Source organism: Tachyglossus aculeatus, chromosome X1 (genome assembly GCF_015852505.1).
Source record: "Tachyglossus aculeatus isolate mTacAcu1 chromosome X1, mTacAcu1.pri, whole genome shotgun sequence".
Lineage (NCBI taxonomy): Eukaryota > Metazoa > Chordata > Mammalia > Monotremata > Tachyglossidae > Tachyglossus > Tachyglossus aculeatus.
In genome coordinates, this window is record NC_052101.1 from 116,281,650 (window position 1) to 116,397,932 (window position 116,283).

A 116,283-nucleotide genomic window follows, 5' to 3' on the forward strand; every position below is an offset into this window, starting at 1 on the left:
AGTAGCGGAGCGGGATTAGAACCCATGACCTTCTAACTCCCAGGCCCGTGTTCTATCCACTACGCCATGCCGCTTCTATAGTTGTTAGATAGGTTCCCTGCCCACAAGGAGCTTACAGTCTAGAGGACTGTCACTTGTCATCCTGTCACTTCATAGGGTCCAGAGTTTAGAACTTGGACTGGAGCCTGGTGGGAGAAATTAGAAGCCATCTGGGACACCTGGAGGAGGTGGCTGAGGTGTCGGGAAATGGTGGCGAGACTGGCAAAGACTGCAGAGGACAAAGACCCTCCCACCCCCAACCCCAGACTTCCAGCAAGCTGGACCTCTCCAGCAACTCTCCAGCCTGGACCCCCACCTCTTCCCCAATAGCAAACACTTACCCAAGAATAAATGGATTATTTGTGTTTAAATGGGAATCTGGGAGTGGTTATCAAAACTCTAGCAAGTCAGGGGCAGAGAGAGAACACAGCTCTCTTCTGATTCTCCTCCCCCTGCCACTCCCTGTACCTCAGGAGAGTGACACTCTCCCATCTGGTCCCCAAATGTCAGGCTAAGGCTCCTGGGCTCCCCCCGAGCTCCAGCACAAAGAACTTGTTTCATTTATTCCCACTTGTCGATGGGCCTGGGCTTACCCTGCCCTCGGGAATATACTGTGGAGGAAAGAGGTAGAAATACTCCTAGCAGGACCTGGAGAGAAGACCTCTCCAGTTTTACAGAGAGTGGAGTTGAGAAGGGATGAACAAGTGGCAAGGGCTCAGAAACAGGAGAGTGGAGAGAGGAGCAGGACAGAGGGTGGGCCTGGACAGAGACCCTGACAGGTGAAGTCTGTTCACATGGGAGACAGGCAAGCGCAGGAGGGACCTCCATCTCCCCAGAATAAGGTTCCAGCCAACCAACTACACTTTGCTCAACCCCGTCTTTGAAAACTAAGTGAACTTGTGCATGGGGGTCACTGCTGGCTGAGCCCATCCCACGTTGTGAAATCACAACACCCAATTTGTTACAAGCAGTATGGGTCAAAGTTGTTCACCATTTCAGGAACTTCTCAGGGCTTGGAGAACCTGAGATTCCTGCCAGCTCAGTTCTTTCTCTTTCGCTCAGTTCTGTTAGGAGTCACCGGTTCTTCTGGGTTCAATACCCTCCTTATCTCACAAGCTCATAATCTTGACATTGTCCAGGACTCCCCTCTCTCATTCAACCTACATATTCAAGCTGTTACCATATCCCCTCGGTTCAACCTTTACAACATTGCTAAAATCCACCCTTTCCTCTCCAACCAAACTGCTACCACATTAGTCCAAGCACTTATCCTATCCTCCTTGATTTTCACATCTGTCTCCTCACTGACCTCCCTGCCTCCTGTCTCTCCCCAGTCCAGTCCATACTTCACTCTGCTTCCCAGATCATTTTTCCCACAAAATAAATCAATTAATCAATCGTATTTATTGAGCGCTTCCTGTGTGCAGAGCACTGTACTAAGCGCTTGGGAAGTACAAGTTGGCAACATATAGAGACAGTCCCTACCCAACAGTGGGCTCACAGTCTAGAAGGGGGAGACAGAGTACAAAACCAAACATATTAACAAAATAAAATAAATAGAATAGATATGTACAAGTAAAATAAATAAAGTAATAAATATGTACAAACGTATATACATATATACAGGTGCTGTGAGGAAGGGAATGAGGTAAGATGGGGGGATGGAGAGGGGGACGAGGGGGAGAGGAAGGAGGGGGCTCAGTCTGGGAAGGCCTCCTGGAGGAGGTGAGCTCTCAGTAGGGCTTTGAAGGGAGGAAGAGAGCTAGCTTGGCGGATGTGCAGAGGGAGGGCATTCCAGGCCAGGGGGATGACATGGGCCGTGGGTCGATGGCGGGACAGGCGAGAACGAGGCACGGTGAGGAGATTAGTGGCAGAGGAGTGGAGGGTGCGGGCTGGGCTGGAGAAGGAGAGAAGGGAGGTGAGGTAGGAGGGGGCGAGGTGATGGAGAGCCTTGAAGCCGAGGGTGAGGAGTTTTTGCCTGATGGGTAGGTTGATTGGTAGCCACTGGAGATTTTTGAGGAGGGGAGTAACATGCCCAGAGCGTTTCTGGACAAAGACGATCCGGGCAGCGGTATGAAGTATGGATTGAAGTGGGGAGAGATACAGGAGGATGGGAGATCGGAGAGGAGGCTGATGCAGTAATCTAACTCCTCTAACACCAACCTACTCACTGTACCTTGATCTCATCTCCCTCAGGACTTACCCCTAGCCCATGACCTCCCTTTGGCCTAGAACTTCCCCCCCCGCCCCTTCATATCCAACAGACCACCACTCTCCCCATCTTCAAAGCCTTTTTAAAATCATATTCTCTCCAAAAGTCCTGTTCCAACTAAGCCCTCAATTCCCCTATTCCCTCTCCCTTCCTCCTCAGCTATGCACTTGTATTTGTCCCCTTTAAGCACTTCATATTCACCCCACCCTCCTCCCCACAGCACTTCTGTACATGTCCTTAATTTGTAGACTGAAAACTCCTTGTAGGCAATGAACTTGTCTACTGACTCTGTTGTACATTCCCAAGTGCTTAGTATGGTGTTCTGCATACAGTAGCTAGTCAATAAATACCATTGATTGATTGATGGATGGATGGATTGGGTTCTCCAGGGCCAGTGGGGACCGAGCTGCCTTCTCCTTGAAAGACCTGTTTGGGCCAGTAAATAGGGGAACTAGCAGATAGCTAGAAAACTCAGCAACATCTCCCCTGACTTCTTCTCACAGAGCTAGGAAAAGAAAGCCACAAAAATTATGCCAAACCACAAGGAGTGCCCAGGGCTCCCCTCTTGCTGATCCAGTGGAGACGGGAGAGTGAGTGGCAAGGGACAGACAGTTCAGAAGCTTGCTTGGAACAAAAAGCGCGAGCTAGGGGAAATCAGGAGAAGAGAGTGAGGTCCTAAGCCTTGGAGTCGATGAACCCCATTAAAGTGAAAGCTCCTTGTGGTCAGGGAATGTGTGCTTGCTTCTGTTGGACTTCATAAGCCTAGTGCAAGGCAGCGCATCCCGTCAGCCCTCAATAAACACCATCACTACAGTGCTACATAATAATTATGGTATTTGTTCAGCACTTACTATGTGCCAAGCACCGTACTAAGCACTGGGGTAAATACAAGATAATCTGTTGAAACACAGTCCCTGTTCCAGGTGGGGCTCAGAGTCTAAGGAGGAGGGAAAACAGGTATTGAATCCCTGTTTTCCAGATGAGGAAACTGAGGCATGGCAAAGTTGAGAGACTTGCCCAAACAGCAGGCAAGTGGCAGAGTAGGAATCAGAACCCAAGTCCCTTGAGTCCATGGCCCGTGCTTTTTCCACTAGGTCATGCTGCTTCTCATGGTCAGGGATTTGTTATTTTATGTGAGAAACAATTAATGGGGGGAGGGATGCTGGTGATTTTTGAGGAGGGTCATGATGGGTTAAAAATCTTAAGGGGGAAGGGGTGCTGGTGATTTTTAAGGCGGAGCATGATGTGTGGAAGTGTTAAAAACATGTCACATGCAACTGGTAATATAGACTGAAGAGGGGACAGGCTATGGTCAGGGGAAAGAATAAGGAGGTGGGACACCATAGCCTCTGGCCCCAACCGTCATCCCTCTCCTGACTCGATTGCTTAACCAGCCTCCTTTCTGGCCTCCCGGTCTTCAGCATCTCCCCTCTTCTGCCCGGATCAGCTTCCTAAAACCTCATTCGGATTGAATTACTCCCCGCCCGCACTTAATCATCATCATCATCATGATGGCATGAATTAAGCGCTTACTATGTGCAAAGCACTGTTCTAAGCACTGGGGAGGTTACAAGGTGATCAGGTTGTCCCATGGGGGGGCTCACAGTCTTAATCCCCATTTTACAGATGAGGGAACTGAGGCACAGAGAAGTTAAGTGAGCTGCCCAAAGTCACACAGCTGACAATTGGTGGAGCCGGGATTTGAACTCATGACCTCAGACTCCAAAGCCCGGGCTCTTTCCACTGAGCCACGCTGCTTCTCAACATGTATGCTTGCATACACACACACACACACACACACACACACACACACACACACACACACACACACAGAGTGTATTGACCTCTCCCTTCATTCATTCAATCGTATCAAGTGCCCACTGTATGCACAGCACTGTACTAAGTGCACATGGAAAGTACAGTTAGGCAACAAATAGAGATAATCCCTACCCAACAACAGGCCCACAGTCTAGAAGGGGGAGACAGACAACAAAACAAAAGTAGACAGGCATCACCTTCACCTCCATCCTGAAGGGAATTGTAGCAGAAACACAACTCGGCCACAGAAGGGGGACAAAAGTGTCTTTGCGATGTTACTTCCTCAATGGTCCAATGCCCACCACGAGCCTCTGTCCCCCAGACTCTTGGCTCCCTGGGGAACGCCCCACCAGTAATCCCTCATGGCATAAACAACATCACAGCCTCTTGCACGATCTCACAAAAAACACATGCTCACAAATCCCCCAGAAGCAAGAGCTTTCAGGGTCATAGTAAAACTCCTATTCTCAATGTGCTCTGATCTCGCCTGTCTCGCCACCTACCCCTCATCCATCTCCTGCCTCTGGCCTGGAATGCCCTCCCTCCTCAAATCTGACACACAATGACTCTCCCCATCTCCAAAGCCTTACTGAAGGCCCATCTCCTCCAAGGGGCCCTCCCCGACTAAGCCCCACCTTTCCTCATCTCACACTCCCTTCGCTCTTCCCCCAGCCCTGTCCCGGCAGCACTTATGTATATATCTGTAATTTTATGTATTTGTATTGCTATCTGTCTCTCCCCCTTTAGACTGTGAGCCCATTGGGGGCAGGGAATGTCACTGTTTATTGTTGTATTGTACTTTTCCAAGCTGTTGATACAGTGTTCTGCATACAGTAAGCACCCAACACGATTGAATGAATGAAGAGAGAGGTCAATACACTGTGTGTGTCTCTGTCTCTACCTCTGTTTGTCTCTGTTTCTGTGTCTCTGCCAGTCTGTCTCTGCTTCTCTCTGTCTCTGCCTCTCTCTCTCTCTCTCTGCCTGCCTGTCTCTCTCTCTGCCTGTCTCTCTCTCTCTCTCTGCCTGTCTTTGCCTCTCTGTCTATCTCTCTCTCTGCCTGCCTGTCTCTCTCTCTCTGCCTCTGTCTGTCTCTCTCTCTGCCTGCCTGTCTCTCTCTCTCTGCCTCTGTCTGTCTCTGCCTCTCTGTCTGTCTCTCTGCCTGCCTGTCTCTCTCTCTCTGCCTCGGTCTGTCTCTGTCTCTCTGTCTGTCTCTCTGCCTGCCTGTCTCTCTCTCTCTGCCTCTCTGTTCTGTCTCTCTCTGCCTGCCTCTCTCTCTGCCTGCCTGTCTCTCTCTCTGCCTGTCTCTCTCTCTGCCTCTCTCTCTCTACCTCTCTCTCTCTCTCTCTGTATGCATGCATGCATGCAAGTCAGTCAATCGTATTTATTGAATGCTTACTGTTGTGCAGAGCACTGGATCCATTCCCTACCCACAACGAGTTCACAGTCCAAAGGGGGAGACAGGCATTAACGAAAATAAATGACAGATATGGACATAAGTGGTGAGGGGATGAATGAAGGGAACAAGTCAGGGTGATGCAGGAGTGGGAGAAGAGGAAAGGAGAGCTCAGTCAGGGAAGGCCTCTTGGAGGAGGGAAGGTCTCTGAGGAATAGGCTCCTGAGTTTGGGATTATGTCATTGTCTCCCAACGCCTCCGTGCCTTTCCTGGAAATATGATGGAAGAATATTGGAAAGCAAGGATGAGCTAGAATAAACAGGAAAGATGCCTTGAAGCCACAGCTTGGGCCTGAGAGGCAGAAAGACCTGGGTTCCAATCCCGGCTCCATCCCCCGTGCCCGCTGCATTAACTTTGGCAGGTCACTCTATGCCTCAGTTTCCTCACCTGTAAAATAGGGTTTAAATCTCATTTCTCTTTCATACTTAGACTGTGAGTCTCATGAGGGACAGGGACTGTGTCTAACTTCATCTTCATCAATGGTATTTATCTTGCGCCTACTGTGTGCAGAGCACTAAGTGCTCGGGAGAGTACAATACAACAGTGTTGGCAGACACGTTCCCTGCCCACAAAGAGTTCACAGTCTAGAGGGGGAGACAGAAAATAGATAAATAAGTGACCTAATGATCTTTTATCAACCCCAACTGTACATAGCTGCGTGATCTCGGCCAAGTGACTTAACCTCTCTGAGCCCCAGTTCCGCTATCTATAAAATGAGGATTCCCTCTTAGTTGAACTCTGTATGACCTGCTTATCTTTTATCAACCTTAGCGCTTAGTACAGTGATGGACACATACACTCTTAATAAATGCACATTATTATATTATCACTGTTAATAACCTCATGCCAACTTCCTCATGGATGCTATAGCCTGAACAATTAGCCACTGAATCTGACACAATACTTATTGAGCATTTATTCTGGGCCATCTCCATGTCCTTGGTGCTCAACGTGTACAGAGTTCTGTGCCGGGAACCCACTTTGTGCAGATCACTGCACCATATATTTGATGAACTTTACCAAGGTGTCAAAGTCACTGCTTTTCACTGTATTGACTTTGCCAACTCAGACCACACTCAGAAGCCTCACAAAAGCCTATTCAAGCAGCCAGCCAACTCTCGGAGCTTTTCAAAAGATAAATACAGGGCAGGCATGTTATATCTGTAAACCGAGCACAGCATTAATTTCATGTCAGCAAATTACTGTTTTTAGCAAGTTATACAAGGCAGAAGACCATGTAATTGCCCTGTACTTGACTACTTAATACATTAATACTTAATGTATCTAAAATGCTGCTCTGCACGCGGCTCTCCACTCCTCAAAATCCCCCAATGGTTCCCCATTCAACTTAGCATCAAAAAGAAACTTCTGACCGTTGACTTTAAGACACTCCCATCAGTTCTTTCCCTCTTACGTCTCCACTCTCTTGCACTATGCCGCAGCTCACACTCTCGGTTCTTCCCAAGCTCACCTTCTTTCTGTGCCTCATTCTCGACTCTCCCGCAGCTGACCTCCTCATGGCTCAGGCCTACCCTCCTGTCTTGAATGATCTCCCCCTCCATATCCACAAGGCCACAGACCTCCCAATCTTCAAAAGCAAAGTGAAGTGGATAGAGCATGGGACTTGAAGTCAGAAGATCATGAGTTCTAATCCTGCCTCCAGCACTTGTCTGCTGTGTGACCTTGGGCAAGTCACTTAATTTCTCTATGCCTCAGTTACCTCATCTGCAAAATGGGGATTGAGACTGAACCCCATGTGGGACAGGGACTGCGTCCAACTTGATTTGCTTGTATCCACCCCAGTCGTTAGTGCAGTGCCTGGCACATAGTATGCACTTAATGAATACCATAATTAATATTCTGAAATCCCCCCTCTTTCAGGTGACTTTCCCTAATTGGTTTTTTCTTCTCTCCAGGTCAGTTCCTCCCTTCTACAATCTCAGCACTTATGCATTCACCACTTCTCATTTCATTTTTGTAAATAGTGTCTTAAAAGCTCTACAATCTGTGCATTTCTTCCTCCTGTTTGTAAATTATTTTATGGATTTATCCCCTGCTAGACTAGGTTCCCTGTGGGCAGGGACGGTGTTTTCTTCTTCTACTGGACTCTCCCAAGCACTTAGTACAGTGCTCAGCACACGATAGACTCTCAATTATTACTATTGATTGGTGGATTGACTAGAGCAGAGACTTTTCCTAAGTCTCCCCTGTCCCTTTCCCCGTCCCCCCCAAATCTGTGGCCACACCCAGGGGTGAAGTCTGGACCTTATGCCCAGGTGGGACCCTCTGCCATTTTCTTCAATCCTCTCTCTCTGCCCTGTGGCTTGGCAAAGGCTTTTTTTTATTTACATGCAGGGCCCATTAACAGTCAAAGCGACAGCAACATAGTGCCGATACTGTACGGTAGCTTCACCACTGGGCCGGCTGTTGCCTTGGAAGCCTCTGTAGTCTCTCACCACCCATGTTAGCTAGCAATTTTTCTGGATTCCTACTAGGTCTGTCCATCTCACAGAACACCCTAGGTGGTTCTTTAGTCAGAAACTTTCACCACTGATGCCAAAGCCCCAGCAGGCAGAGCCAGGACTAGAACCCACTTCTCCTGATTCCTCAAGTCCAGCCTTGAAGAGTCCTGAAGTACTGTCCTACTTGGGCTTTAATCTGTGCTATTAGCACCTGACTATGGCCAGTTTGGATTACTGCACTTTGAAAAGGCTGAAGAACAGCCAGGCAGGGTCCAGCGATGAAGGGATAAAAATAATGAAGGGGTTAGTCATTCCTGCGTTAGTGGAAAGAGCCCCAGCCTGGGAGACCGAAGACCTGGTTTCTAATTCCACTCCACCACTTGACTTCTCATTCATTCAATCGTATTTATCGAGCGCTTACTGAGAGCAGAGCTTGGTAGAGTACAATACAACAATACGAGCTTACAGTCTGGTGGCGGTGTGTGGGGGAGAGACAGGCATGAATAAAAATAAATACAATTACAGATATGTACAAAAGTGCTGTGGGGCTGGGGTGGGGAAGAACAAAGGGAACAAGTCAGGGTGATGCAGAAGAGAGTGGGAGATGAGGAAAGGTGGAGCTTAGTCTGGTAAGGCCTCTTGGAGATGTGCCTTCAAGAAGGCTTTGAAGTGGGGAGGGGGAGTAATTGTTGGATTTGAGGAAGGAGGGGCGTTCCAGGCCAGAAGCAGGACGTGGGCTGGGGGTCGGCGGCGAGAGAGGAGAGACCGAGGCACAGTGAGAGGTTTAGCACTAGAGAAGTGAAGCGTGTGGGCTGGGTTGTAGAAGGAGAGAAGTGAGGTGAGGTAGGAGGGGGCAAGGTGGTAGAGTGCTTTAAAGCCAATGGTGAGGAGTTTTTGTTTGATGCAGAAGTGGATGGGCAACCACTAGAGTTTTGGGAGGAGCAGGGTGAAATGTCCTGAACGTTTTTGTAGAAAAATGATCCGGGCAGCAGAGTGAAGTATGGACTGCAGTGGGGAGAGGCAGGAGGCTGGGAGGTCAGCAAGGAGGCTGATGCAGTAATCCAGGCAGAATACTATGAGTGATTTTCTTAAAGTGGTGGCAGTTTGGATAGAGAGGAAAGGGCAGATTTTAGTGAAGGTGGGACCGACAAGATGGACTGAATATTTGGGTAGAATGAGAGAGAGGAGTCAAGGATAACGCCAAGGTTACGGGCTTGTGAGACAGAAAGGATGGTGGTGCCATTTACGGTGATGATAAAGTCATAGGGAGAACAGGGTTTGGGTGAGAAGATAAAGAGTTCTGTTTTGGGCATGTTAAGTTTGAGGTGATGGGGGGGACATCCAAGTAGAGATGTTTTGAAGGCAGGAGGAGATGGGAGACTGGAGAGAGGGAGAGAGATCAGGGCTGGAGATGTAGATTTGGGCATCATCTTCATAGAGGTGGTAGTTGAAGCCATGGGAGCGAATGAGTTCTCCAAGGAAGTGGGTGTAGATGGAGAATAGAAGAGGGCCCAGAACTGAACCTTGAGGGACCCCCACAGTTAGGGGGTGGGAGGCAGAGGAGGAACCCATGAAGGAGACTTAGAATGAACCAGGAGAGGACAGAGTCAGCAAAGCCAAGGTTGGATAACGTTTCCAGGAGAAGGGGGTGGTCCCCAGTGTCGAAGGCAGCTGAGGGGTTGAGGAGGATTAGGATGGAGTAGAGGCCATTGGATTTGGCAAGAAGGAGAGAAGTGGTGACTTTTGAGAGGGCAGTTTCTGTGGAGTGAAAGGGACAGAAGCCAGATTGGAGGGGGTCAAGGAGAGAGTGTGCTTCAGTTCCCTCATCTGCAAAATGAGGACTTTTAGTAGTATTATTATGATATTTGTTAAGCACTTATTTTGTATCAAGTATCGTTCTAAGCACTGGGGTAAATACACGTCAGTCAGGTTGGACACATTCCCTGTTCCACAGTCTAAGTAGGAGGGAGAACAAGTATTGAATCCCCATTTTACAGTTGAGGAAACTGGGGCACAGAGACATTAAGCGACTTGTCCAAGATCACACAGCAAGCAATTGGCAAAGGCAGGATTAGAACCCAGGTCCTCTAACTCCCAGGCCCGTGCTCTTTCCACTAGGCCATGCTGCTTCTTAATACCTGTTTGTCTTAGACTTTGAGCCCCATGTATTTATTCATTCACTCAGTTGTATTTATTAAGTGCTTACTGTGTGCAGAGCACTGTACTAAATGGTTGAGAGAGTACAACAATAAACAGACACATTCCCTGCCCACAGTGAGCTTACAGTCTAAAACCTGATTATCTTGTATCTACCCCTCTGCTTATCACAATGCTTGCCACATAGTAGAGGAGCAGTGTGGCCTAGTGGAAAGAGCACAGGCTCCGGGAGTCAGAGGACGTGGGTTCATTCATTCATTCATTCAATCGTATTTATTGAGCGCTTACTGTGTGCAGAGCACTGTACTAAGCGCTTGGGAAGTCCAAGTTGGCAACATATAGAGACGGTCCCTACCCAACAGTGGGCTCACAGTCTAGAAGGGGGAGACAGAGAACAAAACAAAACATACTAACAAAATAAAATAAATAGAATATATACAAGTAAAATAGAGTAATATGTACAAACATATATTCATTCATTCATTCAATCGTATTTATTGAGAGCTTACTGTGTGCAGAGCACTGGCTCTGCCGCTTGCCTGCTGTATGACCTTGGGCAAGTCACTTAACTTCTCTGTGCTTCAGTTCCCTCATCTGTAAAATGGGGATTAAGACTGTGAGCCCCACGTGGCACAACTCGATTACCTTGCAGCTACCCCAGCACTGAGAACAGTGCTTGGCGCATAGTAAGCACTGAACAAATACCCTAATCATTATTACTATTGCTATTATTAAGACTAATGACAACAACAGTAATAAGTACCGCAACCATGGGCGTTATTCTTTTTATTGCTAGTAGTATTATTGCTATTTATTATGATGATTGTGTGGGCCTGGAATGGATCGTGGGGATAGTTCGGAACAGTACCTGTTTATCCCGCTAGAGGGCGCCTTTTGCCCGTAGGCTGTGCTGGGGCTCAGCTGCCAGGGGCGTTGAGTGTGATGGACCGTCTCTATCTGTTGCCGATTTATACTCTCCCAAGCGCTTAGTACAGTGCTCTGCACACGGTAAGCGCTCAATAAATGCGACTGAATGAATGCATGAATGAAAGATACACCTAAAATTCAAGGTGCGGCACCACAGGGCGCTTTACCAGGGCCTGGCACTCCAGAACCCCGTCGCAGTTATTCAACAAAAGCAGAACAATACTGCAAGAATGTGCCCTACCCCAGAGTAATTACCTTTTATGAAAAAAGGACAGGATTGCCTTGTTTTAGGGGTGGAAACTGCACACGCTAACCCCCTAACCCGACTGGCTCCTCAGAGGGATAGCCCAGATGATCTCCGGCCATCCTCTTCCTGCTCTACTGTTCTTTCATACAATCATGTAAGCACACAAATCAATTAAGGAATAATGGCATTTGCTAAACATTTACTATATGCCATACGTACATACCTGTAATTTATTTATTTATATTAATGTCTGTCTCCCCCTCTAGACTGTAAGCTCATTGTTGGAAGGAAATGGGTCTGTTTATTGTTGGACTGTAAATAATAAATAATAATGGCATTTATTAAGTGCTTACTATGTGCAAAGCACTGTTCTAAGCGCTGAGAAGGTTACAAGGTGATCAGGTTGTCCCACGGGGGGCTCACAGTCTTCATCCCCATTTGACAGATGAGGGAACTGAGGCCCAGAGAAGTGAAGTGACTTGCCCAAAGTCACACAGCTGACAAGTGGCGGAGCCGGGATTTGAACCCTCGACTTCTGACTCCAAAGCCCAGGCTCTTTCCACTGAGCCACGCTGCTTCCCTAAGCTTCCCTACTCTCCCAAGCGCTCAGTACAGAGCTCTGCACGCAGTCAGCGCTCAATAAATATGATTGAATGAACTGAATGAATGCCAAGCACTCTACTAAGCACTGGGGTAGAGCCAAGGTAATCAGGTCGGACACAGTCCCTGCCCCACGAAGAGGGAAGGAGAACAGGAATTGAATCCCCATTTTACAGATGAGGAAACCGAGGCCCAGAGAAGTTAGGTGACTTGCCCAAGGACACCCAGCAGGCAAGTGGCCGAACTGGGATTAGAACCCAGGTACTCTCGGTCCCGTGCTCTTTCCACTAGGCCACACTGCTTCCTGTTCTCCAGAAAATCTCACAATCATCAGCAGCGAGATTGGTACTACGGGCTTTAGTCAGCATTATTCTCTGGGCTAATACATTTGATCCTCTTCTCCTCTTCTGGGGTTGAACCCTGCTGTCCTCTCCCTTGGTATCTCCCTCTCCTCCACCTCCCTTCACATACAAACCACTCCTGCCGTCTCCCCTGACCCTCTCTCTCCGGCTCCTCCAAGAAAGACCTAATTTCTTGGCCCAGAGACAGTGGCAGAGCCGCAGGCGGAATTTATTTTAGTATCTGGCCCCTGCTAGATTGTAAATTCCCTGTGGGCAGGCATCTTATCTACTTACACTATGGTACTTTCCCCAGCACTCAGTCCGATGCACCGCACACAGCAGGTCCTAGGTACAACTCATTGGATTGGCTGACGTATTGAACCAAGAGAGAGCCTAACACCCAGGCCGGCCTGCTGCAGAGCCCTCCTCAGGCATGAGGAAGTTGCATGTCCACTCAGGGATTTTTTTTTTTTGAGTAATCATTTATTTAAAATTAAGATTCCTTACACCCATGCCACCGTGAAAGAGAAAAGAGAAAACTGAAGCTTTATAAATTAATAGTCCAGGAGTATTCCTGAGAACGTGCTGGCAGGAAGACACCATGCCACCTTGGCTGTAGGTTGGAACCTCTCAGGATGTGCTTTTTCAGTGCTCCCGCAGGCTGTGACTCCCCAGGCTTCCGTCACCCCAGAAACTAGACTCAATCTTCAACAGTATTCGGAGTAGTCTTCTTCCACGTAGTTCGAGGGGAACCAGCCGATCTAGAGGAAGCCGGGAGAGATGGGATTAAGGAGAGCCAGGCCCCTGGGGGTCCTCTGGGTCTCAGATGCAGTTTCCCAGCCAGGTGTACATATACACACACTCTCTTTCTCTCTCTCTCTCTCCCCATGCTGTCTCTCCAATAGTGGCAGCAGAGTAAGGCTAAAGGGCTGCAGGGGAGCTGTCCCACCTGCTGGGAAACTAGACGTGCCCCACACCTAGGCCCCATCTGATTTCCCTCCCCGGGCCAGACTGTTCTATATGATATTCTGCACACTTGGATGGCTTCACATTCACTGGCAGGCCATTGACTCTGCCAACGGCTTTCACAGCTCCCTCTCTTTAACCATCGATGGATGTGTACTGTGCCCCGGCCGGGGATATTAGATTTTTCCTAACCCTCAGGATCCATTTGCTTTACTTTTCTCCCTGTGGGCAGCGACCATGCCTACCAACTCTATTGTATTGTGCCCTCTCATGTGCTTAGTACAGTGCTCTGCGCACAGTAAGGGCTCAATAAATACCATTGATTCTCCATGTTTCAATGCCTCAGAACCTTCTGCCACAATCCTCTGGGTTTCTATTCCCTCCCTTAGTCTGGAATGTGCTTAGATTGTATTTCCTGGGGAAGTCCCCCCCGCACCCCAACCCTCCCCCCGCACCCTCGGCCCACTAAATGCCAATGGCACATCACGGCTCTGGTTCTCAACTTCCTCATCTGTCGAATGGGGTCTCGATTCCTGTTCTCCCTTCTACTTAGACTGTGAGCCCCATATGGGACCTGATGATCTTGTATCTACCCCAGCGCTTAGTACATTGCTTGGCACAGAATAAGTGCTTAGCAAATACCACAATTATTATTGTTACTACGCACCAGGTTCTCACGTTCCTCTATTATCCATGCATTCTACCGGGTAAACGTCAGGCTTTTCACACCGGAAAATGTCACAGGCTCATAGATCCTGCTCCTCTTCTCCCCGCCAACTCCCTTCGCCAAATCCAACCCCCCAAACCCTACCCCAGGCTGTTCCACCGCACCTGAGGTAAACCCCCTTACCCGGCCATAGATTTCCCCTTTCCACCAGCCCTGCTGTCCCTTCTTGTTGAGGATTTTAATGATGTCACCCTCCTTGAGGGACAGCTCTGTCCGGTCCCGAGCACAAAAGTCGTAACGGGCTTTGGCTGACCCAAAGTACTTAGTATTTCCTGCTGGAAAGAAAAGAGCAACTGAGGTCTGGTCACCAAGCAAGGTTCACACTGCGGCCCAGTGACAAGAGCCCAGGACTGGGAGTCAGGAGACCTGCATTCAAATCCCAGCTCTACCCCTTACCAGTTGTGTGACCTTGGACAAGTCACTTTCGTACATATTCATATACTTGGTTGCTTCCTTTACTTGTAATTTATTTTAGTTTCTGCCTCCCTCGCTAGACTTTAAGCTCCTTGACAGCAGGGACTGTGTCTACTTTATTTCTCTCTCCCAAGTGCTCAGAGCTCTGCACAGAATAAGTGCTCAATCAATACCACTGATTGATTGCCTTAACTTCTCTGTCCCTCAGTTTCCTCATCTGTAAAATGGGGATTTAATACCTGTTCTCCCTCAACTTTAGACTGTGAGCCTTGTGCAAGACCAGGACTGTGTCCGACCTGATTGCATTGTGTCTACCCCAGCGCTTGACTCGTAAGTGCTTCACAAATATCACAATAATAATTATTATTGTTCTTTCCCTGATTCATCTCTCTTCTCCCCAGATCCCACCTGCCCAACTACCACTTCAGCACTTTTACATCCCCTCTAAACTGTAAGCTCATTGTGGGTGGGGAACTTGTCTACCAACTCTGTGGTATTGTCCTCTCCCCAAGCATTCAGTACAGTGCTCCGCACAGAGTAAGCACGCAATAAATGCCATTAATTGATTGACTCATGACCTCTGAGAGCACTGTTGTACATATGGATTTCTATCTTCTCACTATTTAAGCACCTCTTTCTCCTATCTCTAAGTGATGGTGTGCGTGTGCCTCCCCCGGGGGATTGATTTTTGGTGAGGGAGGGTGGTTGGTGGGGATGGGATGGGGCAGGGATGGATGGGGAGTCTTGGTTAGGGATGGGGAAGCCCTGGCCTACGTCAGAGCTAGAAATCCTGTTCCAATTGAGAGCACATGGGGCCTGAGATCCTACCTGGGGTTTTGGAAATGGCTCTCCTTTCTGGTTCTTTGAATGGAAACTGCAGGGAGGTGTCCAGGGACTTGAAGCAGTCTTTGAGGGAGTTTTGCTGGTAAAATTCCACGAGCTCCTGGAAGGCAAACACCCAAAGGCATTGACTCAGGAGTTGGGCTGAGACCAGAGCGTAGAAATCTCAGGCATAACACACTCTTTTCTGGGTGTTCCCTCCCCCAGCACCCCCTCTCTCCCCACTCCTCCAACCCCAAACGGGACATTTTTACCCCTTCCGTCATCTTCCTGGAAAACGTAAAACCCCAGCGCTCAACCTAGACTGGAAGCTCCTTGAGGGCAGGGATCGGGTCTACCAACTGTAGTGTCCTCTGCTGAGCAATTAGTCCAGTGCTCTGCACACAGCAAGTGCTCAATAAATACCGCCGATGAATCGATTGATCACCTAGGTGAAGGGAAAAGTGCAGCTGTTCGCACGGAGTTTTGGAGACCGTCTAGCGTCCTTTTTAGGTTGAGGACAGGGACCGTGTTTAATTCCCACCTGCATAGTCTCTCCTAGCGCTTAGTACAGTTCTCTGCACTCAGTACGAGCTTAATAACTAAAATTACTACTACTTACCGTCAGCCCTCTGAAGGCCTTCTTCTCAGTAATGCGGTAGAGGCCCTCAGCCGTCATGATCTTGATGTGTTTGACTTCCACGTTAAACCTGGATAAGAAGGCATTCAAGAGCCTTTAATTTCCTGGCACATCCCAAGCTAACCTCCATATCAGTGGTCAGCACATAGTAAGCACTTAACAAATACCAGCATTACTATTATTATTATTATTACATCATAACCTCCTCTAAAATGTAAGCTCATTGTAGGCAGGGAACATGTCTACCAATTCTACTGTATTGCCCTTTTCTAAGTGCTTAGTACAGTGCTCTGCACACAGTAAGCACTCAATAGAAAACACTGATTGAAAACTCAGGACCACAGGCAATCAGAAACTTGGTTAAGGGGCAGTAGCTTTTCCACACCTTTTCTTCTTCCTATCTGGAAATTATCTGTTGTCTGTGTCACCCACTAGATTACAAGCAGCGTGGCCTAGTGGACAGAGCAAGGGCCTGGGAGCCAGAGGACCTGGGTTCGAATCCCGGCTTCACCCCGTGCCTGCTGTGTGACCTTGGGCAAGTCACTTAACTTCTCTGGGTCTCAGTTACCTCATCTGTAAAATGGAGATTCAATACCTGTTCTCCCTCCTGTTTAGGTTGTGAGCCCTGGGTGGGACAGGGACTGCAACTGACCTGATCATCCTGTATCTTTCCTAGTGCTTAGAACAGTGCTTGGCACATAATAAGCGTTTAACTAATATTATTATTATTAACTCCTGGAGGGCTGGGATGTTTGTTTAGAGTTTAGAGTAATAAATATGTTTGCACATATTTATTACTCTATTTATTTATTTATTTTACTTGTACATATCTATCCTATTTATTTTATTTTGTTAGTATGTTTGGTTTTGTTTTCTGTCTCCCCCTTTTAGACTGTGAGCCCACTGTTGGGTAGGGACTGTCTCTATATGTTGCCAATTTGTACTTCCCAAGCGCTTAGTACAGTGCTCTGCACATAGTAAGCGCTCAATAAATACGATTGATGATGATGATGATGATGATGTCTTCTACCTCTATTGTGCTCTTGCAAGTGTTTAGTACAAGGTTTCTGCATATAGTAGTTGCTTGCTCACTACAGGTGATTGGTCGATAGATCACTCTGGCTCTTTTGGTGAACTCTGTCAGGTTCAGCCCCCTCTTCTCTCAACCAACAGGGGTGAGAAAAGATCTGCTGTTGGAGCCACGAATTGTCCCCTCCCTCCTTGTCCGTTCTTTCTCAGAGGAGTAGCCCGAGGCACAGAGACCACTCCTCACCACCCCAAGGAGGCTGGTGGCAGGGCTGGAGCCACTACGGCCTAGTAGCCAGGGCCTCAGGTTCCTCATCTGTAGATGGGGAAACTGAGTCCTGGAGAGGTTGTGGGGCCAGCCTGGGGGCTGTGAGATCTGTTCTTTAGGGGGCCACCTCTCTAAGCACCGAAGATAGAGCAGTAGTTACTTGATGCTGATGGCAAATTCCGCTGTATCCTTCACCCTCTGCCGCACCAGGAAGGTCCCATCCGAGCGGGAAGTGAGGATCTGTTCGGCGTCTCCTCTCTCCATGGGTCCCGCGTACCTGCCCACAGGTGCAATCAGAGATGGGTTGGCAGAGGTCAAGGGCGCTCATAAGGACACTGAGAGCGGAGCAGAAGTCCTCAAGTTTAGCATGCGTTTCTACTAGAGGAGCCAAAGCTCGGATCTCTGCGGTGGTTCCCAAAGGCTAATCACGCCCCTTGGAAATTCTGTCAGTTTCTTGGGGCCCCCTAAGCACTTAGGTGCCCACTCCACACCAACCAACCCCACAGCACTTCTGTATGTCTCTTTCTACTCTTTTGCTTCCCTTACTGTAATTTAGATTAGTATCTGTCTCCCCATCTAGACTGCAAGCTCCTTTGATGGTAGGGATCGTGTCTTCCAACTCTGGTGTATTGGACTTTCCCAAGTGCTCAGTCCAGTGCTCTGCACACAGTAAGCACTCAATGAATACCACTGATTGACTGACTGAATGATTCCTGCCATCCCCAGACAGAACCCAGCTCCCACTTCTGACTCTCCTCACCTCCAGAAATGGCCGGACCAGAAGTGCACCAAAGCCTCCACACTGTATGTACACGTTGCGTTTCCCCCTCGACACCACCCCGATCATGTATACAGCTGTTCCCTTTGGCGACCCCAGTCTCTAGGGATGCTGCTGCCACTTTATCTGCTGGGAGGCTGGGGTCTTCTCTGAGCTGAGATCTTCTGACCTGTTAAGCCTAATCACTTCCTATCTCTCCAGCCTTGTCATCTCTCCCCTCCCATGAGGGCTGCTGCTCAGCTCGTTGTAGGTAGGGAATGTGTCTGTTTATTGTTGTATCATTCTCTCCCAAGTGCTTAGTACAGTACTCTGCACACAGTAAGCACTCAATACGTACATTTGACTGACTGACTGATTTCGAGCTGTGAGTTTGGATGGGTCTGTGCTCCACCCCGTAATGGCCCCATAGGGAAGCTGTGGGCTTCTTCGTGTCCCCAGCTGGCTCCTGGCTTCTGCCCCATTTCCAGGAAAGGCACCCTACTCTAGAATGTGGGCTCCTTATGGGCAGGGAACCTGTCTACCAACTCCATTGTAACGTATTCTTCCAAGCCCTTAGTGTGGTGCTCGGCACACGGTGAGCGCTCAATAAAAACCATTGATCAATCAACTGATCCAGGCCCACCCTGCCAGGAAAGGCAGGCACTCCTGGCTCAGCGAGTCTGGGACTGCCTTTGTCACTTGAAGAGCAACCTTAGACTAGTGGTGTTGACAGGAGGAAGAGTTAGAGCTGGAGTCAAAACACGCTTTGGCCACTAATCTTAGGGCTGGGCTGCAGCGACAGATGCTCTGGGGCCACTTTGAAGCCTCCCTTTCTCCCAGAGTGGGCCCAACAGTGTTTCTGCCCACTCCTGTACCAAGGAGCTTAACTCCAGCTGCCTCTGAGGCTGCTGGTCCAGGTGCCATCTTCCGGGGTGGGGGGACTTAGAGGTGGCAGAGGCAACCCTAAGTCAGAGCTGAGCATGCCTGGCATACCACCCAATGACACCCAGGCTAGGGGCTGCCAACGACAGTCAGTCAATCAATCAATCGATAAATCAGTAGTATTTATTTGAGCACTTGCTGGGTGCAGAGAACTGGAATAAGTGCTTGGGAAAGTACAACAACAATAACAAGGATAATAATGGGATTTATTAAGTGCTTAAATGTGCCAAGCACTATGCTAAGCGGTGGGGCAGATACAAGGTAGGACACAAGCTTGTAAATCCTTTCATTTAGGCTTGTGACTTTAGACCAGGTGGCCCACAGTAGTAGTGTCAGCCAGGTCTTCTTACAGAATGGCAGCTCAGCTAGGGCTCTGGACATGGAGCACAGTCCTTAATCTTGGAATCAATCAATCGATGCTATTTATTGAGCGCTTACTGTGCATAAAGCACTGTACTGAGCGCTTAGGAGAGTACAATACAACAGAGGTGGTAGACACATTCCCTGCCCACAAGGAGTTCAGTGTGGCTCTGCACCCTATAATTGATTGATTGATTGAGGAAATGCGAGTGCAGAGAAGGAGAGAGGTCAAGCCTGGAGAGGTAGATTTGGGAACCATCTGTGTAGAGATGGTAGTTGAAGCCTAGGGAACGAAGCAGTTCTCCAAAGGAGTGGGTGTAGACGGAGATTAGAAAGGGACTAAGAACTGAGCCTTGAGGAACTCCCACAGTTAGGAGGTGGGAGGCGGAGGAAGATCCGGCTTAAAGAGACCGAGAAGGAGCAGCCAGAGAGATAGGAGGAGGGCCAGGAGAGGACAGTGTCAGTGAAGTCGAGGTTAGATGCTGTTCCAGGAGAAAGGGAAGGCAGCTGAGAGGTAGAGGAGGGTTAGGATGAAGTAGAAGCCGTGCGATTTGGCAACAAGAAGGTCCTTGGTGACCATAGAGAGAGTGGAGGGGGTGGAAGCCAGATTGGAAGGGGTCAAGGAGAGAACTGGAAACATGAAGAGCTCTGCACCGTGCACGTGGGAAAACTGCAATCTTCACCCTTCTTCCCACAGGGCCCCAGGAGGGCCCCCAGCCAAAGCGGAATCTGCTAGGCCTTGGACTCCTTCTGCTGCCAGGCCTGCCGGAGCCTGGGGAAGCTGAGATGTGGCCATGCCCCAGAACCTCTGCAGGTCCCCACCCAGCTCTCTCTATGAGTTCGTTTCCCCCATTAAAGCCCCACCACGGGAGGGAAGCCCAGAACCGAAGCAAGAGAGGGCATCCTGCAAGCCAGCATTTGGAAGAACGGAAATATATTTCATCTCTAACTTGACTCACCAAAGATAAACAGATAAATCCTGTGGTGGACCCTGGAAAAAAGAACCAAACAGCGCACATTTTTTCAGGCATTCCGTCTTAAAAGCACAGAAACAGCATTCCACCTGCCCTGGAGGCTTGGCTGGTGGGGGAGCCCCGGGGTGGGGGCTTGGGGAGGCAGGGCGGAAAGGGAGCTTTAAAAGCAGCCTAGAAGTCAAAGGCTTTTTGCTAAGTTGCCTTAAAAGGCATTCAAAGCAGTACACTACATACCTCCCCATTCAAAATGAAAAATAGCCTTGTTCTGGATCAACAGCCCCAGGCACCATGTCTCTGGGCTTGAAATCTGACAGCCGAGGCCCACCCCGGGATAGTGGGGAGGCGGGGACCCCCGGACACCTGTGTAGTTAGCTAGGAGCTAGGTGAGGGGCTGCCACCCCGCAAACGTTGCTAAAAGAAATGACAACAGTCTCCCCCTGCTCAACCAGGGCTGAGCTGGCATCTACTCACATGGACATACGGTTTGACTTTCTTGCACGGAAACCAGCCGACCTCGTTGCTGGATGTGTTTCTACCCTGTAACCCAGAGAGGGAACAATCTGCACCAGATAGCAGAGAAACAAGAAGGGGTGTCTGTGTGTGTGTGTATGTTTGTGTATGCGCCCGCTTGCATGGGGGACTAGGGACAAGAAGGACAGAGAGAACAAAGCAAGCTCCTTCTCCAGCTCTTCTGAGGGAGGGGGGTCAAAAGAAAGCGATTAAATGCAGCTAGCTGGCCATTTTCAGCTGGGATGAGGGTCAGCAGCCAGGCTCAAAACCATCAGGGGTTCAGATCTTACTTAGCTTTCTTGTAGCTTCCTAAAATGCCTTTCTCCTGCTGCTCCCTAGCCTTAAAGGAAGCAGTGTGGCCCAGCGGAAAGAGCCCGGGCTTTGAAGTCAGAGGTCATCGGTTCAAATCCCAGCTCTGCCACTGGTCAGCTGTGTGACTTTGGGCAAGTCACTTCATTTCTCTGGGCCTCAGTTACCTCCTCTGTAAAATGGGGATTAAGACTGTGAGCCCCACATGGGACAACCTGATCACTTTGTAAATTACCCAGCGCTTAGAACAGTGCTTTGCACATAGTAAGCGCTTAATAAATGCCATCATTATTATTATTATTATTGTTATTATTATTAAAGCAGCAGCCTAGCCTTGAGAGACAGCATGGCATAGTGGTTAGAGCATGGGCATGGGAGTCAGGATGTCATGGGCTCTAGTCCCGGCTCTGCCACTTGTCTGCTGTGTGACCTTGGGCAAGTCACTTTACTTCTAGGTGCCTCAGTTACCTCATCTGTAAAATGAGGATTGAGACTGTGAGCCCTACATGGGACAGAGACTGTGACCAACCTGATTTCCTTGTGTCTACACCAGCGCTTAGTACAGTGCCTGGCACATTGTAAATGCTTAACAAATACCATTATTATTATTATTGTTATAAAAGGAGCAGCAAATGATTTGTTCTCGCCCCAAAAGAGCTTTCTCCGGGCACCACCGATGCCCTCTCCCTAAGGCCTCTGGGAAAGGCAGCTATGGGTCATTGGTAGGTGGGGGAGAGAGGCTCCAAATTGGCCCCAGGTGACCCTAAAGCATTTGACTGGTGGGGGACAGTTGACCCAATTCTGAAACACAGCCCCGGGCCGGGGCCAGGGCTGAGCAGGGAAGCGGGGGCGTGGAAATGTTGAGGGTCAAATGGAAAGTCGAGTAGGCAGGAGACACCATCATCCTGGATATTTTCCCAAGGACAGTGAAGCCAGGCACTACAGATTCTCGAATGAGCGGCTCAGTTACATAATCTGCTCCCTACAGGCCTGGGAAGTCTTAGATTATCATTCCTCCCACCTCCCCCGCCAGAGACTTTACCTCCCACCAGTTCTGTTCTGCCTCTGCCCTGGTCAGCTCCACGATGTCTCCAGGGTTCAGGCGCAGCGCGGGCCCAAACGCCACCGGAGGAGGAGGCAGTCCAATGTACTCTTGACACACCTCCATCTTGGGTAAACCTGGCGAGGCAATTATTATACACGATCACAGGGTGATAAAGGTTCATTTAAAGAATCGGAGGGACTGTTCCCTCAGGCTGGAGCTTGGGGAATTTCACTCATGCTGTACCACCGGAGAGACCCAGAACGGAGAACTCCAACTACATTCCTAGGGACAGAGCCCACGGAAATTGTAAGCAACCTATTGACCTGACAGAGACCCAACCAAATCAAGTGTGTTGCCAAATGGATCATCCAGCCCCCACTTAGTCAAGCAGATATTCCAGCGGTTTAGCACAGGAGCTTGGGTGAGCTTCAGTTGCTGGGCTAGGAAAAACTGCTTAGTGGACAGGGCCCTTGACTTTCTCGGGGTCTCTATAGAGCAGGGGGTAAACTTGGACCAGTGCATGGGGGGATTCTCCACAACTGTCCCTTCAGAGTGGACACACGTCGGGCTCAGGGTGGCCAGTCTTACCAAGCTCATTCTTCCTCTTCTCTTGGCCCTGCCGGCTGGACTTGCACTACAGAGAGAGAGAGAGAATGGGAGGCTGGGTTCACTCATCCAGCCCCTTCCCGACAGGCTCCTGCAGCCAAGGCCTCCCTGCTACGTGCGATTTCATCCTTGAATCCCGGTATCTGTTTCCTCTACTCCCCACTCTGAGGGTGACTCCCAGCGGCTCCTCCTCTCATCCTTGCTCCAGGGCACAGACTGGGTGGGCTGACCTCTCCACCCCCAGCCTCAAGACCTGCAGCTCACTCAATCCCGCTAACCACCGGGACCCCAGCCGGGGGGGTTGGGAGCCTCAGGGCTTGCCTCGAGCTCAGCCAAGAGCTGGTGCGGAGCCTTTCTGCCGGCCGCCGCCGACCCCGACTGCCCCATTGAAGTAGTGGGCTTTAGGATTAGTGTTCTAACTGCCCTGTAATGGGATGGTGACTCTGAGCAACTTCTGGTTCATAGAACATCCCCGGGAAGGCTAGCGTGGGCTGCCTGCCCTAGGAACCAGTACCATGGCCTCAGCCTCTCCACAAGCACCCTCGGCCCTCCGACCTCCACAACCTCCCCCAGTGTGGAGAGCCCAAGGCCGGATGCCTGGGGACGAGCCACCACGCTCCTGGCCTCTCTCCTGCCCTCTGTCACCCCAGGAGCTGCCTCTCTTCCGGGGTTTTCCCAGAGGCTCTGCCCCAGAACCAGAGAAAGACACTGTGGAGAAGCAGCGAGAGACTCTGCCAAGAATTGTACAGGGAAACTGCTGGTTTTTACCTTTTTCACAGTTGACCCAAACTCTGTGTGAAATGGAGAGAAGTGGGGGAAGAAACCAGAACATTAGATTAACATGGTGAGTGAGGAGGCCAGAGGGGTTCCTGCCAGAGCTGCCCACTCTGGTCCCTCCGCCTCCATCCCCCAGAGGCCCCCCCAGCTGCCCTCCCTATGGCCTGTCACCAGGCCACAGAGAACTGAGGCAGTAAGCCCAGCACCCAGAGGGTGGTTTCTCTCTCTGCCCTCTCACCCCAGAGGACCGAGGTCCTTAGAGGGGTATGACACCCTGGAGGGGTGGAGGGATGGGGAGCACGGGCCCCTCCTGGGGATACCTGAGCAATGCTTTCCACATTGGGGGACCCTCCCCAGGCACTCCTTGTGGGCTGGCGCCCGGCAGCGGTTGCAGCGGTAGCCCTGGTAGAAGGTGCCTCTGTTGGCAGAACAGAGAGAGGTTGGGGGCACACAAAGGCATCAGCAACTCTCAGCCCTTGGGAATTTAAAGCCGAGCACTCTCGGGCCAGAGGGACCTCAAACGGTCACCCGGACCTGTCTCCAGGCGGGCCATATGCCTCAACCAGGCCTCAGCTGCCCCTAGCCATTGCTGGACGGGGCCTCGGAGGGGCCCGGGGAGAGGGGCAGGGCACCTGCCATGCTACCAGAGCTGCCGTCACCTGGGGAGTCAGGCTGTCCCTTCCAAGAACCGTGCCACTACTCCAGGCCCCAGGGTGCCCGGCCCACCCAAATGGAGAGGGTATGCAGAGAGAGCAGCGGGGAGGTCCCCAGGCTGCCAGCCAGGCCTCAAGAAGGGAGAAGAGGCAGTGGACCAGAAGTGGGCACAGAAGCCATGCTGTGGGTGGCACGGGCTAAGGGGTCTGCCGGCCCCTCCAGGATGGCTTGGTGCCCCACCCTCTGGCACGAGCACCAGGAGTAGCCACTGCCTGGCCTGAGTCATCCAGGGCCAAGAGTTGTCCCTGTTTGGGACAGGGCGAGGAGGTGTGGTGGCTTCCTAGCGACCTCCCTCTTCTCTCCCCCTAGTCCCGGGTGCCCCCCCACACCCCCACAACAGATGACATCAGAAAAAAAACCCACAGCAACAAGACATGGCCCCAGAGTCACCAGTGGACTGGCTTTTGGGTAGCCATGCTCTTCTGCCCATCAGGGGAGCAGCTTCCCACGAGGCTGGGCCGGGGTGGAGGGATGACGAGAGCACAGAGCTCTTGAGGAGGGACCCACAGCCATTAGTCTGCCCACCCCCCTCGCCGCCCCACCCCCACTCTCCGGGACCCGAGGCAGCACCCCCCAACCTCAGCAGCATCTGGCAGGACTTGCACGAGGCGGTCTCCTCGAAGGAGTACATCTGGAACTCGTGGCCGTTCGCCAGGGCATTCTCAGGGTAGATATTGGATCTACATGAACCCAAAGGGAAGATGGAGAGGCAGGGTCAAGGCCAGCTGGTCAGGACATACTTTCAAAGCCCAAGAAGCGTCTGGGATCTCTGGAGGGATCTCCGGTGGATGGGAGCAAGAGAGGTGAAGGCAAGGGACAAGACGGGGAAAGAGCCTGAGGCAAACACCATGGCCCCTGGGGATTTTCCACAAGGTCTAGCAGGTGGGACACTTCTTACCCCCTCACACACCCCTGTCTCACACGTGCGTGCACGTACACAAACACACACACACACACACACACACACACACACACACACACACACACACACACACAGCCCCGAAGTACCTAACTGACTGGGCAAAAAGGAGAAAGGGGCTGCGGGAGGTGGCAGGAGGTCCCGGGCTGACTTGGGAGCATCCTTGGGGAGCAGAAGCACCAACCGGGCAGCCAGGGGAAGAGGTCGGGGAGGGGCTGGGGACTCACATGGCCATTTCAAACTGCTCCATCCACTTCTTCTTCAGCTCCCGGGTCTTGAAGAAGAGCTCATAGCCATGGGGGCCCTGATCCTCGATCAGGAGAAACATGTGAGTCCACTGCAAGGAGAAGAGTTTCAGTATTGCCTCGGCATTCAGTCCATTGATCAATGCAGAGCACTGGACTAAGCGCTTGGGAGAGTATAATACAACAGAGTTGGTAGACACAGTTCCTGCCCACCAAGAGTTTACAGTCTAGAGTGGGAGACAAATATTAAAATAAATTACAGATATGTACGTAAGTGCTGTGGGGTTGAGGGTGGGGTGAATATCAAGTGCTTAAAGGGGGCAGTTCCAAGTGCATAGGTGACACAGAAGGGAGAGGAAGTTGAGGAAAAGAGGACTTAACCGGGGAAGGCCTCTTGGAGGAGATGTGGCCTTAATAGGACTTTGAAGGTGGGGGGAGTAGTGGTCTGTCAGATATGAAGGGGGAGGGAGCTCTAGGCTAGAGGGAGGATGTGGGCGAGGGGTCAGCGGTGAGGTAGATGAGATTAAGTTACAGTGAGTAGGTTGGTGTTGGAGGGGTGAAGTGTGCAGGCTAGGCTATAGTAGATCAGTGAGGTAAGATAGAAGGGGGAAAGCTGATTGAGGGCTTTAAAGGTGATGGTAAGGAGTTCCTGTTTGATGTGGAAGTGGGTGGGCAGCGAATCCCCGGCATCTCTAGGTGAGACTCCCTACAGAATGGAAAGGGCAGAGGCCCTTGGTATTCCTGAACCATCCTGGAGCAGGCAACGAGGCCCGGCCTCTGTTCAGCCGGCCAACCTGCCAGTCAGGCCAGCAGCTGCAAGTTTGACCTCACCTTCTTGCTGTCCCGCTCCCCTGAGGAGTCATCCCGGATCTGATAGCTGTGCAGGTTTATAAAGTCCTTCAGGTCGTACGAATCACCTCGCCGTTTGCAGATGAGCAGAGCTTTGTCCAAAAGGAAGGCATACCTGGAAGAAACCAGGCACGGCTGAGAAGGGGGGCAAGCGAGAAGACAGCCAAAACGGTGCAACCCGGAAAGAGGCAAAGGCCGGTATTGAGATCCATCTGGTTACCTGGGCAGAGAAGCCCTCCTCACACAACAGAACGTCCCCATAACCATTTCTTAAAGGCACAGCCCTGCCCACACCTGGAGCAAGCCTCTAGTCACTCTGAGAACTAGCTACAGCCCAAGGCCCGGGGGCCAGCTGAGCAGCAGAGGAAGTGGGTCCCCCTTTTAGACTGTGAGCCCACTGTTGGGTAGGGACTGTCTCTATATGTTGCCAATTTGTACTTCCCAAGCGCTTAGTACAGTGCTCTGCACACAGTAAGTGCTCAATAAATACAATTGATGATGATGATGATGATGATGATGATGATGAAGTGGGTTTGGGAAGGATGTGTCTGCCCTCCTCTGGCCAAGGAGCAGGCAGAATTGGTGATGAGGTCAGAGACGGCTCGGGCCAGGGAAATCTCCCCCTCAGCCTCACCTGTCCGTCTTGGACCGCTTCTCCGTGCTGATGATCTTCAGTTCGCCATCTATTTTGGGCCTTCCGTAGTGAGCCAGAGATTTGTTCTGGATGGAAAAAAAAGAAAAGAAAATGGAAACCAGGAAGGAAAACCCTGTCAGGTTTCATGAGCAGCCTTGGGTTTCCTTCCCCCATGGGGCTCAAGAGCCCCGGGGTGGGGGTGGGCAGGGAGGTCTGCCTCCTTTATTCGTGTGACCTCGAGGACTTCCTTTGCCTCTAAGGGTCTCCACGGGAGAGTCTGAGAGAGAGGCATCAGCAGCTAGGCCTAAGGAGGGGGAGGCAGCTGGCGTGGCCCCTCTCCACTCCAGGTCAGCTGCGCAGAACAGTCCGGAGCGGGGGGAAACCAATCCGGAATTCCATCGGAAAAGTGACCATTTGCATATATGCCCCTCAGCTTCTCTGTTGTCTGCTGCCTTGTCGGGGGCCTGCTCATCGGCAAGGCGCTTTGAGCCGCCTTCTACTCTCTAAGCTGCACTGCGCCTTTTCAAACCAGACGGCAAAGAGCTACTGACAACTAAAGAAGTATGAGCTTCTGGGGACCGGTCTCATGAGGGTCGATCTCCCGTACTAGACTGCAAATTCGTTGGGGGCAAGGAATGTGTCTACAAACTCTGTTGTACTGTACTCTTCCAAACGCTTAGGACAGTGCCCTGCACACAGTAAGCACTCAATAAATGCCACTGATCATAATGATGATGATGGGACCGGAGGCTGGCCAAATAGAGAAAGCCATTTCCTCGGGGGAAATCCAAGAAAGGCAGCAAGTTGCTCTCAAACCCTAGCTTTTACCTCACCTGTAAAATGGGGATCGAGATTGTGAGCCCCATTAGGGACTTGGACTATGTCCAACCTGATTACCTTGTATCTACCCCAGCACTTAGAACAGTGCTTGGCACATAGTAAGAGCTTAGCAAACACCAGAATTGTTATTATTATTATTAGCTGCTCCCTGTTACTAGTGACAGTGGTGTTTGTGAAGTGCTTACTCTGTGCCAAGTGCCGGGTTGAGCCGCTTGAGTGGAGACAAGATGAGCAGACCGGAGCACTTGAGAGCAGAGGGTTTGTGTTCCCGGGCTTCAGAGGGGAACATGAGCCCGGTGGGGCTACTTACCAGGTTTTCTATCGACAACTGGAAATTAGTGATCTGTTTCAGAGTCTCGTTGTCTCTCTTAACTTCATTCACACACTGGGCCAGATCCTGATCAGGGCACAAAAGCAAATAAAAAAACTCTCTGAATGCAGGTGTCCCTTGTGGCCTCCCCACCTCCCTTTCAGGGGGCTGCCAGGGAGAACGGAGCATTGGATGTCCAGAAAAGTGAGAGCCATGGGCTGGCTCTGCCCTCGGCCTTCCTCCCAGCTTGGGGACCTGGGGCCGGGCAGTGATTTCCTAGGCTTGGGAAATTCCGCAGGGCCCACTGCTGGCGCTTACTTTCATGGCATCCAGCGCCAGCCGCAAGTTCTCCTTCTCTGTCGAATCCACAGTGTGTTTCACCAGCTCCTGGAAATCACAAAGAGCTGGAGGCTTCCCAACAGCTCTCGGGCCAACCCTGCTCCCAAGGGGATCAATGTTGCCAACTTGTACTTCCCAAGCGCTTAGTACAGTGCTCTGTACACAGTAAGCGCTCAATAAATACGATTGATGATGATCAAGGGGTTGCTGGGGGCAAAGCGGAGCCAGACAGGAAACTGGTCAAGTTGAGACCTGATCAGAGCTAGGCAAAAGGCTGGATGTTAATTGGGGCCAGGTGCACTGAGATGGGGAGCCCCAGCTCCATCTGCTTCTTTCAGGGGGGGCCTTTATTCATCATTATCATCATAAACTCCGAGTGGGCAAGGAACATGTCTACCTACTCTGTTATATTGTCCTGTCCCAAGGGCTTAGTCCAGTGCTCTGCACACAGTAAGTGCTCAATAAATACCATTGATTGATTGATTGATTGATCATCATCATCCTCATAATCATGGTATTGGTTCAGACTTACTATGTCCCAAGCCCTGAGGCAGATACAAGATAAGCAGAATGGACACAGTCCCTGTCCCACATGGTGCTCCCAGTCCAAGCGGGAGGGAGAAGAGAGATTGAATCCCCATTTTACAGATGAGGAAACTGAGGTCCAGAGACTTGCCCACGGCTACAGGATTAGAACCCAGGTCTCCTGTGCTCTTGCCACCAAGGCCGGCTACTTCTCAATATGGTAGACACCCATCTGTTTGGGATGGGCTAGTGGCATCCCTGCCCGGAGGCAGGGGGAGAGGCCGAAGGATGGTTCAAAGTTCTTTCGGATGGCGTGATACTACGACCTGCGGGCCCCACCAGCCTAAACTGAGTCTGAGCTGAGGACCAGAAAAGGGGGAGCCTGAGGACGGAACCTGAGAGCAGACAGATTGGTCAACCAGAACGGCACCTGTGTGTGGTTCTCTGTGCACATCTTGGCCTCAGATCTAACTCTTCCTAACGGCCTTGACTGAGCCCAGGTTTTCCTGCCTGGGGGCCCTGGCAACACTGCTGGCATTTCTCCACCCCCTCTGCCTCCTCCCTGGCCGAAACTGGCTCCCGCTGCTGGGGTTGGGCCTACCTGCAGAAGGAGATGATATTTGAGCACACGCTGCATGGGCACCATCAGGAGATCGCGCAGAGTGAATCTCCCATTATTCGCTCGCTGGGAACATTCCTTCAACCAAAAGAGCACATCAGGCAAAGGGCCAAATGGAGATTTCCTTTGATGATGCCCCAGGGGGAAGGAAATCAACAGCCCACAGTGTAGACCCTATCAGATACCTGTGTCCAGAAAGCAGCAAGTTTACCCTGTAAAAGCGCCAAGGTAACACCAGCTGCTAATGGCCAATGAGGAGACGTGAACCTGCTTTGGGAAGGAAACCAGCTGCAACGGCTCCATGGTTCCTGTTTGGCTTTTGCTTTCTTTTCCAAGGTAGGCCCAGGAGTCAAGTTTGGGGGTGTGCTTCCCCTCCCCCTGCCAGTCACATGACTCTGCTTCTGTTCCCCAAATGTGGAGTTGAGCAGTGTCAGTGCGGTGGAAAAATGGGGCTCAGATTACATCACAGGCCCCCCTCAATGGGTTGGGAGAAGGAGAAGGAGGACTTGAAGGACAAGGAGGGGAGGGGGCAGAAAGAAGCAAAAGAGGAAGAGGACAAGGAGCTGTCAGCATTTCAGCCCCCAAAGCCATCTGGGTTGAATCCGGTCCAGAGTCAGATTGTGGGGGGTGGGGAGGAATGGGGACAGAAACACCGCAGGAAGGTCTTGGAAGAGAATTTCAATCTCTTCTGCAAACAATTTGGTATTCAGGCCTCATGGGGGAAACATTCCAGACATCATGCTTCCTAGGCCGCCCTGCTTTGAATGGGCTCAATTCTGCCTCCCCAGGACCAGCTGGGTTTTCAAAGAGGCTCGCTGAGTGGGAACGGGAGGAAGCAGGAGGCAGAGCGGAGGGAATACCCAGCTGCTCCCGTTGTCCCTTCCGTCTGGGAGTTGGCACTGCTCCAATCAACCAATCGATCAATGATATTGATTGAGCACTGACACTGTGTGCTGAGCACTGGACTAAGGTCTTGGGAGAGTACAATTCAACAGATTCCCTGCCCTTGAGGATCTCCCTCCTCCACCCCTGAGGGGAGGAGATCCAACCCCAAAGACATGACCAGGGCACCCCACCAACCTCCAGCTTCATGTGAACATCCTCTCTGGCATTTGCCACTTGATCCAGGTGCTTGCTGGCAGACTCTACCTGGCTGCAGTACCGCCCGTAGATGAGAAACCTGAGGAATCCAAAGCACACATGTTTCCGGGAGAATTTGGTCTCAGCGGTTTGAGTCCTGGCCTCCAGGGACAGCTGAGAGGGAAAATCTGAGCCTTGCGCACTTCCTCTGGCCTGTCTCCTGGGAGAGTTTTCCCACGCTCTTCCTCCCCCTTGGTGAAACCAAGCCTCAGCCTCACCTTTCTTTGTACTTGACGAACACCTGGAAGAGGTTCTGAGCATTGTTGTGGGTGATGGCTTTCTTGAGATCCTCCAGGAAGTGGCTGTGAACTTTCACGAGGTCCTGGGGGGCCGAAGAGTGGCTTTAGCTGGTCAGTGGCCCACCAGGCGAGGCCATATCCGCTTAAGATTGCTCGGGGCTGGGAGTTGGCCAGTGTTGTTCAAGGTGGGGTGGAAGGAGGTTGACCTCTCTAGTGTACAGCCTACCCAGAGCCTGCCTAGAGATTGGGCTGAGCTCCATACTTCCAGCCCAGCCCAGTCTAGCCCGGGATAGGCTGCACTTAGGAGACCCAGGGTACAGCATGGACAGGACCCAATTTCCTCTCTTCCCCGGCCCCTTGCTGCACCTGGGCTCCCAAGGAAGAACAAGCAAGGGGAGCCACTGGGGAGAGAAGGACCATCTCACCTCTATGTTGATGAAGATGGTTTCGATGTCCTGAGCCTTCAGGAACCGCTGAAGCGGTCTCAAGAAGTTCTGCAAACAGACCCAGTTTAACGAGAGCAGTGAATGATGAGGATGATGGCGGAGGACGATGGTCCCGGAGACCATGAGAACCCCCTCCTGGATCCTGATTTCACGGGGATAGGCGGAGGTGGATGGGCTTAGTTTTGCACAGCTGAGATCTCGGAAAAATGCCGAGGAGCAAGGGGGTACACAACGGATGAAGAAGAGAGAGGGGGGTGAGACATTCTTCCCCACCCTACTAGAGTTGCAAGAGGAAAAAGCTGAAGTCGGAGTTCTTGGAGAACGAGCCCCCGCCCCACCCCCAAGTAGCCTACCATCATCCTCCCCATCCACAAGACCTGAGGAGGGCATTCTCCTCTCCCTCTCCCACCCCTACCACCCCAGAGCTGGAGAAGCACCTGCTGGATGGATCTTAGTGTATCGGTGTACTTCTCCTCTGTCTGCCTAATCTCTTGAAGGCAGCAGCTCCTCTTATCCAGCTCTGTCATCTTCTGCTGTGGAGGGAGAAGAGTCGTAGGGTTTTAAAGGGCCGTCGAGGGGCTACTCCTCAGGGACAGGACCCTCCCCCTTCACCACATCACCTACCGGCATCATGGTCAGCTCTGACCTCATCAGGTCCTCATAGATTTCATCTCCTTCTGCCTCCTCATTCTCCACACAGTCGTACAGGTCTTCATCTTCTTCCACTGTATCACTGACGAGGAAAGGGAGCAAAGAAAACCAGACACGGCCCATTAGTCCGACCACAGTGACAGGGAGAGCAGGCCTAAGCTGTTCTGGGGACGGCCATTTGAGCTCAGGGCACGTAGCCTGCAAGCCAAGCTCCAGTGTCCCTCCAGTGCCTTGTGACACACCCCTAGCACTTCCCACCATCACCGCCCTCAGCCTGGAACAGCACCCGGGACCTCCGGCTTAATAATAATAATAATAATGGCATTTATTAAGCGCTTACTATGTGCAAAGCACTGTTCTAAGCACTGGGGAGGTTACAGCGTGATCAGGTTGGCCCACGAGGGGCTAACAGTCTTAATTCCCATTTTACAGGTGAGGTCACTGAGGCACAGAGAAGTTAAGTGACTCACCCAAAGTCACACAGCTGACAACTGGCGGAGCCGGGATTTGAACTCATGAAACATGGTCCGGGGCCGTGCCCATTGAAGACATTTTGGGCCTTTGGAAAGCAGAGGGAGCCACTGGCGTGGTCCACATGCAAAGCCAGTGGATGGGGTGCTGGATGACCCCGGCTTCTTCCCGCACCTGCCTAGAGGGTACTTACTCTATCTTATCGGACAGCCCACTGTAAATGTCATCATCCGCAACGCTGTCTTCGGTGGGGAAGGGCCTGGATGGGGGAAGAGAAAGCAGGCGCTTGAGCTTCTGAGGCCAGAGTGTCTCTGACATGAACGCACTCACACACACACACACACACACACACACACACACAAACACACAAACACCTGCCACTGTCTCTGATCCATGGCTTACCCGGCGCCAGCAGCAGAAAGCTCATTTCCCCTTAGCCCAAAGACATGTCCCTCAGTAGCCGGTGGTTTGCCAGTGAGGCTGGGACATTCACACAACAAAGACCCTTCTATCCCTGGATCTCCAAACACTTAAGAACCACCAGACCCATGAGCGAGATGAAGAAATTGAGGCATGGCACACTGTGGGGAGTTGAACCCAGGAGCTCACATTCCCCAGACCCAGCTGAAATGGTCTGGCCCCGGTTGCTTCCCCGTAAAACATACATCAATCTTGTTAGACAAATCCGGAGCTGCCCTCAGGGTTCCCGTGTCCACGGGCAGGGCTTCGAGTTGGAACTGGTTCTATATCCACTCTTTGCAGGCCACTGGGCTGAGCCCAGGAACCAGCAGCCTTTCAGAGAGCCTGGGTGCAGAGCACTGAGGCAGGCTTGATTTTGCTTCTTTGTAGCCAAGGGGTGAGATGCCAAGGGGAGAGCGTGAGGGGTGGGAGAGGGGGAACACTGCCATACTCACATAATCCCCTTGTTCTGAGCCACCGTCGTCCATGACAGCACTGACAAGGTGTCAATCACCTACAATGGGAAGACACTGTTCAGAAACAGAGGTCTCTCTCGGGAACAAATAGGGTCAGGCTCTTCCTGACGGACAGTTGCTCGCAATGAATTCAATGAGGATAGTTGGATTTTTGCAATGTCTCAAGCACCTTCCCCACAAGTGGTTCCTGGAACCGGAGATGTGGAAACTTGCTTCCAAGTCGCCTTCTGGGGATGGGGCACATGGGAGGGAATTGAAGCAGAGAGTCAGCTTCTGATTGGGAGGGTAGGTAAGCGTTTTGGGAGAGAGACTGAAGCAGAGAGGGAAAGTACACAGAGGTCCATGGAAGGAAAGGGGACTGTTGTCACTCCGCACAGACTCTCCCACGTTCACAGGGAAAGTACTTTTGGTAATCAATGGTATTTATTGAGTGCTTCCTGTGACAGAGCACTATACTAATCTATCAATCAATCTATTGTATTTATTAAGTAAGCACTCAATAAATATGATTGATTGATTGATTGATTGATTATTGAGCATTTCCTGTGTGCAGAGCATTGTACTAAGCACGTGAAAGAGGACAAGACAACAGAGTTGGTAAACATGTTCCCTGCTCACAACAAACTTACAGCCTTGTTGGGGGGTGGCAGACTTTTTTTTTAATGGCATTTGTTAAGCACTTATTTCGTGCCAGGCAACGTACTAAGTGCTGGGGTAGATCATCATCAATCGTATTTATTGAGCGCTTACTATGTGCAGAGGGTAGATACAAGCTAATTGGGTTGGGCACAGTCCCTGTCCCACATGGGGCTCACAGTCTTAATCCCCATTTTGCAGATGAGAGAACTGAGGCCCAAAGAAGTTAAGTGAGCTGCCAAGGCCACACAACAGACAAGGGGAGGAGCCACGATTAGAAACCAAGTCCTTCTAACTCCCCGGCTCGTGCTCTATCAACTAGACAATGCTACTTTCCCAGAGAAAATAAATGAAAATAAATCACGGATATGGCCACAGGTGTTGTGAGGCTGAGAGTAGGGTGAGTAGCCAGAACCAGAGTGGGGTGGGACTGCCCTGGGAGCGGTGAGGGGGTGGGGGATCCAGCCCCTCCAAAGAGTTTGGGTCCTAATATTGTTATTTCACTGACTCTGGGAGAATGGCAAAGACTACACTCTCCCTTGCCAATAGGGCCCTTCATATTCTTTTTTTCAGTGGTATTTGTTAACTACTTACTATATGACAGGCACTGTACCTAAGTGCTGGGGTAGATACAAGCAGATCAGGTTGGACACTGTCCCTGTCCCACATGGGGCTCACAGTCTTAATCCCCACTTTACAGATGAGGTAACTGAGACACAGAGAAGCCCAGGGGCCCACAGCAGACAAGGGAATGTGTCTACCAACTCTGTTATATTGTACTTTCCTAAGCAACTAGTACAGAGCAGTGCACACTGTAAGTGCTCAATAAATATGACTGATTGAAGTGGCAGAGGTGGGATTAGAACCCAGGTCCTCTGATTCCCAGACCTGGGCTCTTTCCACTCGGCCATCCTGCTTCTCTGACTCATGCATCTGGAGAACGGGTTCAAGCCTCCCTGGCAAAATCCCCAGGCCACAGAGTTTGCAAGATCCCACCCCAGCTCCCCTTCCCCATCACCCCCACCTCCTCCTACTGCTGCAGCTGTTCTCAGACCAGCACTAATAATAATAATAATAATAATCATCATCATCATCATAATGGCATTTGTTAAGCGCTTACTATGTGCAAAGCACTGTTCTAAGCGCTGGGGGGATACAAGTTGATCAGGTTGTCCCACGTGGGGCTCACAGTCTTAACCCCCATTCTACAGATGAGGTAACTGAGACTCAGAGAAGTTAAGTGACTTGCCCAGGGTCACACAGCAGACATGTGGCGGAGCCGGGATTAGAACCCATGACCTCTGTCTCCCAAGCCCGTGCTCTTTCCACTGAGCCACGCTGCTTTTCACTAGGTGAAAGTGACAAGGATTTGACTCTCTTTCTGCTCTGTCCCTGCTGCTTCCCCTTTCTCTGGAGTCATCCCTCCCATCCCTGAACACAACCTTTTTTTAAGGTATTTGTTAAACGCTTACTATGTGCCAGGCACTGTACTAAGCGCTGGGATAGATACAAGCTAATCAGGTTGAACACAGTCCGTGTTCCACATGGGGCTCACAGTCTTAATCCAGCGCTTAGAACAGTGCTTTGCACATAGTAAGCGCTTAATAAATGCCATTATTATTATTATCCATTAGGCCAGGCTGCTTCTGCCCTGGTTCAGACTTCAGTGATCAATGGTTTGTGGACCTATTTTTGTAGATATTAGACCCGCTGCCTGATTTCTTTCAGGCACAGGGGCAGGCACTCACTCTGCATGTAAGCTCCTTGTGGGCCGGGATTGTGCCTACCAACTCCACTGGACTCTCCCAAGCGCTTAGGGCAGTGCTCTGCATACAGTACGCACTCAATAAATACCAATGATTGATTCGTTGATTGATTGGGAACCAGTGCTGTGGTTGCAAGTCCATTCTCTAAGCATCACGGTGCCAGGGCTCAGCACCCACCTTGAAGCGAGAAAAAGCAAAAAGGCTGAGCCATACACCCACAACTTCTCGCTTATGCCCGGGACTTCAGCTTAGGCTTCGGCTGGGGATGGCGAGAAGGCCACAACGCTCTGGAGATAGAGCTGGGGGGAGGGTGGCGGTGGGGAATAGAGCCAAGTGAGCCTTAGCGAGAGCAGTTAGTATTCATTCATTCGATCATATTTATTGAGTGTTTACTACGTGCAAAGCACTGTACTAAGCGCTTGGGAGAGCAGCTGGAAAGTGCAGGTCCCTGCTATTGCACAACCCATAGCCGATACCAGGGCAACAGATGAGCTGCAGATATTGCCAGAAGCAGTGTAGCTCTCGAGGCAGGAGAGAAAGCCACTCTCTCTCTCTCTTTCTCTCTCCCTCTCTCAATCAATCACATTTAATGAACACTTACTATGTGCAGAGCACTGTACTAAGCGCTTGGGAAAGAATGATTGAACAGAGGTCGTGGACACCATCCCTCCCCACGAGGGGCTTACAGTCTACTGTGAGAGACAGACATTGAAACAGACTACCGAAAGGGAAAATAGGAGACTATAAGGATACGGACATAAGTGCTGCAGGGCTGGGCTGACTATCAAAGTGATCGCTCTCTCTCCCTCTCTCTGCTCCTTTCCAGCGTGCCCCGGCAAAAGAGAAACTAACCCGGGTAAGAGAAACTGGAGAAGACGGCACCGCAAGTCCCCACCGGATACGAACAAAAACCACGCGGCTAGGTTCAGAGGGATTCCTAGGAGTCTGAGCAGCTGCAGTGCATGCAAATCTACCCAGACACTGCAGCAGCAGCAGCAGAGCTGGGTGCAGAGTAGGGGAAAGATTTCCCTGCACAGGCCCTTGGCCAAAGGGCGGGTCGAGTGCGCCCTGGTCCCATCCAGGAGGCCTTCCCAGACTGAGCCCCCTCCTTCCTTTCCCCCTCCTCCCCCCTCCATCCCCCCCGCCTTATCTCCTTCCCTTCCCCACAGCACCTGTATATATGTATATATGTTTGTACGTATTTATTACTCTATTTATTTATTTATTTTACTTGTACATATCTATTCTATTTATTTTATTTTGTTGATATGTTTTGTTTTGTTCTCTGTCTCCCCCTTCTAGACTGTGAGCCCACTGTTGGGTAGGGACCGTCTCTATATGTTGCCAACTTGTACTTCCCAAGCGCTTAGTACAGTGCTCTGCACACAGTAAGCGCTCAATAAATACGATTGATTGATTGATCTATCCATCCTCTTCAAGTTCCCCTGTCCTGGAGCAAGAGGCTGGCCCATACCCAGCAAGAGAGAGGCCCAGGCGTACCAGACCCTTGGCAGTGGGATCCAGCGTTTGTCCTTGGAGAGGGAAAGACTGCAGGGTCTGAGGTTTATGAAATGTGTGCTGGGGGGATGGGATCCTTAAATACAACTGAATGACTGACTGACTTAGAAAGAAATAGCTTCATTTGGCACCCAGAACACGCAGTCTCCTCCAAGTCAGCCATCAAGTTCCTCTTAAACTGCCTTGGCCTTTCACTCCAGACTTGGCAAAGACGTTGGTGGTGCCCTGGCCTGACAAGTCCCTAGGCTTCTTCATAGGGTGGGCGCGCCTCAAGCATAGGGCTTTCCTGGCCGGGGCTGTTTGGCACAGTGGAGGTTCAATACTGGAACACGAGGGCAAACAAGCTGTCAGCCAGGGGGATCTTTCATTCATTAATTCATTCAATCATATTTATTGGGTGCTTACTGTGTGCAGAGCACTGTACTAAGCACTTGGGAAGTACCAATCGGCAACATATAGAGACGGTCCCTACCCATCACCTCTTTCTATGAATGCCCAATCCCCAAGTCACATCAACCATCTCCGGTACTTACAGAAGGATTTATTCTTATCCTCCCTCAGAGGTTAGGTAGCTAAGTGTGCTCGATTATCATCATCATCATCATCAATCGTATTTATTGAGAGCTTACTGTGTGCAGAGCACTGTACTAAGCACTTGGGAAGTACAAATTGGCAACATGTAGAGACAGTCCCTACCCAACAGTGGGCTCACAGTCTAAAAGATTATACAGTGGATTTATTTATTTTGATTACTCCATTTGGAAATATTCTTACGTTTGCCTCCCCCGTTCAAGTGTGAGCTCCTTGCGGGCAGGGGACACGTCACTTCTTTTGTGTTGTACTTTCCCAAGAGCCGAGTACAATGCATTACCCCCACTGGGCTCTCAGTAAATACCATTACTACTACTACTATTACTACTACTACTACTTCTATTACTCCCCTCTCAGGGTCGCACCTGGAGAGTTTCCAGTACTTTAGCAGTCGTGACTACAGGAGGGAGAGTCAAGCAGAGGCCTACCCATTCCATTCCTAGCTTGGGCAGTGGCTAGTGAGTGGCAGGCAATCGGCTACAAGTCAGAACTCCCCTGTGCTGGGCAGCAGTGGCATGGGAGAGAGTCGAGGGCAGAGACTCGTTTACTGCGCGGAAGGAGGCAATGGTAAACCACTTCCGGAGTTTTACCAAGAAAACTCTATGGACACGCTACCAGAACGATTGCAGATGGAAGTGGGGCGTTCTGGGAGAGACGCGTCTATGGCGTCGGTATGAGTCAGACACGACTCAACAGCATAAGACAACAACTTCTACTATTTCTCTTTCTACTACTATTATTTCTACTGCAACTAATCCTACTACTATTACCACTATCAATCAATCAATGGTATTTATTGAGGGCTTACTGTGTTCAGAGAACTGTACTAAGTGCTTGAGAGAGTACTATACAACAGAGTTAATAACAATAATAATGATAGCATTTATTAAGCGCTTACTATGCACAAAGCACTGTTCTAAGTGCTGGGGCGGTTACAAGGTGATCAGGTTGTCCCACGGGGGGCTCACAGTCTTAATCCCCATTTTACAGATGAGGTAACTGAGGCCCAGAGAAGTTAAGACTTTTAGACTGTGAGCCCACTATTGGACTGTCTCTATATGTTGCTAACTTGTACTTCCCAAGTGCTTAGTACAGTGCTCTGCACACAGTAAGCGCTCAATAAATACGATTGATTGATTAAGTGACTTGCCCAAAGTCACACAGCTGACAATTGGCGGAGCTGGGATTTGAACCCGTGACCTCTGACTCCAAATCCCTTGCTCTTTCCACTGAGCCATGCTGCTTCTCTGCCCTGTCCACAAGTAGCTTACAGTCTAGAGGACTACTACTATACTTCTACCATTTCTAGTACTACTGCTACTATTATGACTACTACTGTTACTTGTACTACTAATAGCAGTAGTACTAGTACCACTAGTAGAAGTAGGGTTAGAAGCAGCACGGCTTAGTGGAACAAGCCCGGGCTTGGGAGTCAGAGGTCGTGGGTTCTAATCCCCACTCTGCCACTTATCAGCTGTGTGACCTTGGTCAAGCCACTTAACGTCTCCGCGCCTCAGTTACCTCATCTGTAAAATGGGTATTTAGACTGTGAGCCCCACGTGGGACAACCTAATAATAATAATAATGGCATTTATTAAGCACTTACTATGTGCACAGCACTGTTCTAAGCACTGGGGAGGTTACAAGGTGATCAGGTTGTCCCAGGGGGGACTCAGAGTCTTAATCCCCATTTTTCAGATGAGGTAACTGAGGCACAGAGAAGTTAAGTGACTTGCCCAGAGTCACACAGCTGACAATTAGTGGAGCCGGGATTTGAACCCCTGACCACTGACTCCAAAGCCCAGGCTCTTTCCACTGAGCCACGCTGCTTCCCACAACCTGATTACCTTGTATCTACCCCAGTGCTTAGAACAGTCTTGGCGCATAGTAAGTGCTTAACAAGTACCATTATTATTATTATAAATCAATCAACCAATGGTATTTTTGAGTGCTTACTATGTGCAGAGGACAATACAACAGAATTGGTAGATACATTCCCTGCTCACAAGTTTACAGTCTAGAGGACAGCTACTACTACTACTGCTACTACTACTGCCACCACTACTACTACTGCTTTGAAGTACTGAAGTGGGTGCAGTCATTGATTGCGGTGGCAGCTCCTGGCCCTGCTGAGCTGCTTCTTCCTGGGTTCCCTGGCCAGACAAGACCTCTGGGGAGCTGTATAAGAAATGAAGCCGCTACTCCCGGAGCAGGTGAAAAAAGCCAACTGCTCCCACTGCTAATGTTACCCCCAGCTCCCAGAGTCCAAGCCTCTGCCGGCCGCACAGCAGGAACAGCCCCCACCGCCTCAAAAGCACGAACTCCAAGGGGTTTGGTGGCAATGGCAACAGCAGGAAAAGTTTCTGGTTTCACCTGCTCCGACCGCTGCTGCTGCTGCTGCGGCTGCTGCTCTGCTCCCCCAGCTCTGGCTCTGGCCCCGGCAGGCGGACGGGGAGAGCTGAGGGTAATGGTGGGAGGCATGAGGCAGGTGCTAGTTTGGGGGGGTATCGGGGGTGGGGGTCTTAAGAAGTGCAGCTGCTTAAAAAACCCGGCTGAAAACCCCTGTGGTAGCATATATAGGGCCACACCTCGACGGTGCAGCCCACGCAGACCGTATCCCTATGAGCCCAACCAGAAAGCTGAGCAATAAATCCCTGCCGGCTTTCCTTGGGGCAGACGGGATGGAAAGTCTGCTGGACAGATATGGATAGGGTGGCAGCCAGCTATTGAGGAACCAGTTAAAAAAAAAAAACCTACTCCTTGTAGGTTGTGTCGAGCAGCAGCGCGGACTTCCCTTCAGGAAGTCTTGTTCAAGTCCATCAGCTTAATTCTGCTTTCGTTAGCAGGAGGCTCACAGTCTCACCAAGTGAGTTCCCTTCTCCTTTGCCCAGGGGGCCCAATCAAAACCCAAATTGAGCAACCAAATTCTCAGCTGCACTACCACCTCTCTCCCCCCACTTTCTGTTCTTCCCGCAAGGCTTTGGGGATTTTCTCTCCCCAAAAGACAGACAGAAAGGAGGACAGAGAGAAACAGAGAGAAGGAAAAGGGGAGGAGAAAGAGAGGGGGCAGCTCACAAGAAGCAGCCTGGCCTAGTGGAAAGAGCAGAAAGAGCATAGGCTTGGTTGTCAGAGGACATGGGTTCTAATCCTGCCTCTGCCATTTGCTTGCTGTGCGACCTTGGGCAAGTCGCTTCACTTCTCTGTGCCTCAGTTACCTCATCTATAAAATGGGGATGAAGACTGTAAGCCCCATGTGGGACATGGACTGTGTCCAACCTAATTATACTGTATCTACAGAAGCAGCATGTCTACACTGCCTGTATACACGGAAGCAGCATGGCCTAGTGGAGAGAGCATGGGCATGGGAGTCCGAAGACCTGGGTTCTAATCCTGCTCCACCACTTACCTGCTGTGTGACCTTGGGCAAGTCACTGTAAGCTCATCTCTAGACTCTAAGCTCATTGCGGGCAGGAAATGATTCTGATTATTGCTATATTATACTCTCCCAAGTGCTTAGTACGGTGCTTTACTCACAGTAAGTGCTCGATAAATACGATAGAATGAATGAACATCTCTCTTTCTCAATTCCCTCATCTGCAGAAGGGGGATTCAATATCTGTTTTCCCACCTACTTAGAATTCATTCAGTTGCATTTATTGAGTGCTTGCTGTGTGCAGAGCACTGTACTAAGCTCTTGGAAAGTACAGAACAAAAGTACAGCGATAATTCATTCAATCGTATTTATTGAGTGCTTACTGTGTGCAGAGCACTGTACTAAGCGCTTGGGAAGTACAAGTTGGCAACATATAGAGATGGTCCCTACCCAATAGTGGGCTCACAGTCTATGCAAGCTCCATGTGGGACCTGGTTATCTTGTATCTACCCCAGGGCTTAATACAGTGCTTGGCACATAGTAAGGGCTTAACAAATACCACAATTATATACCCCAGTCCATAATACAATGCCTGGCATATAGGAAGTGCTTGACAAATATCATTTTTTTTTAAAAAAGCCATCATCACTGTCCTCTGTTGCCAGCCGTTAGTCTATCCAGTACCACCACCACCACTCAAGTGGAAATGGCAGCCTTCTCTGGGGCCATTCTTTGGAGTTTCTGGTGTGGCCAGAAATGCCAAGTATCAGCCCAGGGTGGACCTCCAATAAGCCTTTCCTGACTAAGCCCTCCTCTCCTCTTCTCCCACTCCCTTCTGCGCCACTCATACTTGCTCCTTCGTTCATCCTCCCTCCCACAGCACATATGCTATATATCTGTATCTATCTGTAATTTATTTACATTAATGTCTGTCTCCCCCTCTAGACCGTGAGCTCGTTGTGGGCAGGAATATGTCTGTTTGTTGTTATATTGTACTCTCCCAAGCACTTAGTACAGTGCTTTGCACTCAGTAAGCGCTCAATAAATACGACTGAATGATTGAATGAACAGTCATGGTGGTGGTGGCGTGGCAGTGGTGACTTGCCATGGTGGAGAATATTCTGGCTGAAAGAGGGGCTCTTAATGGGCCCTGCCAGAGGGCTTCCCTATAGACTGTAAGCTCCCCGTGGGCAAGGTTTGCATCTACCAACTCGGCACTTGGATTTTCCCCCTTTATCCACCCCTCCCTCGGCCCCACAGCACTTATATACATACCTATAATTTATTTATTTATATTAGTTTCTGTCTCCTCCTCTAGACTGTAAGCTCCTTATGGGTAAGGAATATGTCTACCAATTCTGTTATATTGTACTCTCCCAAGCACTTAGTACAGTGCCCGCCACTCAATAAATATGATTGTTTGATTGATCTGTTGTATTGTACTTTCCCAAGCACTTAGTACCCTGCTCTGCACACCGTAATCACTCAATAAATGTCATTGATTGATTTCCAAAGGCAGGTAGAACCCTCAAAAGCCTGAGTGACCCACCAATAGCAGGACACCTGGTCATATACCTTGCTGCCCCCCCTTTATATTAGGGTTCCCATTCATATTGGTCTGGGACAACTGACCTAAAGGATCATCATATGGGGTCAAGAATGCTGAATGGGTAAGATATGGAAGTGGAAGGGAGCACTTGGAAGGAAGCAGCATACTGAAAGCTAAAGAAACATTCAGGGAGAAAAGGTTTTCGTAAGCATTCTCAGCAGAAAAGGTACTTGGAGGACAAAGACGATAAGAAAGTTACAACTTGGAAATGCTATAGCCTTCAGTTGTCACCAAGAAAGTAGGGGAAAGGCAAAGGTTTGAATTGTACTGAGGAGCCACAGAAGTTGAGGAAATGTGGGATGAAGGAAAATTCTCCACTTTCTTGGATGTTGTGGGGGAGGGAGGGAGCTTCAAATCTGAAGATAAAAATGTAGAATGAAAAGAAATATTGATGAAATCTGGGGAATAGGGTATACCAAAAAGAACTGCACTGTTTGGAAAGTACAGGTTCTTCACATGGATGTAAACCAGGCTGGATTAATCAGAGACTTTAGAGGATACTGCCCAGGACCTTGGGTTAAAGGGGGGGCTTAAAAATTAGTTCATAATTACATACATGAAATGTACATATTTATTACTCTATTTATGTATGTATTTATTTTACTTGTATATATCTATTCTATTTATTTTATTTTGTTAATATGTTTGGTTTTGTTCTCTGTCTCCCCCTTCTAGACTGTGAGCCCACTGTTGGGTAGGGACTGTCTCTACATGTTGCCAACTTGTACTTCCCAAGCGCTTAGTACAGTGCTCTGCACACAGTAAGTGCTCAATAAATACAATTGATTGATTGATTGATTATATGTACATATCCATATATGATTTATGATTTGGGGGATGTATTCAACAGTTGTTCTAAGGTAGAAAGTGCCTTAATTAAAACTTAATGATTAATTCTTAAAACTTAAAGCTACTTTAATTAAAATTTAATTCTCCATATTTTAAGTAGCAGTAACAGTAGTAGTAGTATTTATTAAATGCTTACTCTGTGCAGAGTACTATACTAAATACTGGCAAAAACTACATAGGTGGGAATTAGGCAGAGTACCTGTCCCTCAGGAGGCAATATAGCTGCAAAATAGCTTCGTTAGTTAAAAGAAAGTTCAGTATAGCTTTAATAGTCTTGGTGCCAGAATTGTGATAATTTTGCTTTAAATTAGGAGAAAGACTTGTACGCATGGAATCAGTGTGACAGTGGAAAGAGCACAGGCTTGGGAGTTAGAGGATGTGGGTTCTAATCGTAGCTTTGCCACTTGTCTGCTGTGTGACCTTGGGCAAGCCACTTAACTTCTCTGTGCCTCAGTTCTCATCTGTAAAATGGGGATTAAGACTGTGAGCCCCTGGTGGGACAACTTGATTACCTTGTATCTACCCCAGGCTTAGAACAGTGCTTGGCACATAGTAAGTGCTTAACAAATACCATAATAATAATAATAATTATTATTATTATGACACAGGGGACCCACAAAGCTTCCTAGCCTCTGGGCTCCAGGAGCATCAATCTGGCCCTGGGTGCAAAAGCAAGCTGAAAGCAGAGAGAATGTATTCCTATCGCAGGACAGAAAAACTGAGTTCCCCTGCCCTTTAGGAAACTTGAAAGATTCTCTGAGGAGAAATGGGATCATCTCTGGCATCAGTCCCGTGAGGGAGACTTAACCCTGTGAGGCTCTCCAGATCTGCGGAGCTACTGAAACTGAGAGAAAGACCAGGCCTTCATCACCACCGCAATCATCAACAGCATTTACTGGGCAATTACTGGGTCCCTTGCCTGAAAGCAGAATTCGACTGCAGAGTGAAAGACCTGCCTTTCTGGCACAGATCCGGGCAGGCGGATTTAATAATAATAATAATATTTGTTAAGTACTTACTTTGTGCCAGTCACCATTCTAAGTTCTGAGGTAGATACAAGATAATCGGGTTGGACACAGTCTTAATCCTTATTTTACAGTGAGGGAACGGAGGCACCGAGAAGTTAAGTGCTTTGCTCATGGTCGCGCAGCAGGCATGTGGTGGAACCGGGATCGGAACCCAGGTCCTTCTGACTCCCAGAACTGTGCTCTATCCACTAGGCCATGATGCTTCTACAAGAGTGTCCTGCAACTGGGAAGTTGTGTCACACTTGTGGCCAGAACGGCTCTCTTGCAAAATGGTGCTGATCCCAACCACCAAAAACTCATGTGCCTTCTGTTGACATCCTCCAGAGAAGGAATTTTATGTGAGTGGAGGAAATTAAGGGGAACTAATGAGCGGCAAAACTCAGCCAAAGGAAGTTCAGGTACCCCTTTCTGGAGGCAGGCAGAGTTAATGTTTGACCAGAGCAGGATTGTTAAAAGACTGAAAAAGAAAATTAAATCCAACTAACACAGACATATCTGGCTTCTCAGAATTAAAAATACTATACGGGGAAAGGAAGAAGTTTTGCCCACTTTAGTTGTAAAACCACCATGTACAAGACACCGGGCATTGCAGTGCCTATGGAAGTGACCCCAATTTGGGGTATGCCTGTGTGTGTGAGAAGCTGAATCTAGTTAGGTAATTGTTCACCCTACAAGAACACACTGACCTGGAATATGGGGCACTCATTGCAGATTGATTTCAAAGGCCAGGATGTATGCCATGTGAACACACAATCTGGATAAATAACCACATTCCCTCCCATACAAGCATGTCGAAAAGTGCCTTTTGCTCTTTGTGATAAACAGAGCGGATTTACAAGCTCAGATCCCTCTGATGGGGTGGAGTTTAGATCATAGTACCATTAACTTCAAAGAATTGGAGGAGCTGAAACTACTGCTCAACAAAGGAAAGGAGACACTTTAGACGAGAACTCAGATACTACTGAGTGACTCTGAGGGCCGTATTCTGAATATGGCTGACAGTTCTTGGAATTTCACTTTTATTTTTCCCTTCTGTGTTAATAATGTTCCTGTAAAAGCTAACTACAGGGCAGTAATTGTGTCTACGTACTCTAGTGTACTCTCCCAAATGCTTAGTGTAGTGCTCTGCAAGAGAAGCAGTATGGCATAGTGAATGGAGCACGGGTCTGGGACTCAGAAGGTCATAGGTTCTAATCCCTGTTGCCAACTTGTACTTCCCAAGCGCTTAGTACAGTGCTCTGCACACAGTAAGCGCTCAATAAATACAATTGAATGAATGAATGAATCCCAGCTCCACCACTTGTCTGCTGTGTGACCTTAGGCAAGTCACTTCACTTCTCTGGACCTCAGTTACCTCATCTGTAAAATGGGGATTGAGACTGTGAGCCTCACGTGGGACAGGGACTCTGTCCAACCTGATTTGCTTGTATCCACCCCAGCGCTTAGTACAGTGCCCGGCACATAATAATAATAATAATAATGGCATTTATTAAGCACTTACTATGTGCAAAGCACTGTTCTAAGCACTGGGGAGGTTACAAGGTGATCAGGTTGTCCCACAGGGGACTCACAGTCTTAATCCCCATTTTACAGATGAGGTAACTGAGGCCCAGAGAAGTGAAGTGACTTGCCCAAAGTCACACAGCTGACAAGTGGCGGAGCCGGGATTTGAACCCATGACCTCTGACTCCAAAGCCCGTGCTCTTTCCACTGAGCCACGCTGATTCTCGAAGTTAAGTGCTTACCAAATACCATAATTATTATTATTATTATTGGAGACAGAAAACCGAGCCTTGGTCTGATCCGATATTGCATATTTATGTTCTTTTGATCTTAGGTGCCCCAACCTCTTCTGCTCAAACCGGGCCCCGTGCCAAGCAGCCCAGTGTATCTTTTCCATCACGCTTGGTCAACTCTAGACAAATTGTCTGTTCTACTGGAGAGGAGAAGGGTGTGGATAACAAAATAAATATCAAACATGGGAGGCAGCATGGCATAGTGGATAGAGCACCAGCCTGGGAGTCAGAAGGCCATGGGTTCTAATATTGGCTCTGCCACTTGTCTGCTGTTTGACCTTGGTCAAGTCATTTCACTTCTCTTGGCCTCAGTTACCTCACCTGTAAATGGGGATTGAGACTGTGAGCCCCACTTGGGAGAGGGACTGTATCCAAACCGATTAGCCTATATTTACTCTGGAGCTTAGTACGGTGCCTGACGCATAGTAAGCACTTAACAAATACCACAGTTATCATTATTATTATTATGGGCAGTGTGGCCACCGGAGCCTGGAGAGAAGCAGCGCTGACCCTAGAGACCACTGCAACGTGGGACAGAAAGCTGCCCCGGATAATCCACACGAATGGAGAACCTACTCAAAGATAAATTAATTCATTCAATCGTATTTATTGAGCGCTTACTGTGTGCAGAGCACTGTACTGAGCGCTTGTGAAGTACAAGTTGGCAACATATAGAGACAGTCCCTACCCAACAGCGGGCTCACAGTCTAGAAGAATGAGCTTGGCTGGGAATACTGGGTGGCAGCCGAGGCCCAAAGGGGTTGGTTTCTTTCTGAAACCTTTGCTCCGTCGCCTCTGCTTTGGGTTAGGTGGGGAGGTGGCACGGCTCTCAGTCTCCCCTTTGTGGAATCAGAGAAATGGAAGCACAGAGAGGTGAGGTGACCAACTCAAGGAGGCCCAGCAAGTCAGCACCAAGCTGGGGTTAGAACGCCTGGCTCCCAGGACAGGGGAATTGTGCTCCAAGATGACACCACCCTCCAGGAAGCAGCGGGGTCTAGTAGAGAGAGCCCTGGCCTGGGTGTCAAGGGACCTGAATTCTAATCCCAGCCCTGCCACTTGCCTACTGAGTGATCTTGGGCAAGTCACTTCACTTTTCTGGGCCTCAGTTCCCTCATCTGTAAAATGGGGATGACACCTGTCTTCCCCCACACTTCGACTGTACATCCCATGTGGGACAGGGACTGTGTCCAACCCGATTATCTTGTTTCTACCCCAGCATTTAGTACAGTGCTTGACACATAGTAACTGTTTAACAAATACTGCAATTATTATCACTTTTAGGAAACAAAAATGCCCCGAGCAATTCTCATCCATTTTCAGGACAGTCCTCAAGAAGAGCCGCCAGGGAAGGAAAAATCAAATGGAAACCATTATCCAAACCTTTCCGAAATCTTGAACGTCAAAGAGGTCGAAGGCTTCAAAGAGGTCACTCCTTCTCAAGCCAAACTTTTCGCAACAGGTTGACAGAAACGTCCGGATGTTCTTGAGACACAGGAACTAGGGAGGGGAGAGGAGAAAGAAGAGGCAGTGAGAAAAGAGAAACACAGGAAGTGGGAACCAAATGATAGGCTGACCAGAGAAATCCTCGCTCAAACCCACAAGTTCTATCAGTTCATCAGTCAACAATAATGACTGAGGCCTACTGTGAGCACAGCATTGACCTTGCAAAAAGATGTGATTATACACTGTTCTAAGAGGTGGGAGGGTACCCCAAGAGCACTGTTGTCTAGTGGAAAGAGCACGCATCTGGGAATCAGGAGACCTGGGTTCTTTTCCCAGCTCCACCAGTTAGGAACCATAATAATAATAATAACTAATTATTAGCAATAATAATAACAACAGTATATGTTAAGCATTTGCTATGTGTCAAGCATTGCTCTATGCTCTGGGGTAGACACAAGTTAATCAGGTCAGACATAGTCCCTTGTCCCACATGGTGCTCACAATCTAGGTAGTAGGGAGGATAGGTATTGAATCCCCATTTTACAGATTAGGAAACTGAAGTCCAGAGAAGTGAAGTGATTTGCCCAAGGTCACACACCAGGCAACTGCCGGATCCTCTGACAGCTAGGCCTGTGTTCTTCCCACTAGGCCATACTGTTTCCTTGCCTGCTGTGTGACCTTGGGCAATTCACATCACCTCTCTGTATCTCAGTTCCCTCGTCTGTAACATGGGGATCATTTCCTGCTCCCCATTGCACTTTGACTGTGAGACCCATGTGGGACAGGGACTACATCCAACTTGATTATCTTGAATCTACTGCAGTGCTTGTAACATAGCACTTAACAAAAATATTATTGTCATGATTATCATTATTATCATCATCATCACTATTAAAGGCATGATCCCTGCCCTTGGAGGAGGTGGGAGTTTACAATCTAACGGGGAGAGTCCGGCAGACATAAATTATTTACAAGTCAAGAGATCAGGAAAAAGAGCAAGAATATAACTGAGTGGAGCACAGCCATGTCAGGGTGAACCGGTTGAATAAATCATGGAACTGTACAATTGAAAAGAAATATATCCATAAGTGGTGAGGATGGACATAAAATTAAGTGCTAAAGATGCCTGTCCTTGAGTGTTGGAATGCTGGTGGGGTAGTATGACCAGGGAGGTGGGGGGATTCATCAGGGAAGGCCTCCTGGAGGAGGTAGCTTTTTCAAGAGGGTTTGAAGGAGGGGAGGGATGTAGCTTGATGAGGAAGGTGGGGGATTGGGGGGGGGGCAGTGGGAGGGAGAAGGGAAAGGTGGGTGATATTCCTTCATTCCTTCCTTCCTTCCTTCCTCTCCCCCTCCTCCCCCTCTCCATCCCCCCTTCTTACCTCCTTCCCTTCCCCACAGCACCTGTATATATGTATATATGTTTGTACATATTTATTACTCTATTTATTTATTTATTTATTTTACTTGTACATGTCTATTCTATTTATTTTATTTTGTTAGTATGTTTGGTTTTGTTCTCTGTCTCCCCCTTTTAGACTGTGAGCCCACTGTTGGGTAGGGACCATCTCTATATGTTGCCAATTTGTACTTCCCAAGCGCTTAGTACAGTGCTCTGCACATAGTAAGCGCTCAATAAATACGATTGATGATGATGATGATGATGATATGGGTCCCAGACAGGAAAGTCAAGAGTGAGGCTGTGAAGGTTAAGTGGACAGGAACGAAGAGCATGAACTGGAGTGCAGATAAGAGGGTACAGCACAGAGAGGTAGGAAGCTGATCAATCAATCAATCAATCATATTTATTGAGCACTTACTGTGTGCAGAGTACTGTACTAAGCACTTGGGAAGTACAAGTTGGCAACATATAGAGACAGTCCCTACCCAACAGTGGGCTCACAGTCTAGAAGGGGGAGATGATGGTCTGATGATGGAAGCTGATGGTCAGGGGTTTCTTCTGTTCCGTCCAAGAAAAGTTGCCAGATTTGGAGTCAGGCTTCAATTTTCTCTCCTGTCTGTAGGGATTGAGGGGGTGGCATCCAGTGGGCTGATCCCTTGAAGTTGGGACTGAGCTCCCGGGATTGCCAGACTTGGGGGAGGTGGAGCCCAGCAGGCCGATTTCCCAGTTGGATAAGCAAAACCTAATTCAGCAGAGGCTGGGAGGCACTAGGGAGGGAGAAAGGATTGGAGGAGCCCAGGGGTGCCAGCTCCACAGGAGCAAGGGTGCTGGTCGTCTCTCTTGGGAGCTCGGCACTGCCGGAGCTTAGCCCCCACAGCCTTTTGAACTGAGAGATGGCCTTAGCTAGTCCAGCCCAACCCTTCCCAAACCATTTCTTGGAACTGGATGGAGGCCAGAAGTGAAGCCAAGTAAATCCAAGTGAAGCCAACCTCCTCCAGGAGGCCTTCCCTGATGAATCCCCACCCACCTACCTGTTCATACCTTCCCACCAGCCACTCCAGCACTTAAGGACAGCCACCTTTAACAGTTACATATTTATATCCATCCTCACCACCTATGGATATATTTATAACCTTTATTAATCCCCCTCCCAGACCCACAGCACTTATGTACATATCTGTAATGTATTTATTTGTTTGTTTATTTATTCATTTATTCATTGATTGATTGATTGACTGATATTTATATCTGTTTCCCCCTCTAGACTGTAAGCTCGTTGTGGGCAGGGAATGTGTCTGTTTATTGTTATAATGTGCTCTACCAAATGCTTAATACAGTGTTTTGCACACAGTAAATGCTTGATAAATACAACTGAATGTCTGACTGACTGACTGAATGAATGAATGAATGAATGAATATATGTTTATTCAATTGTACATTTCTATGTTTATTCAACTAGTTCAACTTGACAATGAGGGCCTTTATGGACCTTAATGGGGCCTGGGAGGGAGCTTTGGCCCCTGGAAGCCCTGGTCCTGAGACCCCATGCCTCCCCAAACCCCACAAAGTTCCACCCACCTAGGGTGGACCCCGACAGTCCTGCAGAACCCCAGATCAACTCAGTGACATCCCCTAACTCACTTTCAGTGGGCAAGTATGGGCATCCTAAGGACACAACCAGACACCCAGGGAAAGGTTCTCTGCAAAATTTCACAGACCAGGCATTGTTGCCGGCTGAGTTACGGGGGTGGGGTGGGGGGAGAGCCCTGCCCCTTCTGCTGCTCAGGAGCCATCCCCCACCCAGGTCTCTGGAAGTTGGGGGGGGGCGGCAGGGAGGGAGGCGGGGGGAGGCACACCACTTAAAAATAGGAACCCGAGTTAAAAAGGTATCCGAGGCCGAAGCGGTACCAGGTAGGGGACGGACAGGCTGAAAATGGTCAACCTCCCCCAACACTGGACCAGTCTCAAAATTTGACGTGTTATCAGTAGCATGCGAATGATAGGCAAATCTATGTAAACGATCAGGAATGGGTCAGCAGTTTGGAGCTTCCTTGTGTAGACCAACAGCTGTTTGTCCTCAGTCCCCCAGATCCTGGATTCCAGGATCACTTTGGGGAAACACCAACTGTTCAGCTTCGTGTAGCCTTAGAGGTCTTAAAACTGCTTTTCAGGCATTTTTCCTACTCAACCTCTAAGGTCGGGTGGCTTGGCTCAATCCATTTCACAGATGTGGAAGCCAAGGCCCAAGCAGGCTCAGTAACCTTCTCTGGGGCTCCCACCCAGGTAGGGTCAAGCTAAAATTACCATGCCCGGACCTGGAGTAAAGAATTTTCAATCAATAGTATTTATTGAGTGCTTACTATATGCAGAGTACATAATTTTCTGTCCCACTCATGGCACTGTCCTGCCTCTCACTGTACCAGACAAATTGTCACTGTGGGGCATCATGGAGACCCTGTGACCCTGCGCTAGTGAACGGGACCACTTCTTCTCTGGGGGCTTCAGAAGAACAGTTCTACCATGCTATGAGAAGCACCATGGTGTACTGGCTAAAGCATGAGCCTGAGAGATAGAAGGCCATGGGTTCTAATTCAGGCTCTGGCACTCGTCTGCTGTGTGACCTCGGGGAAGTCACTTCTCTGGGCCTCAGTTACCTCGTCTGTAAAATGGGGATTGAGACTGTGAGTCCCACGTGGGTCAGGGACTGTGCCCAACACCACTTGCTTGTATCCACCCCAGAGCTTAGTACAGTGTCTGACACGTAGTAAGCACATAACAAACACCATTACCACTATCATCAGGAGTTCCGCAACAAGCAAAAACTCCTGACCATCAGCTTTGTCTCAGCACGAGCTCTCTCCATCTTCCATGTTGGCTCACTTCACCCACTAATCCCCAGCTCACCCTCTTCGTTCTTCCCAACCTCATCTGACTGGATGCCACTCTCTACACTCCCGCCTCCCATCCTTGCTTATGCTGTTCGTTCATTCATTCAATCATATTCATTGAGTGCTTACTGTGTGCAGAGCACTGTATTAAGCACTTGTTCCCCCTGCCTGGAATTTCCACTGCCCAAAATCTACCAGATCATGACACTCCCCATCGTCAAAGCCCTCCTAAAACCATTTCCTCCAGGAAGTCTTCCCTGATAAATTTCCAGCACTCAGAATTGTGTCAGATGAACCTCTACCCTTAGCACTTATGTACCCTATTCCTAGTCTCTGCTTTTAGATATATATGTATATTTTACTTGTGTATTTATTAAATATTTGTATAATTCCATTATTCATTTGGCTTTTTCATCATGACATGTGACTTGCTCTATCCTTGTTCTTCCCATCCCCCCATCTCACAAAGCCCATAACCTTGACATTCTCTTTGGCTCATCTCTCTCATTCAACCCACATATTCAGTCTGTCACCAAAACCATTCTACCTTCACAACATTGGTTTCCTCTCCATCCACACCGCCATTATGCTGATCCAAGTACTTATATCCCACCATGACAACTGTATCAGCCTCTTCGCTGACCTCTTTGCCTCCTGTCTCTCCCCGCTCCAGTCAATACTTAACTCTGTAGCCTGTATCATTTTTTCTAAAAATAGTTCTGTACATATCTTCTGACTTCTCAAGAACTTCCAGGGGTCACCTATCCACCTCCACATTAAACAGAAACTCCTTACCATCAACTTTAGAGCACTCAATCACCTTGCCCCCTCCTAACTCACCCCACTACTCTCCTACTACAACCCAGCCTCTAGCGCCGACCTACACTCTGTACCTCGACCTCATTCATTCAATTGTATTTATTGAGCGCTTACTGTGTGCAGAGCACTGTACTAAGTGCTTGACGCTGACCCCTTGCCTCTATCCTCCCTCAGGATTGGATCTCCCGCCCCCTTCAAATCCAACAGACCACGCTCTCCCCACCTTCAAAGCCTTACTAAAATCACCTCTCCTCCAAGAGGCCTTTCCTGACTAAACCCTCACTTCCCCTATTCTCCTTCCCTTCTGCATCTCCTATGCATTTGGACCTATACCCTTTAAGCACCTCAGCCCCACTACACTTTTGTACACATCTGTAATTTATTTTCGAACTATCTCCTCAGGACTATAAGCTCGTTGTGGGCAGGAAATATGTCTATTATTGTTGCACTGTACTCTCCCAAGTGCTTAGTACAGTGCTCTGCACACAGTAAGGCTCAATAAATATGATTGAATGAATGAATGTTGGTCTCCCCCTCTAGACTATAAGCTCCTTGTGGGCAGGGAAAAGGTCTACCCACTATACTCTTGTAAGTTTTTTTTAATAGCATTTATTAAGCGCTTACTTTGTGCAAAGCACTGTTCTAAGCACTGGGGAGGTTACAAGGTGATCAGGTTGTCCCACGGGGGGCTCACAGTCTTAATCCCCATTTTACAGATGAGGTAACTGAGGCCCAGAGAAGTTAAGTGACTTGCCCAAAGTCACACAGCTGACAATTGGCGGAGCTGGGATTTGAACCCATGACCTCTGACTCCAAAGCCTGTGCTCTTTCTGCTGAGCCATGCTCCTTCTCTATGTTCAGTGCTATGCACACAGTAAGTACTCAATAAATATCATTGATTGATTCCTCCCATTCCTGCTGTTTGTAAATCATTTTTGTCTGTCTGTCTGTTTCCCTCATTAGATTGTAAGCTCTTTAAGGCCAGGGACCCCATGCCTTGCTTCTGTTGCTCTCTCCCAAGCATTAGTATGGTGCTTCGCACTCAGTAGGAGCTCAAGAAATATCATTGGTTGATGGGAGACGAGGCAAGGGGTCCCTGCCTCAGCCTTCTACTGTTGACTCTCCCCGACCCTTTTATTGGGGGTTCAGTGTCCTAATCTAGCTGACCACGTCACTTCTCCGCTGCCCGCTCTGACCTATTCATTCATTCATTCAGTCTTATGTATTGAGCACTTACCATGTGCAGAGCACAGTACTAAGCACTTGGGAGAGTACAATGCAATGATAAATGGAGACATTCCTTGTCCACAACGAGCTTACAGTCTAGAGGGGGAGGCAGACAATATAACTAGATGAATAAATAAATAAATAAATAAATAAATAAATAAATAAATAAATAACAGGGGTGTACACAAGTGCCGTGGGACCTGGAGGGGGGATGAATAAGAAAGGGAGCAAGCCACAACCCGGGGCCAGTGGGCTCCATCCCCTAGCCAAGTCCTGGAGCCGTCTCTATCATTCAGGCGCTAGGGCCGGCCATGTTGGCTCTCATGAGACAACCCTGCTCCTTCACCATCACTTTTCACTCATTCATTCATCCAATCGTATTTATTGAGCACTTACTGTGTGCACAGCACTGTACTAAATGCTTGGAAAGTACAATTGGGCAACAAAGTGAGACAATCCCTGCCCACTACAGGCTCACGGTCTATAAGGAGGGAGGCAGATATCAAAACAAGTAAACGGGCCTCAGTTGCATCAATATAAATAAGTAGAATTGTAGATATATACACATCGAAACAAGTAAACAGGGATTAATATAAATAAATAGAATTATAGCTACGTACATATATACACAAGTGCTGTGGGGCGGGGAGGGGTGGTAATGCAAAGGGAGTGAATTGGGGCTATGGGGAGAGGAGGGGGGGCTGAGGGGAAGGGGGGCTTAGTCTGGGAAGGCCTCCATTCATTCATTCATTCATTCATTCAATCGGATTTATTGAGCGCTTACTGTGTGCAGAGCACTGTACTAAGTGCTTGGGAAGTACAAGTTGGCAACACGTAGAGACGGTCCCTACCCAACAATGGGTTCACAGTCTAGAAGGGGGAAATCTAGGGAGAGCAGTTATCTGCTCTCTGACCTTGAGCAAGTCACTTCACTTCCCTGTGCCTCAGTTACCTCATCTATGAAATGAGGATTCAGACTGTGAAGCGCTTAGTACAGTGCTCTGCACACAGTAAGCGCTCAACAAATACGATTGATGATGACACAGACTGTGTCATTCAATCGTATTTATTGAGTGCTTACTGTGTGCAGAGCACTGTACTAAACGCTTGGGAAGTACAAGTTGGAAACATATAGAGACAGTCCCTACCCAACAATGGGCTCACAGTCTAAAAGGGGGAGGCAGACAACAAGACAAAACATGTGGACAGGTGTCATCAGAATAAATAGAAATAAAGCTAGATGCACATCTTTAACACAATAAATAGAATAGTAAATATGTGCAAGTAAAAGAAATAGAGTAATAAATCTGTACAAATTGAAGGAGGTGAGCCTTTGGGAGGGCTTTGAAGGGGGGAAGTTCTTTTCTGCCACTGCCCTTCGGGGTGACATGAGTGAATTCTCTCTCATGGTGGCAGCCTGCCTGTGGCAACAATTGAGTTGGGGGCTTCATGACTGCACCCTCCTAGGGTGAGCCTGGGACCAGGGCCACACCTGCTTGACCCTCTGCATTTAAAGTCTTAATAAGGGCACATCTCCTCCAAGAGGCCTTCCCTGACTAAGCCCCCATTTCCTCTTCTCCCACTCCCTTCTGCGTCGCCCAGTCCCACGGCACTTTTGTACATAGCCATAATTTATTTAATTATATTAATGTCTGTCTCCCCCTCTAGACTGTAAGCTCGTTGTGGGCAGGGAATGTGCCTGTTGAATTGCGTTGTACTCTCCCACACGCTTAGTACAGTGCACTGCACACTTCCCTTCAAGGCCCTACTGAGAGCTCACCTCCTCCAGGAGGCCTTCCCAGACTGAGCCCCTTCCTTCCTCTCCCCATCGGCCCCCTCTCCATCCCCCACATCTTACCTCCTTCCCTTCCTCACAGCACCTGTATATGTGTATATATGTTTGTACATATTTATTACTCTATTTATTTATTTATTTATTTTACTTGTACATATCTATTCTATTTATTTTATTTTGTTAGTATGTTTGGTTTTGTTCTCTGTCTCCCCCTTTTAGACTGTGAGCCCACTATTGGGTAGGGACTGTCTCTATATGTTGCCAACTTGTACTTCCCAAGCGCTTAGTACAGTGCTCTGCACACAGTAAGCGCTCAATAAATACGATTGATGATGATGATGATGCACACAGTAAGCACTCAATAAACACGATTGATTGGTTGATTGTGACCTCTCCGAACGCCCTGACAGTGCTTCGCTGATCCTTTCTCAGATGCTTAGCCACACACTCCACAGCCACTTGGAAGTTGAGGGTTTCACCACCAACTTCCCCTTCCTCACCTCTTGTGTCTCCCCTTCTGATGAACCTCAAGACCTGGCATCCCCTGTACTCTTGCTTCCCTATAAGACAGGGGAAGTGTTCTGGATTCCATCACTGGTTCCCATCTCCCTTCCTGGCCCTAGTCTCCCTTTCTTCTTGCTGACTTCGATCAAGCAATCAATCAGTGGTAGCACGGCATAGTGGAAAGAGCCTGTTTCTGGGAGTCAGAAGACATGAGTCCTAATCCTGGCTCTTCCCTTTGTCCACTGTGTGAGCTTGGGCAAGTCACTTCACTTCTCCGGGCCTCAGTTTCCTCATCAGCAAAATGGGAATTAAATCTGTCAATCAATGGTACTTATCGAGCACTTATTCAAGTACTTGGGAGAGTACAATACAACAGAATTTGTAGTTGCTTTTTTTTAATGGCATCTCTTAAGCTCTTACTATGTGCTAGGCACTGCACTAAGCGCTGGGATAGGTACAAGCTAATCAGGTTGGATGCAGTCCAAGTCACTCAAGACTCAAACATAATTAATTAATTAATTAATTTTGTACTTGTAGGCACTTACTATGTGCTAAGCACCATCCTAAGTGGTGCGGTAGATACAAGATCATCAGATTGAAAACAGCCCCTGTCTCACATGGGGCTCACAGTCTAAGGAGGAGAAAGAATAGGTATTGCATTCCCATTTTACAGATGAGAAAACTGAGACACAGAGAAGTGAGGTGACTTATCCAAGGTCACACAGCAGGCAAGTGGCCAAGCTGGGATTAGAACCCAGGTTCGCTGCAAGCAGGGAACCATAAAAGTCTTGGGCACCTGATTCCCCAATCTTCCACTTTTCCCCTCCCTCTACAGTCCACCCTCACCACACACAGGTCCCAACTCCTTGGAGCTGGTGAACTGTTTTGGGCTCAAATCAACCCACTAAACCTAACTTTAAGCCCCAGCCTAATAATAATAATAATTTATATTAACGTCTGTCTCCCCATCTAGACTGTAAGCTCGTTGTGAGCAGGGAATGTGCCTACCAACTCTGTTGTATTGTACTCTCCCAAGCACTTGGTACAGTGCTCTTTTAGACTGTAGACTGTGAGCCCACTGTTGGGTAGGGACTGTCTCTATATGTTGCCAACTTGTACTTCCCAAGCGCTTAGTACAGTGCTCTGCACACAGTAAGTGCTCAATAAATACGATTGATTGATTGCTCTGCACATAGTAAGTGCCGCTAACCTCCTCACTGTACCTCGTTCTCGCCTGTGCCGCTGTCGACCCCCAGCTCACTTCCTTCCTCTGGCCTGGAGTGCCCTCCCTCCACACATCCTCCAGGCTGGCTCTCTTCCTCCCTTCAAAGCCCTACTGAGAGCTCACCTCCTCCAAGAGGCCTTCCCAGACTGAGCCCCCTTTTCCCTCTCCTCCTCCCCATCCCCCCAGCCCTACCTCCTTCCCCTCCCCACAGCACTTGTATATATATTTGTACAGATTTATTACTCTATTTATTTTACTTGTACATATTTACTATTCTATTTATTTTGTTAATGATGTGCATATAGCTTTAATTCTATTTGTTCTGACGATTTTGACACCTGTCTACATGTTTTGTTTTGTTGTCTGTCTCCCTCTTCTAGACTGTGAGCCCGTTGTTGGGTAAGGACCGTCTCTATGCGTTGCCGACTTGTACTTCCCAAGCGCTTAGTACAGTGTTCTGCACACAGAAAGCACTCAATAAATACGATTGAATGAATGAATACATACCACTGATTGATAATAATAACTGTGGTATTTGGTAAGCACTTACTACGTTGCTGGGCACTGTACTAAGTGTTGGGCGAACACACGTGGGACTCCCAGTCTAAGAAGGAGGGAGTTAGACTGTAAACTCCCCCCAGGGACTGTAAGTTCCTTGTGGGTGGGATCATGTCCGCCAACTCTGTTGTACTGAACTTTCCCAAGTGCTGAGTATGGTGCTCTGCACCCAGTAAGTGCTCAATAAATACCATTGATTGATAACAGATAATAAATTCCCATTTTACAAATAGCAGCAAGGACTGCCCTGGGCAAACAGGACCAATGTTTTGAGAGCCAGGTCCCACTAGTCCACCCGATCCCAATGCAGGAACTCTGATGTTCTTCCGGTCTGCATTTGAGGTGTTGCGGCCCTGGCCCTGGACCCCTATATCCCTATTCCACATCTCCCCGGTGGCTCTAGGGCAATTCTCTAAAGTCCAGGCAGGTTGGTAGCCTTGTGAGGTGGGGAAGGGGGAAGGTCCCACTCTCCCAGCCAAAATATCCCAACTTGAGTTCACCCGAATGCTTCCCTGCCGTACCAGGCTGGACAGAGACAAGGGGTACTGGATCCAAATTGGAGGCACCGTGGGAGCCATTAAGAAAGGCCCAGGGGGATTCTATGCTGTTTCTCCACCTGCCTTTAGATTCACCCAGGATCCCATATTGTACATCTGGATAGTTGAACAGCGGGGTGGAGGAGGGCAGCAGAGCGGGCGGAACAAAGAATCCCGAGGTCCTCTCCCCCAGCTTTCCGGGACCCCACCATGGCTACAGTTTCCCCCCAAGAAGTGGCGGAGCCGAAGAGCAGCTGAGCATACACACATCTCCCCCAACCCCTCGTCTCCCCATGGGACCTGCTAGTGGCCCGGGGCCCTGAAACCGCCTCTCCAGATGCTCGAATGGCAGTTCCACCCATGAATCCTGCCCCCATCCCCCACCCCGGTTCCTCAGCCCCAAACCCACATGATTCTTAACCGCATACACAGAGGCAGCCTCGCTTTCAATCCAGCGAAAGGGGATAGCTCTTTTGGTGAACTCACTCAAAACTCCTCACACTTGGCTTCACGGTTCTCCACCAGCTCTCCCCATCTTACACAGCAGGCCTCTTCCCCCACTCCTGCCCAGCTCGCTCTCTTCGCTCTTCTCAAAACAGCCTTCACGCTGCACCTCACTCTCACCTCTACCGCCTCCGTACCCCTAGCTCACGCTGGGGTCTGGAATTCCCTCTCTCCCCACATCCAACAGATGACCGGCTCCCCACATTCAAAGCCCTCCTAAAATCTCACCTCCTCCAATAAGCCTTCCCTGATTAGTTCCCTGCATCCCAAGCTTTACAAACCCACCAGCCATCTCTAACACTTATGCACATGGCCTCTCTGAGCACTTTTGCCTCTCTGTTAGCTGTATATTCAATTACTTCCTTTGATTGCTCTAGTTGTAAATATTTTTATGTCCGACTCCCCCATTAGAGTCATAAGCCCTTGTGGACAGGGAGCATATCTCTCTGTTTCATACTTCCTAGACAGTACAGTGCACTGGACCCCCTGTGGCACTCAGTAAATATTATTATCACTACTACTACAGCTGAGGCCAGGCAGGCTGCCAGTGCATAAGGGTGCAAGCACAGAGCTCTGAGAGGTACCTGTCAATCAGGCAGACTCCTTGATCTGCTCACACGACATACAGAAACACGCAGTCTCTCAGACAAAAATCCATAGGCTCAAGCCAAAGGCTTTCAGGGTTCCTGTTTCACCACTCCTCAGAAACCTTCAGTGGTTACCCATCCACCTCCGTATCAAACAGAAACGACTTGCCATCATCTTTAAGGCATTCCATCACCTCATCCCCTCCTATCTTACCTCGCTGCTTTGCTACTACACCCCAGCAAGCTCACTTCACTCCTCCAACTCCAACCTACTCGCTGTACCTCGATCTCGTCTATTTCACCACTGGCCCCTCATCCACGACCTGCCTCCAGCCTGGAACTCCCTCGACGTTTATATCCATCTGACAGACCATCACTCTCCCCACCTTCAAAGCCTTATTTTCACTGATGGTAGCTATTGAGAGCTTACTCAATAAGTATTGAGAGCTTACTCACAGGAGAGCTTACTGTGAGCGGAGCACTGTACTAAGCACTTGGGAGAGCACAATACAACAGAGTTGGTAGGCATGTTCCCTGCCCACAGTGAGCTTATGGTTTAGTTTATTAGCTCATAGTTATTAAAATTACATCTCCTCCAAGAAGCCTTCCCCAACTAAGCCCCCCTTTCCCCTACTTCCTCTCCCTTCAGCATTGCCCTTGCAATTGGAGTTCTATCATTTATTCACCCCCACCCTCAGCCCCACAGCACTTTCGTACATATCCATAATTTCTTTTAATGCCTGTCTACCCCTTTAGACTGTAAGCTCATTATAGTCAGGGAACATGTCTACCAACTCTGTTATACTGTAATAATAATAATGATGGCATTTGTTAAGCGCTTACTATGTGTCAAGGACTGTTTTAAGTGCTGGGGTAGATACAGGGTAATCAGGTTGTTCCACGTGGGGCTCACAGTCTCAATCCCCATTTTACAGATGAGGTAACTGAGGCACAAAGAAGTGAAGCGACTTGACCAAGGTCACACAGCAGACAAGTGGCGGAGCCAGGATTAGAACCCACGTCCTCTCCCAAGCACTTAGTACAGTGCTCTGCACACAATAAGTGCTCCATAAATATGACTGATTGATTGACTGATTCCTGGCCACAGCCACAATCACTCTCTCTTATAGTCACCCTAGTATCAATTAAACAGCCAGTGTTACTTATTGAACACTTTTACTCTGAGCAGAGCACTGTACTAGCTAGTTGGGAGAGTACAATAGAGTTAGTAGACACGATCTCTGCTCTCGAGGAGTTTACAATCTAGTGGGGAAGAAAGACCTGGAAATAAATTATAGAGAGGGGAAGCAACAGAGTACAAGGATATAATCATAAGTGCTGTGGGGAGGGAGTGGGGTATCAACGTTCTTATGGGGTACAGACTCACCTGCATAGATGAAGCAGTAGGGAGGGAAAATAGGGTGGGGAATTAAGAGATTAATTAGGGAATGCTTCCTAGAGGAAGATGGGGAGAGTGGTGGTTTGTCGGATATGGAGGGGAGGAAGTTCCAGGAAGGAGGAACGATGTGAACAAGAGGTTAGCAGAGAAGGAGACATAAGCAAAACACAGTGAGTAGGTTGGTGTTGGAGGAGTGAAGTGTGTGGGCTGGATGGTGGTGGGAGAAGAGAGAGTATAAGTAGAGGGGAGAGTGCTGAGTGCTTTAAAACTGATGGATGAGAAAGGGATGGGCAACCATTGAGGTGTTTTGAGGATCGGGGAGATGTGTTTGTGTGAGAGTGGCTTGTCTGAGGTGAATCCGCACTTGTGCGAATGTAATCATATGTCTCTCTCCCCCGCGGCCCCTCTCTCTTTTTCTCACTTAGGTTCTGGCTCTGTCCCTTTCCCTCCATCTTCATTTCTATCTCTGGTTTTTTCCTTCTAGTTCTAATATGTTCTGGCTTCCTTTCCTACTTTTTCAGCCCCACTCGCAGAAGCTTCCCTCCCTAGTCCCACTTTGAGTCCCAAAAATGTGATCACCGGACAGAAATTTCCAATGAAAAATACATCATTTTGCATTTGTCAAAGAGTGGAAACTGTTTCCCTGTGATTTGCCCAGCCCAAGCCTCCTGGCCGCCGGATCAGGGTTCTATCCTTGCTCCTTGAAGCCTGAGCCGAGCCAAACCGAGCCGAGCCATGCCTGAAAATGAATGGGAGGAACAAATCGTCTCCTCTGAACTGAATAGCAGGCTGGACCAAGACCCTGGAAATCGAGGCGGGGGTGGGGGGGTGGGAGGGTGTTGGGCTTGGGGAGTGGGCGCTTTGCCAAGCCTCTTGCCTCCCCTAAACCAGACTGCCCTGAGAGGGTCCCTGGGAAATCGAGTTTGAGGAAGATAAATCGGAAACACATCTGTCCCCAGTCACATGCTAAACCAGCTGTTCCTTCCTGTCATAAACTACTCTGTGGCCTTTTCCTGACCAGTGTCTGAAAAAAAAAACCCACACACAAACTCCCAGCAAGGGAAGTCACTGATGCCTTTGGCTATAATTCCAGTCTTATGCAAACTCATCCAGACACTGCTTTTGCCTTGCAAATCCTTTCCGGGAGAGGCCAAGTCTGACCTCGTTCCTTCCCCTCCTCGTCTTCCCCAGCATGGTCACGTTTAGGTGAGGTGTTGGACGGGGGAGACTTGGAGGAAGTTGGGGCAATAGTGGGGAGGGGCTGCTATTGGCCTGCCTTGGAGTGGAGTCCTGAGGGAGGAGAGGGGAGGGGAGGGGAGGGAGGTGGCTTCACAGGACAACAATCACAGAAACACAGACACAGTGAGCAATCCAAGTGTTTGCTAACACTCCCCCACCCAGCTGGGATCAGACCCTGAAGCTGGTTGGCTAAAACCCACTGCAACCCCCATGGGTCTCCCTGCCTGGCCCATCCAATGATAACTGAAACCTGCCTCGCCGCTCCACTTTGGCTCAGAAAGTCCCAAATACAGTTCGTTCTCTCGAGCTGACAGGGCAAGAGGATCATTTCCTGGAAACCTTCCGGTGCCAGATTTGAATTTTAGGATGGTGGCAAGCCCTTGCTTCGAACATTCAAACTTGGAGCCAAGGTTGGGAGGTGGACGTGTCAGGCGAGCAGGAGAGGAAAGCAACCAGGATTTGATAGAAAGTTACCCAGGGATCCAGGCTGAAATAATCCAAATTCTTTTAAACTTGTGTTGCGGGCCCTCCGCCCCAACTCCTTTCACCCCACCCTTGCTCAGCTTCTCCCCCACCCCAACCCCACCCATCCTGCACAGCTGTTTGATGAGCGAGTCCAGGGCTCTGTTCCGGGCCCGGGCTTCTGACTCGGGCTCATGCTGCTCTTGGCCAGCAGCCGTCTGATGAGCCGGTCCCATAGATGGGCCAGCCGAAGCGGGTGCTGATGGTCCAGACGAGAGCACTGGGCCTAGTGAAGATGCATGAGGATGTCTGTTTAAGCAAGTTTCAGGGAGGGAAGCAGGGAGCTGGATTCTCTGACCTCTGGAAGCCCCTTCCAGGCTGAGGGTCAACACTGGGGGGAAGTTGCTTCCTGATCTTTGGGCAGTCAGCTGATCCCCTTCAGCTTGTGGGTGGCTCACCCAGATCACATGAGCCCCGCATGGGTCCGTCAGTCCCGGCTGGCACCAGGCCGCCATTCTTAGCAACACTTCACCCTGCAAGGGCTCCAACTCATTCATTCGCCTCAACCACCGACGGCAGGGGAAGGTGGGGGGGGAGGGGGCCTGGTTGAGTCATGAGTCAAGCAATTTCCTCTCATTGGCTCCTAAGGTGTGTCTTCATTTCCCTCCCCACCCACCCACCCCCGCCCTATTTTCTCTGTCATCACTGAGGGCTAAACAAGGAGCTGAGGGCTGACGCTGCAGCAGAAGGGGCTGAGATTAGGTGGCAAGACAGACTCAGTGACTATGAACAGACATCTGGTATGGTATCTGGTACCTGATAGGGGGAAGGATGCCAGGCTTTAAGAACAGTACAGACACCCACAGGCTGTAAACTCCCTGAGGACAGGGGTCGTGTCTACTAAATGCACTGAATTCTCCCAGGTACCTAGCACAGTGCTGTTCACACAGTAGGCACGCAACAAATGCTGTTTGATTGACTGCTCTGGGATGGTTGGGGTGCAGGGCTGCCAGCAGGCAGGGGAAAGGGCTAGACTATAGACTGTAAACTCATTGTGGGCAGGGAACGTGTCTATCAACTCTGTTGTATTGTAGTCTCCCAAGCGCTTAGTACAGTGCTCTACACACAGTAAGTGTTCAATAAATAGACTGATGGCTCTGGGGACTCTAAGGAGGACAGGCAGAATCCATGTGAGAGAGAAAAGAGAATATCACCTGTAGGCCTCTTCTCCTCCTCCCCTCAGCCCCATGAGGCTTCCCCCATCTCCTCCAGAGGGATTGAAGTGTTTGGGGTTGATGATGGAGCTGGGGCTTGGGGAGAAGCCAAACTCAGGCTCTCTCTGGTGGCCCACTGGGCCAGGAGATCTAAGCAGGTATTCAAGCACTTTTAACAAGTGCCCCGTCAAACCTATTTGTCTCCCCAGGGACAAGGAGGCTTTCAGGATGACTCACCCAACCAGCCCAGAAGAGAAGAAAAGAGGAAGAAGCTTGACTCAAGCCTGCCCTTTGTGACTCTGTCCCTTCTCCCACCCAACCCCCGCCACATTCTCTCTTCCTCCCCTACACTCTTGAATTCCCTCACTCTCCGAGCTTTCTCTTCCTCTTGCTGCAAACGCTGCCGGATCTCCAAGCCATGGGCCCTGACCCCTTAATCCTTTCTCTCTTGCCTGCACCTGCCCTCTTCCTCCCCCAGCCTCATTAGGGAACTGGCTCCTGCGAACTGAAACAGTTAATGTGGCAAACCAACCCAGTCGGGAGAGGTTTCCTACAGAGTCCTGGGTTTCAGTTTTGACTCTGTCACAGGCGTCAGCCCTGCTCCCAATACGGCGGGCCAGCTCTGGGAAGATAGCAGAGACGGGGAAGAGGGGGAAAGAGAGCTCCTATCCGATGGTCCCTGGGGTGACCTTAGGTACAAAAAAGGGAAGGCCAGGCTGGAGAAGAGATCAAGGAGCCTATATAGGCCCCAATCTTTGGTCTTTCAATGTGACATAGCAGGGACTAGAGGAAAAGGGGCAGGGGCTGGGGGCTGAGAGTGGAGGAAGCAGCAGGGCAGGAAAGCATTATTCGTCCTGGATGGCATTGTTAATAGGCTTTGTTTTGTTGTCTGTCTCCCCCTTCTAGACTGTGAGCCCGCTGTTGAGTAGGGACCGTCTCTATATGTTGCCAACTTGTACTTCCCAAGCACTTAGTACAGTGCTCAGCACACAGTAAGTGCTCAATAAATATGATTGAATGAATGAATGAAAGAGGCCAGGGAAATCCACTTTGTGTGAGTGTGCAAGAGATTTTCAGTGTGAAATGCACATCCATAAAGACAATGGAGAAGCAGTGTGGCCTAGTGGAAAGAGCACAGGTGTGGGAGTTAGAGGACCTGGGTTCTAATTCAGATCCACCACTTGCCTGCTATGCGACCTTGGATATGACACTTAACTTCTCTGTACCTCAGTTACCTCACGGGGATTATGACTGTGAGCCCTAGGTGGGACAGGGACTGTCTCCATCTTGATTATCTTGTGTTTCCCCCAGCACTTAGTACAGTGCCTGGCACATAGTAAGTGCTTAACACCAAAGAATACCTCTCTCTCTCTCTCTCTCTCTCTCTCTCTCTCTCCCCCCCCCCCCCCCCCCCCCCCCCCCCGCCATCCCAAATATATCAGCGGAAAAGGATCTGGGAAACTACTGTGCATTTGGATATTATGTGGATGGATTACAATTTTATGCAAATAACAATACAAATCAGCACTCATTTGGAGAGTCAGCAGCTCTGAGGAGGAGGGACAGAAACCCATGATTCTTGCTACTTTCCCGATTTTGCCGGGGGAATAAACTGAGGCATGGAAGGTTGATATAATTTGCCCTATAACTGTGGCATTTATTAAGCACTAGCTCTGTGCCAAGCACTGTACTAAGCACAGGGGTAAATTTAATATTATCAGGTAGGACATAGGCACCGTATCTCTTGGGGCTTATAGTCTAATAATAATAATAATGATGGCATTTGTTAAGCGCTTATTATATGCCAAACTCTGTTCTAAGCACTGAGGGGATACTAGGTCATCAGGTTGTCCCACATGGGCTCACAGTCTTAATCCCCATTTTACAGATGAGGTAACTGAGGCACAGAGAAGTTAAGTGATTTGCCCAAAGTCACACAGCTGACAAGTGGCAGAGCTGGTATTAGAACTCATGACCTCTAACTCCCAAGCCCAGGCTCTTTCCACTGAGCCACGCTGCTTCTCTTAATTATGAGGAATAGGTATTGAATCACCATTTTACAGTTGAGGAAACTGAGACACAGAGAAGGTAAGTGACTTGCAGCAGGCAAATGGTGGGTCTTGTCATTAAGAAGATCAGGGCTCTTCTTGCACTTGGATTTGTACCCTTAATTCACCCCACCTCAGCCTTACAGCATTTATGTATGTATCCATAATTTATTTTAATGTCTGTAAGCTCACTGTGGGCTGGGAACATGTCTACCAACTCTATCATATTCCAAGCACTTCGTTCAGTGTTCTGTCCCTTGTAAGTGCCTAATAAATACAATTGATTGAATGGCTAGATGGGTCACAGCTGCAGTTGGACAGCCTGCAGGGAAACTGACACAGACCAAAGGCCTCTGGGGCCAGGGGCTCCCATTGCCCCCTGAAGAGGGAGATAAGGATTCAGGCTGGTGGGCTGGGTAGTGATCTAGCCAGGAATAAGAAAGAGAATGGGGGATATACATGGGACAGGATGGAGAATGTGGGGCATTTGGGGGAAAAAAAAGCATGACTTTGGGACATGAGTGAAGGAGACATGAAGATATAAAAATGGAAAGGGAGAGGAATTCTTCAAAATGACACCAGAATCAGGATTGAGGATTTTCTGTTTACTGAACCCTTGGGCAGAAAGGGACCTTGAAGGGTCATATACTCCACTGTCCAGTCTCTGGGCAGAACCAGATTCTAACTACCCTAGAAAAAGAGCTGTCTACTTTTGTCTTAAAAAGCATCCCTACCCACCGCCCTCCCCCCGACACACAGAGAAAGAGACCCTTCCAGAATGGTCTACAGACCCAGGTTGGAGCTCTGTTTGAGGGCAATGAGGAAAACCCAGCAAGACTCTGTTTACCCAACCCTTGGTGCAGAAAAGGGGCAGACTCAGCCTCTCCTCACACGGGAAACAGGAAGTGTGTCTTGTGGTCCTGGGGGGGAGGAGGGTTGCATATAAACACAGCCAGCAATTGGTAGTTCTCGCTTAACCCTTTGACTGCTGGCCTCTAGCCTCCTGAACTGGCCCAAGCCTCAGCCTGGACCACCTTCCCTGAAGATCAGAGAGTCCCTGGAGGCCTAGCCACCAGAGATGGTGCCCTCTACCTGGTCCTGGCTCACCTTCATTCATATATTCATTCATTCAATCATATTTATTGAGCGCTTACTGTGTGCACTGAACTAAGCGCTTGGGAGAGTACAACAATAAACACATATTCCCTGCCCATAACGAGTTTACATTCTGGGGGGGTTGGGGGAGGGCAGGCGGAGAGACAGTCTAGAGAGGGGATGAGTGTATCAAGACACCACTCTAGACTCAAGAAATGGAGTCAGGCCTTGGGGTCCCCGCACCCAGGACAAAATTGTATTTCTCCTCCTCCCATCCCCACTCCCGGCCTTCCCTGCTTGCATGCCTATCAGCAGTCTTTATCCCCAGTTCTCGCACCTTCCGCTTCTGGACTGTGGTAACCACGATACCCTTGTACTGTCCTTGGTCTGCTCCAGGGTCGAGATACACCTCCTCCACTGAAGCTGGAGGAGGATGATGAGTCGGGGTGCCCCATCCCCTCCCTGAGCAGGGGTACCATTCAAAGTGAGGGATGGGCTCTAAACACGGCTGCTCCTTCTGTGAGTGAAGAGCATGGGGAAGATGACATCAGTGGGGAATTCCACATCTCTCCACCCTCAGGAGTTCCAGGCAATGCTTCCTCTGGTCACTGACTGAGAGGGGAAAGTTGTTCTCCATCCGCCAGAGGCCACCTGGGATCATCGGGGCTCTGGCTCGGATGCGTCCACTTCCTCTGTCAGCCTCTATAATCCCACTGAAACAACCTCCACTGCCCCCTCAGCTCCAGAGCCTGGCCGGGCGCTTCCAACGTGGACTCCCAGAAGCCCGGGCCTGGCCAGGACCCCGCAGAGGTCAACCTAGTTATCCCTTTGCCTCCTGAGCCCAGTGGTGAAGGCCAAGGAAGGACTCCAGATCCCAACTCAGAGATGATGTCTCAATTTCCTTCAGTAGCCCACCTCCCACGTCTAACAGGACGTTTTTCTCCTCACGTCCGATCCCCCAAATCCTTCCCGCTACTGGTAACGCCCAAAAAGATATGGGGCCAACCACCACCACAGTAGCCTGAGCCTTGTCTGACATTCTGCACCGTGCCCCAGAGTTCCCTCCAGGTTGGGCCTTTGCTCAAGTTGTCACCGGTCCCCTGGGCCCATCAGCTCTTACCGCCTCCTCTTCCCCCTCAGGAGCCCCTCTGCCTACGCCCATCACCAGGAAACCATGTGATGTCAGGGAAACCGTCTTTTGAAAACCCCTGCATCTCAAACCTCCTCAGCTGCAGCTTAGCCATTGGAGGGGGCTTCTAATCAATGGGTGATTGAAGACCCACGGAGTGCAGAGCCCTGGGCTGGGGGCCGGAAGGCTATCCAAGAAAAATTAGAGTCGGACCCTACCCTCAAAGAGCTCTCAGCTTAATGGGGGAGACAGGAAGAACCCAGACACACAAACATGCAAATGAGCACAAGACAAGGGGCAGAAGCCTTAAAATGACATATAAAAGACATCAGAGGGCATAATTGTGGACACGTTCACTCTCATAATTTAGAGATAAACCAAAATGCCACAGGGATCCCAGAGGGACAAGCGGCCAGATAGGCGTGGGCTTCATCTGAGAAGAGTATGGCCCCCATCTGATCCCACCGGATTCTTGGCGGCACCCGGGAACTCCCAGGAGAGGGAGAAGTCAGCCCACGATCAATCAATCACATTTATTGAGCACTTATTATGTACAGAGCACTGATTAAGCACTTGGGAGAGTACAATGCAACAGAATCAGCAGATACGTTCCCTGCCCATAACGAGCTTACATGGCTACTACTTCGAGGCGCCACGTGCTACCACCTCATGGCCCAACCCAAGTCCTATCCTTCTACCGCCGATGCCCAGACTCTCACCCCACCGGAGTAGGAGACCAGATGCCAACATCTCCTGGAGGAGACCAGAGCTGACCGGCACTGCTGGTACTCCGGGAAGGTGCTCCTTCTCAGAGACCAACACTGTTGCTGCATCCAAAGTTCTCGGAAGCTTCCCCCTGGCCGAGGAAGGAGGCAGATGGTTGGATGAGGAAATCAAGAGAGACAGCACCCGGCTAAAGCAGAATTTAGGAACTAGCTGTCTCCCCCCTACACACACACAGACACATCCCCACTCTACCCAGTGAGCAACCAGATGGTGTTTGAGCACAGCCACCTTGCTACCTCGCTTCACTTCTCCTAGGGTCACAGATGCGCAGGAGTTGAAGGAGGCTTGGGGGCATCTCATATCCCCTGGGAAAACCCCCACCACCTCCCCCAGCTCTGCCCTCCCTCCTTCCCTCTCTCTCTCAGGTCGCTCACTTCCTCATTTACACTCCAACAATCCCCAAGGACCCTCTCTGCCTGCTCAGGGGGGGCCACAACCCTGTGAGGTACCAGATCCTGCCGCTGACTCAGCTCTCTGAAACCAGAGTTGCACCACAGTCCGGCCAGCCCAGCCTGGAGGGGAGAGGAGACCTTTCACAAAGGCGTTGGGCCCGGCAGGGCTTTGGAGTGGCTCCCTATCGAAGAAGAGCCTGGCTTCTCTCTGCCCAATCTGGCCGTCGGTGGCAGGCCTCAGAACCCAGGGAAACCACCCAAGGGAACCAGTTTTCTGGTCAGTTGATTCTGACCAGGTAACCGCAGGACCAGACACAGGATTTGACTATCTAACGAGTCGTTTGGTTTAGGCGTGCCCATCTGGCAGGGGGATGGGCAGTAAAACCATCAGTTCCCAGTTAGGTCTCTATTCGAGTTGTTTGAGGGTGAGAACCGGATCATCCTGGGGCGCCGGGAGACCATGGCTGTGAGATGAGGAAGGGGGAGGAGGTAACACCAGAGCAGAATTAGAATATCTGGGTCCCAGTTTCTCTGGGACTTTGGGCAACTCCCTTTCCTACTCCTTTTTTTTGGTATTTGTTAGGCACTTACATGTGCCAGCCTCTGTACTAAACACTGGGATAGAAGCAACATGGCGTAGCGGATAGAGCAAGGGCTTTGGAGTCAAAAGGTCATGGGTTCTTATCCTGGCTCTGCCACTTGTCTGCTGTGTGACCTTGGGAAAGTCACTTTACTTCTCTATGCCTCAGTTACCTCAACTATAAAATGGAGACTGAGACCGTGAGTCCTTCATGGGACAGGGACTGTGACCAGTCCGATTGGCTTGTGTCTACCGCAGCTCTTAGTACAATGACTGGCACACAGTAAATACTTAACAAATATCATTATTATTATTATTATTATTATCCTCCAAGCTAATCAGTTTGGACACAGTCCAGGTCCCACATGGGGTTCATAGTCTTACTCCCCATTTTTACAGATGAGGTAACTGAGGCACAGAGAAGTAAAGTGACTTATCCAAAGTCATACAACAGACAAGTGATGGAGCCGGTATTAGAACCCAGGTCCTACTGATTTTTCCAGGCCCATGCTCTATCAGGCTGCTTAGCTCAAAGGTTGAGGAACAATGCCTGTGCTCTATCCACTAGGCCAAGCTGCTTCTCTACTCCTTGGAAAAAGGGGTGAGAGCCAGCTATTGCCCAGGGACTTCAAACTGTCAGTGCATGTCCACACCCTCCCCTTTTCCCACCACAGAATTACTGTTGAGAGGCTTCTAATTGAGACTTTAAACTGGGAACCCTTTGTTGGTCAGAAATTGGGTCTTAGTCAATTTCCATGTATTGTCCTCACTCAGCCAGTGCAAACACTTAATAATCGTTTTGATGATCATGATGGGGGAGGAAAAGATATTCAGACACTCTCCAAAGATCCTAGCCACCTCTGCCTTCTTATTGGTTTTGTCTTCCGCTGGGTAAAATCCTAACTCTATCCAACCCCAACCCTGACCCTAGGCCTCATCTTGACTTCTGACAAGCAACCCCTCTCACCTAATAGGCCCAAAACCCTGTGAATGAATTTGGGCTATTTAAAACAATTTCTCTTCTCAAAACCTTCCCAACCGGGTGGCTCAACGGGGGCGGAATTCAAATCGAAAATGCCCCATTTCCCCAGGCAGCCCCATAATAGCCTGTCAGCCTGCAGCACGGCGCTCCAGAGTTATAATTGGATACCACCCGTGATCAAAAAACATGTCTCCTGGGGATCTAAACGGTAGCAGCTTCCTACTGGCCCCTCCATCTGGGGTCCAATTGCAGCGCTCAGGTCTGCCAGCCCAAATGAGGGCAGGAATCCCTGTCTGGAGCTGGAGAGACTGAGGCCTGCTGCAATCATGGGTTGGGAATCGAACCTGTGGGTTCTGCTCCTGCCCTTCCCTGGGTCTCCAAACGTGCCTGTGGACATCTTTGGAGTTGGGGTTGGAGAGCAGTAGATATCTGGAAACTAGCAGGATAGTCCAAGATGAATCCAGGCCTGCGGCCTGCGGGGACCAAGACCCCCTCAGTCCTTGGATCCTTTCTTCAGAAAAGAGCAGTGGGGTTCGGGAGCTATGAGGGAGGGTCTGCCCTCAGGTCTCCCCCTCCCCACCAGACCTGGAGATCTTGCTCTTCTGGGCACAGGGACGCAGGCTAGAAAACCGCCTATAGCACGGCCCATGGCTGGGCAAGGTCTCCAACCCTTTCCGCGGAAGCCCACAAAATGTCTTCCAGGGCTCATCTCCCCAGGAACCCCCAAGTGTCCCCACTCCTCCCACTTGCCAACGTTTGTCTGGCCCTGGCTCGAGAACGGGCCCAAGAAGGCCGAGCCTGCTAGACAGGAGCAAACACTGCTCAGATATTGCTGGTGAATGTGCAGTGAAATCCGAGAAATTGCTCCCAGCACAAGGCTCCTCTCAGGAGAGGAGTTGATTCCTCACTTCAGACTGAAGGCGAAAGACTGGGGTCTCTATTCATCCCTTTGGTCCCAACCCCACAACCTGGGGAGACAGAGATGGTTCGCACTTTGGAATCGATCTGCTTCCATCATTGAATGCTGCCAGCTGATGCCCCCTCCCGCCATGCCATGACCCTCCCCACTTGACTACAAAGGCCCCTGAAAGCACCAGCACCACCAAAAAGCTAATAATAATAATGATGATGGCATTTGTTAAGTGCTTAACTATGTGCCAGGCACTGTCCTAAGCACTGGGGTTGATACAAGCAAATTGGGTTGGACACAGTCGGCTCACCGTCTCAATCCTCATTTTCCAGATGAGGTAACTGAGGCCCAGAGAAGTGAAGTGACTTGCCCAAGGTCATACAGCAGACAAGTGGCCAAGGTGGGATTAGAACCCATGACCTTCTGCTTCCCAGGCCCGTGCTCTATCCATTACACCATGCTGCTTCTCATGCTTCTACTCAGCCCATGCCCCAAACCTTTCCCCAGTTTGGGGCAGGCCCAGTGAGGGCATTAAGCAGAGGACAGTACAGTCAGGCCTGGAAAGGGAGGTGAGGAGGAAGAGAGCATGGGTCATAGAGAGAATTCCCCCAAAGGGCAAAGACAAACCCCAAAGTTTGGCAAACTCTGCTTTCCCCTAGAAAGCATCCCTCTACCCCCCAGCCCCCATAGATCAGGTCAAGACTGGGACGGGGATGGGGGGGGGTGGGGGGGTGTTTGAAACAGGGGTAGGGACAAAGCCCCCAAGCCAGGCAGGAAACTTATAACAGCACACAATGAGAAAGAACCAGAAAGGGGAAGGGAAAGGGGCCCGACAGGGGGCAGAGGCAGGGGTGGAAAGGAAGAGCTGAGAGTGGGGGTGGGGAGGAAAGGAAGGGGCCCACTGGGGTGGGGAGGGAAGGGAGAGACACAGAGGAAGAGGCTGGTGGTGGGGAGCAACTTTCACTCTGGCCACCAAAGGGCTCCCGACTGGTCTTATGGTTTTCCCAATAGGAGGAGGAGAGCAGCCCTGCCTGGCCAGCTCTACCCACCAAAATGCCACGCTATGGCATTTGGGGCTATAATGGCTTCTTGTGCCCATGGCGCCACAGTAACTATTCACCCCCAGGGCCCGCCTTTACCGGCTCTGCCCCTACTCTCCTAGCTCACTCAGTGGACACCCAATACCCAACTCTCCCAGGGGTTCTCGGCCTTCCCAGTCCCCACGGCCAAATTCCCCACTACGTGCCCCTTCTTTAGGCATCTAGGTTGAGAAGAGATGGCCCCATCCCAGACCCTGCTACCGAGCAAACCCAAGTCACCCTTCTCCTTCTGAGGTTCCCTTTTCCCCTAGTAGCAGCAGGCTTCCCTCTCCTCCCACCGGCTCACCTGGGACATCTGGGGTCGTAGGTTGATTTCGCGCAGGTTGACTGCATGGGGCATGAGATTGTTGAGCAGCTGGCACAATAGAACGCCATCACGGAGGGCCTGGGCCAGTTCGCACACCTGAGCACTGTCCCAGGTCACCCGGTGGTTGGGGGGCAGCACACGGCACTGGATGAGCCAGTGGGCACACTGGCGCCACATCTCCATGGCAACCTCCCCTGCCCCCCTGCCCCAGACCCCCGCAGTCTGAGGGCTCCCCGCTGCCTCTCTGCTTCTCACTGTCTCCTCACTTCCTCTTCTCTGCCTGTTCTATCGCACCATGGAGTGCAAACTCACGTGGGGCCCCTGGGGAGGGGCCAGGGTGGAGCTGTCTGAGGGAGGTGGAAGAGGGCCACAGGGAATGGCTGGGTGGCTAAAGACAAGCACTGCCTCCCACCCTGGACCTCCAAGGTGAGGGTCCTGGGAGGTGGGGAGTGGCTGCTTTTAGAGGCTGAGAGGAGTCCCAAACTTGGGAGCTCCCGGGGAAGGAGGCCTTAAGAGCAGGAAAGAGGTGCTGGGCAGAAAGCCTCCGGGAGGTGAAGCCTCTTAAAATCCCCTCAACAGAAGAGTCACAGGCTCCAGTTTAACGCTCTCCATCCTGTTCTAGCTCAAATTGCCTCTCCCTCCCAACCACACCCATTGAACCTGCAGCCCCTCAGTCCCACAGGATTGCTGCCGGGCACCTTGAGCAGCTTCCAAAACACTCAATGAATATGATTGATTGATTGGCGTGACCTCTTTCATCACTAGAAAGTAGAGATTCCAAGGTGAGAAGGGAATCATTCTACATGAGATATGTAGTTCAGACCCACCTAGAAGCAGGGGGATAGATGTGATGATGGAGACACAGATGATGTTTTTAGATCTAGCTTGAGGGATTCTGTGATTTTGCCTCTGTGATAGTCCCAGGAATGATATGTCTTTCCCCTTTAGATGGAACCTTCCTTCTTCACATCCAGCAGACCACAGCTCTCCCCATCTTCAAAACCCCTCTGAAATCACATCTCCTCCAGGAGGACTTCCCTGACTAATCTCCACACTCTCTTTCTCCCTGTACTGCCATTTCAAAGCTTCCACGTCACCTATGCACTCGAGTCCTCACTCCACTAAACCTTTCAGGTACTCGTTCCTCACCCGGCCCCCACCCCCAGCACATATATGCAGATCTTTAAACTTCCCCCTATCTGTAACTTATTTTTGTACCCGTCTCTCCCGCTACATTGTAAGCTCCTTAAGGATAGGGATCATATCTACTAATCCTATTGTCCTCTCCCAACCGCTTAGTACAGTTCTCCGCACAGAGAACATTCTCAACAAATAACTTGATTGATTGATTGATTGACCGTCCTAAACTGGGTTCGGTGGGCGTTTCTGTCCTTTCGTTTTGGCCCGCTAGAGGGCGCAGATCCTTTGTTTTCTGTCCAGCCCTGCTCTTCAATAATAATAATAATACTAATAATGGCATTTATTAAGCGCTTACTATGTGCAAAGCACTGTTCTAAGCACTGAGGAGGTTACAGGGTGATCAAGTTGTCCCACAGGGGGCTCACAGTCTTAATCCCCATTTTACAGATGAGGGAATTGAGGCACAGAGAAGTTGAGTGACTTGCCCAAAGTCACACAGCTGACAGCAGAGCGGGGATTTGAATCTCTGACTCCCAAGCCCGTGCTCTTTCCACTGAGCCACGCTGCTTCTCTTTCCCACCTGAAACACGGACTGGGCCCCCCACTTCCCTCTTCCCCCTTTCACAGTTGACCGCCCTTTCATCTGAAGCACCCCGAAACCCAACCTCATTTTCCAGCCTGCTTTGCAATTGTGCAGGGGCAGTTTTATGCAAAGTAGTGTACCCTGGGCACCCCAAGTTTTCTAGTCTTCAGAAGAAGGAGGGGGAAGGGACGGACATCTAGCAAAGGAAGGGTACCCTCCTCCCCACACTTAACCCGATTTCTTCTATTTCTCCAAAGATACTTACTTTATCCTGTTTCTCTGATTCTGGTTCCTCTCTCCCAAGGATCTGAAGCTTCCCAGAAACAACATCTTTCAGTGACCCTTCTGGCCTTGACAACTTTCTGGATGCCATCTGATCAGTTTCCACTCTCCCAGACAGAAATGACCAACCAAAGCCCGGTGACTGCACTAACAATGAGAGCTCACATTCAAAGCCATCCTAAAATCCCTCCTCCTCCAACAAGAAGTAGCATGGGCTAGTGGAAAGAGCCCGGGACCGAGAAATCAGAGGACCTAGATTCTAATCTCAGCTCTGCCACTTTCCTGCTATGTGACCTTGGGCAAGTCACTTAACTTCTCTGTGCCTTAGTTATCACAACTGTAAAATGGGGATTAAGACTGTGAGCCCCATGTGGGACGTGGAGTGTGTGCAACCTGATGATTTTGAATCTACCCCAGCACTTAGTACAGTGCCTGGGAACCTAATAAACACTTAAAAAACACCTTTAAAAAAAAGCCTTTCCCAATTAATCTCTGAGCCCCCTGAGCCATATCATCACCTCAGCCAACTCTAGCCACTTATAAACTTATTTTACTACTACTAATAATAATAATTGTGGTATTTGTTAAGTGCTTACTATGTGCCAGGCTCTGTACTAAGCACTGGGGTAGATACAAGGTAATTGGGTTAGACACAGTCCCTGTCCCACACTGGGCTCACAGTCTTCATCCTCATTATACAGAGACACAGAACTAAGACACAGAACTAAGACACAGAAAAGTGAAGTGACTTGCTCAAGGTCACACAGCAGACAAGTGGCAGAGCCACTGTAAAACCCAGGACCTTCTGACTCTCAGGCCTGTGATCTATCCACTAGGTCATGCTGTTACCCATCCTCAGTGCTCTCATGTTTTTGTTTATTCAATTGTACATTTAATGATTTAACCTGACTACTGAAAATATTTTCCTATTTGTTTTCCCCATTACAGTGGAAGCTCCTTGTGGGCCAGGAACAGGTCACTTCCTTATTCTGTACTTCCCAGACATCTAGTACAGTGCACTGCACCAAGTGAGCGCTCAATAAATGCTAATACAACGACTATGGCCCCCTCACTCAGCCCTGATCCAGAAAGGCCAGGTAGAACCAGGACCACTTAGTTCTGAAATGAGAGATAAGAAACAGGTCACTCGACTGTTTGAGTCTAGATACTCTTTCCCCTTCAGGGAGTAGGGATGGGGAAGCTGGAGGGCAACAAGGCCAACAGAGAGAGAACTGGGGCATGAGCAGGGTCATTTTGGGGCTAACGGGGGATAATTCATCTAAGTGGCTCACTGGCTGCGTTTAACATCATAAAAGAGGATAATATTATTATGGCATTTGTTAAGCACTTACTATGTGCCAAACACTGTTCTAAGTGCTGGGGTAAAGACAAGGTAATCAGGTTGTCCCACATGGGGCTCACAATCTTAATCCCCATTTTACAGATGAGGTAAGTGAGGCACAGAGAAGTTAAGTGACTTGCCCAAGGTCACACAGCAGACAAGTGGCAGAGCTGGGATTAGAACCTACGTCCTCTGACTCCCAAGCCGGTGCTCTTTCCACTAAGCCACACTGCTTCTCAACACCACCCCCCTACCTCCCCACCAATGCCTTCAGGATTCCCTAACCAAAATCAGGGGAAGAGGTTTCCATTTAAAACCTTCTGATCAGCAGAATGCACTTTGGGGACCCGGGAGTGTGAATGGGGGCAAGTCCCCTTTGTTCTGCAGCACTGGGCCAAGCTCCACCCCAACCATGGATTACGGAGAAATTCTGGCGGGGCAAAACTGCTGACTGAAGGGACGGAGCTGCCTGGCCTTGCTCCTTTTGTTTAGCGGCCCCCTGCCTGACTAACTGGCCAAGTGCCTGTGTTTCAGGCCCAACAGGCCAGGATGGCTCCTCCTGACTTATGCTAAAGGAATGTCTTGCTAACTGTCCCCAGTTCACTCCAAATTTTGTCTTTTCCACCAGCTATTTTCCACACCCTGGGGGCGATGCTCTCTGTTCCCACTGGCCCCCAACTCCTCTAATTCGATTCGCTCTCTCTTTGCCTTTTATAGTGAAGTTGGGGCTTGCCCGCAGCCCCCAGAGACAGCTCTCTGGAGCGGGGAGCTCCCCAGCTGTGTCTGGGTCTGGGTCAGCTTCCTGCTGTGCTCAAGGAGTCTCGGCCCTTAGGGAGACTAGCCACCCCCACCCCTTGATTTTAGTTGGGAGACCCCCTACCCCAGCCCTGAAGACCCACCAAATTCGTCTCACCCCATGGTCTCCAGGGAAGCTTCCTAGACTTCTGTCTAGACAGAGCTCAACCAATAATTCACCCAGTCTGGGTCAGCCCCAAAGGCGCCAGCTCCTCGGGGACAAAGGCAGGGGTGGGAGAGAGACAGAACGATAGGGAATGGTCCAGAACAGCCCGGGTTGGTCCGGAACGGGGTACGAACTGGGCACGGGGAAAACAATAAACCCTGAGCTGCCAGGCATAGAAGATGGACAGCCCCTCCCTGACATAGTTATCTGGTCTAGGAGGAGGGGATGTGGCCCTGACCCAGCACCGGCCCGGGCTGTGGGGTGCCAGGCAGCCAGTTGGCCACCGGCAGTGTGGTCACCTCCCCCAGGCAGCTGGCATGGCTCCGGTGGGGGGAGGGGGGTGCGGAGGGCATGGGGACTTCTCCAGGGTGGGAATGGGAGAAAGTCATCCAGCGTTCCCGCTGCCTCCACTCTGGCCTCTGGCCTGGCCCAGGGACCTGAGGCATTCCCATCATCCTCACCAAGCTGCAGCGTGAACTGGGGTCTCACCACCGCCACAGTTCGACATCCCGCTTCCACTTTTCCCCCACTCCACCCCACGCGATGCCTGGGCCTGTTAATAATAATAATGGTGGCATTTGTTTTGCCTTTACTATGTGCCAAGCACTGGACTAAGCACTGGGGTAGAGACAAGACAATCTGGTCAGACATAGTCCCTGTCCCACATGGAGCTCACAGTCTAAGTGGGATGGAGGGAAGATATTGAATCCCCATTTTACAAATAAGGAAACTGAGGCAAGGAGAAGTTAAATGACTTGTCCAAGGTCCCACGGCAGGCACATAGCAGTGTCCTCTGACTCCCCACTGACACCTTTAAATGCCTTGGTCCCACCCACCATGGAATGAGCGTTATGGATGAAGCTACTAGCTTTGTCCACTCAATTTTGGGGGCAGAACAGGCAGCTGCAGCTAACCCACACTGCCCTTTGGAACCCGATGGAGGTTAGAACGAGAACCGCTATGACACTTTTGCTCCCCAACAGCAGGTTGCATCTCTGCAGCTCATGCCAAGAAGCCCACGAGGTTCCTCTCCAGGCCCACTGGGCTCCAGAGTCTGGCAAGAGGCCCTTCTGATCCCAGCTCTGGCCAGACAACCTGGCACATGGTCTAGGGGGTGAGGCAAGAGTCCAGCTTCCCCCCTCTGTCTCACCCAGATGGTCAGACAGTCTGACAGGGACTCTGGGATCTGGCCCTAATTAATTCCTTTTCCCCCTGCTCAAAATGAAACTTGGGCACCCTTAGCCATCCCAACCTGATCCAGAAAACACCCCACTGAGGAGCCACCAGAGCAGGGGTTGGCTACCTTTTTGTGCAGAAGGGCTAAACAAAATCTTTGAACAGTTGGTGCCCAAAGAGCCAATCATACCGCTTAAACACACATTAGTGTAGTTTACTTCAATGTGAATCTAAAGGTTTTAAATGCCCATACCACACCCTCACAGCTCCTGCTTAGGTGTAGCTGGACCACAGTAACAACCCCTCCCTGCAGGCCCAGGGCTACTTGGTTATATGGGGACCCTTCATGGCCTATGATGTAATTATGTCACGCTGCATACGGCTCAATGTGATGATATGGCTTCATAGCAACAGCGGTTGCTGCCAGTCTGGGACGGAAAAGCAGGGTAGGGGATGAGAGGGAAGGGAAAAGGACAGGAGTGGAGACGAGAGGAAAGGAAGGGTGGGTTGATGGGCCAGCCCTCCCGAAGATTAGTTCCTTCCCCTTCTTCTCCCTCCCTCCAACCTCCCAGGTATGGGCAACAGCAGCAGCACAGTCTCACCCTCATCACCTGGACCCTCCCAGCCCCCTACGGACCACAAAGAGGACTCCTGGGAGAGCTGGATCCTGCTCCCCCTCAGTCAGAAACAAGTTTCAGCTATGTTGCTCTGGCATCTGGCAGGGGAGGGATTTTCAAGGCCGTGCGATAAGGTGTCTAAGAGCTGCTCCTGCCTCTCTGTGCCACCCTCCCTCCTCCTCTCCTAGCTCCGAAGAGTTGCTGAGCCTGTGAGAGCCTCCAGAGCGGGCGGGGATTGCTCTCCTTCGTGAAGGGGCGGGATCTCCTTCCCTGGGCAGAAGGGGGTGAGAAATTCTGCGGCCCAAATGGCGTGGATCCAGCCCTAGCCAGCACTGCTCGCTGGGACCCGGAACCCCTGGGGAGGGCTGGAGGAGGGGGCCAGGTCCGTGGCCTTCTGGCGATTTGCCCCCTGTGGGCTACCTTTTGCTGACTCGCCGGTCCTTGGCAGCAACAGGCAGGACAGAGCCCCTGGAGCCCCGCGCAGTCTGCCATGGCTTTTAGGTAGGTTGCATTGTGGTGGTGCTGTGTGTTGGGGGGTGTTCAGTGGGCTGCCTCCCTTTGGCCCAAGGCTCTGGGTGGTGATTTGAAATGCTTCACCCCACTTCCTTGGCTTGAGAGCCACATTTTGGTTCCAAGAAAAGCCAAATTAAGTCTCCCGGGCCATAAATTAGAGACCCCTGCTCTAGAAGAAAGAGAATTGGATTGGTGGGTATTGAAAAGAAAATGCAGAAAAACATTGGAAGCTTTTTGGGGAAAGGAGCAGGGCTTTGGGTGCAACTTTGAAGCACTGCTTGTTTTAGGACTGCAGCCCTGAGAGTGCCCCATTCTGTGGGAATTTCCTAGGTTTTCCTTGAGTGGGATCCCGCAAGAGATTATTTGGTCCACCTCCCATCTCAGGCTGGGGGAGAAGGAGTGGAGGGAGGTCCTTGGATGATATCTGAGCCAGATACAGGCTGCTCAGTAGCCAGAACTCTTCCTCACCTCCCCAGCTCCCTACCCTGTTGGCCCTGCAGCCCGGTAGCTGAAAGGGCAACTTCTGCCAGGAGGATTCAAATCCCAGCTGGGACCTTTGGGTAAGCCAGGGCCTGGTCTCAACTGAGCCAGCTGGGGGAAGTCCATGCCAGAGCTAAGCACTTGGAGTGGATCTGCCCCACGAGAGTCCCATTAGGCAGCCTGGAGGTTCTGAAGATAAGATGATGCTACCTGGGGGACAGGGGCAGGTTAGGAACTGTAGGAGAAAGAAGACATAGAGACCAGAAGAGCCAGAGCCATGTCAGAGTGCTAGCAGCTATGGGCGGAGGGAAGGGGGAGAGGAGCAGGCTTGGGGGTTGGGGGAAAGCTTTTAAAAGAAACGAGGACCGGTGTCATGGGAGAGGAAAAATACAGTCCTGCCTCTTGAGCGGGCCTCAAACATTCATCCACCCTGGCACAAGGGAAAAACGGCAGCCCTCAATGTTCCTCATGACACTGTGCTGATCTGCTGTTTGTTCAGTGGAAAAGGCACAGCTCTGGGAATCAGGCAATCTGGATTCTAGTCCCAGCTCTGCCTGCTGGGGCTATGCCATCTGTGGTGAAAGTTTCTGACTGAAGAACCACCAGCCTGCACGGCTCCCTCTCACCCAGGCACCCACGGCAGCTGGTTCCAAGACCCCGCTAACGGATCACTTCTTCCCCACTGCCATCTTTGACGAGGTCAATAGCTGGGCCATCTTAGAAAGAGGCCACGCAGCGGCCGTCTTAGAAAGAGGCCACACAGCGTCCATTCATTCATTCATTCATTCATTCATTCATTCAATCGTATTTATTGAGCTCTTACTGTGTGCAGAACGCTGTACTAAGCTCTTGGGAGAGTGCAACACTAAACAGACACATTCACAACAAGCTTACAGTCTAGAGGGGGGAGAGAGACGTTAATATAAATGAATTACAGATATGTACATAAGTGCTGTGGGGCTGGGAGCAGAAAAGAACAAAGGGAACAAGTCAGGGTGATGCAGGTAAGGGGGCATAGTCAGGCAGGGAAGGCCTCTTGGAGGAGACGTGCCCTCAACAAGGCTTTGAAGAGGGGGAGAGTAATTGTTGGATTTGAGGGAGGAGGGCATTCATTTATTCATTCATTCAATCGTATTTATTGAGTGCTTACTGTGTGCAGAGCATTGTACTAAGTGCTTGGAAAGTACAATACAGCAATAAAGAAAGAGAGACAATCCCTGCCCACAACAGGCTTACAGTCTGGGGGTTGGGGGGGAGACAGACATCAAAACAAGTAAACAGTCATTGATATAAATAAATAGAATTATAGATATATACATATATACATAAGTGTTGTGGGGTGAGGGGGAAAGAGCAGAAGGGGAGAGTCGAGGTGACGTGGAAGGGAGGGGGAACAGAGGAAGAGGGGGATTAGTTTGGGAAGGTCTCTTGGAGGAGGTGCGCCTTCAGTAGGGCTTTGAAGTGGGGCAGAGTAATGGTCTGGCAGATTTGAGGAGGGAGGGTGTTCCAGGCCAGAGGTAGGACGTGGGCCAGGGGTTGGTGGTGAGACAGGCGAGATTGAGGCACAGTGAGAAGGTTAGCACCAGAGGAGTGGAGTGTGCGGGCTGGAATGTAGAAGGAGAGAAGGGAGGTGAGGTAAGAAGGGGCAAGGTGACGGAGAGCTTTGAAGCCAAGCCAGAGATAGGACGTGGGCAAGGGGTTGGCAGCAATATAGATGAGATTGAGGCATAGTGAGAAAGTTGGCATTAGAGGAGCGAAATGCGCAGGCTGGGCTGTAGTAGAATAGTGAGGTGAGGTAGGAGGTTGCAAGGTGATTGAGTGCTTTAATCATTTAATCACACGGTAGTCCTCTTTGAAAGAGGCCACACAGTGGCCCTCTGTAAGAAAAGGCGTGCTGCAGACAACTCTGAAAAGGGCAGCGGTACCACCATCTTTGAGAAAGGCCACAGTGTAGTCATCCCAGAGTGAAGCCACGTGTCAGCCATCATCTTCATTCAATCGTATTTATTGAGCACTTACTGTGGGTAGAGCACTGTACTAAGCACTTACTGCCCCTCTTCAAGAGGGGCACCAGTGCAGCCACCTTTGAGAGGACAGGCAGTCACCATCTTTGGAAAATCTGGCACAGCTGTCATTTTTTGAAGGTCCCATGCAACTACCCTTTCCCTATGGCACCCTGTCTCAGATATAGATATGCCTAGGCTGGGTGGGAAGAAAACTGACACTGGCCAGAAGGCAGGGGAGAATAGGAACTGGAGGATTGGGTGCCTGCTGCTGCCCCTCTGCAGAGAGTTGCCAGAGATGCCAGCTGACCACCTGTTCTCTTCTGTTCTCCTTCCTATCCACTGGCCACCAGCTGGGATTCCCCCTGACAGAGAGTCACAGAAGCCAAGATTGGGTCTTCTACTTCTGTTGCACTCTTCCAATGCTTTACATACAGTAATGTTGTACATTGGTTAATGTTATACATTGCTCTACACACAGTAGATGCTCAGTCATCACTATCAGTGGTAATGATAATAATAAGTTGGTATTTGTTAAGCGCTTACTATGTGCCAAGCACTGTCACTGTCTAAGCGCTGGGATAGGTACAAGGTAATCAGGTTGTCCCACATCGGGCTCACAGTCTTCATCCCCATTTCACAGATCAGGTAACTGAGGCACAGAGAGAGGTCACACAGCTGACAAGAGGCAGAGTCAGGATTAGAACCCACGACCTCTGACTCGCAAGCCCGGGCTCTTTCCACTAAGCCACGCTGCTTCTCACTGAATGCTTACTGTGTACAGAGCACTGTACTAAGCACTTGGCAGAGTACAGTATAACAGTTGGTAGACATATTCCCTGCCCACAATGAGCTCACAGTCTAGAGGGGGAGACAGACATTGATATAAATAAATAATTTATAATTTATAGCTATGTATGTAAGTACTACAGGGCTGAGGATGGAATGAATATCAAGTGCCTGAAGGTCACAGATCCAAGTGCATAGATGATGCAGAATGAAGAGAGAAGTGGGGGAAAGAGGGCTTAATTGGGGAAGGGCTTTTAGGGGAGATGTGACCCTAAAAGGCTTTGATTGAACCTCCTGACTTCAGACAGGACCACCCTAAAGGCAGCTGGGCAAGTCCCTTTGTTTTAAAAACCTCCAGAGAAGATGACTCTGGAGCAGCAGCGTGGCTCAGAGGAAAGAGCACGATCTTGGGTTCTAAGCCCAGTTCCGCCACTTGTCAGCTGTGTGACTTTGGGCAAGTCACCTAACTTCTCTGTGCCTCAGTTCCCTCATCTGGAAAATGGGGATTAAGACTGTGAGCCTCATGTGGGACAACCTGATTACCTTGTATCCCCCCCCCCCCCAGTGCTTAGAACAGTGCTTGGCACATAGTAAGCGCTTAACAAACGGCATCATTATTATTATGACTCCCCGACTTTTCTTGGGGATGCTTTGCCAAGCCTTCTTAATGTCCATTTTACTTCCACCTTGCTGCAGGAAGAAGCAATTCCTTCGGGGAAATCGGAGACCAGCCACTCATAACCATCCAAGTAGTAGCTCCCTGGCTTTGCCGCTCCCTCATCCCCCTGCTAGAAGAACACCGGAGCTGCAGCAAAGAGGGGACAGGATGGAACTGGTATTTCCAGGGATAGGACACCCTGTCCGGTTCCAACACAGGTGGAATTAACTGTCACCTCGTGCCCCTGCCCCACCCTAGAGCCAGCTGCATGTCAGTAGCCAGGAAAGAAGCTGCTTGGAAGAGGGGGAAGAGTGCAACTGAGCTGATGGTGTCAGTTAAGGGTCAAGCCCTGAAACTGATCCCCTGACAATGAGCTCCGAGAGGAGGAGGACTTGGGGATCCTGGCTACCTCAGGGGGCCCTGGAAAGACCAAGATTATTGATGGTGGTTATCAATTGGGATGGGGACCTATTAAGCTAGCCTGTTTTCGGGGGCGGGGGGGCAACTCCAGGAGGCAGGGTTGTGTGTGTTGGGTCCCTAAGCAACAGGGCTTTGAGGGAGGTGGGGGCCTCCCATGGGACGTCCAGTGAAGCTCGAGGAAATTGGGGACCAGGGCGGAGTCAGGTAGAGGGCGGAGCCAGGTGGTTGCGGAGGTGAGGCTAGGGCAGCCCAGTGCAGGAATGTGCCGAGAGAGAGGCGGGGAGTGTAGGAGCCGCCGAGCCTGCAGCCCGAAACCCGCACCCTAGGGCCCGGCGCCCGGCCTCCCCTCAGGTGAGTCCAACAAGCCCGGCTCCTCGCCGGGAGGGCTCCAGGGACTCTGGCCCCAGGGAGGGGAACGGATGCAGCGGAGACACTTGCGGGGCGGGGTTTGATCGGGGAAAGCAGCCTCAGGTCATTCATTCAGTCGTACTTATTGAGCGCTTACTGTGCGCAGAGCACACTGGCCTCAGCGCCTGGGAAGTACAAGTTGGCAACATATAGAGACAGTTGAGAGGATCCCCCCCGCCCCCCGCTCCGTATGCTGCTGCCAGACCGTAGTTTCCCTGTGGGGTCAGATCGGCTGTGGAAAGTGGAGAGGCAGAATGGGGAGCCCGTAATTAGGGCTCCTGGGCTCAGGTCCGTTCCCCTGCTTTCTTCCGCAGTCCCCTGCACCCTGCTGAGAGCTTGCCTGATTTGAAACCGGTGGGGATTAGGAAACCAATTCATTCATTCGTATTTATTGAGCGTTTATTGTGTGCAGAACACTGTACGAAGCGCTTTGGAAGTACAATTCAGCAACAGAGACAATCCCTGCCCCTCTCTCTCTCTCTCTGGCCCCGCCCCACCTCCTTCCAGGGCCGAGTGTCGTCCCGAGCCGCAGACGGCCCCGGGGCCGGATTTCCCTTTCCTTGTTCAGTCTGCAGACCGACTCATCCTCACTCTCCCGACTCTTTATCCCGATCCAAGGAGCCTCCCACCCCTCATTCCAGCCAGCAGCCCACCCCACGCCCGCTCCTGCTTCCACCTCCATGTGCCCTCTTTCCGTCTCTAGGCCAGAGCCCGACTGTCATCAGGCTGGTAGGGTGGGTGGCTTTCTCGACCCCTTTCCCCGGAGTGGTGGGATGCCCGGGACCATGGAGAGATGATTCTCCCGAGCCAACGTCGGCCAGTGAATAGGACTAAGACAGGCATCCTGCCTCCCAGCTCCACGATGGTGGCAGCTTCCCCTTCCGGCTGACTCCTGAGGGCAGGTGTATAGAGGGGCCAGGCCCAGGTGACTCACTTCTCTGAGCCTGGCACCACGTGAGTGAGATTCCTGACTCACTTTCCCCCTCTCTCCCCCTCATCTCCAGTTTCTCCTCTCTCCAGTCGTGCCCCTGCAGAGCAGGAGTGGAGTCGCTGAGGAGGCGCTCAGGGAAGTGTGACCCGGGACGGAGAAGTTGCCAGCAGAGACTTTGGACAGCCCTGGAGGACTGGAGTAGCCTTTGAGGTGAGATGGGTTGGGAGGGGTTGGGGGAAGGAGGGTAGGGTGGGGCTGTGGTAGGTGATTACCCTAAAGGGGAGCAGGGCTCTAAGGAGCAGCCTTAGAGCCTAGCAGCCCTTAGAAGCCCTGGAAGGCCCTGAACCTCACTGTCTCTCCCCTAACCTCACCTCACCCCTACTGCATCTCTCCCTCTTTGGAGATCCAGAGTCAAAGCACTTCCTTGGTTAAAAGCAGCCTTGCCAGCCCACTCCCACATTCTCCCAGTTTGCCCTTCAGCGTGGAGGTGGAGAATAAATGTCACCTGCGTTCTTTACCACTCTGCCAGCTGAAATTCGTACTCATCCATGTGAAATTGATAAGTGGCCCATTCATAGGTTAGGTAAAGGTGTTTTCAGGCATTTCCTACCTTGATGTTCTCTCTCCCTTCCCCTCTGCCCTCGGTAGAACAAGTTACTGTCACCACTTCTGTCCCTTGTGTCTGGAGGGTCAAGACCTGGCCCAGTAGAAGTCATCTCCCAGGAATACCCTCACACGCCCCGATCTAGTGGTGATGGGACAGATCCAAGGGTTGGGAATTTAAGTGACGCATCTTTCTGCAGCAATGGGGAAAGTAGGAAAGGAGAAATTAGGGGAGTGGTCATTCATTCATTCAATCGTATTTATTGAGCACTTACTGTGTGCAGAGCACTGTAATAAGCGCTTGGGAAGTACAAGTTGGCAACATATAGAGACGGTCCCTACCCAACAGTGGGCTCACAGTCTAGAAGGGGGAGACAGAGAACAAAACAAAACATATTAACAAAATAAAATAAATAGAATAAATATGTACAAGTAAAATAAATAGAGTAATAAATACAGACAAACATATATACATATATACAGGTGCTGTGGAGAAGGGAAGAAGGTAAGGCAGGGGGGATAGAGAGGGGGAGGAGGGGGAGAGGAAGGAGGGGGCTCAGTCTGGGAAGGCCTCCTGGAGGAGGTGAGCTCTCAGTAGGGCCTTGAAGGGAGGAAGAGAGCTAGCTTGGCGGATGTGGGGAGGGAGGGCATTCCAGGCCAGGGGGATGACGTGGGCCAGGGGTCGACGGCGGGACAGGTGAGAACGAGGCACGATGAGGAGATTAGCGGCAGAGGAGCGGAGGGTGCGGGCTGGGCTGTAGAAGGAGAGAAGGGAGGTGAGGTAGGAGGGGGCGAGGTGATGGAGAGCCTTGAAGCCGAGGGTGAGGAGTTTCTGCCTGATGCGTAGGTTGATTGGTAGCCACTAGAGATGTTTTAGGAGGGGAGTAATATGCCCAGAGCGTTTTTGGACAAAGACAATCCAGGCAGTGGCGTGAAGTATGGATTGAAGTGGGGAGAGACAGGAGGATGGGAGATCAGAGAGGAGGCTGATACAGTAATCCAGACGGGATAGGATGAGAGCTTGAATGAGCAGGGTAGCGGTTTGGATGGAGAGGAACGGGCGGATTAAGACCCCCAAGCTCAGAAGCCCAGTGACTGAGTCAGACTTTCTTGTATAGAACTATGACACCAACTAGGATCAGAGGGAACTTCTGTGGCCAAATTTCCACATGCTTCTATTTTGCATTCTCTCCAGAATCCTCATTGCCCCAGATTTAGGGTAAACCACCATCTCTCTGGATTGGTCCAAGGAGTTGTCCTGTTGGAGTCAGGGGGATAACTTCTTGAGGGCCCCTCCAGCCCAAGGACTCTGATTCTTGAAGCCTACCCTAACACTCCGCTCCTCTGGTGCTAACCTTCTCACTGTGCCTCGTTCTCACCTGTCCCGCCGTCGACCCCCAGCCCACGTCCTATCTCTGGCCTGGAATGCCCTCCCTCCTCAAATCCGCCAAACAATCACACTTCCTCCCCCCCTTTCAAAGCCCTAGTGAAGGCTCACCTCCTCCAAGAGGCCTTCCCAGACTAAGCCCCCCTTTTCCTCAGCTCCCCCTCCCCATCGCCCCGACTCACTCCCTTTGCTCTATCCCCCCCTCCCCACCCCACAGCACTTGTGTATATATGTACACAATAATAATTCTATTTGTTTACATTAATGCCTGTTTACTTGTTTTGATATGTATATATCTATAATTCCATTTCTTTATATTGATGCTATTGATGCCTGTTTACTTGTTTTGATGTCTGTCTCCCCTCTTCTAGACTGTAAGCCCGTTGTGGGCAGGGATTGTCTCTATTGCTGAATTGTACTTTCCAAGCACTTAGTACAGTGCTCTGCACACAGTAAGAGCTCAGTAAATACGATTGAATAAATGAATGAACTCAAAGACAACTCCCCAAACCCCCCAGAGCCAGGACAGGACCATCCAAGCCCGTTTCTGAGGTTCAACAGCTACTACGTGGGTCCTGTCGGGACGCTGGAAGCTGTTGGCAAGGAGGGTGACTGATGCCAGTCCGGATCCCAAGGCTTTGTCACAACCCACCCACCTGGGCCATGAATTGCTTAGCTACTCCCATAATCTCCCCCTCCAAACACACGCATACATACAGACACACACACACACACACACACACACACTCACACACACATCCCTGTTTTCTCTCTTGCCCAGCTGGTTGGCAAAAACATTGTGTGAAGGGGATCCTCATATGCAGGGCACCTTACACTTATACTCGTTCCTCTTCCCCTTCCCTTCAAGCCCTCCCAGCGCCCCTCCTATCTACTTGCTGCTTCCCTTCCAGAGCCTTGCACAAGTGAGAGACGGTGGGAGCTTTGTCCCTGGGGGGTGGCAAAGAGCCCTTGGCTCCCTGGCAAGAAGAGAGGAGTGTTTCAAGATCGCTGTGTGCAGAATTATCTAGGCAGACATAAAAGAGTTAATGTGGAGAGAGACCCAGGGACGGATGTGAATGAGGCATCCCAGCCAGCCCAGGTGGTAAACAGGAAGTCCAGACCCATGGGGCACGTGTGCGTATATGTGTGTGTGCGCTTGCGCACACGCATACACACACACACACACACGAATCTTCAGGTAGTCTCATACGTCGAGACCCTCAATCAAATCCTCATTTGGTGCCTATGTAGCACCTAGACACTCACCAATTTGGAACCTGAAATTGTTTCAGCTTCAGTTGCTAGCTTGGGAAGGGAGTGTCCTAAACCAATAGTGGGGGTTCCTGGGGTTAGAGCCTTCTCTCTCCCTGGTGGTAGGGGCAACCCCAGTTTTGTCTGAAGTTCAGAAGGAGGCAGGCTCAGAGGCCATCAGGAATTTGAGGGAAATCAGCTCTCTCTCTTTCCTTCCCCTACCCAACTCCAGCCTGGCAGGCTCCCAGGGGCCTGAGTCAGCCCGCAGGAATCTCTGGTGCAGCAGCAGCAGCGGCAGATAACCTGCCCCAACATGGGCCACACCAGGACTGAGGTGGCTCCTCCTTAGCGCAAGGCCCAGGGAGGGAGGAAGAATGCCAGCCAGCCAGCTGGAGAACCTGCCTGAGAGGACACATTCCTTCCTTCCTTCCAGCTCTGGCCTGTTAGTTGGGATAGGCGGCTCCCAGCAAAAGAAAGAGCCCAGGCAAACTGAGGAGAGAGGCCAGAGGGGGTGGGAAGGAGTAGTGAAGGGAGGGATTCTTTAGCCTCAGAATTGGGCTGGAAGGGCTGTTCTTGATCACTCTCCACCCACCTATTACTCTGGGCGGCAGAAGAGTAAGATGCCATTTAGCACGTACTGTTTTGTTTGAACCTCGCCAGACTCCTGATCTTTCCTGCCCGATGTGAGCCCACTGTTGGGTAGGGGCTGTCTCTATATGTTGCCAACTTGTACTTCCCAAGCGCTTAGTACAGTGCTCTGCACACGGTAAGCGCTCAATAAATACGATTGATGATGATGATGATGTACAAAGACTAAGGTCACCGGCCCAGATGACAGTGTCTTAGGCACCCACCCCAGCCCCTTCCTCCTGCAGACCCACCCCTCTCTTCCTCCCTGAGCCCTTGGCCTTGTGTCCTATGCCGCCCTCCCCAGAACGGTGGCTAGCCTCCTTTACCTCGTTGCCCAGGGCTCACGGTCCCGCTCCTGTCCACTCTCCCCTCCCTCCCCACCCGGAAGGTAAGGGAGAAAATTCGGTTCGGAGGAGTCCCCTTTTGCCTGGAACAGGCGTGTCTCTTTAGGAAGGAAGTCCTGGAGCTCTAATCTCCGGAGGTGGTTGTTTATTAGAGTATTGCTGCTATATACCGAATCGCCCTAACTGATAATGTTTGTCAGCTAACAGAGAAGACTTCCCCAGAGGCGTGGCTGTTGGATCCCAGCCCCTGTGAGTCCCTCTCCACCAGATGTCCGGGACCGGGAAAGTCCAGAGCTGAATCTGATGGCCCTGGCCCCGGGTGGGCTGCGCACGGAGCTGGAGGAGGAGCTGAAGCTGAGCAAGGAGGAATTGCGCAGCTATGCCTGGTACCATGGCTGCTTGCCACGCCAGGTCTGCCCCGGGCCCTTGTGATGGGGAGGGATGAAGATGGGGAGGGAAGAAGATGATGAGGAGGGAAGAAGATGATGGGGAGAGAAGAAGATGATGGGGGCTGGGGCAGGCCACCACAGCCGGTGCGTGGCGCCCCCTCGTGGTGGTTCTTGGCAGCAACAGGCATCCCCGACCCGGGTTAGGGCTGGCCACACAGTGTCACCACGAAGCAGTAAGAGTATTTAGTTGTAGTAGTATTTATTAATTTCCTGGGTGCAAAGCACTGTCGTAAGCCCCGGGAAAACCCCACGGATGCGATTTAGGCGCGGTCCCTGGCCCCTGAGGAGCTCACAATCCAAGAGTGGGGGCGGGGGGCCGGCGACACACATCAAATCCCGGCTCTGCCAATTGTTGCTGTGTGACTTTGGGCAAGTCACTTAACTTCTCCGTGCCTCAGTTCCCTCATCTGTAAAATGGGGATTAAGACTGTGAGCCCCCTCCCCCCACCGTGGGACAACCTGATCACCCTGTAACCTCCCCAGCGCTTAGAACAGTGCTTCGTACATAGTAAGCGCTTAATAAATGCCATTATTATTAGTATAAAGGATGAGACGAAGGCAATGAGAAATAGGTTGCTGTAGCCAGGGTTTCGGACTCCTCACAGCTCGGTTCAACAAGTCATAAAAATCACAGCTGTAGGTTTCCCAGCATTCTAAAATTGAGAAGGCTATAGGGCGTGGGAGTTGGGGGGGGCGAGGGGGGGCCAGAAGAACATCAGGTGGGACACCGAGGAGTCAGGAGTGTTTCCCTTCTCTAGGGAAACTGAGGCATGGGGCCTGGCCCCGCCTCCCAGCCATCTAGCTCTTGCACGCCCAATTCTGGGGTGGGAACCCACATGTTCCTGCCTCTTGGCAGGGAGCCTTTACCGACCACTTTGGGCCCCACAGGAGGCCGAGTTGCTACTGCAAAAGGATGGTGAGTTCTTGATCCGAGACTCGCGCTCCAGCCCTGGGGACTACGTGTTAGTGTGCCGCTGGGAGGGCACCGCTCTGCACTTCAGGATCATCAGGGTGGTCCTGCGCCCTCGCCAGGGCCGGCCTCGGGCCCTCTTCCAGCTGGAGCAGGAGCTCTTTGACAGCTTGCCTGCTTTGATCTGCTGCTACGTGGGCAACCGGCGATTCCTCTCCGAGGCCTCGGGGGCTATGGCCTTGAGTCCCGTCAACCGCCTAGTTCCCCTGCGCTGCATCGAGGAGCTCCACAGGGACCAAATGGGCAGCGCCAACCCTCGCCGTCGGAGTCTGAGCGGGGACACCCCTGGGGAGGTGGTGGCAGCGGCTGCGGCCAAGGGGAGCCTGCTCAGGTAAGTGGACTCCCCGAGGGCCGAGGGCCAGGAAGCCAGACTCGGAGGGGGAGCCGATCTGGAAGGTGATGGAGGGGAATAGCAAAGGGGCTGGGATGGGGTGAAAAGCCCATCGGAGATTCCCAGTTTGGTCATGTGCTTTCTAACCCTGAGCCCTCCATCTCCCTGCCTGCATCTCATGTGGTTACTAGGGAAGGCGGGGGTCCAGGCCCCACCCTGTGAGATGCCCCCTCTGGGACAAGGGGGAGCCGAGAGCAGCTTTCCCTCCCACCAGCTGGAATACCTAAGCTTTGGCCTCTGCTCTAGGAGCAAGGACAGGAGTGGCAGCCACCCGGCTGGCCTGGAGCAGCTGGGCCGGAGACCCTCACTGTACAGTGCCCAATCGGAGGGCAACCTGCTGACAGGTGAGATGAGGGCCACCCTCGCTCCAGGCAGGGGAGCCGAAAGCCCACCCCTACTTGGGTTCGGACTATTGGGAGGCATTTGCCCGTCGGCTTCTATCGCACCCTTAGCGCCAGCTTCCAGTGATAGCTGTCACCTAGGATGTTACCAGTCTTTTAGCGCTTACTGTGTGCCCAGGCACCGTCCTAAGCCCTGGAAATACTAAGCATTGTACTAAGTCCTACCCAGGGGAGTGGGCATCATGGGAATTTGTTCCTCCCCACCCTCACTTCGTGCACAGTTGCTGCTTCCAGGGACCTCTTCCCCCTGCTCAGACTCCCTGAGATGAAGTTAATTTGCCAACTCTGCTCAGGCCTTCCCTCCCAATGGGCCATTTTGGGGGTGACAAATACCCAGTCGAATCACCCATTTTTTTTTTAATGGCATTTTATTAAGCGCTTACTATGTGCAAAGCACTGTTCTAAGCGCTGGGGAGATTACAAGGTGATCAGGTTGTCCCACGGGGGGGGCTCACAGTCTTCATCCCCATTTTACAGATGAGGGAACTGAGGCACAGAGAAGTGAAGTGACTTGCCCAAAGTCACACAGCTGGCAATTGGCGGAGCCGGGATTTGAACCCATGAGCTCTGACTCCAAAGCCCGGGCTCTTTCCACTGAGCCACGCTGCCTCTATTTTTGCCCTGGTAGCTGCCTGGCTTCTTAACCTGTGCAGGCAGGGTCAAACCTACCAGCTCTGAGACTTCGTCAGACTTTGCGGGAGGGATGTGAGGCCTGACTCCATTCCCATTAGGAAAACTAATTTGGGGTGGCGAGGGGGCGGGAAATGTACGTCCATTCGTGTGTACACGTGCGTGCCTGTGCCCACATGTGCTGTCTTGTCTCTCTTGCTGACTGCCCTCTTTGCAGGTAACCACATGGTGGGACCTGATCGGGACCAGCTCTCCCAACCCCCAGCTTCGCCCCTTTTCCGCACGGGCAGTGAGCCCGTACTGCTAGCCCGAGCCCAGCCAGTCTCAGTTGAGGGGGCAGCCCTACGGGGCTCAGACGGGCAGCTGCACTGCAAACCTCCCCCCAAGCCTCTGCGTGTTTCCTTGCTGCTGGAGCCCAGTGAGCCGCAGGCCACCTACTGCGAGCTGGTGCCACGGGCACCCGCTCCTGTCCGCAGCCATACGGACCGACTGGGGACAGAAGAGCGGCGGCGCCACCGGGCCCGGGCCACCGAGACTGCCTTTGGCTTCCTGGAAGCCGAGCTGGGGCTGCCCGCCTGCCAGGAGGAGGAGGAGGAGGAAGGCAAAGGCTTTGTGCGGCCAGACGTGGCGGCTGCCTCCTCTTTCCAGCCCCGGGCTTTCCCCTTGCTGCTGCTCAGCCCAGACAACCGGCCCCTGGAGATCAGAGCCCTTCAGCGACTCAAGGACCTCTTCTCCCAGCAGGACAGCCGTACCACCGCCCTGCACCTCCTACAGATGGACTGTCAGGTCAGGGAGCTGGGACCCCTGGGCGCCCCCATCAATCGCCCCCATTTGGGGCAAGGGGTGGGCGGGGCCCCCCCAGGTGCCACCTTGTTGACCTGAGACCCCCCACCCCGGGGACAGCGGGCCACTGGAATCCGAGGGGATGGAGCCGGGGTCACGGCATCACGGCCCCCTCCCTCCTCCAGGCCGCTCGGATTCTTGGGTTGACACGGGAGCAGAAGCAGGCGATGGGGGTGTGGTCGGGGCTGGAGCTCATTACGCTGCCCCACGGGCACCAGTTGCGGCTGGACCTGCTAGAGAGGTGAGCCCAGCCTAGCGGGGAGACAGGCCCGATGCCTGGCTGGGGCCCCACCCACTAGAGCCTAAGCAGAGGCCAAGTCGCCGGCTCCCCGGTAATCCATTCTCCCCCCCAGTCCCTCCCAAGGTGCATTACTGCAGCCTGAGCTCAAGCCCCTCGGGCCGGCTGGCTGGCTGCTCCATACCCGAGCCCGGCGGGCACCGGTTGCCCCTCTGGCCCCACTCTCCCAGCCGTCTTTAGTGAAGGCAACAGTCTCTGGTCCTCTCTCCTACGCTAACCAGCGCCTGTTTCACTGCTATAGAGGCACCAGAGGGGTTTGCTGCCCCACCCTTGATCCTCTCTCCCCTTCCTCTCTCAGGCACCACCTGCTGGCCCTGGGCATTGCAGTGGACGTACTGGGTTGCACAGGGCCTGTGGGGGAGCGGGCAGCCACTTTGCATAAGATCATCCAGCTGGCACTGGAGCTCAAAAGTGGGGCAGGGGACCTGTTTGCTCTGTCAGCTATCATGAAGGCCCTACAGCTGTCTCAGGTGAGGAGCACGGGGCCTCTAGGGGACCAGGCTCAGGTGGGTTCTTTGCCAAAGCCAAGATACCTGTCCTCTTCCCCAGATCACCCGCCTGGAGCAGACGTGGCGGCAGCTGCGCCAGGACCATACGGCCAGTGCCCTGGCCTTCGAGAAGCAGCTCAAGCCCTTTGTCAAGGCCTTGGATGAGGGGGCAGGTGAGAGGGTGGCTGAGGCTTCCGGGTCCCTGTCTGGTCCACCTAAGGGTCTGGCGCTCCCCCAAGATTTGGGGGCGGGGGGAGGCCACACTCTACCTGCCCCACCCCACTGCATCTGTTGTGCTCATAGGAGGTGGGCCACCGGGACAGGTTGTGGTCCCACACCTGCTGCCCCTGATGAGGCTGATGGAGGGAGAGGATCTGTGGGGTCCCCAGGCGGAGAGCTGTGAGCTGCTGTACCAGACGTTCCAGACTGCGCGGGCCGTGGCTGCCCAAGCGACCCAGTACCATGCTGCAGCTGAAGCCAAACTGCAGGGTAAGTGGGGCGGCGGGGAGGGCAGGACTGGAGCTAGAGCAGGGAGCGGAGGCCCCAGAGCGAGGGCAGCTTCTCCCTGGCTAGGATCAGGCAGCCTTGGGTCCAAGGGGAAAAGAGGCCACGATGGGGCTGTGGCACTCCTGCCTAAGGCCCTTCTCTCCCCTCCCTTTCTACCAGGCTTCCAGCCGATCCCCGAGCTGGCCGAAGCCTTCCGCACCGAGTTTGCCTTGCGCTTCTTCTGGGGGAGCCAGGGAGCAGAGGCTACGCCGGCTGAGCGCCACAAAAAATTCAACCAGATTCTCACTGTGCTCTCCTACAAACTGGAGCCCGAAGGTTGAGGGAGGGGAGGCTAGCTTCCCCCTCCTTCCCCGCAACCCAGGCTCTGGGCTCTGAGTGGTGGGATGAAGGGGGTTGAGCTTGGCTCTCTGGAGTGGGACAGGGACCTCCAACCGTGGAATACAGGGTGGGGTCTAGTTGAAGGGCCACCCCCTCCCCCAGCCCACCAACGAGTGGGAAGAATAAGTCTCCATCCCTAGCTCTGGCTGGAGCCTACAAAGTCCACAGCCAGCCTGGGCTCAAAGGTAGAAGCCCGGGCATGAGGCCCAACCCGCTTGGCCAGCTCAGCTCGGTTCTGCTGCTTCCTGACTCCTCCTCCATCCCCACAGCCGCCCAATTTTACCAGCCCCTGTGCAGGGCTGCTGCTGGAACCCCCATTTCCTCCCCCTGGCTGGCCCTGGCCCTCAGGCTCAGACCGGCTTCTGGAGCTGGGGTGAACGCAAGGCTGGAATCCCTGGACTCACTTACATCCCATTATCCAACAGTCTCGCTGGGTTAGCCAGCCCCAAACTGCACAAGCATTGGGCCGTCAAGAGAGGTAACAGGCTCAGGCCCAGCAGGCTGCCTTGCTCTCTCCCCCCCCTTTTTTTGTACTAATGGCTGGGATAAATACAAGCTAATTAGGTTGGGCACAGTCCTTGTCCCACCTCGGGCTCACAGTCTTAATCCCCCACTTTGCAAATGAGGTAACTGAGGCACAGAGAAGTTAAGTGGCTTGTCCAACGTCTCACAGCAGACACATGGTGGAGCCAGCATTAGAATCCAGGGCTTTCTGACTCCCAGGACTGTGCTGCTTCTCAACCCAGCCAGCCACGGGGAGAGACTGAGAACAGGAGAGCGGGAGGTTGGGCTGGAAAGGGGAGAGGGTGGGGGAAGGGGAGCAGGTCAGTGGCTTTTGTATGAATAAACAGCCTGTGTGACTCCTGACCCCCCCAAGAGCCAAGGGCTGTATGTGAGTCTGGGCCTCGGATTCCTTTCTTCCCTGCCCAGGCCCTTCCCGGGCAGTGAAAGGTGTGAGAGCTAAGGGGTCTCCTCTGGGTCCTCGCTCCCACTGGTGGAACTAGCCCCTTGCCTTGTGGATCTCAAAGCTCCTAAGCCAGGTCAGAAATGAAGCCAGGCCCCAGCCCGAACTTCAAGGAAACCCTAACTCCCAGCGGTCTACAGCGGAGAAGGCAGAGGCCCTTGGGGTGGTGGGGAGGGACGGACCAGGTGAAATGAAACTCAGAAGCCTAGGGGCCACAGAGGGTTTATGGTTTCTTTTTTTTTTTTTTTTTTTTGGTTTTGGTTTGTTTTTGTTTGTTTTTTTTTTTTAAAACCGCACTTGAGGCAGAAAAACCCAAATTTCACTATTTACATAAAGTGTAAAAGGCACCGGAGGGTCCAGAGATACATTCTATGGCTCTGAGGCAGGGGAAGGTACCCCATGCTGGGGGGACAGGGACAGGAGAGACTGCTTACTTGGCTTACAGGCTGAAGCAGCAGGCAGGAAGGGGAGCTGGAATGGGGATGGTGTGGGCACAGCCAACCGGGTCAGGAAATCTGCTCGAGCCCCAGAGGCTCAGCTTGGGCCCAGACCTAGGCAGGTAACTGCGTGCAGCAGTTCTTCAAAATAAAGTGCATAGTGTGGGAGTGACACAGACCACGAGCCACCCCAGCTCCATCAGGGTCCTGGCTTGCTGCCCTCACCCAGGGCTGGCTACCTGAGGGACACCAGGGGCAGGCACCGTGACCTCTTGTGGCTCTAACCCCCACTACTGACTTTAGGGAGGGGGCCTTGACCCAACCGTCCCCTCTGCCTCTGACGGCAAACCTGACACCTTCTCGCCCACGCCCCCCCACCCCCTTCCTGCAAGAGCTCCCCTCCACTGGTTGTAACCTCCACATCCCTATTCAGCCTGCAAAGGGCTAGGGAGGCTCAGGCCCTTTGTGACCAGCTCCTTTCCTCTCCCGGACCCTGGGGTCGCTACGGGAAGAGCCTGGACACCAAATCAACACTCACCCTCTGGGGTGAGCCCCTTACCCAGTCCCACCCTCTGCCCTGGATGGGGCTTTGGAGGGGGGAAGGGAGGGGAGGAGGGAGGGGGGCCGATCCCGGTCTCATCCCCAGCTCCCTGACGCCCGTAGGCTCAATTCAGGTGGACACGGAGGTAAGAGGTTGGCACATAACCCTCACCCCCCTGCTTCCGGCGCACCCGTGTCCAGCCGTCCCCCTTGTCTTCCTCCATCAGACTCAGCTCCTCCCCCTCCGTCATGGAGATGGTGCCCTCGCTGGACCCTGGAGGAAGGATGGAGCTGGTGAGGGCAGGGGGACCATCGGGGGCAGTTGTTCTCTCCCATGTGGGAAACATTTTTACCAGTGATTTGGCAAGAAGGGTAAGGGCGGCATGGGGTGAGGTGGCCCCTCTGGGGGCCGTTACAGAGCCCTAGGGTAGGGAGTGGAGGCCATGGATGAGGCTCCACGCTTCCCCAGGAGAGGCCATGCCCACCCCACATCGCACCTTCAAATTGATACACAGCGATGCAGTGGCCGATGGGAGAAGCGGGGTCCTCTTCAAAGTCCTCGTCGAATTCCGTGTAGATTGGCTGGTTGAGGGTGTCCTGGCCGTCGTCTGAGGGTGGGGCCTCGGGGCTGGGGGTCAGTTAGGGGACAGTCAGGGGTCCGGTCCACACCCTCTCGCCTGCCCCAGCCCCACCCCTCTCCCCCCGGGGGGCCCAGCCCTCACCTGTCCTTGTCCTGGGAGCCATTGTTATTGTCGGGGTCGGCCATGGGGACGGGGACGCTGGGAGGCTCCAGGGGGCGGCTGTGACGGAGACTGTCGCCCCGATTGCCCAGCACGCGGCTCTCTGCTTCGGCCAGCCATGACTAGGTGGGGAGGGGGTCGTTAGTGAGGGGAGCGAGGCACCGGATCCCTGAGCTTTACTACCCCCCTTCCCTTGCACCAGAGTGACCAGGTGATCAGACTGGGTCTCCCCACTTGCCCCCAACCCATCCACTCCCTCCCAGAACCAAGTCAGGGGAGAGAAGGGGGTCCAAGCTACAGCCAGGAAGGAGACCTGCCACCGGAACACAGCCATACAGCTGGGCCTCAGCTCCGTCCGCCCTAGTAGCCATGTCTGCTGTTCCCCTCCCCCCTCCGCAGCCCATGTGCCAAGGCTGGGCGAGGACCGTGCCCCTAAGGAGGTTTCCTGAGGCTACAGTCTGGGCCTTGACTCAACCCCGCCCAGGGAGGTGATGGGAAACAGCTGAAGCCAATCCCCTCCTCTTCCCCTCCCCTCCCCCCAAACTCCATGACTCACATGACTAAGGCGGCCCTGGTCCCAGTCTGACTCAGTGTCCCCCTCCACCCGCCCCCAGCCTGCTCATTCCTTGCAAGGGACCCGGCTGGCTCCTCCCATCTCCTCTCTCACACCCTGCCCCCTCCCCAGGGAGCAATGCAAATGGTGAGACCCCGGGCCCAGAGAGTAAAGGACTAGGGAGAGATCTGGGAGGGAAACGACTGGGGTCTGTGAAGATCTGGGGAGGGACCACAGGCACCCCCAGTGACTGTTCCGCCTGATTTCCCTCACCTCATACTTCTGCACCTCCAGTCTCAACCTCTCGATGTTGCCCAGGGTCTCTGAGATCTTGGGCTCCAGGCTGTTGGGGTCGCCCATTTGAGGTGACTTCTGGTACACATCCTTCATCTTGTTCAGGGCTTCTCTGCGTAGAGAACGGCCATCATCCATCAAGCAATGGTAACTATTGGGTACTCGTATGCAGACGCTCCACTGCTCCACACCCTTTCCCCAAAACCCTCTTTTCTCTGTCTCTTGTCTCAGTATGTCTGTCTCTCTCTCTCTCTGAGACACACCCCTACCCCCACAACCTACCTCTGGTCAATTTCTTTCTGCAGCTCCCGATTCCTCTCCTCAATCTGCTGCTGTAATTTCTTCCTCCTCTGCTCAGGGGGTAAATGACTGAAGTCTTCAGTGACCACCGTCTGCCAGGAACAGGCTGGGCTCAGATCCCAGAGGTCCTCCATCCCCTCCCCGACCTCATCCAACCCTAGCGCCCTGCACCCAGACCAGAGTTGAGGAGCCCTGAGGCGTTAGTATCAACCCTCCCGCTGGGCTGATGTAGGCTCCAGGTGACCAGCAGGGATGGAAAAAAAAGGTACTCAGTCTACACAGAAGGGGGAAGAAGGTGACCGCTTACAGGTAGCAAACTCCCTCTGCCTCCCACCCAAGCTGAAACCTCCCCAGTGCTGTCCAAATCACCCCACCGGGGGAAACCTGAGGCCCAGAGGGGATCAGGGATCCCAGCCACCAGAGCAAGCACAGGAGTCTAATGCCCAGATTGCTGATTGAGGGGAGAGGGGAGCAGAGGCAGAACCCCACCAGGTCGCTGGTGCTCCCTTCCCCTAACCCTCTGGATCCCCCAGCCCAGCGCCACTCCCAACTCCGCAGCCTCCAGCCCCTAACTCCAGGCTCCCCAAGCGGCACCATCCCGCCTGAGCAGGGAGCCCCCAATGGAATAAGAGTCTGCGGCTGCGGCGCCGGCCCCAACTTACCCCCCGGTGCCGGAGGCTGCGGAAGGAGGAGATCCGCGGTTTGACTGTCTTATTGATCTCATTCAGACAGTAAGACAGGGGGTCCCGGCTGAACCGGGGGGATGGGGGTCCGTTAGCGGCTGCCGAGGATGGGGGGCCACTCATGGGGGACAGGGGCGGGGGGGGCGGCTACCAGGGGAAGGCCCAGGGCGGGCAGACAGACGACAGACAGACACAAACAAAAACAAAGAAGAAACATAAAATGAAGAATAAAACGGTAAGAAAATCACAACCGGGGCAACACAAAATAAAGAAGGTGGGATGACTCTGCTGCCTGGCGAGGGGGAGGGTGGGTGGGGATTTGAACTCTGGAGACTGGGGAGGGTAAGAAGCAGTGGGTTGCTGAGGGCAGAGGAATCTTCTTGACCCACTAAATCTCTGGTCCTGACCCACTAGAATTGCCGGCTTGCCACCTTAAACGTTCTTGGTTACTACACAGACCCCCTGTGATTTCCCCCCACCAAGGTGGTCCCATCTCTGATCCCAGGCTAGACTGATTAGGTCAACACCCTGACCTCCTTGCTGTCTGGTTGTTTCCTCTCCCCTCATCAACCGCGGGGGGCTGAAGGGATTAGCAAGAGGTAGCCAGGTGGGGGAGGGGTGAAGGCAGCAACACAGGCCCATGCCAAGGAGCAGAGGGGAGGTCAAAGAGCAGAGCAGAGCAGAGATCAAGAGCCAGACTAGGAGAGGAGCCCTGAACGCCCAAGCCTGCGGCCTGGGCAGCAGGAACGAGGCCACGGAGGTGAAAGGATCCAAGGTCCAGAGACGCCAGGCTCGTGGGCCCGGTCTCCCAGTGCCCACAACACCAGTACCGGTCACAGCAGGGACACCCCTGGAGGTGGCACTTGGAGCAGTGGATGCTAGCCACTTATGCCCATTGGGACCCTCCATCCCAGGCTACCTGGAGGGTCAGGAGTGGCGCTGTCGGGGCCCGCCCAGGACTCCCTCCACTTGTCTGGTCATTTGAGAGGCAGCCCATGCCCCCTCGGCTCCTAATCCTGGGCTGGGCATCTCCCCCCGCCCAGGAGCACCTGCCCCCACCCCCCCTACACAGCAGGTCACCTCTTCCCCACCCTAGGACACACAGAGGAGTTAGACCTCTCAACCAGAGGAGGGAGCCACAGACAAAAAGGCCCTCCGGACCGCTATGAGGAAAGTCGGGCCGGGGCCCGGGAGACGCCAGGCTGCTGCTCCCCATCCAGGCTGGGAGATGAGCCAAGCGGAAAATTCCTGCTCGGGACTCCGTGTTCCGGCCACGGCTCTTGGGGGCTCTGGGGGGGCTGGGGGGGGGGGGGGGGGGGAGATGGGGATGAGACAGAGGAGAAGCTGGGCTGACTCAGATGATGGTGGGCGGGGTGATGTGGGGGTGTGGAGTGGGGGCCAGACCCACCCTCTCACCCACCTCCACTCAAAGCAGTTAGTGTATCAGCTGCAGCCTAGGGTGGGTGAGCAGGAGAAAGGGGGAGCCAAAGGGCCCCAGGCCACGATGGGTTAATGGACTCGTGCCCGGGGAGGGAGGTCTCAGGCAAGGGAAGATGCTACCAGGGGAGGGATTGGAACAGACCCAGGATCCTCCCCGCCATCCCAATCCCCTCAGGATCCCAGAGCAAAAATAGGCAGGGAGAGGACGACACTCAAACTGAGAGGACAGAGAGGTCACCCACCGAAGGGCCAGGTCTCCCAGGCCCTCTCCAAATCCCTGTCCCTTCAATTCCCTGCCCCGCCCCTTTCCCCACACCTTGTTCTTCTTTCCAAAGGGCCAGCGCTTGCCCCTATTCCTGGCCAACAGTCGAGGGTCAGGGCGCCCTTCAGGGGGGCCTTTAGGGGTGCCGAGGCTGCTGTCAGAGGCGGTGCGGTTCATGGGCTGGCTGAAGTCCTCAAACTCTACATCTCCTGGCCGCTCAAAGCCGGACTTGTGGAGGCCAATCAGTACTTGGGAATCCTGTTGGGGGGCGGGGAGGGTGGAGGCTGGGTCACAGCCACACCCAGTGGGGAGCTGCCCACCAGAACCCAAAGGCCCAGCCAGCATCCCAGTTCTCAGCCCGGGCTACGGGCCCAGCCTGGAGTTTGCCTCTTCTTTCCCCCTCCCCTCTGCACTCCTACCAGCTTCCCCCCCGATCCCCAGGGCTCAGGCTCACTTGCTTCTCGTCCACGGCCTCAGCTGCCACCTTCATGCCCTCTAGGCACTTGCCAATGATGGGCACAACCTGCAGCTCCGTCTCTGAGAACACCCCGTATCCCTCCCGCAGCCGTGCTGTCCTCCGCTCATCCATGTCCTGCAGCTTCTGTTGGAGTGAGGAGGGGATGATGAAGAGAGGCTGTGGGTGAGCTGTCTCGGCGGGGGGTGGCCGCGGGAAGGTGTGCTCATTGGGGAGGGGGCTTACATCAAAGATCTGGGGCATCTCAGTGAAGTAGAACTGGTTCTGGTCACGGTTGAACCGCTGCAGCTGGGCTGCGTACTCATTCTTACTCTCCTCTGCCATGTGACTACGCAGGTTGGCCTGCTGCTTTGCCTGGAACAAGATGGACCGGGGTGGGGAGGGATGCGTCACCCTGGCTGCTAAGAGGACTGCCCCCCTCCCGAGCCCCCAGCCCATGTCCCCAACCCCCCCAGCCATCTTCTCCCAACCTTCTCCACATCAGCCTTAGTGGCGTTGATGTCCTGGTCCAGCCGTTCAGCTGTTTGTGCTGCCTTCTCCGCCTCCCGGCAATCTCGCTCAAACTTGCGCTTGCTCTGTGGGGTGGGGGTGGGGGGGCGCGGCGGGGCTGGGGGAGCTGCCCTGGGAACATGGCCCCCCCTTCCCCTCGCTGGACTTCCGGGAGGGCCGGGGGATACAGGCTTAGCCGCCTCCAGGATGCGGAGGTTCTGACCTTCCCCGGCACCGGGGTCTCTCTCAGGGTTGGGGCTGGAATGGGACTCACGTTCTCCAGCTGTTTGAACCCGTTCTCCAGCTGTTGCTGAGCTCGCCGGCCCTCCTGGAAATGCTGGAATGGGAGAGGGAAGAGTTGTGGAGAAGTGGGGGGCAGGGGTGAGGTTCGCCCCCTGAACCGGGAGCGAGGCTGGCTGGAGCCAACCTTTCACACCCCCCAGCCAGTGGCAGCCCAGCTTGGCGTGCAGATCCTGGGACCCCCTGCACCGCCCGTCGGCTGCAAGGGAGGAGAGTCAGCTTTGGGTCTGACGGTGAGCACCTCCCCCGAGGGGAGCCCGGGACACTAAGGGGTGGGGTGGGCGGGGCCCGGGCCAGAGATGCCACTCACCATCTTCCTCTCCTGTTTGAACTCCTGCGAGTACTTGGCCAGCTCCCCACACACACGCACAGTCAGGTTCTCGGCCACCACCTCCCTCTGCCCCGCAAAGTCGTTCAGCTCTCTCACCACCTGCACGAACGACTGGTACTGGCTGAACCTGGTTGGGCGATGGGAAGGGAGGTGATGGACGGCTCAGTCCAGCCAGTGGGACCTGGGCCTCCTGGCCTCGGGCCCCCAGCGAGGCTTGGAAAGGCTCCCTGATCCACCCCTCCCGGCCCCATCCCTTACTTGGAGTCGGGGTCATCCTTGATGTTCCTCTTGGGCAGGTATTTTTTCACCAAACTCCTGCCAGGGAGGAGAAAAGCCATCAGTCCCCAGAGGCCCCCTCCTCCCACCGTGGCCCCTGACCCAGACTGCCCAGAGCTGAAGCCCCCACTCCAGGGGCAGGAACCGGCTCCTGCCTTTGGATTCTGCCCAGGGGTCTGGGACAACTCGGGGGGGGGGGGGGGGGGGGGAGTGAGCCAGACTCAGTAAGGGTAGGGGGTGGGGCCCAAAGGGAGGGTGGGCGGGGAGGAGTTCTGTCCAGAAGAAAAGAGGACAAGGGAAAACCAGGGAGGCCCAGGGAGCCGCCACCTCAGCTGCTTGGCGTAGCTCTGCTCGATCTCTGTACGCTCCTTCACAAACTTCACGTATTTGTCCAGCAGGTCCAGGCCCCATTGTGTGTGCCTTTCCATCACCTCAAACTGGTCCTGGGGAAGAGGGTGGGAGGAAGTCAGCAAATAGACCCTGAGATCTCCCCCGGCCAACACACGCCCCTGGGACAGATAACAAGTCAAGAAGTCCCCCTCCCCAAAAACACAAACAGCTGGAAGGTAGAGCTCCTGGCCTGAGTCCTTTGGGGGGGGAACAGACCCTTTGACTTCCTTCGGCCCTTTGGGAAAAGTGACGCCGCCCTGAGACTAGGGGAGGGGCCATTCCCTGCCAACCCTGCCAGAAGCCCCACCCAACTTGGAGAGGGGATGTAGGGGGAGGAATGGGGGAAGGGGAGAGGCTGGAGCAGAGACAGAGAAGCAGCAGTAGCCTAGTGGAAAGAACATGAGCTTGGTGGTCATCATCAATCGTCATCAATCGTATTTATTGAGCGCTTACTATGTGCAGAGCACTGTATTAAGCGCTTGGGAAGTACAAATTGGCAACACAGAAGCCCTAGGTTCTAATCCCAACTCCACCACTCTCCTGCTGTGTGATCTCTGGACCTCAGTTTCCTCATCTCTAAAATGGGGTGAAATACCTGTTTTCCCTCCCCGTTAACGCTGTGAGCCTCATGTGGGACAGGGATTTTTGTCCAACCTGATTAGCGTACACCTCAGTTTCATCTATAAAATGGGGTGAAATACCTGTTTTCCCTCCCCGTTAACGCTGTGAGTCTCATGTGGGACGGGGATTTTTGTCCATCCTGATTACTGTACCCCAGCACTTAGATCAGTGCTCGGCACAGAATAAGCACTTACGCACAATAATAATAATAACTATTATTATCTGATGGCTCAGATGAGAAGAGTTGGAGCTGCCCACGCTCCATGCCACCCTGGGGGCAGCCTTGGGAAGAGATGGGGTTTTCATATCCCAGCCACGTCTCTTCCTCACTCGTTCCCACCTCCCCTTCCCACACCCAGTCCAAGAAGAGGAAGTTCCACTTTCCCCTTCAACTCTCCCTTGCTCTTTTCCAGGAAGAGGCTATGACCTAGGAAACCACCTGCCCACAGCAGACATGGAGTGGGAGGGGAAGAAACACCCTCAGGATTCTCCCCTCACCCACAACCATGGTTCCAAGGAAAATACGGAGACAACCAGAGTCCCCTGGGCTCTGTCCTCTGCCAGGCTGGTCCTTGACCCACAGAGCACTCTGACCCTAGGTTTGGCTACTCTCTCTGACCCGCAGGGTTGGGGGGCCCTGGAAGGCCCCATCCAGAGCTCCAGCCAGACACCACTTCCTGCTCTTCCAAGCTATCAATCGTATTTATTGAGCGCTTACTGTGTGCAGGGCACTGTACTAAGCGCTTGGGAAGTACAAGTTGGCAGCATATAGAGACGGTCCCTACCCAACAGTGGGCTCACAGTCTAGAAGGGGGAGACAGAGAACAAAACCAAACATATTAACAAAATAAAATAAATAGAATAGATATGTACAAGCTAGCCCCTAGGGGAGAGGAAGGATGGGGCTCCTGGCTGACAGAGGCACAGTCAGGGAGTGCCGTGCCTCGGGGACCCCAGCACCTCCCCATCACCTCCCGGGAGGCTCAGCCCCGGCCCCCCAGGATGGCCTCCTGGCCTGCCGGCAGCCCCTTCTCCAGGGGCAGGGGGAGGGGCTGGAAAATCCAGCCAAGCTGGATCTGGGTGACTCAGGCGGCCTGGCCCCAGTGGTAATGAGGCAGCAGTTACCCCTCGGGGGGTGGGGGGCAATGTAGGGAAATTCAGCACTTTCTCTCCAGTGGGGAGCCAGGGGAACGTCCACCCTTGCCCCCCTTCCCTGTTAATGCAGCCGCTTCTGGGGATGATAGGAAATTGGGCACATTGGCCTAGAGCTCCTTGTGGGCAGGGAACATGTCTATCAACTCTGTTAGATTTTACTCTCCCAAGCGCTTAGTCCAGTGCTCTGCATACAATAAGCATTCAATAAATACCATTGATTGATAGAGGAGACTGAGGAAACCAGACATATGGGTCTTTGGCTAGAGCTAGGCCGCACGATGTCCCTTGCGCTGGCCAGGCGCAGACAGACGGACAAATAAGCCAGCCAGTAGCAGTCGGGGTTTAACTGACCCAAAACTTTGGAAACCAATTTTTTTTTTTTGGTATTAAGCGCTTATGTGTTCTGAGGTAGATACAAGTTCATCTGGTGGGACACAGTCTTTGCCCACAAGGGGCTCACGGTCAAGTAGGAGGGAGAACAGGGATTGAATCCCCATTTTGTAATGAGGAAACTGAGGCACAGAGAAATTAAGTGACTTGCCCACAGCAGGCAAGTGATAAAGCCAGGATTAGAACCCAGGTCCTCTGGCTTCCAGGCCCACGCTTTATCCACTAGGCCACGCTGCTTTTCCAAGAAATCCTAAGCTCCCAAAGTCACCACCAAACCAGAGTGGCCACGGGGTCATGACAATACTTAGAGGTCACTGACCCTATCCAGCTGGCAGGGGTGACCCAGCAATACTAGGCAAGGAGCGGGTGGAGACAAGCACTGTGGGAAAGCTGGGGGAATCCAGGGAAACCGGAAAAACCCTGGGCAGCTGGGGGGGTGGGGGGGTGAACAGCAAATGAGGTCAGAAGGGAGAACTCCTCCCCTGTGCTGGACACCTCGGGAAAACCCATGAGGAGTCTTGGTTGCCTGTCCCACTTCTCTTCCCCACAACCTTCCTTTTTGGGAGGGAAAGGAAACCAGAGAGGTAGGGAGAAAACATTAGAGCCCAGAGAAACAGACTGGGGAGACCAGGGTGTCAGAGCCCCCTTACCTGCAACACCTTCTCCTCCTGGCTCCTCTGCTGGACCCCAGACCCCTACAACAGGGCTGAGCCCATCCAGGTGTAGGAGAGGAGTCAGGGGCTGCTGAGAGCTGGGGGCTACCAGGCCAGGCAGGGCCCTGACTCAGCAATCTCCCTACTTCAAAGCCCTGGGAGATGGTAATTACCAAGGAGGTCTGGCTGAGGACAGGAGCCTGGCATCCAGATACCCAGATGTCCTGCCCAGGACTGCTGAGAGGCCAAAGCCAGACCATCCCGCCGACCCCCGACCCCTCCATAAACACCTGTCGCCAGAAAAAAAATCAAAACATGCTCCCCACTGTCCTTTCCTCCTAAGGCAGCTGAAGCAGGGAGGGGCAGCCTGGAAGTCACAGACTCCTGGGTCCTCTGCCTGCCAGCACACCTGCAAGACGTTCCAGAAGCACCCAGCCACAAAGGACTCAGCACCTTTCTCCAAGGTCTAGGGTGACTTCCCAGGGTTGCAAAAGTGGAAGGGGCCAGGGACAGAGCAACGAGGCGGGGCTCTCCGGCCCCTGCCTCACCCTCCTCCGCAACCTTGTTGCCAATCCTTGAGTGGACAGAGCTGCCACAGTAAGCGCTCAATAAATACAATTGAATGAAGTCCTGGGCCCAGGACCGGCTGAGGCCCAGACTCCCATCAGGACAGCACAGGGCCTGGCCCGGGGCGGGTGTGGGGAAATCCCGAGGAGAAACGTGGAGCCCAAAGGACAGCCCCAGATCACAGACATCCAGCCTTCCAGATCTCCCCATCAGACTGTCCTGTTTCTGGAGTTCAGGGTGATTTAATCAGACCCGCCCTTAAGACCCGAGTGACCGGATTAAACCCTGAGCAGGCAGGGGCGAAGGTGGGAGGGGCTGCTGGACCCAGGCTGCCTCTAGCCCAGCCCCTGGGAGCCAAGCTGAGGGCAGCTGCTGCTGGGGTCTGGAGGAAGGCTGCCCAGGGCTCCCCATTAACCATCCCCTCCTCCCTCTGCTTCAGAACTCCACGGGAAAGACCTCTGAGTTCTCAGAGGTGCTAAGGAGGGGTGGGGGTCTGCCCTCCAGTCACCTGAGCAGAGATTTTTTTTTTGGGGGGGGGGGGGGGGGGCGATGCCTAAAGACCCTGGACTCTGAGACCTGGGTCTCAGACAGGCATTGGAACTGGCCTGCTGGGATGGGAAGAAAACAGAGAACTAGTGGGGGGTGGGCGGGAAGGGGCATTGAAGGCTGAAACTGAGCAGGCAAATGCCTGGGTCCTTCACTCAAGCCAAGATGCCCTGGGCAGGGAGCCACTGAATCCAGCAGGGTCAGAGAAATAGGTGGAGAGTACATCTCCCAGCCTGGCCCTCCCCATTGCAGTCCTACCTCCACTCTGCGACACCCCACTCCCCAACTAGCCAGGTCCTCTTTGCCAGTCTGAGAAACGGGGGCCCACGGCCACCAAACTCCCCTTTCTTCACTCCAGAGGGGCCTGCACTCCAGAGGCTCCTGCCTCCGGAAACCATAAGATAAGACTGGTGAGGCTGCAGGCCGGAGGCCAAGGAGCTCAAAATAAGTGACCTATTCCAACCAAGTTTTCTCTTTCTCCATTCCCTCCTGCCCCCAGCCCTCGGTACTCCAACTGCCCCACCATTCTGGGAAAGAGGGCAAAAACCCCTAGCCACCTGGTTTCCTCCAACTCGGGGGCCTCCAGAAGAGAGAGTCAGAGAGGGAAACCAACACAGGGAGGAGGAGCTGGGGCCCCCAGGGTGGGTGATTCATTTATCCTGCCTCTGGGCTCATGGCAATAGGCCACTGGACCCAGACCTGGACAACCAGAACAACTCAATTCCTTCACCCCTCCATCTCTCCTCAGATTAACTCCCCTTCCCAAACAGGTCATCCGTGTCCCCCTTCACCATGGCCCTGCCCTCACTCAAGGCACCAAAACCAAGTCTGTCACCATGGGAACACCCAGGCTCAGACACACACACACACACACACACACACACACACACACACACCCCTCCCTGCCCCGCCCCCTTCCCCCTCCCCCCATCCCCCACCCGCCAGGGTCAGACAGAGGCGAAAGCATGGCAGCCCTAGGTGATGGCACCAAAGCTCCAGAGCCCAAGCCCACTGCTCACTCCCCAAACCTAGGCTCCCCTCCGAGGAGCCTCCCCTGCGGGGAAAAAAGCTTTAAACAGTTAATAAATTAATTTCCAATCAATCCCAATCGGAGCCAGTAGTTTCGCTGGGTGGGGGGGAGGGCTTGGATTGGGGAACTGAGGCTTTTCTTCCAGCCAGCCCCATGGGCCCTTCCGCAGCCCTGGAGCAGTCAAAACCAAACGCTGAAGACACCGAGGCCAAACTGGTTTGCCAGAGAAGAGCCCGGGGGAAGGAAAACAAACTAAATTGGGGGAAAGAAGTTTCAGGAGGAACCTGGGAGCCGGGACGACGAAGAACAGAGCCACCTACCCCTCACTGGGAGCAGCTGAGCCCCAGGGGAAAAGGAGGGTCCCCAGTGTTATCTCCCCCTCCCCCACGGCTCCCCCTCTACCCATGGAGACCTCGTGCTGGGAACTGGAGAAGGAAACCCAACTTCCTGTAGGAAAAGGGTGTTGTGGGGGGAAGGGAGGGAAAACCCTGATATATAAACAAGAGGGGACGTCTCCCCTTTTTCTTCCCTTCCACTCTCCAAGCCCAAGATGGGCCAGCCTCGTTTGGGCGGAAGTTCCCCCCCAACCTCACCCCCAGAGTCGGGGGAAACTGAGGGAAATGGCTGGATCACAGTCCTGGCAGAGGCAGGGGGACTGAACCCAGATAACTTCGTTGCCCCCAAATCAGCACTAGCGCCTGACACTCCCCGCCCCTGCCTAGGCCCCAGACTGCAGAGTGGGGAGCTTGGTTGCCCCTTTCCCAGAAAAAACTGTTGGCTGCCTTCCCCGTTTTCTGGGTTGCAAAGCTTGCCCCAACCGGGGTCCCGCCGAGATTTCGGGCCTCAAGGCGAAAGGGGAGCCATATGAGCCCCGGGGGCGGGAAGGGGGGAAAACGGGGGAGAGGAGGGAGCGGGGCCTGGAGAAAGAGGGCGGGCGGGGAGGCAGAGAAACCGAGGAAAACTCCTACCCTCACCCTCTAAGGGGACGGCCGAACCCGACGGATTAACAGAACCTCCCCCGGTACCTACCCACTTTACAACCGCCGCCCGCCACCGGGCGAGGGCCGGGAAAGACTGGGAAAGGACAACGGCAGAAACGGGACGTGACTGGGAGGGGGGGCGATTTCGGGGCGAGGGAGTGAGGATCGACTGCCGCGAGGAGAGTAGTAGCGAGGGCGGAGGCTGGGAGAAAATGAGGAGGATGGGGGGCGGGGAGGGGGAACCGGGAGAGGGGAACTGGGAGAGGGAACCGGGAGAAAGAGGAGAAGTAACTGGGAGAGGAGGAGAAAAACTGAGAGATATAGGGGAGAGACTGGGGAAGGGAGGTGGGGGGCGGAAGTGGTCCGGGCAGGACTCACCCACAGTTCGGTGCCCCAATCCATGCTGCTCCCGCCACCGGCCCCGCCGCGCCCCGTCGCCGCCGCCGCCGCCGCCGCCACCACGGGCCGAGCCCCAGCCTCAGCTCGGCGCGCCCGGCCCCGCCCCCCGCGCTCTGGCCACGCCCCCTTTCCTCCGCGGCCCCGCCCCCCGCCCACGGCCCGAACTTTGCGGGCTGGAGGAAGGGGGGCGGGAAGGGGAGGGGAGGCCGCCCGAGGGCAGGGCTTCAGCCTTGCCCTGCCCCCTTTAAAGGGCTAGCCCTGCTCAATCTACGCCCAGAGACGGGGCGCCCCCAACCCGTTAAAGGGACAGCCGCCCCCCATACCCGACATTTTTTTTCCAAAGAGGAGCCTCCATTGTCTTCCCTTCCTAAACCCCCGCAATCTTGAAGAAGCTCAGAGCCCCCCACTCCACTTGTACTTCCCAAGCGCTTAGTACAGTGCTCTGCAATCAATCAATCAATCAATCAATCGTATTTATTGAGCGCTTACTATGTGCAGAGCACTGTACTAAGCGCTTGGGAAGTACAAATTGGCAACACATAGAGACAGTCCCTACCCAACAGTGGGCTCACAGTCTAAAAGGGGGAGACAGAGAACAGAACCAAACATACCAACAAAATAGAATAAATAGGATAGAAATGTACAAGTAAAATAAATAAATAAATAAATAAATAAATAAATAGAGTAATAAATATGTACAACCATATATACATATATACAGGTGCTGTGGGGAAGGGAAGGAGGTAAGATGGGGGGATGGAGAGGGGGACGAGGGGGAGAGGAAGGAAGGGGCTCAGTCTGGGAAGGCCTCCTGGAGGAGGTGAGCTCTCAGCAGGGCCTTGAAGGGAGGAAGAGAGCCAGCTCTCTCGCACACAGTAAGCGCTCAATAAATACCATTGAATGAATGAGTGAATTCCCTCATGTCTTACACTAGCGTGCAGTTCCTCCTCCTCCTCCTCCTGCTAAATTCCCCACTCTTTAAAAGAGGCAGGACACTGCTCCCCTCCTCTCCCCTCCCCCACGCAAGGGGCCCGTGGGCAGACTACTCTGAAACGGAGACAGGAGGCTGAGGTCACTCAGTTATTTTGAGGACGGAGCCAGGTTCCAGCCAGCTACCTTGTCCCAAGCTAATGGCCTCTAACCGCAAGGACAGAAGCAGAGGGAAGGGTCAGGAGCCATGCCCCTGAGTCCCAGTCTCCGGCTCCGCTTCTACCCTGCTGCAGGATGCCTGTGGCCAAGGCCACCCTCCACCGGGCAGCTGGCTCCATTAATCCCCCTCCCGTCCTCTTCCCTTCCCGCTATATCCTGGCCGGTCAGAAAAAGCCATCGACCGCGGCCAGGGTCTCTGCCAAAAGATGCTATTCCTAAGCCAAGGGACAAGGCGACCTTGCACTGTGGACATCTCCCCTACCTCAAGCAGAAAGGCCTGACCGACGGCTCTAAGGCGCTCGATCAGTGCTCTGCTCCCTATTTATCCTCACTCCTCCCCCTCTCCACCCCGACTCAAATGCTTCCATCCAAACTGCTACCGCACGGATCCAAGCCCTTGTCATATCAACCAATTAATCATCCAGTCGTATTTATTGAGCACATAGTGTGTGCAGGACACTGCACTAAGCGTTTGGGAGAGTACAACACAACAATAAAAAGGACACATTCCATTCCATGCCCACAACGAGCTTACAAGTCTCCCAACTCGACTGCTGCATCCGCCTCCTCACTGACCTCACTGCCTCCTGTCTCTCCCCACTTCGGTCAATGCTGATCAGTCAGTCAATCATATCTGAGCACTTACTGTGTGCAAAGTGCTGTGCAAAGAGCTTGGGAGAGTACAATATAACAGGTGGTAGACTCATGGGTAGATACAGAGAAGCAGTACGGCTTAGTAGAAAGAGCACGGGTTTGGGAGTCAGAGGTTACAGGTTCTAATCCCAGCTCTGCCATTTATCAGCTGTGTGACTTCGGGCAAGTCACTTAACTTCTCTGTGCCTCAGTGACCTCATCTGTAAAATGGGGATTAAGACTGTGAGACCCACGTGGGACAACCTGATTACCTTGTATCTACTCTAGCACCTAGAACAGTGCTTGGCACATAGTAAGCATTTAACAAATGCCATTATTATTGCTATTATTATACGGCTGCCTGGATCATTTTTTCTGAAAACATTGTTTTGCACAAATCTCCCCACTCAGAAACAATCAATAGTGCTTACTGAGTGCTTACTCTGTGCCAGATCCCGTAAGCGCTTGGGAGATATATTTACTGAGGGCTTACTCGGTGCAGAGCACTGTTCTAAGCACTTGGGAGAGTACAAGAATATAGCAGACACATTCCCTGCCCACAACAAGCTTACAGTCTAGAGGGGTGGGCAGAAGGTAACATAAATAAATAAATTCCGGATATGTATATAAGTGCTGTGGGGCTGCGGGCTGAGGGGGTTAGTAAAGGAAACAAGTCAGGGTGACACAGAAGGGAGTGGGAAAAGAAAAAATGAGGGCTTAGTCAGGGAAGGCCTCTTGGAAAAGATGTGCCTCCAATGGGGTTTGAAGGTGAGGAGAGCAATTGTCTGTCAGATATGAAAAGGGAGGGCATTCCAGGCCAGAGGCAGGAAATGGGGAAGAAGAGGTTGGAGGCCAGATAGATGAGATCGAGGTACAGTGAGTAGGTTGGCATTAGAGAAGCAAAGTGCACTGGCTGAGTTGTAGTAGAAGAGTAGCGATGTGAAGTTGGAGGGGTACAATACTATAGAGTTGGTAGGCATGATCCCTACCTTTGAGGATCTTACAAACTAACCAGGGAGAAGGAACTCCCTGCCTCCAGCCTCTCCCCTCTCCAGTGCATACTTCACTCTGCTGCCAGGATCATTTTTCGAAAATGCTCTCTGCATACATCTCCCCACTTTTCAAAAACTTCTGTCGGTTACCCATCCGCTTTAAGGCATTTGATCAGCTCTCCCTCCCAATTACTTATCCTCACTCCTCTCCCACTACAACCCAGCCCTCATGCTTCGCTTCTCTCAAACCATCCTACTCACTGGGCCTTGCTCTCATCTCCCATCCTCTCTTCTGCCTGGAATTCCCTTCCCCTTCTCAACTGACACACCACAGCTTTCCCCATCTTCAAAGCCCTCCTAAATCACATCTGCTTCCTGACTAATCTCTCATTTTCCTGTCTTATTTCCCCCTCTGCTGCCACTTCAACACTTCAACCTCAACTATGAACTTTTGTCTTCACACCCTAAACATGTAGGTTCTCACCCCACTCCCTCCTCCCCACAGCACTTATGTACGTATCTTTAAACTCTGTCGTGTCCCCTTACCTATTCATCAATCAATCAATCATAATTATTGAGCGCTTACTGTGAGCAATGTACTAAGCACTTGGGGGAGTACCACCCCCTATCCTGGAAACACTTTCAAACCTTGGCTTTACTGTCACTCTCCTCTCCTGGTTCTCCTCCTGTCTCTCTGGCCTCTCCTTCTTAATCTTTTTTGTGGGCTCCTCCTCTGTCTCTAACTGTGGGAGTCCCTCAAGGCTCAGTTCTGGGTCCCCTTCTATTCTCCATCTACACCCACTCTCTTGGAGATCTCATTCTTTCCCGTGACTTCAACTACCATCTCTTAGTAGATGATTCCCACGTCTACATCTCCAGCCCAGATCTCGCTCCTTCTCTGCAGTCTCATATTTGCTCCTCCCTTCAGGACAGCTCTATTTGGATGTTCCACCGACATCTCAAATTTAACCGGTCCAAAACAGAACTCTTCATCTTCCCACCCAAACCTTGTCCTCCCCCTAATTTTCCATCACTGTAGACAGTGTCACCATCCTCCCGGTCTCCCAAGTCCATAACCTTATGGTTATCTTTGACTTATCTCTCTCGTTCAACCCAGATATTCAGTCTGTCACCAAATCCTGTCTATTCAGCCATCAAAACATCACTAAAATACATCCTTTTCTCTCCATTCAAACTGCTACCTTATGCACATATCTGTTATTTGTTTAATTATATTAATGTCTGTCTCCCACTTTAGGCTGTGAGCTCGGTTTGGGCAGGGAATATGTCTACCAACCCTGTTGTATTGTACTCTTCTAAGTGCTTAGCACAGTGCTCTGCACACAGTAAGCATTCAATAAATGCCATTGATTGATTGGCCTCCTTGCTGACCTCCTGTCTTTCCCCACTTCAGTCCATACTTCATTCTGCTGCTCAGATCATTTTTCTACAAAACCATTCAGTCCATGCTTCCCCAGTCCTCAAGAACCTCCAATAATAATAATAATGGTATTTGTTAAGCGCTTACAAGCACTTAACAGTACCAAGCACTGTTCTAATCGCTGGGGTAAATACAAGGTAATCGGGTTGTCCCAAGTAGGGCTCACAGTCTTAACCCCCATTTTACAGTTCAGTGGCTTGTCCAAGGTCAAACAGCAGACGAGTGGCGGAGCGGGATTAGAACCCACATCCTCCGACTCCCAAACCCGTGCTCTTTCCACTAAGCCATGCTGCTTCTCTGCAGTGGTTGCTTGTCCACCTCCACAATGAACAGAAACTCCTTACCATCAGCTTTAAAGCACTCAAATCACCTAGCCCCCTCCTACTTTACATCCTGGATTTCCCCCTATAACCTAGCCCTCGCACTTTGCTCCTCTAGCACCAATCTACTCACAGGACCTCGATCTCGTCTATCTGGCTGCTGACCTCTCACCCATGTTGTGCCTCTGGCTTGGAACTCCCTCCCTCTTCAAAGCATTATTGAAGGCACATCTCCTCCATGTGGCCTTCCCTGACATTTCCTCTTCTCCCATTCCTTCTGCATTGCCCTTGCACTTTAATTTGCATCCTTTATTTACCCCTTCCTCAGTCCCACAGCACTTCTGTACACATCTACAATTTTATTTATTCATTTATATGAATATAATAATAACAATAATAATTGTGGTATTTGTTAAGTGCTTACTATGTGCCAGGCACTGTACTAAGCACTGGGTGGATACAAGCAAATTGGGTTGGACACAGTCCCTGTCCCTCATGGGGCTCACAGTTTTAATCCCCATTTTACAGATGAGGTAACTGAGGCACAGAGAGGTGAAGTGACTTGCCCAAGGCCACATGACAGACAAGTGGCGGAGCCAGGATTAGAACCCATGACTTTCCGACTCCGAGGCCCGTGCTCTAACCATTACGTAATGCTGCTTCCCGTCTGTCTGCCCATCTAGACTGTAAGTTCACTGTTGGCAGGGAATGTGTCTGACCAACTCTGTTATATTGTACTCTGCCAAGTGTTTAGTACAGTGCTCTGCACACAGCAAGTGCTCAATAAATACCATTGATCGATTGATACAATATAACAGAGTTGGTAAGAATGTTCCTGCCCACAACTAGCTTACAGTCTAGAGAGAGAGACAAACATTAGTATAAATAGACTATGGCTATGTACATAAATGCTGTGGGGCTGAGGGAGAGGTGCAAATACAAGTGCAAATCCAAGAAGAAGATATGAGAGCTTAGTTGGGGAAGGTATCTTGGAGGAGGTGTGCTTTTAATAAGGTTTGAAGGCGGGGAGAGCAGTCATCTGTTGGATATGAAATGGGAGGGAGTTCCAGGTCAGAGGCAGGATGTGAATGAGAGGTTGGGGGTGAGATAGATGAGATCGAGGTACAGTGAGTAGGTTGGCATTAGAAGAGCAAGGTGTGCTGGCTAGGTTGTAGTGGGACATCAGGGAGGTATGGTATGGTAAAGAGGGGGGAAAAATGACTGAGTACTTTAAACTGATGGTAAAGAGTTTCTGTTTGATGCAGTGGTGGATGGACAACCACTGAAGGTTCCTGAGGAGTAGGGAAACATGGACATGGTTTTGTAGAAAAATTATCTGGGCTGCAGAGGGAAGTATGGACTGAAGTGGGGAGAGACAGAAGGCAGGGAAGTCAGCAAGCAGCAATAGTCAAGGCGAGATAGGATAAGTACTTGGATTCATGTGGTCTAAGTTTGGATCGAGAAGAAAAGGAGGATTTTAGAGATGTTGCGGAG

At 51.8% G+C, this 116,283-nt stretch overlaps 3 protein-coding genes across 6 annotated transcripts; 1 reads left to right on the plus strand and 2 right to left on the minus strand.

The window, feature by feature from the left end:
• Positions 1 to 12,760: 12,760 nt before the first annotated feature.
• VAV1 (vav guanine nucleotide exchange factor 1) lies at positions 12,761 to 73,749 on the minus strand. The gene is made up of 27 exons (XM_038772483.1): positions 73,546 to 73,749; positions 47,819 to 47,935; positions 33,252 to 33,310; positions 32,531 to 32,596; positions 31,840 to 31,948; positions 31,653 to 31,748; positions 31,195 to 31,263; positions 30,749 to 30,852; positions 30,471 to 30,570; positions 29,373 to 29,468; positions 28,226 to 28,294; positions 27,908 to 27,994; positions 26,758 to 26,843; positions 26,106 to 26,238; positions 25,257 to 25,366; positions 24,689 to 24,790; positions 23,717 to 23,814; positions 23,388 to 23,410; positions 22,602 to 22,647; positions 22,011 to 22,147; positions 20,621 to 20,686; positions 20,135 to 20,166; positions 17,277 to 17,393; positions 15,805 to 15,892; positions 15,192 to 15,306; positions 14,073 to 14,224; positions 12,761 to 13,017 (listed from the first exon to the last, which is right to left on the minus strand). The coding sequence occupies exons 1-27, from the start codon at positions 73,747 to 73,749 to the stop codon at positions 12,964 to 12,966; spliced, it is 2,535 nt and encodes an 844-aa protein (XP_038628411.1). The 3' UTR covers positions 12,761 to 12,963.
• Positions 73,750 to 80,019: 6,270 nt separating this feature from the next.
• SH2D3A (SH2 domain containing 3A) lies at positions 80,020 to 95,978 on the plus strand. 3 transcript variants are annotated; one of them, XM_038771857.1, is made up of 12 exons: positions 80,020 to 80,168; positions 84,149 to 84,328; positions 85,943 to 86,079; positions 90,285 to 90,495; positions 91,422 to 91,834; positions 92,141 to 92,238; positions 93,143 to 93,711; positions 93,894 to 94,009; positions 94,365 to 94,536; positions 94,616 to 94,727; positions 94,858 to 95,043; positions 95,221 to 95,978. In XM_038771857.1, the coding sequence occupies exons 4-12, from the start codon at positions 90,388 to 90,390 to the stop codon at positions 95,379 to 95,381; spliced, it is 1,935 nt and encodes a 644-aa protein (XP_038627785.1). In that variant the 5' UTR covers positions 80,020 to 80,168; positions 84,149 to 84,328; positions 85,943 to 86,079; positions 90,285 to 90,387; the 3' UTR covers positions 95,382 to 95,978. The 3 variants fall into 3 exon arrangements, with proteins under 3 accessions (XP_038627785.1, XP_038627787.1, XP_038627786.1); XM_038771859.1 differs by lacking the exon at positions 84,149 to 84,328; XM_038771858.1 differs by lacking the exons at positions 80,020 to 80,168; positions 84,149 to 84,328 and adding an exon at positions 84,669 to 84,881.
• A 679-nt stretch (positions 95,979 to 96,657) lies between these two features.
• On the minus strand, positions 96,658 to 110,276 carry TRIP10 (thyroid hormone receptor interactor 10). 2 transcript variants are annotated; one of them, XM_038771862.1, is made up of 15 exons: positions 110,234 to 110,276; positions 103,851 to 103,966; positions 103,506 to 103,562; positions 103,227 to 103,374; positions 102,891 to 102,953; positions 102,598 to 102,702; positions 102,353 to 102,481; positions 102,107 to 102,253; positions 101,707 to 101,910; positions 99,930 to 100,097; positions 99,250 to 99,359; positions 98,947 to 99,079; positions 98,103 to 98,242; positions 97,878 to 98,008; positions 96,658 to 97,654 (listed from the first exon to the last, which is right to left on the minus strand). In XM_038771862.1, the coding sequence occupies exons 1-15, from the start codon at positions 110,255 to 110,257 to the stop codon at positions 97,506 to 97,508; spliced, it is 1,824 nt and encodes a 607-aa protein (XP_038627790.1). In that variant the 5' UTR covers positions 110,258 to 110,276; the 3' UTR covers positions 96,658 to 97,505. The 2 variants fall into 2 exon arrangements, with proteins under 2 accessions (XP_038627790.1, XP_038627789.1); XM_038771861.1 differs by lacking the exon at positions 99,930 to 100,097.
• Positions 110,277 to 116,283: the final 6,007 nt, after the last annotated feature.

What these genes read in the sequence shown, in the direction of transcription:
- SH2D3A (XM_038771857.1), top strand. Translation starts at nt 90,388, where the DNA reads ATGGCCCTGGCCCCGGGTGGGCTGCGCACGGAGCTGGAGGAGGAGCTG. An exon ending in ATGGCTGCTTGCCACGCCAG is followed by an intron (nt 90,496 to 91,421) that starts GTCTGCCCCGGG and finishes TGGGCCCCACAG; the next exon opens with GAGGCCGAGTTGCTACTGCA. An exon ending in GGAGGGCAACCTGCTGACAG is followed by an intron (nt 92,239 to 93,142) that starts GTGAGATGAGGG and finishes CCCTCTTTGCAG; the next exon opens with GTAACCACATGGTGGGACCT.
- VAV1 (XM_038772483.1), bottom strand. Translation starts at nt 73,749, where the DNA reads ATGGAGATGTGGCGCCAGTGTGCCCACTGGCTCATCCAGTGCCGTGTG. An exon ending in AAGTCAAACCGTATGTCCAT is followed by an intron (nt 20,167 to 20,620) that starts GTGAGTAGATGC and finishes TCTTTTTTCCAG; the next exon opens with GGTCCACCACAGGATTTATC. An exon ending in AGGCCTTCAGAGGGCTGACG is followed by an intron (nt 15,307 to 15,804) that starts GTAAGTAGTAGT and finishes TTTGCCTTCCAG; the next exon opens with GAGCTCGTGGAATTTTACCA.
- TRIP10 (XM_038771862.1), bottom strand. Translation starts at nt 110,257, where the DNA reads ATGGATTGGGGCACCGAACTGTGG. An exon ending in ATTGGGGCACCGAACTGTGG is followed by an intron (nt 103,967 to 110,233) that starts GTGAGTCCTGCC and finishes CCTCTTCCCCAG; the next exon opens with GACCAGTTTGAGGTGATGGA. An exon ending in CAGAAAGAAATTGACCAGAG is followed by an intron (nt 99,080 to 99,249) that starts GTAGGTTGTGGG and finishes TTCTCTACGCAG; the next exon opens with AGAAGCCCTGAACAAGATGA.